The sequence below is a fragment of the Zingiber officinale genome, chromosome 2B (genome assembly GCF_018446385.1).
Source record: "Zingiber officinale cultivar Zhangliang chromosome 2B, Zo_v1.1, whole genome shotgun sequence".
In the NCBI taxonomy this organism is placed as follows: Eukaryota; Viridiplantae; Streptophyta; class Magnoliopsida; order Zingiberales; family Zingiberaceae; genus Zingiber; species Zingiber officinale.
The window spans coordinates 143,914,212-144,039,462 of NC_055989.1; the positions used below are offsets into that span (position 1 = coordinate 143,914,212).

The window sequence follows — 125,251 nt, forward strand, 5'->3', positions numbered from 1 at the left end:
AGTCTCACGATCACAATTAATTTTTTCTATTATTTTGTGTCACTCCAACATGCTAAGGCCAGGTAACTTTATTAAAACCTCATTGACTTTCATTATTTTTTCAATGTCTTCATCATATTCCAATTCTTTACTCAATCGGTTACTTGCCTTGTTAAGTTCTTCCCCAAGAATAACTATCATCTCTCTAAAAACTCGAGACAAATCTTTAGTACTCTCACCCTTTCTCTTTTTTGGCTTAGAATTCTCTTCATTTGATCCAAACATGATATCTTGGGCATATGAAGTAGAATCCCCATCAACACTCATACTTTCATCATCATTTTCATCGGCAACTTTGTCTAATTCTTTCACAATATCAACAAGAACTTGAGCATCTTTCCTAGATGCACAGTCTCCACCAAAGATGACAAAAAGTTCCTCCTAGTAAAAGAATGACTTGTATCTAAATTGTTCTGCATCTCCATAAGTCTATAAAAAAATCATATTACTAACTAAATAAAAAAAATAAAACATTTTAATAATAAATAAATAACCTTAAGATATTCATCCCACAAGGTTGTTTCAGCTGTAACACATTTTTTTCTAAGTCCCAACGAAAACCATTACTACCAACTCCATACAACATGTCATGCATACGATTGTAGAGCTTCTGGAAAGTTCTTAACCTTAATTCAATGTGTGATTTTGTCTTAATTCCATATCCAAGTAAGCTAACCTCAAACATTTGTTATAGTTTTTATCCATGTTCTGACCTAAAACCTTTCTCATTATTATTTCTAATCTCTCCGACATTGTTTATTTTCATCAATGCTTTAATAAATGTAGCATCTTCTTTAGTAGATCATTGATCTTTATTTTTTATTCCTTTTGAATTGTAAGAGTCTTTTGAAGGTTTAGAACTCATGTTCACCTATAGCGCAAAAAATTAACAACTCAAATAGGAAGATATTGTTGGTGCGAGAAGCATCCGACGATCGAACTCGTGTTTTGATAATGGAAAAGGATTCAAAGTTAAGGTGTTTTATAATCTAACAAGTCTGTTTGAGTATTTCAGGAAAGTCCTAGCTGCGGTTAGGCAAAGAAAAAATCCTAGGGGTTGGTAACCCTAGGTCATAGGGGGTGGTAACCCTAGGTCATAGGGGGTGGTAACCCTATGCGGAAAGTCTTGGCAGGTCGATGGCTTCAGGCAAAAGTCCTAGGGGTGGTAACCCTAGGTGGAAAGTCCTGGTGTCGCGAACCAGGTGAAAGACTGGACTAGCAGGGAAGCGGATGTCCAGCAGAAAGTCTGGAAGCGTCGAGTGCTGATCAAAAGTCCAGTCGATCTGGAGGATCGCACTGGCAACAGGTAAATCTCTTGAGTGGAGTAGGTGAGGACGCGTTCCCCGTAGAGGGAACAGTAGGCGTCGGGTCGACCTAGGGTTTCCGGTCGGGAATCCGAAATCAGACCCGGACAGTCCGGAGACTATCATAATATTCGTTATCATATTCATGCTGCTGGTTATGCTAACTTTGTGTTGCAGGATAGTTGTTTGGACTAACATGTCTTGCAGGTACAAAATAATGAAGTTTTCCCTCGGATGAACAGTGTTCGAGGCGCCTCCATGGAGGCGCCTCGGGTGCAAAGCTGACCTGGCTGCGAAGCATCAATGGAGGCGCCTTGAAGGGAGTATAAGGCGCCTTGGAAGGCGCCTTGAAGGGATGAAGTTCGACCAGATCAAGCTTGATCCACGCGAAAGACTCGGCAGCATGGAGGCGCCTTGAACAGCCTTCAAGGCGCCTTGAACACCCTTTATAAGGGGGTTTATACCAGCACTTCAGATAATCAAGTTCCAGGCTTTCTTTCTTCAACGTGCTGCTAACAAAGTCATTCCGAAGTGCTGCTGCAACATTCCGACGACCCGGAGCTCTGTTTTCTTCTTCTTTAAGTTGTCGGTACAAAGTTATTTTAATTTCATTGTAATTTGTAATTCTTATCGAGCTTATAGTTGTTGTCCATCGGAAGCGATCAAGGATCGCGGGCCTTCGAGTAGGAGTCGCCTTAGGCTCCGAACGAAGTAAATCCCTTTGTGTCTTTGTGTTTATTCTATTTCGCTGCGTTTTAATTACTCCGATAGTTTTCCGATAATCGAACGAAATAGCCACGAGTGCTATTCACCCCCCCCTCTAGCGCTTCTCGATCTAACAATTGGTATCAGAGCGGGGTTGTTTTGAATTGGTGCAACCACCATTCAAAATATTTTTTTCGTGGCATTTCTTCTTTCGGAGTCAATTAGAAATTAGGTTAGTTGCTAAAATTCTAATTCTTTTCAAAATCGGTGTTGCTCAAAGTTGGTCAATACCACTTGAGTTCATTTTTTTTTCTTCCTCCCGCACTACTAATCCAAGACTCAGTCTTGGAATAGATCTTCTTGTTTTTGTTTTTGTTTTTGTTTCAGAACTAAATGACCCAACAAGAAGGATATAGCACTGTTCGTCCCCCACTATTCCCCGGAGAAGACTTTGGGTATTGGAAGGGGCGAATGGAGATATATCTTAAAACCAGTTCGACACCTGGATGATAGTCAAGACGGGACTACAATTACCAACGGATGAAGACGGCAAGGCTACATCTTGCGAAAAGTGGGAACCAGCCCTTACCAAAAAGGTAGAAGCCGATGCCAAAGCTACCTGCACCCTCAAGTGCGGTCTTACCAAGGAAGAACTCAACAGAATCGGTCCGTTTTCTTCCGCAAAGGAGCTGTGGGAGAAATTGATCGAACTTCACGAGGGTACCTCGGAAACCAAGGTAAGTAAGCGTGATTTGTTACTTAATAAACTATACAATTTAAAAATGCAGGAAGGCGAGACGGCGAGTTCACTACACGCAAGAATCCAAGATATCCTTAACTCCCTTCACGAAATCGGGCAGAAGGTAGAAAATAGGGATATCATAAGGTATGCTCTTAATTCATTTCCTAGGAGCACATTGTGGGCATCAATGGTAGATGCTTACAAAGTCTCCAAGGATTTGTCTTCCTTAAAATTAGATGAATTGTTTAGTGAATTTGAACTTCATGAACAAACAAATGCACAGCCGACCGAGAAAGGTATTGCTTTGGTTGCAGGTACTAGTCGAACACGGGAACCAAGAGTACGACGAAAAATTGAACCGGAATCAGAAGACGAACCCGACTCAGAAGACTCAGAAGACGAACTGACCAGCGAACTAGTGAACCTAGTGAAGAAGCTCTACAAGAAGAAGAAGGGCTTCAACAAGAAAGATCTGAAGAAGGCAGTTCAATCCAAGGAGGCCCAACCGAGCTCGAAGGTAAAGTTTGAAGTCACCTGCTACGGGTGTAACTAGAAGGGGCACATCAAAGCAAACTGCCCCAACAAAAAGGAAGCCAAAAAGCAAAGAAGAAAGAAGACCCTGAAGACAACCTGGGATGAATCTTCTTCGGAGGACGACGACGACGAACTCGATCAGACGAGTTTACTCAAGTTGGCACGGATCCGCATCCGTTTCCGAAGGGCCAGACTCCACTGTAAGTATTCCGAGGCTTAATAATTTAGTCAATTATTTATTACGCAAGTTGGCTAAGTCAAACCTTAGGGTTAAATCACTTCTAAAGGAAGTAGTTGTCCTTAAAGAAGTGACTAACACTAAATCCTTACCTGATCAAGTTCAGACTGGAAATTCAACTCAAGTTCAAAAACTTGAGGAAGAAAATTCTAGTTTGAAAAATCAGGTACAAGATTTAAAAAATACCTTAGAACAGTTTTCTTTGGGCTCCAAGAATCTGGACTTAATTCTTGGGACACAAAGAGCCGTTTACAATAGAACCGGGCTAGGATATAAAAGTAAATACAAATCTTATTTATCCTTAATAAATAAACAAAGTAGTAAATCAGTCCAAGCATGGGTCCCCAAGTCCAAATTGATTTATCAAGTTGGACTTGGCTAATACTGGGTTCCGAAGGATCAAATATACTACCTCGATAGACCATGATCCAGGGGGAGCAAAAAGAAAAACGATCTTAAAAATTTTAAATTTAAAATTCTAAAAATCAAATTAAAAATTTGAAATTAACTTATAAATTCAAATCAAAACTCAAAATTCAAAACCAAATTAAAAATTCGAAATTAAATTAAAAATTCAAAATTAACTTATAAATTCAAATCAAAACTCAAAATTCAAAATCAAATTAAAAATATGAAATTAAATTAAAAATTCAAAATTAACTTATAAATTCAAAATTTAAAATTCTAAAAATCAAATTAAAAATTCGAAATTAAATTAAAAAATTCAAAATATAGATGGAGGATCCAGACTAGCTGGCACCCCCAACTGAACTACCCGACAGGGTAATTGAACCTAATCTACCCGAAATGGGTAAAACAAGAGTAGATTACCCGGCAGGGTAATTAAGGTTAGATTAAAACGGGCTAGGTTTAACTTGACTCACAGTACTGGTAAAGTTTTTGGATGATAGTACGTTAGAGAAGCTTGGGCATCGCATGTCTAGGAAGATATGGCTTCGACTTGGTACATTTGGCCAAGTGGAATTGACCAAAGCTACCCTTAAATGGATCCTAACTAGTTAGACCAAAGATTAGTATTAAGTTCAATGGGTAGGACTATTTGGGAAACCTCGAAGGCATGGTTACTTTAATGAGTTCCTTGTGACTCACCATAGCCCAGAAGTTTATCCAAAAAATACTTACTTATTGAACCCAAAGCTAAACCTGAATCTAACACAAAGTTAAACCAAACCCTTAAATTCAACAATAATTCATCTCACAACAATTATAGGGTTCCCTGATTGACAATTTAGATCAGGTGAGATGACTAAGAAATTAAATTGACTTAAACTCAAATCAAGTTAATTCACAATTTTAAAATTATTTTAAAACTAAATTTCAAAATTATTTTAAAACTAAATTTCAAAATTATTTTAAAACTTAAATTTCAAAATTATTTTAAAAATTAAATTTCAAAATTATTTTAAAACCTAAATTTCAAAACTATTTTAAACCTAAATTTCAAAACTATTTTAAAACTCCAATTTCAAAACTATTTTAAAACTTAAATTTCAAAATTATTTTAAAACTCAAATTTTAAAATTATTTTAAAACTTAAATCTCAAAATTATTTTAAAACGTAAATTTCAAAATTATTTTAAAACTCAATTTCAAAATTATTTTAAAACTTAAATTTCAAAATTATTTTAAAATTTAAATTTCAAAATTATTTTAAAACTTAAATTTCAAAATTATTTTAAAACTTAAATTTCAAAATTATTTTAAAACTCAATTTCAAAATTATTTTAAAACTTAAAAATTATTTTGAAACTCAATTTCAAAATTATTTTAAAACTTAAATTTTAAAATTATTTTAAAACTCAATTTCAAAATTATTTAAAACTTAAATTTCAAAATTATTTAAAAACTCAATTTCAAAATTATTTTAAAACTTAAATTTCAAATTTATTTTAAAACTCAAATTTCAAAATATTTTAAAACTAAATTTCAAAATTATTTTAAAACTCAATTTCAAAATTATTTTTAAACTTAAATTTCAAAATTATTTTAAAACTCAATTTCAAAATTATTTTAAAACTTAAATTTCAAAATTATTTTAAAACTCAATTTCAAAATTATTTTAAAACTCAATTTCAAAATTATTTTAAAACTTAAATTTCAAAATTATTTTAAAACTCAATTTCAAAATTATTTTTGATATGGGTTAGGTTTTGTGGGTCTCCCGATGAGGAAAGAAAAGGAGGAAGGAAAAGCAAAAGAGATAAGCTAATATCGGCCGGGACATATCTTCAGGATGAAGGTAGGCTAATATTGATCGGGCCATACCCCGATAGAAGGTAAGCCTATATCGACCAAAATACGCCTCCCAGGAGGAAGATAAATATTTTAAAGGGAGTAGGCTAATATCGGCCGGGACATACCTTCAGGATGAAGGTAGGCTAATATCGGTCGGGACATACCCCAATAGGATGTAAGTCTATATCGACCGAAATACGCCTCCCAGGAGGAAGATATATATACTTTAAAGGGAGTAGGCTAATATCGGCCGGGACATACCTTTAGGATGAAGGTAGGCTAATATCGGTCGGGACATACCCCGATAGAAGATAAGCCTATATCGACCGAAATACGCTTCCCAGGAGGAAGATATATATGTTGTAAAGGAGGTAGGCTAATATTGACCGGGACATAACTTCAGAACGAAGGTAGGCTAATATCGGTCGGGGATATCCTTTCAAGGGGGGAGCCAGTACGGGTCGGTCGATCAATACCTTAGAAAGATACTGGATAAAATGCAGCTTATTAACATAAAAAGGGTGCAAATAGAAGCTGCATGAGAAAGGATCATAAATGAATATTTCACAGAAGATAATTAATGAGGATATCTGTAAAATGTAAATGCATGACAAGTGTTATATATTTTGGCGGGAAATATGCTTCCAGATTATTTTGCAGGTACTAAACGACAAAGAAGGTACATCTGGGGTACAAAAAAGATTCCTTAAAAGTCATCTACCGCAAGTACGCCGTTGACGTCATCTCATAACGAACTCTAACAAACCGGGGTCCACTTCATGACTACGGAGGTTATATGAAGTGGTATAAAAAGGGGAATCCTCTCCGTTGGCGAGGTAAGGTCACATTATTGCGCACATTCATAACTCTAATTTTTCCAGCTACTGTTCACCATCTTCTTCCTCCTTCTTCCACACCAAGAGAGATCACTGACTTGAGCGTCGGAGGGCCTAGCCAGGGATTCCCACCCCGGTCATAGGTCACTGACGATAGTGTTGGTTGGTCTTTTGTGCGCAGGAAGTCTTGGAAGCTTCGGATCTGGGTTTTTCCTCTTCAGATTTGGATTTCTTCTTCGTCATCGGGTCTTCGTGTGAGGAGGACTCTCGGTAACTCTATCTTTCCCGATCCGCTTTGGGTTTCTCGGATCGGTATTCTGCGGACATCATTCTTCATCAGCGCGGTGGGTTTCTTTCTTCCGGATCTCCGTCTTGTCCAGCTTCTCAGACAGGATCAATTTTAAAACTTAAAAATTATTTTAAAACTCAATTTCAAAATTATTTTAAAACTTAAATTTCAAAATTATTTTAAAACTCAATTTCAAAATTATTTTAAAACTCAATTTCAAAATTATTTTAAAACTCAATCTCAAAATTATTTTAAAATTTAAATTTTAAAATTATTTTAAAAATCAAATTTCAAAACTATTTTAAAACTCAAATTTCAAAACTATTTTAAAACTCAATTTCAAAATTTACTTTAAAATCATTTTCAAAATTTAATTAACCTAAATCATGTAAAATATGTGTTGATTTAAAACTAATTCAAAATATATATATATAATAAAAATAAACAATTTGGACACGTGGCACATGAAGGCGCCTCCCTCAAGGAGGAGGCGCTCTCAAGCAGCAGCGGGAAACTTCCCGCCGCCTACATAAGGCGCCTTAAGGAACCCCTTAAGGCGCCTCCAAAGGCGCCCTAAAGAACTCTTAAGGCGCCTTAAGCCGTCCCTTTTGCCACGAACAGAAGCATTTTCTTCTGTTCGTGTTCGTGTTCTGCCGCAAGCCAAATTCATCCGATTCTTCCCAACCAAGGTGCCTTCTACCCATCTCCTTCCCCTCCATTCCTAGCTATGCCTCCTAGGTATAACCTAAACTCTTATCAATCATTTATTTCCTATATACTTTGCTAGTTGTGTAATTTTTTCTTGTATAATGTCAACAATAGGAAGCGTCGTATTGTGGATACCACACCAGCTAGGGCCCCTTCCACGGACCCTAGATTCCCCTCAGAACAGCATAGGATAGATTTCGCTAGGTTCACCTTTGAGTTAATTAAACCTAGATATATTGGTCGGGAATTTTTGTCCCAAAACTGTCAACCCACTATCCAGATGATAAACCACTATCATCTAGATAAACTGGTTGATTGTACCACTACAGTCAACCAAGATCTGTGTGCCCAGTTCTATCACAACCTTGAAAAGGTTGATGATAGAACCTATTCCACCAGAGTTGGTGGTACTGATCTTCAGCTTACACCCTCCCTACTTCGCACTAGCCTAGAGCTTAGGGAATCCGAGTGTATATTCTTATGTTACCCGAGTAGGAACCTACCCTTCGGTGATCCCTATTCCCACATTACTTTAGATGATATCTACATGCATTTCTTTGGGGAAGAGAGACCCTTGGGCCTGACCGAGTTCAGATCCACTCTTCTTCGTGTTTAGGATTATGCTATGTACAGAGTCCTGACAGCCTGCATACTATCCATCTCATCTCGAGACGTCTCGAAGATGCGACCGTCCCACTCGTTCTTTTTGTACGCCCTCAGCCAGCGCCTTGATATAGACATAGCCCTCCATATGTTTCATAACATTGTCCTTGCATCTAGTACAGTTACATCTGGAGTGGTTCATATGCCTTACTGCCATATCCTGACCCAGATATTCTCCAGCTCTAGGATAGACATCACTAGATGGGTACTCATCCCGGTTACCATTTATGATGAGGTCGGTCAGCGTAGCCTTAGATTAGCAGGGGCAGAGGTCATTGCCGAGGGGATTCTGGCCTGGAAGGGCCGACCACCACCAGTTGCTGCCCCTGGTGCTCCAGAGGCCGAGGACGCACCAGATGCGGATGAGGAGTGGCCCGATTTCCTAGCAGAGGACTTTTTCACAGATCCTTCCACCTCTGCCGGACCCTCCACCTCAGCCGGGCCTTCATCTTCAGCACCACTCTCTATCGAGGATAGACTCACTCGACTCGAGGTCCAGACCACTCAGATGTGATGAGCTGTGTTAGATAGCCATCGTTTCCTTCGATCTATGCGATCTGAGATGGCTGCTGGTTTTGCATCTCTCCGAGGCGAGATTCGGCGTCAGGGACAGCATCAGCCGGCACCCGAGCAGCATCTAGCCGATCCTCCAGCTGACGATCCACCTTCTTGATTCTATCTTTTAGACTATCTGGACATGTTATTCACTTCTTGGATCTGCCCATATTTCTCAGATTTTGGTTTGTATCTTGGATCTTTTAGATCGTCTAGACATGTTATTGAGTACTTATGTGTTATGTTTTGTGAGCTTAGGTTCAAAAATATCTCTTAAATTGGTTTTTAAAATTTCTAGGAAAAATAATTTTCAAAATTCAACTTTATTAGACTTTTCAAAAATTGGACTTAGCCTAAGCTTTCTCCCTAGAAATTATGTTCCCCTAGACTTAAGCCAGAGCATCTCACAAACACATAGGTATACCTTGATTGTGACTGAAAGACATAGAACAGTGTGAGATGCATAGGGTATAGCCTGGACTCAAGAATGCTTATATCTGTGCATCAATGTGAGTCTGGGCGTTAAATACGCAATATACATTAATCAAGTCAAGTCTTCCAGCTCTAGTCAAATCTATCTAGACCAAATTGACTTAACTTGACTAACCATGTGAAAGTTGTTGCCCTATAGGCAATTAGCAAGTAGCTAAAGGTTAGACAGTTGGTAAAGGACACTCAGTTTTCTAGTTAAGCATGTTTTGATCTTTAGGGCTCTGATACCTCTTAAAGTCAATCTATTAAACTTGACTCATGCTTGGACTTAAGGACCAACTGACTTCCTAAACCAAATTTTTTAGCTACTTTGCTCCCTCCCAGCCATAAAATTTAGTAAGTATTGTTTAAAATTAAGTACCAATCTTTAGTTTCAAAATTTAAAACTTGGCTTACTTTGAATTCTAACTTTGTAAATTTCTAAGTAAAGCACAGTTTTGCAAAATTTAACTCATTGCTTTCAAAAATTAAAAAGAAATGAGAGTTATAAACTATTAAGTGCTTTCAAAATCTTGTTTAATCATATGTCTATTTTTGCTTATTTTTTGATATATGGCAAAGGGGGAGAATAGCAAATTCAAAAGTAGCCAATTCAAAATACTTAATGAATATTAAAGGGGGAGCCTATATAGTAGCCAATTCAAAATACTAAATGAATATTAAAGGGGGAGCAACAGTTAAGGGGGAACCTATACTTTAAATTCATAGAATTTAATTTAGCAAAATTGCTAAGCGTGTGTTAAATGTGTTAAACTATTGTGTTAATCTATTCGTTTGTGAAATATATTTACTTGACTTTGAATTCGTGTTGCCATAATCATAAAGGGGGAGATTGTTGGTGCGGGAAGCATCCGACGATCGAACTCGTGTTTTGATAATGGCAAAGGATTCAAAGTTAAGGTGTTTTGTAATCTAACAAGTCTGTTTGAGTATTTCAGGAAAGTCCTAACTGCGGTTAGGCAAAGGAAAAACCCTAGGGGGTGGTAACCCTAGGGGGTGGTAACCCTAGGTCATAGGGGGTGGTAACCCTATATAGAAAGTCTTGGCAGATCGATGGCTTCAGGCAAAAGTCCTAGGGGGTGGTAACCCTAGGTGGAAAGTCCTGGTGTCGCGAACCAGGTGAAAGACTGGACTAGCCGGGAAGCGGATGTCCAGCAGAAAGTCCGGAAGCGTCGAGTGCTGAGCAAAAGTCCAGTCGATCTGGAGGATCGCACTGGCAACAGGTAAATCTCCTGAGTGGAGTAGGTGAGAACGCGTTCCCCGTAGAGGGAACAGCAGGCGTCGGGTCGACCTAGGGTTTCCGGTCGAGAATCCGAAATCAGACTCGGACAGTCCGGAGACTATCATAATATTCGTTATCATATTCATGCTGCTGGTTATGCTAACTTTGTGTTGCAGGATAATTGTTTGGACTAACATGTCTTGCAGGTACAAAATAATGAAGTTTTCCCTCGGATGAACAGTGTCCGAGGCGCCTCCATGGAGCTTGGAGGCGCCTCGGGTGCAAAAGCTGACCTGGCTGTGAAGCATCAATAGAGGCGCCTTGAAGGGAGTATAAGGCGCCTTGGAAGGCGCCTTGAGTAGGGTTTAAGGCGCCTTGAAGGGATGAAGTTCGACCAGATCAAGCTTGATCCACGCGGAAGACTCGGCAGCATGGAGGCGCCTTGAACAGCCTTCAAGGCGCCTTGAACACCCTTTATAAGGGGGTTTCGACCAGCACTTTAGATAATCAAGTTCCAGGCTTTCTTTCTTCAATGTGCTGCTAACAAAGTCATTCCGAAGTGCTGCTGCAACATTCCGACGACCCGGAGTTCTGTTTTCTTCTTTTTTAAGTTGTCGGTACAAAGTTATTTTAATACTTTCATTGTAATTTGTAATTCTTATCGAGCTTATAGTTTTTGCCCACCGGAAGCGATCAAGGATCGCGGACCTTCGAGTAGGAGTCGCCTTAGGCTCCGAACGAAGTAAATCCCTTTGTGTCTTTGTGTTTATTCTATTCCGCTGCGTTTTAATTACTCCGATAGTTTTCCGATAATCGAACGAAATAGCCAAGAACGCTATTCACCCCCCCCCCCCCTCTAGCGCTTCTCGATCCAACAAATATAGCCAAAATTCAAAAGTCTCAGAAGTTGAATTACAACCACCTAAAAAGTTAACATAAGTTGCATAAAATAGCTAAAAGTCAAAAATCCCATACTTACAGAAATAGCTCACATGTGATCAGCCCCTCATTCGAAATCATATTTTCCCAATTGAAATGTTTAATGCTAGATGGTATGTTTTCCATAGTTGAATCGAATGTGATTGTAAGATGACAATAACAAGGAATCGCAAGACAAAAAAAAAAAACTAAACCACAAAATTAAAAATCACGAGACATGTCACATGTAAATTACAAAGAAATAGAATAAAGATAGTGGTCTTTGCCCATTTATAAACATTATCTAATAATTCAATAAGAATTATACAAATGATCTCATCTAGATCTTTTCCATTCATTAATAATATCATTGGCCAAATTATCTTGTCAATCGCCAAATTATACAATGGTTAATACTATATTTCACAAATTTCATCAACTCCATCTTGTTGACTATCTAACATTCTTTCCAACCTTCTTTTTACAAGATCACTAGACATTTCTCTCCTTATAAAATTGTGAAGAAGGCAACATGCTATAATAATTCGATTCTAAGTTCAAATCAGATAATAAGCTAGACTTCTAAGTATTGCCTAACGTATTTTAAGTAGTCCAAAGTATCTATTTATCACATTTTTAGCAACTTAGGGGGCGTTTGGTTTAGAGGAATAGGAGTGGAGAAAGGGAATGAGAATCATTGATCGTCATTGTTAATGTTTGGATTATAGGAATAGGAATACAAATAAGGGAATGAATCCTTGAAATTGGGTAATAACTCATTCCCATGTACCTACCCTTAAATGAGTCATTACCCTATTTTCATCAATCAAAATATTCCCTTATTCCAAAAATACTCTTGACCTAAAACTAAATTTTTTTCCCTTAATATCAAATATCAAAATATATTTATTTATTTTTTATTTCATATCACTTCTCTCTATTGTTCTCTCTCATCATATTTTCGCTCATCATATTTTCTCTCTCATCATTTTATCACACACTTTCTCTCTCCTTAATCTCTCTTATCACACTCTCTTTCATCTTTTTTTCTTATTACACTTTCTCTCTCATCATACTTTCTCTCTCCTTAATCTCTTCCATCGCACTCTCTTCCTTCTTTTTTCTCATCATACTTTCTCTCTCATCATACTTTCTCTCTCCTCAATTTCTCCCATCACACTCTCTTTTATCTTTTTTTCTCATCACACTTTCGCTCTCATAACACTTTCTCTCTCCTCAATTTCTCGTCACACTCCCTCTTTTTTTTCCTCAACACACTTTCTCTCTCACCATATTTGCTCTCTTATAATACTTTCTCTCTCCTCAATCTCTCCCATCACACTCACTGTTCTCTTTTTTTCTCATCACACTTTCTCTCTCACCATACTTTCTCTCCTCAATCTCTCTCATCACACTCTCTCTCTTCATTTTTTCTCATTACATTTTTTCTCTTTTCATCCTCTCCCATATACTTTCTCTCACATCATATTTTCTCTCTCATCATGCTCTCTCCTATCACACTCTCTTTTCTCATTTTCTCTCATCACACTTTCTTTTTCTTCATTCTTTCTCATCACACTTTCGCTCTCATCATACTTTCTCTCTCATCATTCTCTTTCTCTCACATCTAATTTTTTCTCTTATTTTCCTTTAAGGGTAAAAAAGGAAATTTTGATTTATTCTGATAGAAAATATGCAACTAACCAAACATTACTTTTAAGAGTGATATTCATGCTCATACTCATTCCCATTCCACAATAGAATGATTCCCATTCCGATTCCTATTCCTAGGAAAGAACCAAACGTCCCCTTAATGTTTCATATTGAAATACTCTTGAGGACTTCTAGGTACTCGGTCTTCTTTCCATTCATTTAACTGATATCTTTGACTCTATATGGTGCTTGTTAGGACTGATTGAGCTAGAGGGGGGAGGGGGGAGGGTGAATTGGCTCACTTCGATTTCTTGGTTAACTTAATTTTGCACAGCGAAAACTTGAGATCAATGCTAACTCCTTGTATTTACTTGATATCTACCTCAAGAAGTGATGACTAATCTAAGGATCCACACACCAAGCACACTCTCCACTAAGAAAGAAACTTCTTCTCGGAACAACCGGAGGTGGAGAACCTCTTACAACACTCACACAAGCATACTATGGGATCCTTGGCGGCCGGCTAGAGGGAAGGTGAATAGCTCTGCAAAGAAAAACAACCTTCCTCGAATCTTATAGCTTAATAATTATCAACACTTGTATAAAAATAATTAAAAAACTAAAAAAATAAGGCACAAAGAGATTACTTGGTTACAACCAGAAAGGTTGTTAATCCATGGAAGATGTAAAGCTCACTAAAATTCTCCTCTGGGCGGATAAAGCCTCTTGCAACAGTTAAATCTCACAGCTAGAAAGCTAAACTAAAACTGAATCAATTACAAGTGTTGTTTCTCTCTTTTTCTTGTTATTCTTAGCTCCTGGGAGCAGGGATGCTTTTATAGCCCTGCTCGGGGTGCCTGAAAAGATTCCAGACGCCTAGAATGGAATAAAAGTTTATCCCCGACATAGCAGGACGTGTCATGTCACAAATGGCTAAAACTTCTATTCTGAGCGACCGGACCATCTGGGCACCTAGACTCAATCTAGGTGCCCGAACCAAGTCAACTCACCAGTTGACTTTTCAGTCCGGGCCTTCCGCTCTAGTTCTTCTCCTCGCTTGGGTGATTTCAGCCATCAGAAATAGGGCTCACCCGAACTCAACTTCCGGCCTTCTCGAGCAAGCTTTTGCTCCGGCTTCAGAAATGTCGCGCGCCTCCTTCCCGTCCACCCGTGTACTCTTTCACAGCACCTCATCCCTCAGACGCACCGAGCCCGTCGACTCTCTCCCATGTCATCCTTCTTATTAGATACATTTTTTGCTCGACTTCCTATGCTCCTAAGTTCCTGCACACTTAGACACATGGGTTAAAAATCAACATGACCTAACCTGACTTGGTTGATCACATCAAAACTACCTTGGGGTACTAACACATACAACTCAACACAAGAAATAAATACAAGCATACAAGAGAAAACCTCCTTCTTACTTAAACTCGTGTAGCTTGTAAATGCCCCTTGACCTTGGAAGTGCAACCACACTTATCTCCAAGATGCTTCAAGAAGCGGCGACGAGTAGTCGTGAGCTCGATGAAGAGAACGGGAAAAATTTTGCGCGTTTGAACCTCGCTAATGGTCTTTTCCTGTCACGATCTAGGGCTCCCAATCGATTGGCCCACGTCAGATCCACGCAATCCCAGCCATCCAAAGCTTGCATCCTGCGCAACGGTCATATCTCAATCGATTGGGGAGGTTTTGATCAATCGACTAACCAATTCATAGCACCTTTGTGCTCTCGCAGATAAACTCTAAATCGATTAACCGATTGATTCAGGTTGTCTCATAATCTTGGGAGAAAATAAACCCCAATCAATCGACCGATCGATTGGAATATCTCAATCGATCGATTGATCAATTGGGGAGCACACTGTGCTCTTCTCGCGAGTGGCCTCGGGTAGCCCCAATCGATCGGTTGATCGATTGGGCTGCCCTTGCTCGTGAAGCTCTCCCAATCGATCAACTGATCGATTGGGCTCTGGTTCAATCGATCGGCTGATCGATTGACTGACCCTAACTTGACTAACTCAAATCTAGGGTCTTAAACCCAACATCCGATCAACCGTGACCTGTTGAGACTCGCTCATGCCTAGCATATGGTCAACCTTGACCTACTGGGACTTCGTTTCTAAGTGTTCGGTCAATTCTTTGACCCACTTGGACTTTTCTAGCCGTACCAAGTGTCCGATTAACCTTGACCCACTTAGACTTACCGTCTCATGCCAAGTGTCTGGTCCTCTATGACCCACTTAGACTTCCAAACACCAGGTGTCTGGTTATCCCGGACCCACCTGGATTTCCACATGCATGACTTTACTCACCAGGATTTTCACCTGGCTTCACTCACCATGATTTTCTCACTGCCTAGCTTAACTCACTAGGTCGTTCACCTGGCTTCACTCACCAGGATCTCTTATTTTCCTAGCTTCACTCACTAGGTCTTTCACCTAGCTTCACTCACCAGGATTTTTTAACAGTGTAGCTTCACTCACTAGGATTTTTCATCTGCCTGGGTTCACTCACCAAGGCTTTCCAACTGCGTAGCTTCACTCACTAGGACTTTCCATCTGTCTGGTTTCACTCACCAGGACTTTCCACACCAAGTGTCCGATCAACACTGATCCACTTGGATTTTCATCATCTGCCAACCTCCCCGTTGGACTTGCTCTTGTCCAACTTCCAGTTAGGAGTTCCCAATCAAGTATTCGATTAACCTTTGACCTACTTGACTCTTCTTCACACTAAACTAGTCAAACATTGACCAGAGGAGAATTGCTCCAACAATCTTTCTAAATGGACGATTGCACCTGCAATCTCCATACATTGTCAAACATCAAAACTCAAATATTAAGACTCATGTTTGAGCCAATTCAAGCTTAGTCAACCTGGTCAACCTTGACCTAGGAAAATTACACCAACATCTGAATGCTTTATATTGGGATACTTTTGAGGACTTCTAGGTACTCGATCTTCTTTCCATTCATTTAACTGATATCTTTAACCCCTATATGGTGCTAAAAAGCCTTCAAAGTTTGTGTAACCGACATCGATAAGGTAATAATATCATATAAATTGAATAAATATATTAAAATAGTTCACAAACTCAACAAATAGTAAGGTATTTAGGATATTTTGAAAAATTAATTAGCTTATGCTTTTAATCCATTTTTCCTAGTGATTGTATCTCGTAGTACTATACTATCTACTGTTGAATTTTCCCATCCAGACAACACATATATAAATTGTATATCTTGAGAACAAGCAGCAAACACATTGGTAGTAATTTCACCTTTCTTGTCTAATATCTATGTCTATCCTCTGTTGGTACTCTAACTTTAATGTGTCTCTCATCCAAAGCTCTCAAACAATTCTAAAAAGAACAACCAAAATAAAATAAGAAAAAAATATCCTAAATCCTAACTTTAAAAACAAATGTAATAATTACCTTAAATCATTTCCATCTCCAATCTGTTGAGTTTGCTGCAATTGACTCTGGATTTTCGAAAAACACATATTGTAGACAAATAACGATATTCAAAAATTAGAAAAAATGTCTACTAATTGTTTCACCAGACCTTTTGAATCGAAATTGTGTAGTTCTATTCTTGACATGATGAGCTAGCAAATGTAATTGCTATTGTAAATACCCCGGGTGAGTTTTGATGTGATCAACCGAGTTAAGTTAGGCTCTACAATTTTGAGTTCAACTTTGGATGGCTAGGAGGATCACCATTATAGTGATGATCATATTAGAGTCCATGTTAGCAAAACTCCAGGCACCCGGACCAGTTCCAAGCTCTCGGAAACTGATAAGCGGTTGATGAAGAGCCATTGTAGAGTGAATTGAGGCGACCAAGTCTAGGCACCCGGAGTTGCCACGTCAGCCAATGGCTACACTCGACTAGTGAACTATAAATAGAGTACTGCTCCTCGAAATTTACACAACACACTCATTCTTAACTTCTGTGTTATGTTTTTAGTGTTCTGTGCTTTAAACGCTTGTAAGAGACTACTTTGCCTGCTTGGAAGGAGTTCATTTTAGTGGAGTTTTTTCATTACATTGGATTAGCAACCTCCCTGGTTGCAAACCAAGTAATTCTTGCATCTTCTTTATTTCTTTTTATGTTATTATTGCTTTTAATTAACAGGTGTTGTGTCCTTGCTCAGTAAGTAGCAAGAGAAAGTTCTTATTTATTATTGCAGGCTATTCACCCCCTCTAACCGGCCTCATTGGGACCTACATCTATTTATTCATCTACCTCCATATATCTTGTTCCTTTATGGTCCCCTTCACTTTCGAGCATACAACACAACTTTGCAAAACTATGTCTATTCATTCTTAGTTGTGTTATGCAAGTAGTGTCACTCTCATATGCTAAATTATATATCATCCTTCTCCTAGCAAAACGTCATTCACATATAGTCTTTTTAAGCAATACAATCTATTATGTCATTCCACTAAAATACAACACATTTAAAAAAATCAATTCACTATATTCAACATCTCCAATTAAAGCATTAACACAATAACTAGAATACAACACATTTAAAAAAATCAATTCACTATATTCAACATCTCCAATTAAAGCATTAACACAATAACTAGTTTATTTTTTCTCATTATATTACTTGCCTTTAAATGTAGATCCGCTATATTAAAGACATTTCTATTGCCAACCCTACGAATATGGAGGGAGGTACATACAGGTACACACGCATACACATGATGGGATAAACCTCAGGTCATAAGTTCCTGAGAATCGACCCCTGACCATTACGCTAGAGATACCATATGTCTACAGTCTGTGCTACACTTTTGGGGGCTATATTACTTATCTTTAAACTAAGATGAGCCATGGCTGCAAAAGAAATAATTCTAATAAATGAAAAAGTTGAGCTCAACAAGATATTAATTTTGATAAAAACATATAACAGGTTTTGAAAGTAACATATACTTATAACTACACTAACAAAAAAATACATGCATTTAAGAAATCAAATTGAGAAAAATCAGAGAAAACTCCTCTAAAACGAAAATCAAATTGAGAAAACAAAGAAAACCCTATCATCTTACAAGCCATTCATTATGTTAATCAACATAGGACAAAACTTAGAATATTACACATTGACAAATATAATATGAGAAAAACCCTAAACCCTAAATCCAAATAAACTTGGTTTTTAACTATCTCAAATGGTGCAAACCCTAGAATTGTGAATCTTACCAAAAATGCATCTCTGAACCCTAGGAATTAGGTCATACACCTAAACAAAATCATATCTTTATTTTCCAAATGATCCTCACAATGAAATTAGGTGAAGTTGATGTTGAGTGTCTGATGTTGATGGAGACGATGGATTAAACTCTTGGCGAGGCTTTTAACGGGAAGCAAGCAGAGTGCCTGATGCTGATGGGATTGTGGTGTGCGCATCTGGACATAGTGCAGAGGCCTTTGATGAGGGAGGTGGTGTTGGCACTCAACTTCAAGGGTCTTGACTGAAAGAAAGAAAATTAAGATTAAGAATATATTTGACATTTAAATTGTAATTAAATATTAGATTTGAAATATAATTGGATTATATGTTGTTGACATTATAATTCAAATTATAAAATTGTATTATCTTTTATAATTTAAATTACGTTACATTATATCTTTAAAATTATACCAAATAAATAAAGTAATCAATCAAGAATGTTTATTTATTATACTGTTGCTAAAATTTAATATAATATTTTATACTTTTGAAAATTGACCGTTTATTTCTTCAATTAATAACTTCTTAAACTTAGCCTTATTTAAATTAATATAAAAAATTAGTTTACCGTATTTTATTTATAATTAAGCTTAAATTACTGAGATTGATACAGGACAAAAAAAAAAGATTAATGTAAAGAATAAAAGGATTTATAAACATGCGTTTTTAATATCATGAAATAATAATTCTAAATCATTAAAACCACACACAAATTATCCTCTAGAAAATATTTGGCTTACAAGACAATGATGCGATAGTTAAATCTTCTAATAATCAAGAAATTTAGGATTTTAATTTTGCTATGTTATCATAGGAGATTTTTCCCTCGGATAAAAAACAAGCTTAAGATGATGGTCATCTCGATATATCTATCTGATTTACCCAACGCATTACAAAGAACTTTTTTTTCCTTTCTGATGAAAAATAAACCTAAGAATGTTAATCATTTGGATCAATATTTATAAGTATTTTTTAATTTATCTGATTAATCAATTCAAAAAATTGAATATCTATATTACTCAAAAAAATATATATATATTTGACATTTAAATTATACATTATGTGAATTTCTTTAAAATTGTGAATGCCATGAGTTATGGTAGGGATAGTTTTTTTTTTAACTATGATATGTTTAAAGAAAAATCTCAATGAAATGTTTAAGGATAGAAACATAAATTCATGATCCATCATTTTAATTTTGAGCAATGATATGTTCAAGGAAAAAAACTCAAGGAAAAGCTCAAGGATAGACACATAAAGTCATGGTCCACGATTTCACTTTTTGTGGGCTCCATCACTTTATGTGTCTATCCTTGAACTTTTCCTTAAATTTTTTTCCTTGAGCATATCATTTTTCTTTAATTTTTTTGAGTCTATCATTTTATGTATCTATCCTTAAATATTTTATTAAGATTCTTTTCTTGAACATATCAACGACTTGGAATACTCATAAAGAACCGATTTATAATTCTAGAACCACGTGACGGGAACTCTTGGACTGACAACATGTGAACAGATTTATTATTCTAGAAACGCATGGCGGAACCCTTGGACTTGACAACATGTCTCTTCTTCAATGCAAACCCACCTATATTGCTAATCTTAAAAGAAATTATTCAGTGGACTTGCCTATCAAATTTATCGATAAAAATAAATCTAAAGCTATAAATAGTTCATTTTAAAGAAGATCCGACTAGATCAATCTGGCCAATAAAACATTTATTTTTTGATCTCCAAATTCTTCCGGCAATTGCAAGAAAGCGACGATGAATCTCGATTCAAGTTCGGTTTATAATTTTCATTGTCTATTTTTATTTTATGAATTTGCTATAAATTTCAAAAATAAAATCCTATGAGTTCGAATTAGTACAATTCACGTTAAGAAACTCTATCAATTAGTAATTTCATTAAAAAAAACATTGGCGATAGTAGAAGCATAACATTTTACCAGTAAACAATAGCTAGACAAATTGCATAAAAAAACTAGAAAGGCAGTGAGCTGACCACAAACAAGTAAATTCAATGCTCCTCTTGTAAAAAGATCATTTTGTAATTGTAAAAACATATTAAAATAGTACGAAATTGGGAACCACAGCTTGGATCATCTGTTATCTCATGGTAAGAGATTAAGTCATGACAGCAGTTTACATAGAATGGTAGTTCAGGGGGATTTTACGATGGTAGGGTAGGGGGCCAATAGCAAGAGGGCTATCATCCAAAGTAAACGTTTATAAAATCAAGAAGAACAAAAAACAACTTGGATCTTAACTAATTTTCGATCTTTCTAAACCTTATTTTAGCAAATCAGCTTGCCTGGTCAAGATTTGGAACACCAGATGATTCGAGTAGGTTCAGCTTAGGCTGGTTACTCGCATTTGTGTCATCCATATGCTTAAAGGACTTCTGTTTCTCCGTGACATGCTGAGAAGGGAGCCTCTCGGGATGACCACGAGTCTCACTTGACTCGGACTCCACCTTCCTCTTTAGCTTTTTCTTCGCATCCTCAGGGTTTGTTCTCATGTCGACACCTCTAGTCTTGTCAGGATTTTTCGATACAGGTTGGATAGGATCGGTATAAGGTTGTGCCGAATCCACAAATGCGCTGGTTGAACTGACAACTTGATTGGGAACAAGCTTGGTGGGCGGGAGGTACTTCGCAGCTGAATCAGTGGCTGGAGGTGTCCTCTCTTGCACACTCCGTAATTGAGAAGCTGAGGCTGGATTAGACTCGTCTGCTCTCATTGCAGAAGCCAACTTTTTTCTTTTGATCCTCTCTTCGTCGCGAACCTGAGCAGAATGCGAAAGAATGTCAATTTTTAGGCACATGCTTAAAACAAAAAAAGTACAATAGGAACAGAAAGAGTAGGATTGAAATGATGCAAGCACAAACAATGCTATTTCTAATAATTTATTATATTACTGTCTAGTTATTAGATTTATATTGATTTCGAACCAGTCAGTGGGTGTAATCAAATGATCTATCTATAAACATGAATTTTCGCAATGCATATCAGGGCAAAAAATATCCTCCTGCTCTTCAGCCAGTATATTTAAGCAGGCAATTCTTGCCTATAAACTATTTATTACTTGCGAGACTTCAGAAACTTCAATAACAAGGACATTGATAATATTTACAAGCATATGCGTTCAACCAATATGTTTTCAATTATCATCACCATTACCACATGGCACTAACTATGCTGTGAATCGGCAGCTCTATTTGCTAGCAACTGCAGAACCTAAGAGAATCTTATGTATGGATCAAACAAAAACATCTTCCATCCCTATGACCAGCATTTGGCAACAACAAAATGTATTGGAAGGATGCACTTTGATGTCGCTTAATCAGTGAACGAATTAAAAAATAATAGCTGAAGCCAGCTTTTCTATAACTGGATACTAATAGAATTGCAATACAACATGACTGGAAGGTGTAATTCAGTTTATCTTGTCCGAGATGTGGACTAATAGTGGAATTAACCTGGTAATTCAAATTAACAAATGTGATTCACCGAACATATGACTTCATACACAGCAGTACTTATTGAAGAATCAAAATTAGAAAGAAACAAATGAACTGAGCTTCAAGATAGATTCATTATTCTCAATTTATATTTATTTTCACTAAAATTAATCATAAATTCCAGGCAAAGAGAATATCAGCTTCAGCGACTCTAAATCAATAAACAACTGCATATTACCAAATCTACTAACATTCTTTTTTTTTTAAAAAAAAAAAAAAGGATTTACAAAGTAATAACACTTGGATACAAAGTGTTAAATGAAACATAATCATGCTCGTTAGAGATAAATAACATTCTAATAAATTAAGAAATGGTTCAGCTAATGAAAGAATTTGCAAAATTAAGGTCACAGATAGGTGGGATATTAAGACCTTATGATGCCTGTAAAGTGCTCTTTTCCTTTCTTTGGATCTGTAAATGGCATCTTTAATGCCTACATTATCCATGTAACCATTAGGCCACAATTCTGCAAGCTGGGATGCAGAACAAACATTTCAATAATAATAATAATAATAATAATAATAATTATCAAAGTCATCAAAGGTGAAACAAGATGACAAGGATATATGTAGAAATTTTATCCAATAATTAGCTCTTCCCTAGAATAAAGATGCATATAAAAATAACAATTAAAAATAGCAACAAATATAGAGACTTCTAATAAGAAATATCAACAAGCCAGTAACTAATCAAGCGGTCATTGTAACCATTCAGTACTACCTCTAAATAAAGCTTCCTGCTTTGAGGGCCTTTGTCCTCGTCCATTCCCTGAAATGAATAATGTCAAAAACTATCAATTAACCCAGCATCCAATACCTGACTTGGAGCTTGGAATCCTAGTTGTGCAACCCAAGATCTGCAGCATGTACTGGTTCGAGTGTAAGGTCAAGTGTGGGCCCGGATTGACATGGCAGAATGGGTCGGGTCAGGAAAGACCTGTGACAACCCATACTGTTTGTATACTTGTAGGAACTTTGAACTCTCTGTCCAGTGAAATACCACACTGGCACAAAACTGAGACCCCGAACCTTGTGCAGACTAAAAATGGATTATTAGATTATTCAACTTGCTCTGGATAATGTAACAATATGTTAATAATCTTACTAGCACAGGCTTTTTAAAATTCCTCTAAAACTGACACCGACAATATCTAATCTTAAAGTAGTCCCCTCAGAGTCAGACTATCTATTTCTGTCCTAGTATATTAGAGAAATTTTGTACCAAAACTTGTATCTCATCATAAAAAGAAACAAAACATCAGCAGTGATCGGTACCTCTACATACAAATCATAGAGTTCGCAGATCTTGTCTTCTAGTGCGGAATCCATACTGTATTTTCCTTTCAGGGCTCTTTTTTCATCATTATTGATTTCCTTAAAGTCAATCGATGAGCCTTCCTGTTGCTCAGCCAACTGAAAGGCAAATGCAACATAAGAACTGAAAAGGCAATAGCTGAAATAAATTCATTGATAATATGTCAAATTTCTCGCCTCACAGGTTGATGAAAAAGTATGACAGGCAACAATAACAAGCCACCAATCCCAACAATTTGGGGTTATGGATCTGTCCCACAATGAACTCTATGGAATAATAAAAAATGAAATGCAATCTCAGAAATTTACATGCCCATCAATTAACTATTACCTGGGGCCTCAACTGAGAAACACGTGCTCTGACCATCTCATTAACCTCCCTTTTTATTTGCTGGAATCTATCGGCTTTCTGCTGTTTTGCTGAATTGCCTACCTCAACCATTGTTCTCATATTTTTCTAATAAAATGTTAGAAAGAAAAAGAATTAACATTACAGCACATATACCACAAAAAATATCCACCAATCAAAAAGAGAAAATGTATTAAAAAAAATACATTAACAAGAATTCATCCATAAAACTATTGATTTACAGAATAAATCTCTTCCCAACCAATAACAAAATATTAAGATGGAAGCAGAATTGATTAGTTATTGAAGCACGAAATAGCTGCGATTACAATTTCTAGCCATGAGAAATTCATGTAGTAGTTTATTGCAACTGTGAGCCTTGATTTATTCATCATTTTGCGTATTCTTGGCTATCCATTATTTCAAATGTTAATCCATATCAGTCGGCACAGCGAAAATGTGCTGTTCCAACTGTTAACCCAAACTGTTATTGTGTCAGCGCGTGTATGTTAATGCGATGTACGTGTCGATATAGTTTTGATGTACCAATAAAGATAGGGTCTACCTTGTCCAGTATCATTTTGAATGACCAAGACAAGAGCACTCTTCTCATGACAACCTTTTATTTCATCAGTTAGTCATGAGGAAAAGATTAAACACTATAGAAAGAGGGGGAACAGAAGTAAAAAAAAAAATCACCAATTGGAGAACCAACAACAATAATAATGAAGAGTGACATTTTAATCAAAGAGACTGACATGCATCCATCTCATATTGTGCATGCTCCAGTTCCAACTTTGCGAGTCCAGCTTAATCTCCCAATTCTATCTCCCGATGATTAATCAAGATATGATATCATAGGAGCATTACTTCATCCAAGTGTTAGAAAATTAGAGTTGAATTCAATAGGATGCTACAAGAACCAAATCTCAAATCTATATTCATTGTGGTATTTGTAAGGCATTGTCAGATACTTGCTTAAATGCTTATCCCTTATTGCTCCAATTCACAATCTAATTGTTATTGGTTAATATTTAGAGGCAAACAATTAAGAAGAAGTACATTACAAAATTAAAAGACGTTTGAGTTAATCTCAGCACACTTTGAAACATGCTGAAGCATGACATGATATTGAAACTACACTATTCCAGCTTATTTGATTGAAACTTCTGCAAAAAATGATACTTTACCTCTTGTAGTTATGACACAAGTACTGCAATTTAAAGCCATTATATTAAATTAATAAAAGGTATATCATTGGACTAGGGAAATAATGTCATAACTATATCTAGTCAACATAGAGTGGCATAACTATATCATTAGACTAGGGAAATCATAAATCATATCTATGTTCGGTCAACAAAGAGCGGCATAACTATTTTCTACTCCACTGAATTGGTTGGAGTGTCTACTAAGAATAATGAAAAGAGTGACGGGTGTCCGCAATATTGGAACTATATTATTCTAGCAAAAGATTGAAATTCTAGCATGGAATGTGTTATTAATAAGCTTATGGTTATCACACAAGTACTGAAATTTGAAGTCATTATTTTAATTTAATAAAGGTATCTCAGTACACTAGGTAAATAGTAAGTCATAGATTCATACTCCATCAACACAACAGAACTAATTTTCTGCTCCATTGAACTGGTTGAAGCATCAAGAAAAGTGAGAATAATGAGCACAGACAATCCCAACAAATTTCAGGAGACACATTAAAAGAAATAATTAGAATCGCCAATTTATCATCACCCTATAACATGTTGGTATAATTGAAAAATATGTGAGATCAGCCCTCATGACTACAAACAAGGATAAGAAAAAAATGAAGGGGATCATAGTACCTGACAGTACTCAATAGTATAATTTAAATTCTCAGAGAAGTTACCTTCAATGTCTTGCGCTGCATTAGGTGACCTAGAATGCCCATAAGTCGATCCACCAACTCATCTTCCGAGATTTTACCTTGGCTTGCCTAAGAAAAGGTGAATTTTTTTTGGTTACTGCTAATACAGATGTGAAAAAGAATTTGGTAAGCATAACTTAGCATTTCATATAATTCATAGGTAAACAAGAAAAGAAATGCATAAGAGTCAGAGAAAAGTGCCAAAATGTTGTTCATGTGTTGGCATTCAATCATGTGTTAGCAGATGTGGCTGGTACCAATTGGCTCATCAGTTTTATAAAGAAAACAACAATAGGTATCATGAAACATTTGGTAAGCATCAATTTAGTCAGACCCACAAATATTGTATCATCAAAAAATTGCAAGAAACCTTTTTCTTCTTCCAGTTACTCAAGGTTATCTAATGTTAGTCTGTATCATGAAACATATCTGTAATGGTTGTGATGATATAGCTTTGCAAATAGCTCAAGGGATGGATGAAATCAATATATAGTCCAAACCATATAATTGAGACAAACACGACCAAGCCTCATTTAATAATGATTATCATGAATCATTGTTTAAATCATAAGAATAAATTAAAAGTTATAAAATAGGCTAAAATTCCAACTCAAAATAGTTTGTTCATCTTAAATATGTAACATTAGATAATTACTGTTTAATAGCAAAATATAAATGAAGTGTGATCATTATTCATGAACAAAAAAAGGTTCAGATCACAAGCAAAAAGTGTGATCATTAGATTTGAAATACACTGTAAGATAGACAATAGGAAATTTAATGCTGACTACTACTTGTTTCTGATTTTGAATCTACTGGCAATGCAAATGAAGATAGGAAGAGGAAGAAAACAATACTGCATGAAGAGGAAACATTACTGGGCATTGTAATTTATCCCTTCATGTTCCATGAACAATCTTTTGGTAGCTTTGCAGCTTATAAAAGACAAAGAAACATTACTGGGCATTCCTATCAATAATACTATTATATAAAGCATTAAAGAGCAATTAAGAACTATGATGGCTAGCAGTCACAGCCAAAATTTAGGTGGCATGTTGGTGAATGGCCATCATGATGTCAGTTTAGGTGCCAATATTGTTGAATGGACAAAATGATATTGGTTCAGCTGCCAATTTTGGTGAATGGACAAAATGATATTGGTTTAAGTGCCAAAATTGATGAATGGCTGAAACAATATTGGTTTCAATGTCAACGCTCATACCAAGTGTTGGTATGGATTGTTGGAAACCCCCACGGGCATAGCCGAGTTGGTATTTGGGTGGTAGATTGCCACATGGTATGGCTTGTTGGAAGAAATTCCATCATTGTTTTAGAGCTAGAGCCGGCCATCCCGAGGTGTTCCATGTCTTGGAGATTGGCCATAATGCTACATGGTGTCTGGTTGTGTGTGCCACATAAAGGTATTTAAAACTCTGATCATAACTATTAAATAACCAAAGTTTTATATGACAATACTTTTGTGTTTTCTAGCAAAGCCATAAATTAGCTTACAGAAAAGAAAAAAAAAACATTTACTGTCCTATTAGCATTTAACACATATATTGAACTATGTTCTTTTCGATACAGAACCACATTTGGTATATGAACTAAGGAATTCAGAGAAGTCCCATTCTCCTAGCCAAAAACCACTAAATCCCATATGCCCACTCAAAAATCAAAACATATTAAACAAAATTTTGTAAAATCTCAGTATAAGTTCCACATACATAGGAAAACAGTTGAATGTTGATGTTTTTATCTTAAGTAGCAGTGGAGACATCTACAAGGTAATGAGAATAAGTTCATTCAACAATAATACCGATAATCGAGCTACTTTAGCAAGCTTCTGTTTGACTGGCTGGGGAAGCCTCCTCTTGATGCTTTGGAACGCAGGATCTGCATCTTGAACAACAAGGGTTGGTGGTCTACCTACAGAGAGTTTTCAAACCAATTATCAAAACAAAAATAATGGAAAGGAGGCTTCTTGAAGTTCAAAAAAAAAAAGCAATATAGGGTTCAGAAGATTTACATTCAGCCACTATCATTTCGAGGTCACGAATAGCCCTTTCAAGTGTTGTACCTTTAGGTCTAACAGAAGAACCTTCTCTTGCCCTTGAGGATGATTGCTGCTGCAATACATCAACAAATAGCAAAGCAAAGAAAATGAATTAGATATATCAAATATATCTCCAGCCACAAATAACACATAGCAGACACTCTACAGAATAGCAGCAGGGACAATAACGACAATCAAAACTCAAAATATCTTCAACTAGTCTTAAGTAATTGCATCAGTAAAGATGCACTGAAACAATGTAAAAGATAACTAGTAACCAGTTGCAAATGAGACAATTTTTTTACTGAAACTAAAGGTGAAGATCCATTGGCAGCATGATCACTTGTTGGAATTGCTGGTGTGCAAAATAATTAATCTTTAAGAAATTCTGTTCACTATGAATATATATTTAACGAGATCTTAGCAAGACCGTGATCCTTTAATGGGGAAAGAAGGTAGCAAAAAAAAAATTAAGGCATTTATCTACTTATCTTTCCCTAACTCGCTGATTCACCAAACTTTTACAGCAGATAGAGATACTCTAGAGTTCTTCATCCAGTAAGTGGTATTCTAACTACATAATAACAACTAATCATGTAACTAATTTACCTATTCATAAATGTCAAGTTAATTCCCACAGAAAACTAGTTTCGGGATCCTTTGTGTAAAAGATGAAAATTGGTACTCCATCTTAAAGAACCAGTTAGAACAAATGCTCTTAAGTGCAGATTTCACCATGTCCATGTTTGTGTAGAGAGAAATGTTAGCAGATTTATATGGTAGTCTCATGGTTGATTGTTCTTCTGAATATGGTGAAAATCTCTTTATATGGTAGTCTCATGGTTGATTGAGCGTGAATGTTCATCTACCATGTCAGAAGAACAATCAACATTTTCATCTGCTGATTTCACCATGCAAATTTCACTTGGTGTACTCCACCAAGATAATAAATTTCAACTTTCAATTCTACAAATCCTATGGTTTATGAATGTGAATTTAAATCATTTTTATTTAATATATCAGAGCATTAACTTTTCATTTTTTTAAAAGGAAATCTTTGTTTTAAAAAAAAAAAACTAGTTTTGAAATAGGTAGATTGCTAAGTCAAATGGACATGCTCTTAAAATTACCAAATGTTAGCAGATGCATTACCAAAAGATTAGGAGGTCGTACTTTACGAAGGCTCAATGTTTTTTTTTTCAAAAAAAAACAAAACTACTAACAGTTTTATTTTGTAGGAGACACTCCCTTCTGCCCATAGGATCACTGTGAACAGGGTTCAGATTCAGATCAGATGTGAAGGTTCATGGCAAATATAAAAGTCAGATAAACCCAAGTCATCGAAAGCTGAAATGATGTTCATTATCTAATACAACAAACACCAAAGCGCAGAGAACTAACCGTTGAATGTACAGGATATGAACTCCCAGGGGAATTCATGGAAAAGGCATCACTGGTACTGTATCTATCGACACGCCTAACCTTTGTAGATGCTTCCCTAGTTTCACCGTTGTGCAGCTTTTTTGAGTGAAAATCTACTTGAACTTTGTCACGAAATGCTTGATCTAACGAATCACTGGTTCTCGACCTGTGAGTAGCTCCAGCACCTGCTTTATGCTTATCAAAATCCTTCAACTCAGAAGGTGTAGACAAAATGTCTTTGTATGGTAGTCTCATGGTTGATTGTTCTTCTGGCATGGTGAAATCAGCAGATTTCCTTTTACTGACAGCTGTAGTGGCTTTTGATCTATATTTTAAAGATCTTCCTTCCTCATTGTAATGTCCACCATATGATGCATAAACTTTTGCAGGATTTAATTTCCTTCCCACCACTGAACCACTCCTAGCAGCATCTTTAGCTCGCACATTGCCAGCATTTGGTGGGTTATCAGAAACAATGGCATGACTACCATCACCATGCAGCTTGGGAGTATCTTTTCTTCTCCTTTTTTTGGGCACCTCTTTAGGCGACAAGCTAGACTCACTGTTTGCAGAGAAAATCATAGCAAAAATCTTGTGAAATTATTATTTAATTTACGATCCAGAAAAACTTAAACATTCATTGAATTTCACTATAGGCAACAAAGCCAATGAATAATACTGTCACTTCATAAATCAAGTTTCAAGAAATTTCAGATAGAAGAGACCATTTTAGGAATATATTCTACCATTTTCTGTGTTTCTTGAGATAAATGGCTAACAAAGGTAACACCCAAGAAAAGAGCAGATAAATCAGAAAGACCATAATATCTTAGCTAAAAAAACCACCACATGTTGGATTAACGTCACTATTAGCAGCCTCCCTTGAAAAGGATAATGCAATAATATAAAAATTGTCCCAAGACAAGCATTAAAAAAATGACAAGAGGCTTACAAATTAGAAAAGAATTTGCAGCAACAACGTTCACAGATTTGAAAACATTTCCATTTTAAATACATACTAGAATAGTTCAAAGCAGCTGCCAATATTATGCAGTCAACCATACCAAGGAAATTCACGAAAAGCTAACTAGTTGTAGATTCTAAATTATATTCAAATGCTTAAGTATAACTGTTAAGAAGTATTAGTATTAATAGAATTATGGTGTAGCAAGTTCAGTCCTGCATTGATATTTCAGTTTAGGATTATATCCAACATTCTATACATATCCATGTTAATATTTCAGTTTAGGATTATTGTGACATTTTTTGTACTCTGCTTTCCAGTGCTTCATCAATTTTGTCTCAATTTTCAATGTAATTTAAGGGTTTGAGGGTTTGTTTTGTTATTGCATCAGTTAAGAATAAATAAGTTTATATATATATATATATAATCACACAAGAATGTTGGTTAAAGTTGCAATTTCGGATTTCATTGCTGCAGATAACACAATGGCCAAAAACTATAATACTTGATTGAAATTATAGACAACAGCAGTCACACCAGAGATGACTTTAAATAAAAGATATATTTAGAGAACATAAAACAAAACAGTTGTTTTAAATATGGCAAATAAAGTAAACAAATACCAAGGAAAAACGAATTATGTGGCAGAAGCTTACATTTGCTCTAATTTTCCTTTGTTTACAAAATATCCATTATGTTTTGTTGACATTTTGTCTACTTGAAAGTATTCATCCTGCAAAAAACAGCATATTCAATATAATCTTTCAATGTTAAACCAGCAAAAAGAAGAAAACAGAATTAAAGGCATCATTAATCAAATGCAAGATGGAAGACAATCTTTGATGCACCTTCCGATCCAGAACTTAAAGGGAACAAGCAATGCATACAAACACAACTTGGCTGCCAGACGTTAGGTAGGTGCTAGCTCAATTTCTGCTCAGGATATATGCTGCCAGTCAGGGCCTCCTAATAAATGGAAAGACAAACATATGTCCATCATGTTGGGACTCATTCATCATAGGCTGAGAATTGCCATCAATCACAATCGAGAAGATAGATGGTTGGTTGAACATCGCATTGACCAGGTGCAAGTGGTCACAGTTTAGATGAGCACTTAGTATGTGCAGTGTCTAAGATGTTGACCAGTTCGGTCCCCCTATCAGTTGCCTAATGTCCTACTTCTTTTTGAATGGTTTGACATGCAATAGATATTGTTTCAGGTTTGCAAGTATTAAACATTCAAATAAACCTACAAGAACTAGTTAAAATTAAATCACAAGACAAATGACTTGAGGGAAGGGCTCGTGTTGTTTTGGTACCATTGAACCCAAAATAGGATGATTTAAGGACAATGTGCATCGACAATAGAGCTATCAACAAAAGTGAACATTCGCCTACCTAGACTTCATAGTTCTAATGATAGTATCACAATGGCTCTCCGATAGATCAACCAATCAAAATGAAGATTAATGACAAATGGAAGATGTTTTTAGAACATTATCAGAGTTGTATGAATGGGTAGTGCTTCCCTTCGAATTCGTGAGTCTCAAACACTCTAAACACATTAATAAGCACAATGAATCTAAGCTCCTTTATAGGAAAAGGTTGATAGTCTACTCTAATGGCATCTTCATAAGACATACACAAACATGACTTGAAATATACATAGCTTTTCATTAAATGTCAATCTCAAGAAATGTTCCTTCTCACAAACTCTGATACGATTAGTTGGGATCATCATTTTTTTCATAGACACGTGTTTTTATGAATTCCAGAAAAATTAGTATATATTCTAGTAAAATTAGAAAAATTGAAATTTGACTTGAACCAGACTAATCAACCTAGTATAAGGAATTTTTACTATCATCTCAGCATCGAGACAAGCTACTTCTATAAGTGGGTATCATAAGCGTCAATCTTTGGCGACACCAACTTGATCCCAAGCAATGGTGGACGGCATTCATCTTGATATTTGCAGAAATGTTACTGAAGAGAATCACTAACAAAAAAAAATTGTGTTTTTTCACATCATAGAACATATTAATTCAGATTTCAACTAAGTACTCTAGCACTTGAAAATAGATCTTGAAGGATAACATAGAGGGAAGGGTCTGGGGTAAACTTCAAATCAATCAATAAAATCATAAAACAAGTTAGGGGGGAGGGTGCTGTGGCAGTTCCACATTTTTTTTAAACTAATATCTCTCAATTTAGACATTAATCATCTAATATATGACTTTTGTAGCAACGCTTTAGAAGATATGCAGATGAGAAGTAGCCATAATGCATATTCTGTGTGGAGGACTATAAAATCATAGAGTACATTAATAAGATTTGACACTAATTGTGCATATTCTGATATGATTTCAGGAATCTTTAAGGGCTTATGCACACCAAGCACATAATCGGTAACAAAATGGAAATAAGGTCCACATATGTAATACAATGTTCCGAGAGATGGAACAAAGAGTGGTAATGCTTCAAACTTTATATGCTCATATGCATAATTGTTAGTCTTCTAGAGGGAGTCCCTCCTTGGTTACCTTAGCTCAGGAAGTTTTTTTTTTTTTTTTCCTAAATTAGATCTATCAATCTCAATCCAATTATTATTTCTTTCAAGTGCATATGCAGTAGCATAGACCACTTCTTAAAACATGTAATTGAACATGATAGCCTCCATATATTCTCCCCGTACAATTACTTTGAGGATGGCATGACACTTGTTCAATGGAAAAATAGCCAATACCAATACTAGCTGGCGCGTTAGATCGCCTAGACTATATTAAATTTGGATTCAAACTATAAGAAATTAAATTAGAACCAAAATCTACTGGTTTTATATCAAAAAAAAATCCAGTTATTCAATTATAGAACAGAACGAAAAAAAACCAAAAAAGAGAAATTTTTCACGTATTCATGGTGCAACAATTATTTGAAAAATAACAAAGATAGGAATGAAAAGAAGTGATGGTGAGATCTCATTGCTAACTATGGAAATAGCATTTTTAGATAGATAAGTGTCACTAACCAATTCCGTATCATCAATAAAGGAATCCTCCGTGTCATATTGATCATCATCTGGGATATCATCAAGTTCTTCATCACTGCTTTCATTTCCCTAGGTCAACAAACTTACATTTATCAAGCCATTAACCAGAGTGTAACAGAATGGAGAATATGATTTCATTAAAATCTAAACAAACCACACAAGAAGGAACTTGAATGTAAGAAGCACTTCATACCACGTAAAGGCGTTCAATCTTCTCTATAACCGCACTAAAACGATTCGGAGGTGGAACTGCATCTTTTGGATCTTCCGCAGAAGGCTGATTATCCCACAAACAATAAACTAAATTTATACATAATTAAATACTAAATAAGTAACAAGCATCCAAATTTTCGAACAAATTTAAACTGGATAAAATGCACGTCACAGTTGAAAGTAGCGCATTGCAAACTAATTGAGTCGGCAAAACCAAAAGCATAAATCACAACAGCGAGGAAAGCAATTCGCAAACCAGGCAAACCCTAAGCAGGATAATTAGCCCGAGAAGCAGCACTTGGAAAGTAGTAGTGAGATCAAGGAAACCCTACCGCAGCGACTTCTCCGGGCTGCGCAGCGGGTGGCCGGTCAGCAGGACCAGCAACGGGAGGATCTCCTTGCCCCTTACCGTTTTCCTTAAGCAACCGCTTCCAGGACACAATGGTGGTCTCCCCAGGCTTGAGGGTCACCGAGAACCGAAGCCTCTGGTCCCCGCCACTAGGCGCCGGCTCTTTCTGCAGGGAGACGGCAGCGGAAGAGGACGGGGCCACCGCCGCAGCCGGGGGCGGCGTCGGCAGCGACGGAGCTAGCGGAGGCGGGGCGGCGGAGGCAGCAGCAGAAGTGGAAGGCGCCGCGGGGAAGGCAGCGGCGGAAGCCCTAGCGGCGGCATCCATGGCAGGAGCAGGGGATTGCTACGGCATCGGAAGAGAGAGAGAGCAAGAAGGCGATTAGGGTTGGGAGTGAGATCAAAGAGGAGATCGGAGATCGGCGATCGGGAGGATTGAGCAGAGCAGACGCCGGAGGCCTTAAATAGCCGACCTTCGGCTGCGCGTGAAGCGAACCCGACTGTCCTTCTCCCGAATTGAGTATAACGAGGACCTTTCATTTAGTTCTCCGTAATTTAAACCTTTTTATTTTTATTTATTTATTTATTGAATTTAGGCATACTTTTAATTATATTGATCCATAAATATCAGTAAATTACTAGAAGGTTTGGTGTTAATTTAATTCGTGAAAAAAAATTATCTTTGTATTTTATTTAGTATTTTAACTTATTCACATCTTGTAAGTTATTTTATATTTTGGCAAAAATAATTTAGATAGATATGACTTTTTAAAAATAATAATAATAATAATAATAAACTAAACTTATTTATACAAGGAAATACCTTAATTTCAAAACTTTCATTGCATGCTTCCTTGTATATTCCTATATGAGGTTTTTGGATATATGTTTCAGGATACTCTTTTATCATTTCATCCAATAGGAATAGTTCTTCTAGTTCTATGAATTTTTTTAGAACGCATCAACAACAGTGTTATTTTCATTCTATCCTTCCCGCCAACTTCTTAAATCTCATGTTATTTTTTCAATGTATGAATCTAATATGGGAAAATATCAAATTTATATTGGGTTTGATATTAGATCATATCAAACCCAACATACATGATATGGGAAAATATTAGGCCCAGTATGGACTTAATATAAAAAATATCAAGCTCAGATTGCGCCTAATATGAAAAATATTAAGGTTTAATATAAAAAAATATCAAACCAACATTGAATCTGATATTGAACCATATCAGATTTATATTAGGTATGATATAGGAAAATATTAAATTCACCATGAGTCTGGTATGGACATTAGAAAATAACGAGAAAGAGGATTTAGGAGGTTGAGGGTTATGAAGAGAATAATATTTTTTTTGGTGTTATTTTCTTTGTAGTTTTAAAATTAAGAGGTTCATTAGGGTAAATAAAGAAATGTGGAGCGATAAAAAACCGTTAGATATTTGTAAACAAAAGAAAATCTGTTCATTAAAAATAATATAATTTGATTTAGACAAGCCGACAATGACATTATAATTATAATTATTTGCGTATCTTTTATAATAAATGCATATGGTCTGCCATTAAAAATATTATTTTATTTAATTTGATCCATAATAAATTATTTTTTAAAATTTTATATATAATATAGTTTAATATTTTATTGTAATACTCTCGGTTACCAAACTAATAATATATATTATTATTATTTTCTTTTTAAGTTTTTTTATTTTATGTTTTTTAATATTGTTTTTAACTTTCCTAATAATAATAATAATAATAATAATAACAATAATAATAATAATATATAATATTTTTAAAATATAACTTTTAAAAAAAATAAAATATCACATATTTTTTTAATTAGTTTTTATAATTAAAAATAAAATTTTTGTTATAAAAATTTTAGGAATATTTACTTTTCGAAGGTTTCCTAATTCTGAATTATATGCCTCCTTTGTTTACGTAGGTATAGATCATTACTTAAGAATCACGAATTACCTAAAACTAAATAGATTTTCCTTGATAAATAGATAATCAAAATTATCGAATAACCCCCTAACTAAATAAATTTATTTTTTTCTTATCCATTAGCTTGCCATAAGTCAACGTGGTCAGGAAGTTATCGGAAGTTGGCGTCTTAGCCCATTGTGTCAGGTAAGGCATATGTATACCGTCAAATATATTTCTCCCATTCGAAGCCAAATTAAGAATCAAGATAAATTCTCGAGCCAAGAAATCCCATTTTGTCTTCTCAAAGGAAGAGAAGACTTCGCCACAAAGCATAACTTAACCTCCTACTTATTTGTGTTTCGATGGCCAATTCGATCGATTCGTTCGACTACAATCGAACTAGTCATCTCGATCGAGAAGTGTAGCTAGTTCAACTTTTGGTTCAACCCGGTTTGATTCGGTCGGAACCGGGTTCGAAAGCATTTCCTTCCTTTGTCTTTCTTATGGATCAGAATGACACGTGTACGGTGCTCATCCAAGACGGCGGCGGCGGAGGCGACCGGCGGTGCTCCGACGACGATGACGACGAGGAAGATGGGTGCGCCGACGGCCAACTCATCTACATCCTCAACCTCATCCTCAGCGGCACGGCGCGGCTCAACGTCCTCCTCCCCACCGCCACCATCCTCGCCTTCGCCATCTTCGCGCCGCTGCTCAGCAACGACGGCCGCTGCGACGGGCTCAACCGCGGCCTCACCTCCCTCTTCCTCGCCGCCTGCGCCGCCTCCTGCGTCTTCTTCACCTTCACCGACAGCTTCCGGTCGCCGTCGGGGCGGCTCTACTACGGCGTGGCGACCCCGCGCGGCATCTGGCCGTTCAACGCGCGCCGCCGGGGAAAGGCCGGCACGCCGACGGACGCCGCGGCGTACCGCCTCAGCTGGCCCGACCTGTTCCACGCCGCGCTGTCGCTGGCGGCCTTCATGGCCTTCGCCGGGCTCCACCGCGACGTGACGGAGTGCTACGGCGTGAGGCTGCCGAGGAAGGTGACGAACGCGGCGCCGCTGGCCGTCGGATTCGCCGTCAGCGTCGCCTTCGTCGTGTTCCCGTCGAGGAGGAGGGGCATCGGCTACCCCTTTCTGTTACAGAAGGACGCAGCCTTCTTCAAGTGATTAATTAGGGGCTAATTATATTGATTAATCTTAAGACACCACATAATTACTTAATTATGTGTTTATTTCACGACAATGTAGTAAATTACTATGCTCATCTCAAACATCTTTCATATTCCGTCTAGATTATGTAAAAAAAATACATTATAAGATTAACTTATAATCGACGGTTAAATAATTAAAAAATGAAGGAGAAATTTTTCTCAGTAGTTTTTCTGAGTCATCCTCTAATTGACTAGGTACTCCAATAGAGACATGTGACAAATTGCTCGTCCCCAGGTGTGGCGCAAGAAAGGTAAATCATAAGAGCTGAGAGGGTAAGTGGTGGTAGGGTGAGTTGCACAGGATTTGAGGATTTCCCGATAGTTTTGTGATTCGACTTCACAATCTCATTTGACAAGTATGTCACTATTTACCATCTCAGATGATCAATAGGGTCAACTCCAAAAGAGACATGAACTTATAGCTCCAAAGAGACATGAACTTATAGCTCGATGCGAGTTATAAACAAACTACTTATTGGTGGGGTCAACTCCAATAGAGACATGAACTTATAGCTTAGATGCGAGTTAAAAACAAACTTCTTATAGATGAACGTATGATATATCAAACTTCAGAATAGGTACATTTGGATTGTCAAACAAGTAAGACATTAAGTAATAGCTAATAACTAAGGGCTTTAGCTCTTCTTCAATAGCAAAAATCGTGTGGTAAATATTATATTGATGTAAAAAGTGAAATTTATCCTGATGGCTCCCTATAACTGTCCCATTCAATTATAACGAAATAAATCAAAAAATCAAAATTAATGATTAGATAAGAGGATAATTCATTGATTTTTGGTGAGTTAATTCAAAATATAGAAAGGCATTTGACGAAGATAATAAGTATTTTATCAAATAGGATCGTCCAGTTCTTATAGAATCTATCATTAAAATACTCTTAGAAGGGGATAGGGCTAAACAGAGCGAGAAGAATTTTTCATGAGATGAAAAATGAAAACTATTAGCCCCACACAGGATTTGTGAATAAATGATTATTTGATAATGAATAAAAAAATATTTATTTTTCTGCTAAACAAAATTTACTGAACTCATAATTTATTAGATACTTTGTATGAATATCAATTAATTTTCATGAATATCAATTAAGTATCGTAAGTAAATTTTTCAATCATTTGCATATAATTCTAGTGATGACGTGACGTAAGACAAAGTAAAAAAATTTTAAATTCCATTTTCGAATTATGGGATGAATTTCTCTTCCTTATAAGACTTTGCCCTACTCTTTATGGGATGAATTTCTCTCCCTTATCGTAGTTTGCCCTATGTTTTCACACAATTCGAGTCCAGAGTGGGCCACTAAAAATATTGAAAATTATCAATAAAATATATATTATAAATTATATTGCATATATGCTCGTCTCTAGTATAGGATTCATTACTCACCTAGTATAATTCCTAATAGGTAGTAGCTAACAAAATGTATGATAAAAGATGATTTTTCATTATTTTGTTTTTGGTATTTGTGTGAACATGAAACTATTTGTGTGAACACTAACCCCTAATCTATAGATAGTCCATTTAGTTCAATCATATGGTCCCTCTTAGTCATCAATGAAGGATTGGCTTTTTGCTTGATTGGTCAGAGTTATATTGACATATAACTTGCATAATTGACTAAATGCCACAGGAGGCAAGAATAACCAAAAACATTTCAAAAAATATATGTGTGTGAAAATCAATTCAAGCTCAAATATTCCAATAAATTTGTCCAAGAATTTAGAGCCAATTGAATGTGGATTCATATTGTTGACATTATATTTTAGTATAGTTTTAACATAGAATATTATTTATTGAGTAAAAGAACATGATTAATTAATCTTATAAGTCATGTTAGTGACCTCAATGATATAATTTATTTATGACACATTTAGCATAACACTAACACAAATTGTCACTCCTAATGAGGAGGATTCTAAGTAGGGTATTAGTAAACAAAAATGTCAAACTTAAATTTCTTCGTGAGTGGAAGAGAGAGCTCCTTTGCACCTATATGATCTTGATTGTTAAGTGCTCTTTTTGATTTAAGCATCGACGGTCAAGACATCGTTTGTCATGAATAGACGGCTACGAAGGGGTGTTCAATTGAGTGTTTGGGAATGGGGTGCCAGTTCTTTATCAATTGGACTCCACTCTATGTATTTGTCATAAATTTGATCTCTAACTATATCTTCTTTTTTTTTCTCTAAAAGGGAAATAGAGTATTTTTCTTCAAATTGATCTCTCCAAAGAAACACAAGGTCGAGAGAGATGGAAGAGTTCAGCTTCCCTGGAGTTGGCAACGAGGGAGATCAGTGGCGACACCATTTCTCGGGCCTCTGGTTCCACTCCCCCCAAGCCGGTGGTGGAATCGGGTGGCCACCTCCTTCCCCGGCAGCCCTCAGCGATGAGGAGAGGATGGACATGCTGTGGGAGGACCTCAACGAGGATGATGGGAAGAGTGGAGGGAAGACGAGGAGGAGGTCGGTAGGCATCCACACACTGGACGATGACGAGGAGCAGGCTGCCACAGGAGGCTTGCCGCCGGTGATGGTGGTGGCGGCGGAGGAAGGAAGGCGGCGGCTGAGAGGGAAGCAGGGGCTGATGGCGATGCTGAGCATGTGGAAGAAGCTGTTTCTTTCAAAGGCGAGGAAATCCAAAGCTTCCGCCAAAGTAAACCAACGGGTATAAATTGAATATGATAATTAACTTGTTGCACTAGTGAAATAATTCAATATTAAGGTTTCACTAATCACCACAATCTGAGTTAACAGCTTAAATACACTTTACAAAGTGTAATCTAGTAATCTAATAGTTATTCTTTTGCTCGTGAACTTTGGTGAAATAATTGTTTTAATAATTAATTTAAAATAGAGGTTTATTAATCCATTTCATATTCCTATTGCATTTTTATTTTATTTTAATTTATTTTATTTTATTCTCTAAGAAATAGTTGTTTCATTCTTCCTGCTGTCTATGTCATCCTATTTTATTCTCTAAGAAATGAGCAAACTCAGCTAGTTCGCAATATTGAAAGTCAATAATGTTTGGCAATTGACAAGAAGAAGCTTCTATAACTTACGTTTATGAAAGTCAATGAAACAGCTGTATGAGGTTTCAAGAATCGGAAGGGAAAAATTATGAAACATTGGAGGACTTTACCTGTGAATCGAGACGGGAATGGCTCAACTCGGTACCGTCGACCCTGTAATGTTCTTGGCTCGTTTACAAGTCTCCATAAGATCAGTTAATGACGGTAGAGGCCGGGGGACTGGAACATTCATTGATCTGTATAGTTTTCTCAGGTTTGAGCTCATGGTAGAAGATGCTGCAGTAGATGGCAAGTCGGATGCAGTACCTAACCGATCATCCAGTTTGTGGAAATTCGGTCCGCCCTTGGATGGTTCAGGGTTATCTAAACTATTGGAAAATCCAATAGATGAATCATAACCTTTGTTCATAGGTAACGTTGATCCAGGGTCAGTGATCTTGTCACAGTCAGGGCAAACTGAATCATGGTCTTCGGGTGTTGAAGGAGCATTGTCTCCAAAGTTGACTGTGTCTGGATCATTGAGACCGAGCCTTGCTCTCCCGAATAATGTGAAAGACTCTGATCTGAGTGGAGGAATTTCCAATTTCAGATCGAACTGCTTTGGAAGTGAAGTTTCCGCACGCAAAATGCATATCTGTGAGGTGTCTAGCATTTCAGGAACGGAAGTACACATCTCGTCGTTCTTGAGAATCTTTAAAACTGGAGGACTGCGCATAGGGGACCTAGCACCAGAGCCTTTGAATAACTTCCACAGCGGATCATCTGAAGCGATATTAGTCTTGTAGCAGTTGTTCTTGACGTAATCAAGATCCATGGCTCGTTGAGGAGGTGTCGTAGAGATCACCCACTTGGGGCGGAGGAAGTGCAGAGCCCAATCTAATTCTTCTCGGGACGAATGCATGGAGTGGCAGACATGCCAAATTCCCAACTCATCCCTTTGGGCTTCGGTTGGACACACTTTCTTCCTTGATTTGTTGAGGGTGGGATTGGTGGCGTACCACTGAACAGATGGACGAATGAAAAGAGGTTCGGGTTGGAGATTAGCACGTGCCTCTGCAAGTTCCGCGCTTACTTTGTCATTTAGTTCGGATAATCCAATTACCTACGAACACAATTCAAGATTCACCAACGAGTCATAAGGCAATAGCAAAACGAAAATTAGCACCTAGTTAAAACTTGACCAAGATCTACCTTCATTTAAGCAACTAATGTTATGAATACCTATCGAAATATTGAATTGTCACCTGAAAGCGAGAAGAGGCATCATCTGAGAGAATTTGAGGTGCGACAAGAAGAAGAACCTGGAACAAATCAGGATATTTTGACTTGTTTACAAAAATAGGAGATCCGAAAGTTTTGGATACTTCAACTAGAATTTCTTCCCGACCCAGATTACCACATGAGAAATATACAATCGGTGCATTAGGGTGTTTCCATATGCAACTTATCACCTGCAAAATATCAGGTGGCCGCAAATTGTCAATTATTGTGTATTTATATACCAGACGGTACAATAGAAAAAGAAAAAAAATATACAAAACCTGTTGGATGGATGATTCTTTGTTTGGCATTTTAAGATGAAATTTACTGAAAGTGCAATCCAGAAATAGGTAATCGAGAGAAGAAATAGACTCTCTCCCTTTCTTTGATATATATTTCAATGGTAAACTTTGCAAACAATCGGGAGTAAGCCTACAATCACCCGTGTGCAATATGTTACCGAATCCACCTTCGAATAGAAACATGACCGCTCCTATTAACATCACATATGAAGCAACAAGTCAGACATAGATCCTCGATTAGGATTCTGTTGAGTTACCAAGGCTTGTTTTATCTCAGAGATATCCTGAAATAACTCTTATTAGGATTGCGACATGTGCACAAACAAGGGTAGACGGTAGAGAGCTATAAACTCTAAAGAATATTAGCATATATCAGACTCTGCAAGTGGTAAAGAAATATATATAAATCCTACAGAGATTGATCATATGGAATATACAGTCAAGAACATGAACCCAAGAGGCAAGAAGTACTCCACATGCTGGTACTTCTCTTAGCAACTTGTTCTAGAGAGACCCTGAAATACCATCCTATGCTGACCTAGATTAGATACTTTTTATAGACATATCATAGTAAACTGCTGTTGAAAAAACTATTTCAATTTTTTATATTTTCAAAATGATGGGCGATTGGTTTACATTATGAAGAATAAATTAGCTTTCTTGAGATACAACTAAGTGTACAAGAGAAATACAATCACAAATGTAGAAGGATCGATTTTTGGAGTCTCTAAAATTAATATGTAACATGTGGCAAAACACGATTCGTTCACTCCAGCGATCTCGTCAACCCGTCTTAGGCCAACACGGAGGAGGTAAATCACAGGTGACTACTAGCCATTAGTGCAAGTGGTAAGGCATGGGGAGAGGTATACTCGGACACGCCGAGTTTTGACTCCAAGATTTCATGTGGCAACACCTCATGTCTTAACCATCGTACCGTCCCGAAAGGACAAAATTAATGTGTAACATGTAAGAGAGTTGGTGGGGTGTGAAAAGGTACAAAGGCCATACAAAACCAGGCTAACTTGAACAGATATGAAGCAAGTCAGACAAAAATGTTATAAGCTTGATAAAGTTTAAAGTACATGATAAGTTCTATGATAATGTGGGAACCATGAAAATAAACAGAGAGGAAATTTTAGATGCATAAAAGAGAAAATCTGTTTCTTGTTGATGACAATGCAATTAAGGGAAAATGGAAATTTTATTTTTTGCAAACCATTTAACAAACACTCTACAGAAAATTTGATTTGAAAGACTGATAATTATGGTTAGTTTAGGAATCATAGATTTATTCATAATATTAGATTTAGTAAGATTTTTTAAAAACTTTAAAGAAAATGAAGGTGGTTGAAAACATAGATCCAAATATTAAATTTTAGATTATCTTTAATAAAGACTTCTCAACTCAAGGGCAAAGAACGTCAAGGTGAAATTTGTATAATAAGAGATAATTTGTATTAGGAATTTATGACCAAAATTGTCAATTTAAAACCTCCGTGCAAGAGGTTACAAGGTTGAGGCAAAGTAATAAACCATTTAGTCTTTCATATGTTGGTGCAATTTTCTCTGGGTGAAAGTTAACTAGGTTGACTAAGTTTAAGTTGGCTCAAGCTTGAGTCAGTTTTGATTTTGATGTGTGACAATATATGGAGATTGTAGGTGCAATTGTCCATATGGGATATTGATGGTTAAAGATTGACCAGAAGAATCAAGTAGGTCAAGGTTGATCAGATATTTGACTGGAAAGTCCTAACTGCAGGTTAGGTAAGGGCAAGACCAAAGGAAAGATTGGCTGATGGAAATACAAGTGGGTCAATGTTGACTAGACACTTGGTGTGAAAGTCCTAGTGAGTGAAACCAGCAGAGTGGGAAGTCCCGGTGAGTGAAGACGAGCAGTTGAGAAAGTCCTGGTGAGTGAAACTAGACAGCTAAAAAGTCCTGGTGAGTGAAGTAGACAGTTGGAAAGTCCTAATGAGTGAAACCAAACAGTGAGAAAAGTCCTAGTAAGTGAAGTTAGGTGAAAAGCCCTAGTGAGTGAAGCTAGGCAGAAAGAAATCCTGATAAGTGAAGTCAAGTGGTGAAAAGTCCTAGTGAGTGAAGCCATGTAGAGGAACATCCTAGTGAGTGAAGACAGGTAGTGAAAAACCCTGGTGAGTGAAGTCAAGCATGTGTAAATCCAAGTGGATCAAGGTTGATTAGACACCTAGTATTTGAAAGTCCAAGTGGGTCATGGAGGACCGGACACTTGGTACGAGACGATAAGTCCAAGTAGGTCAAAGTTGACCGGACACTTGGCACGGAGAGAAAAGTCCAAGTGGGTCAAAGGATTGACCGGATATTTGGCACGAGGAGAAAAGTCCAAGTGAGTCAAAGGATTGACCGAACACTTAGTACAAAGTCCCAACAGGTCGTCCCAACAGGTCAAGGTTGACCAGATGCTAAGCATAAAAGAGTTTCAACAGGTCACGATTGACCGGATGTTGAAATTGGGAAGGCTAGACTTGAGTTAATCAAGTTTAGGTTGGTCAATCGATTAGGTGATGGATTGAGCCAGAGCCCAATCGATCGATTGGTAGTACTTTTTGACTCGAGGAGCTCAATCGATTAGATGATAGATTGAGAGGAAATTGCATGAGCACAGAAGGCTTCCCAATCAATCGGTCGATCGATTAGGATACTTCAATCGACCGGTCAGTAGATCGATTGAAAATGGTTTTCTCGCGATGATGTGAGGTAAACGGAATCGATTGGTCAATCAATCAGTTGAGCGATTCAGCTACCCCAATCAATCAGCGAGAGCACGGAAGACATCTGGATCGATCAATTAATCGATCCAGCTGGCCCAATCGAGTAGCCGGAGCTTTGGACGGCTAGGATTGTCTGGATCTGACGTGGCAATCAATTGGGAGTAAGACTAATCAATTGGAAACCCTAGATCGCGAAGGATAAAGTCGTTGGTGAGGTTCAAATGTAACAAATCTTCACCGATTCATCTCCGACTCTCACCGCCAGTTCTTGAAGACTCTTGGAACAAAGTGCTTCTACATTTTCAAATATCAAGAGGCGTTTCCAAACAAGAAGAGAGCAAGCTAGAGTTCATAGTTGTAAATCTTGTAATATTTCATTTGTATTTGCTTCTCTTTTCTTCTTGTTGTATAGAGAGTATTGTACGAGATTTCTCCACCTCTGAATTGTTCCGAGAAGGAGTGTTTTCATAGTTGAGAGTGTCCTCGTATGTGGATCCTTGGATTAGTCACCTCTTCTTGAGGTGGATACCAAGTAAATCCTTGAGGTTAGCATTGGAGGAGTTTGCATCGTATTTTCTGACGAAGCAATACGAGCTATTCACCCCTAGCTCCGGAGTGCCCCAACAAGTGGTATCAGAGTGAAACCGCTCTCTATCAAACTCATCGCCGGAAAGGGCAACGAGCAAGAGGAAGAAGAAGTTGAAGCCCTAATTTCAAACAAAGTCAAAGACTTCATCAACAAGCTCAACTTCAAGATGGATTTCCGAGATGGATTCGGATTTGATACACGAGCACCTCCGCCGTACGGATTTGGAAGTTTTGATCTATGGAGATCAAGAATAAAAAATTTTCTCATGATGGAGATAGAGAAATAGTTTGCTCTAATGGAAGGAATTGAGGCTCCAAAGGATAACAAAGGCAAAATCATCAATAGAAGCAAATGGAGCAAGGAGCAATTCAAAGATATAAGACCAATAACAAAGTGACCAAACTATTGGTCAATTTATTACCTAGCAATATCTTGAGCAAGATAAAAGAATATAAAGATGCCAAAGAGCTTTGGAGCAAATTGGCAAAGATTCATGAAATCCCTTCCATTATACTAAGTCAAGAAGAATCCAAAGAGGGAGAATCAATGGATCACGAAGAAGAAGATTTGGAGGTTGAGAGATGCTCATCTTCCAGAGGAGAAAAAAATTGAAAAAGATCTATTCTCAAGAGAGCACAAGGACAAAGGCAAAGGGAGATACTCTTTATTTCACATGGATGAGGATTCGGAGGTTGAGAAATGCTCAACATGCGAGGACAAAGATGAAGAGACATTCACCTCAAGAATTGAGAGGGAGTATAGATCATCAATGTCGGATCAAGAAGAAACCTCTACATCCGGATCAAAAGAAAAAAGTGTCACCCCCACAAGCAATAAAGCTATAAAAATTTCAATTTGTAAAAATAAAGATCACATCATTTGCTTTTAGTGTAGGGAAAGTGGACACTATAAAAGCAAGTGCCCTAATTTGACCAAGAAGAAGGGTCAATTGACATCTAAGGGCAAGGAGAAGCTTAAAAAAGTCGGTCGCATTGTACGAAAAGGCAAGGAACATATTGTGTGTTTCTTGTGCAACCAAAAAGGGAATTATCAAAATCAATGTCTTAAAGGGAAGAAATCGACCAAGGTTAAAGGAGGAAACTCAAATCAAGGGGGGGCTCTCAAGAGCAAACCCAACGTATCATTTATTGAAGCAATTCCTTTAAGCAATGATAAAAAGCATGCTAGGTCTAATCTTTATTATTTTAATGCTATTTATCATAAAAATAGAAAGCATGATAGAATTAAGGAAAAATATGTATGATATCATACCAAAACTACCATACCTAAAGCTAGGAAGGTAGATAATGTAGGATCGAAAAGAATTTAGATATCTCTACAATGGTATGATATTGTCCACTTTGGGCCTAAGCCCTCGTGGTTTTGCTCTTGGGCTCTCCTCAAAAGGCCTCATGCCAATGGAGATATCTTTCTCTTTTATAAACTCATGATCTTTCACATGTGTTTTCAATATGGGACTATATTTGCAACCTTGCAACACCAATAATCCCCCCTCAAACAAAGGACCACAGGCTTCCTATGTCCGATGCTCGACCCACCAGGTCTTCCTGCCCCTTGGTCCACCCGATCTACTAGGACTTCCTTGCCTAGCCGCAACTAGGACTTCCTGCCTAGTGTCTGATCTTCTTGATCCGAACATAGGAGCCCCTACTTTCTTTGTTCCAGATCAATATTGTACTCATATGGCTCAATCAGATCATAGCTCTTGTGCACAGTCGGCGGTTAAATCTTCTGGCAGTCCGGGCTCTGATACCAATTGTAGGATCGAAAAGAATTTAGATATCTCCACAATGGTATGATATTGTCCACTTTGGGCCTAAGCCCTCATGATTTTGCTCTTGGGCTCTCCCTAAAAAGCCTCATGCCAATGGAGATATCTTTCTCTTTTATAAACCCATAATCTTTCCCATGTGTTTTCAATGTGGGACTATGTTTGCAATCTTGCAACACCAACAGATAACAAATTAGGTAAGAATTCTAAAGATTCTAAATATAAGCCTAAAGATAAAAATGTCAAAGGTAATCTAGAAAAATCCACATCCAAGGATTTAAAGATGGAAAACCAAGCTGATCCTGTCCGAATCAGAAGTCAAAGGACGCTGGGGACGTGGCGCTCCCTGCTGGATCCTCGAGTGCTCCGGCGAACCTGCAACAAAACCGAGCCGGGAGGGGTGTCCCGGCGACGGCCCTCCGACGCTCAAGTCAGGCGAGGAATAACAAAGAGGTGGCTTCCGAGATTCAAAACCAGCGTACCTCCGGTGAAGAAATGGAGGCCTTATATAGACCTCTCGAAGGAGCCTGGGCGCGCCAATCAAAGCAATCACCTGCTTTCGACCATGCCCAGGTATGGGTTTGTCAGAAGGACATCCATAAGGTCATACCGCTACTGTATCAACCTCTCCATGATGTGACGGCGAGATCCTCCATCGTGCAATCTTGTGTACGGCATAATCATTAGACTGACATCCCCTATCCCGAGCCGAACGAATAGGTCGTTCGGCTAATCTTGTATCCTCGCTTATCCTGCCGAGCGGACCACCCGCCGGCCTTCGTCCCAACCGCAGACACCGCCGGCCACCGTCTTCCGCATGGCGTCGGAAACCCAAGCTCATGGTCGGGTTATCTTTGCCCGCCGGACCGCTTTCAATCGCTCGGTGGTCATTACCCGCTTAGTCGACCCTCCATCTGGCTAGGACCCTTCGTGAAGTGGGTCCCCATTCTTCCCGGATCACTTGCCTTCCTTGAGTCTAGTCGAAGGAGGCGGTGAGTTCGACCGACCGACTATGTGTCCGGCGGTCGCGTCGCCTACCGCCGCTATAATATCCTTGCGCTCGCCCAGTATGCCAAATTCACGGCTCTTCGTTTTGAATGTCTTGTCGCTCAACGTGGATGTTTGTTTGTCTAAATCTTCTCGAAAATCACGCAAATCCTTTTCATTAAGTCGAAGCATGCGCGGTATGGGCGCATTAATTGCGCCTGGTGACAGAGCGCCACGTGGCTCTTCTTGCGTGATCCGTACGATGGGACGCCGATTACTTTGAAATGGACGGTTAGATGATGACCTCGTCTCTCGTGACCTGCATCCGACGGACGAGGCCGACCAGCCTCGTTCGCATAAAGCCTTCGTCTTTGCCTTCATACTGCATTCTCTGTTTCATTGCGTGTCCTCCGTCGAAGGTGCCCGCGGCTGCATCATTCCGGCTGTCCTAGTTCTTGCCTCTTGGTGGTTTTCGGCTTTCTGGTGATCCTCTCCGTTCATCTTCCCTCAGTAAGCTTCTCCCTTCCTTTCATTCGGCCTTTCCCTTTCGCTTGGAACTCTTTTCGTTCCCTTGCTTGCGAACTCTTATCTGTCCTCCGTTTCCGAGTTTCTTTCGGCTTCCTTCTTTCTTTTTCTTGGTACTTTAGTCATGGCGAGCACTTCCGTGCCCGCTGTTGATGTTCATGGTCCCTGGTATATGACCATGGAGAGTCGGTTTGATGAAGAGGGCGCTCGGCGTCTTGTTCGGACGTACGGGATCCTGTAGCCGACCCGACCGACCGGCCCCATAACCCGCCGATCGGTACCATTTGTTTTTTTCTGGACCAATTCCAGGGCGGCCTTAGATTTCCCACCCATCCTTTTGTTTTGGAAGTTTGTAATTATTTTCGCATCCCGCTATGCCAACTTGTGCCGAATTCCTTTAGGCTGTTGAGCGGGGTGGTTGTCCTCTTTAGGCTGCACAGCATCCCACTCGTCCCCCAAATATTCCACTACTTCTTCTACCCCAAACAATCCGAGTTGAGTACTTTTATTTTCCAAAGTAGAATAGGCTTCAAATTTTTTGAGAATATGCCGACCTCCAACAAGCACTGGAAGGAGTTCTTCTTCTATATACGACTTCCCGAGCGCCGATTCGAACCAAACGGCGCATCAGAGCCGTAGGAGCTCGGCAAATTCGTACAATCCACCTACCTTCACGCAAACCTGGTTGTCAGACAAAATCGACGAGTTGCTTCTCAAGGGTGTTGTACATTTTCGGATTATCTCCCGTTCGGACTCCCTACCGCATGGGTAAAGACTCTTTACTTCCTTCACCTTTTTATCTAACTGATTTTAATTTTTCCACCGCATTGAAGTCAGCGCCCAAGGCTACCGATCATCCGAAATCAAGGCCGTGGAAATCGAGGCTACTAAAAAGAACTCGCCGAGCGGGTCTCATCCCACCGCCCGGCGGATGCAGGAGAGGGGGGCGCACCGCCTCAAATGAGGTTGCCCGTCCGCCAACGGAGGTTGAGGCGATCCTGCTTCCTCCGCTTCCACCGAGGGAGTCCCCAGTAGGGATTCACTGCGAAGTTCGTGGAACGTCAAGAGGCTCCACCTTCCGACCCAAGAGGGTGAACCACGCGCCGATCGAGATCGCTTCTCCGGATCGCACGCCGCAGATCAGGACCCCGTGGCCTCGCCCACCGCACGACCCTGGCTCTCCTCCACGGACTCGCCGTCGCTTACGACGACTTGGCGAAACTTCAACCATGGGGAGTCCTCGGGCCAGGACAGCTGAAGAAGTGCCTGCCGACCACCCGACCATCAAGACTACCCTTCGATTCCCATCGGAGGAATATTTATTGTCTGCCGATCGGCCATCGAGCCCCGCTCACGAAATAACCTCGACGGGTCCGCCTCTTTTGCTGACGTGTCAAGTATGGATCATTACTCGGGAATCACTGATTACCTAAGCCAAATAGAGTTTTCGTTGATAACCTTAGATGAGTAATCAAGATTATCAAGGATAACTCTTATCAAGGATAACCTTCAACCAAACGCACCCTTAAGAATATAGTAAGGAGTATGACTAGCCATTCAATCTTACCAAAATCACTCTGTGGAGAAGCATTAAAGACAACAGCTTACATTCTAACTTGAGTGCTCACTGAAGCAGCTACTAAAACACTTTTTGAGCTTTGGACAAGACGAAAGTCAAGTCTCAAACATTTTCATATTTAGGGATGTCTAGCTGAAGCAAGTCCGTATCGGCCACATGAAAAGAAACTAGACTACAGAACAATAAGTAACTACTTTATTGGTACCTCCGGGCGGCGCTCAGAAAATATAAGGAGGGAGAGCCGAGTCGCCTAGCAGCAGCGCGCCAGGAATACCTCCGCTCGGAGCGGTTCGGCGCAAAATTTGGTGGCAACGCCTCCTCAACTTTCGCCGAGGCGGTCAAGGTCACCATAGCGTACCTGAAGAAGGGAAGGCACCTTCCTGCTGACCTGAGCATTCCCTCTTCCGATCTAGCGGCTATGATTAACGATATCCCGGACGCCTTTTTTAATTTTGAGGACCCTGAGTGAGGCGAGTTCTTCGAAGTACTTTATGTATTTCATCCGCTCTGCGGATGTAAAATTTTTGTACGCGCCGTTCGGCATACTTTCCTTTAATGTAATTATGTCTTTGCTTGCGTCTTCCTGATCATTATCCATCATATTCTTTTGTTTGCTTAACGTTTATGCTTAGAGTTAGTCATGCTCCAAGTGTTCTCCGTCACACGGCCGATCAGCTTAACTCATTAAACAAAGTCCGAGCGAGCCTAAATGTTTTAATACTTTGTGATTTCCGTGGTTTCTTATTCTCTGATACTCGTTCGCCCGCCCGGGGTATTTATAGTCGCCGGACCGACTCTCGATTTTTAACGACGGAGCTCGTCGGCGCGGATATTTATAGTCGGTCAGCGCGGCTCTCGATCTTTAACGACGGAGCTCGTATTTATGATCGGTGGCGGCTCTCGATCTTTAACGACGGAGCTCGTCGGCGCGGATATTTATAGCCGGTCGGCGCGGCTCTCGATCTTTAACGACGGAGCTCGTCGGCACGGATATTTATAGCTGGTCGGCGCGGCTCTCGATCTTTAACGACGGAACTCGTCGGCGCGGATATTTATAGCCGGTCGGCGCGGCTCTCGATCTTTAACGACGGAGCTCGTCGGCGCGGATATTTATAGCCGGTCGGCGCGGCTCTCGATCTTTAACGACGTAGTTCGTCGGTCTTCTGCTCGGGGATTTATAGACGTCGGCTCGTCTCCTTTAACTAAACTTGCATATATAAACCTCCCGGCTGAGCGGCTCGGGGGCCTTCGGATGACCAGCCGTTCGGCTATGAACACAGAATGCCTTGGGAATAATTTGTTTCCTGCGACAAAAGGAGTACAGCTATTTTGAATTTACACAAAGTAGAGCAACAGCGCACCTCTCACCCAGCTCTATATGGCTGAAGGTGATTTGCACTCCAGGGCCGGTCCAGCATCCGACCTTCCGCATCCTTGAGGTAATAAGCACCCGAACGGAGCTTCTCGACCACTTCAAAGGGTCCTGCCCAGGGAGCTTCCAACTTGCCGACATCTCCGACCGGCTTAACTTTCTTCCAAACTAGGTCGCCTACTTGAAAGGCTCTGGGGATCACGCACCGGTTGTAGTTCTGTTTCATACGTTGCCGGTACGCCATCAGCCGTACGGACGCTTTAGCTCTTTCCTCTTCGACCAAGTCTAGCTCCATGCTCCTCCGTTCGGCGTTATCTTCATCATAGTTTTGCACCCGAACGGACTCCACCCCAACTTCAATCGGGATGACTGCTTCACCTCCATATACCAAGTGAAATGGAGTGACGCCCGTTCCCTCTTTTGGTGTCGTGCGGAGAGCCCATAGGACGCCCGGCAGCTCGTCTACCCAGCTGCCTCCTTCACATATTCCGGGCGGTCTGCCTGCGCCGCCCGGCCTGCTGAAGCCGAGGTTGTTTGCTGTTGCGCTCGCTCAGCTTGTGCTTTCTCCTTTTGCTGCGCCACTATCTTGGCTGCCCTCGCCTCGACTATAACGTCCAACTCTTCTTGTGAGAGTGCCATATGAACTTTTTAACCATCTGCTTGGATATTTTTGCAAGTGGCTCAGCTTCTACCCATTTTGAGAAGTAGTCGACCGCCACCAATAAGAACTTCCGCTGCCCGGTAGCCATGGGGAAGGGTCCCACGATGTCCATCCCCCATTGGTCGAACGGGCAGGCCACAGTTGATGCTTTCATCTCATCTGCCGGTCAGTGGGACATGCTGTGATACTTCTGACAGGATAGACAATTTGCCACGGTCCGGGCAGCATCCATTTGAAGTGTTGGCCAAAAATACCCGGCTAGCAAAATCTTCCTGGTTAATGACCGTCCGCCTGGATGTCCACCGCACGAACCTTGGTGCACTTCTCGAAGGATGTACTCGGCATCTTCCCAGCTGACGCATTTTAGGAGCGGACGAGAGAAGGCCTTCTTGTAGAGTTGATCTCCTACGAGGGTGAACTGACTAGCCCTTCTCTTTAGTAAGTGAGCTTCTTCCCGGTCGGATGGGGTAGCTCCCGAGCGTAAAAACTCCACAATAGTTGTCCTCCAGTCGCTAGGGTATGTGATGCCCTCCATCCGATCGACATGTGCTACTAAAGATACTTGCTCGATCGGCTTCTGAGAGCCGACCGGGGATAACGCGCTTGCCAGCTTGGCCAATTCATCCGCCACTTGATTCTCCGCCCGGGGGATCTTCTGAATAATCACCTCCCTAAAGTTGAGCTTAAGTTTTTCAATAGCCTCCACGTAGAGCTTGAGCCTTGTACTATTTATCTCGAAAATCCCCGAGATTTGCTGAGCAGCCAACTGGGAATCTGAATAGAGGATGACCCGGACGGCTCCAACGTGCCGAGCGGCCTGCAATCCAGCAATAAGGGCTTCATATTCTGCTTCATTGTTGGTCGCTCGGTAATCTAGCCGGACGGAGAGCTGCATCCACTCTCCTTGTGGGGACAGCAAAACTATGCCAATTCCACTCCCGTGTCTAGTGGACGATCCATCCACGAACACTTTCCACACAGCTTCGGGTTCCGGGTCCTGCACCTCCGTCACAAAGTCGGCTAAGGCTTGTGCCTTGATAGCTGAGCGGGGTTGATATTGGATATCAAAGTCGCTTAGCTCGTTGTCCATTTGATGAGCCGTCCGGAAGCTTCTGCATTTAAAACACTCGTCCCAACGGGCTATTGGTCTTGATGATAATCGTGTGCGCCAGGAAATAAGGACGAAGTCTCCGAGCGGCAAGGATCAGAGCAAAGGCCAACTTTTCGAGTCCGGTGTACCAGGTTTCAACATCTTTCAATATATGACTAAGGAAATATACAGGTTGCTCCTCACCTCCCGACCGGACTAACGCTGATCCCACAGCCTGCTTGGTTGAGGATAAATAAATGTACAACGGTTCGCCGACAGCTGGCTTGGCCAGGACTGGTAGGAAGTTTAAGTACGTCTTCAATTCTTCAAAAGCCCGATCGCAGTCTTCATTCCATTGGAACTTTGTAGCTTTGCGGAGGATTTTGAAGAATGGAAGGCTCCGGTCGGCAGTCTTGGAGATGAAGCGTGATAGCGCTGTAATCCGACCGGTCAGCCTCTGTACTTCCCTTATGTTTCTGGGCGGTAGCATGTCCTGAAGAGCCTTCACCTTGCTAGGATTAACTTCAATACCCCGTTCGGTCACAATATAGCCCAAGAAACGTCCTCCTTTGGCGCCGAATAGACACTTATGAGGATTTAGCTTGACCCCATATTTTCTGAGTGTACGGAAGGTTTCTTCCATATCTTTGCATAAAGTGGCTGCTCGGAAGGATTTGATGAGGATGTCATCCACATAGACCTCCGTGTTGTGTCCGATTTGCTCGCGGAAGACCCTATTCATCAATCTTTGATATGTTGCTCCGGCATTCTTCGGCATGACCATATAGTAGAACGTCCCGTCGCCGTAACGAAGCTAACTTTTTCCTGATCCTCAGGCGGGCGGCACTTGATGATAGCCTTGGTAGGCGCCGAGCATACAAAGCATCCAATCGTAGAATCTACGAGCTGGTCGATTCAAGAGGGTAGAAATCCTTGCAAGCTTTATTCGGATCTCTCAAGTCGATGCACACCCTCCATTTGTTGCCCGGCTTGAGACGAGCACCACATTAGCTAACCACTTGGGAATTACTCCCGTCGTGGCCGGCCTCTAAGAGCCTTTCTACTTCGCTCGAATGATAATATTCTGCTCGGTGAAATCTCTTCTCCTTTGTTTTATTGGCCGTCCGGCCGGACGTGAAGCTTATGTTGGGCTATGCTGGGAGAGACATCGTCGACCAGGCAAAGACGTCATGATTCATCCGGAGGCATTTGACCACTTCTTCTTTCTGTTCATCCTCCAGGTCGGCGGCAATAAAGGTTGTAGCCTCCGATCGGCTTGGATGGATCTGAACCTCCTCCTTTTCATCATAAATTAAAGCAGGAGGTTTCTCGGTTATGGCGTGTACCTCGATCCGTGGAACCTTCCGCACGGCGCTAGATTCGGCTCGGACCATTTCCACATAGCATTTCCGAGCGGCTAATTGATCTCCTCGTACTTCACCGATTTTGTCCTCGACCGGGAATTTGATCTTCTGATAAAACGTGGACACAACAGCTCGGAATTCGCTTAACGCCGGTCGCCCCAGTATCACGTTGTAGGATGAAGGGGAGTCGACCACCACAAAGTTTGTGGTCCTCGTTCTCCGGAGCGGTTCTTCCCCTAAAGGGATAGCCAATCTTACCTGTCCGACCGGAAGAACCTCATTGCCCATAAACCCGTAAAGGGGGGTTGTCATGGGCAACAGCTCGGCTTGATCGATTTGTAGATGATCAAAGGCTTTTCTGAAGATGATGTTGACCGAGCTGCCAGTGTCAATGAAGATACGGTGGATGGTGTAGTTGGCTATCACCGCTTTGATGATAAGGGCATCATCATGCGGCACTTCAACTCCCTCAAGATCCTTGGGCCCGAAACTGATCTCGGGTCCGCTCGCCTTTTCTTGACTGCAACCCACCAGCAATAATATTGATTTCTCCTCGAGCAGTGTTGCTTTGGTTCTCCTCCTCCCGAGCGGATGGCCTGGGTCGCTCATGTGACCCTCGAGGATTGACCCTCGATTTGTGCCGCTGGCGCCGCTCAGGAGACTCCCTAGCCACTCGTCGTCCGGTATCTTGTCCATTTCTGCGATCGGGTGAAGGCGATCGACGGCGGCACCTTCTCATCGATGGGTAAGTGATCAGGTCGAGCGTCCGACAGTCACGGGTGTTGTGGTGACAGACTGGTTAGTGAACAAAACATTGGGGTCCATACATTTCCCTTTTTCTTTGGCCGCTCGGCCGCTACCTCTTGGACCACCGGGACTTCGCATGATGTGCCCGGATGCCTCAACTCTCGGTCCTCTTGGTGGCTGATGGGCAGCGGGCTGCTTCCGTTCGGCTTGGGCCGGACGTTCGATCTGAGTTCCCTTCCGTCGGGCAGCCTCCACCTCTTCCACATTTATATACTCATTCGGTGTAGCATGTGGTCGTAGTCTCGGCGGTTTGAGAGCGCGGAAGAAGTCCCTTCCACGAGGCCTTGCGTGAATGCGTTCACCATTGTCTCCGATGCTGTGGGGATGTCCATCGCTACTTGATTAAATCATTGATATACCGAGGATTCTCTTGGTTCTGTTTGATGGTAAGCGACGTCCTTGATAACGTCGGTGCTCCATGAAGTGATGAAGAAACGCGTTCGAACTCGGAAACTAGTGATAGAGCCGTCCGATCTCCGAAACCACCTATGCGGATTCCGAGTGGAGAAATACCCGCACTTTACGCCATCGGAGTACTGATGCAAGGTGGCGATGCTGTCGAACTTCCCCAAATGATCGTCGGGGTCGGTCGTCCCATTGTAAGCTCCGATCGACGGTGGTGTATAGTACTTTGGTAACGGATCCCGATGTATGGCTTCAGAGAATTGTCGGTGAACCTGCTCGGGTGGTACGTCCGCTCGGGGAGTTTTGCCCTTCCTATGATCCCGAATGGGAGGCTCATCGGATGAAGATCCTTGCTCCCCGTGGGCGGGCGCGATTTCTGGGGGAGTACGGAAGAGAGCCCGAGGGAACCCTCCTGTTGAAACATACTCCGGGCGGTCTGCCTGCGCCGCCCGGCCTGCTGAAGCCGAGGTTGTTTGCTGTTGCGCTCGCTCAGCTTGTGCTTTCTCCTTTTGCTGCGCCACTATCTTGGCTGCCCTCGCCTCGACTATAACGTCCAACTCTTCTTGTGAGAGTGCCACGGTATGTAGTCTTCCAGCCTCGTCCATTGCTTCTGCTCGGATGCAGGTGCGTTCCCACAGACGGCGCCAAATTGATCCTGTCCGAATCAGAAGTCAAAGGACGCTGGGGACGTGGCGCTCCCTGCTGGATCCTCGAGTGCTCCGGCGAACCTGCAACAAAACCGAGCCGGGGCGACGGCCCTCCGACGCTCAAGTCAGGCGAGGAATAACAAAGAGGTGGCTTCCGAGATTCCAAAACAGCGTACCTCCGGTGAAGAAATGGAGGCCTTATATAGACCTCTCGAAGGAGCCTGGGCACGCCAATCAAAGCAATCACCTGCTTTCGACCATGCCCAGGTATGGGTTTGTCAGAAGGACATCCATAAGGTCATACCGCTACTGTATCAACCTCTCCATGATGTGACGACGAGATCCTCCATCGTGCAATCTTGTGTACGGCATAATCATCAGACATGTCTTTGCTGACATCCCCTATCCCGAGCCGAACGAATAGGCCGCTCGGCTAATCTTTGTATCCTCGCCCTTATCCTGGCCGAGCGGACCACCCGCTCGGCCAATCAGTCTTCCCGCCTTGGCGTCGGAAACCCAAGCTCATGGCTGGGTTATCTCTGGCTCCGCTCAGACCTGCTCAACTGCTCGGCGCGGTCATTACCCGCTTAGCCAGCCCTCCATCTGTCCTCAGGCTGGGACCCTTCAGGAAGTGGGTCCCCCATTCTTACCGCCGGATCACAAGCCTTGAGGTCACGGCTTGATAAATTGGAAAAGATCCTAAAAAGAATAGAAAATATTTTTAAGGGGGTCAAGCATAATCTAGGAGTGGATAAGGAAGAGCATTCAATGATCATAGGGGTTTGGGATACAAGCCTAAAGCGAAGAAACCAGATAGTATATGTCTTAAATAATGCCTACGTAAAATTTTATAATTTTTTGAAAAAACGTAGAATTAGTTAGGAATTTCTAAATTTCGATCTGATATTAAAATCAGGAAATTCAGAAACTCAATCGATCAAGTGATTGATCCAACCGGGTGTGGATCAATTGGTCAATCAATTGAAGGGGTTTTTCGCGAGCAGAAGATTGCAGAATTGATCAACCAATTGATTTAGCCTCGACTTCAATCGATTAGTTGATCAATTGAAGAAATTTTTCGCGAACAAAAGCTCGCGGAATCGATCAGATGATCGATCAACACCCTCCAATCGATTAGTTGATCGATTGAGAGGCTGTCTTTTGGCTGAAATGGTCTGATTTCAATCCATTAAGCCACGCTTAGTTGTGTTAACCATCCTTAACCCTAGAATATACATTTATATGTATTAAAGTGTAGTTTTCTTGATGAAAATAAAATAGAATGGTTAAGGAAAATAAAGTTAGAGTTTAGGATGAGGTTTAGTTTCAAAGTTAATTTTTGAACCTAAAAAATTCAAGTTTTAGGTCTCCTAAAGGTTTAGGAAATCCAAGTCATTATTGGTGCAATAACAGAAGATTTGAGCATGTTTTGAGGAGCTACTCCTTAAAGACATAATTTAAATTTATTTCTAAACAATGAAACAATGGAAGGGTATGAGACCTTTACTGTTGTAAATGCTCTAGGATGAGCATGAGGCAATGAAGGGAAAGAGACCTTCATTGTGATGTTGTAATCAAAGAGTGCGATTGCAAACAACATGTGAATAACTCTTCAGGAGGAGAGTTTTTGATGTGTGCCAAAGGGGGAGAATGTAGGGTTTTAAGTAAGGAAACTTTCATTTACTCAAAGGGGGAGATTATCTTCTTAGTAAGGAGGAGAATGAAGGAAACCCCTATTCATGGTGGCAAAAAGCGAATATGTTCGCCCCAGCGCCCCCGCCAACCCGTCCCAGAGCCAACACGAAAGGGGTAAATCACGGGCAGCTACTAGCATTTTGAATAGTGACTAACACATAAGGGAGGCACTTACCTCAACTTTGTCGAGGTTCAAACCCCAGACCTTATGGTGACAACACCTCATACGCTAGCCACTAGACCGTCCTGAGGAGACAGGAAGCCCCTATTCATGCTTTGGCATGAAGAAGTTGAGGCCATGAGATTATCCTAACTTAAACGTATTGTTAAATATCAAAAGGGGGAGAATGTTGGTGCAATTTCCCTTGGATCAAAGTTGGTCAGGTTGACTAAGCTTGAATTGACTCAAACTTGAGTCATGGTGTTTGAGTTTTGATGTTTAACAATATATGGAATGTAGGTGCAGTTGTTCATATAGGAGATTGACGGCCAAAGTTGACCAGAAGAGTAAGTAGATTAAGGTTGACTGGATACTTGATTGGGATGTCCTAACTGAAGGTTAGACAAGGTCAAGACCATAGGGAAGGTTAGCTGAAGATGGAAATCCAAGTGAGACAGTGTTAACCGGACACTTGATGTGAAAGTCTTGATAAATAAGTGAAGTCGGACAGTAGAGAAAGTCCTGATGAGTGTAGTCGAGCAGATTGGGAAGCCCCGGTGAGTGAAGCTGAGCAGTTGAGAAAGTCCTGACGAGTGAAGTCGAGTGGTTGGAAAGCCTTGGTGAGTGAAACTAGGTAGTTGGAAAGTCCTGGTGAATGAAGCCAGGCAGTTGGAAAATCCCGATGAGTGAAGTCAGACAGTTGGAAAGTCCTAGTAAGTGAAGTTAGACAGTGAGAAAAGTCCTGATGAGTAAAGTCATGTGAAAAATCCCAATGAATGAAGCTAGACAGAAGAAAATTCTGGTGAGTAAAGTCAGGTGGTGATAGTGAGTGAAGCTAGTAAGAGGGAAGTCCTGATTAGTGAAGTTAGGTGAAAAACCCTAATGAGTGAAGCTAGGTATAGGGAAATCCTAATGAGTGAAGCCAAGTGATGAAAAACTCTGGTGAGTGAAGTCAGGCATGTGGAAATCCATGTGGGTCAAGATTGATCGGACACCTAGTGTTTGAAAGTCAAGTAGATCAGAAAGGACCGAACACTTGGCACAAGACGGTAAGTCCAAGTGGGTCAAGGTTGGCTAAACACTTGAGACGGGGAGAAAAGTCCAAGTGGGTTAAAGGATTGATCAGACACCTGGTGATGAAGTCCCAGTAAGTTAAGGTTGACCAGGTGCTAAGCATGAGGGAGTTCCAACGGATTACGGTTGACCGGATGTTGGAATTGAGAATCTTATACTTGAGTTAAGCAAGTTTGGTTGGTCAATCAATTAGGTGATCGATTGAGCCAGAGCCCAATCGATCAGTGGATCAATTGGGCAGTGCTTTTTGACTCGAGAAGTTCAATCGATCAAGTGATCGATTGAGAGGAAATCGCATGAGCACATAAGGCTTCAAACCAAACGATTGGGATACTCTAATCAATCGATTGGAACTGGTTTTCTCGTGATGATGTAAGGCAGACGTAATCGATTGGTCAATCGATTCCGGGGTCTTCTGCGAGAGCATAGAAGACATCTGGATCGATCAGTTGATGGATCCAGCTGCCCAAATCGATCAGCCGATCGATTGGGATATGACCATTGCGCAGGTTGTGAGCTTTGGATGGCTGAGATCATCTGGATTTGACATCGCAATCGATTGGAAACAATAGATCGTGAAGGATAAAGCCATTGGCAAGGCTCAAATGCAACAACTCTTCACCGATTCTTCTTCGACTCTCACCGCCGGTTCTTGAAGGCTCTTGGAACAAAGTGTTTCTACATTTCCAAACATCTAGAGGCGTTTTCAAACAAGAAAAGAGCAAGCTAGAGTTCATTATTGTAAATCTTGTAAGATTTCATTTGTATTTGCTTCTCTTTTCTTCTTGTTGTATTGAGAGTATTGTACGAGGTTTCTCCACCTCGGGATTGTTTCGAGAAGGAGTGTTTTCATAGTGAAGAGTGTGCTCGTGTGTGGATCCTTGGATTAGTCATCTCATCGACGAAGTGAGACGAGCTATTCATCCCAACCCCCCTAGCTCCAGAGCGTCCCCACATCATACACATTAGATCTCATATTATCATATGCCTTGGGAATATGGCACTACATAATTTATCAGGACAAACTGAATGTTCAGATGCCCAACAACACCTATAATGTTGAAGAATTGCTGATAAACTAACAAGGTTTTTCCAAATGTTAAAGTTTATTCCATTCCTAAGAAACTAATATTTGGAAACTGGGTAAGCTGCTTAGCTCGATAAACTTGTTAATAATATATTGTAGCAAATTTTAAGATCTAGGCTATAATATCTCCTGCTATTCCAGATTTAAAAATGACGCTAGATCAAGGATGAGTTTATAGATATTATCAAAATATGGCCTTAATTCTACCTCTTGATATACCTTTTCCATTCAAACAATCTACTCAACATTCTGATACATGTGTCCCAAAAAACATACTGTTTTACAAGAACCAATCCTCAAATATTCACAAATGTCATCATTTTTGTTCGTCCATAAGACAAGAGTGATCATAATCGAAGCCAATGACTTCAAGATGGTGATAATTCAGTACACCCTGGAAAACATGAGCCTTATTCCTATTCATTTCCAGTTCAAGTTAACGCACAGAAAATAATTTTACAGTATGCCAATGTCCAGAACGAATTTAGGATTCAATTTTCTCGATAGAAATCAGTTCAATCAATGATGAACACAAAGAACCAGGCAAGCCGACTTAAATGCAGCATAGTATCAAGGGCATCAAAGTCAAACGATGAAGCGTACCTGGGCAGTGATTGGCATCGATCGCCGTGACTGAGAACGATCCGTCAGGATCATCAACCACGACCGACTCACCGACCTCAATTTCCACAAACAGCGAATCATCGAGCTATGAAATGCATAAGCAATCAGAAAACCCCTCTAATCATTAATCCTACACCAATTGCAAAGAAAAAACAAAACAAAACAAAACCCGCCCGCAGCGCGGGAATCTCGGGATCAAATCGAGAAAAGGCAAAGGGAGGACCTGAGGGAAGTAGCCGAGGACAAGGGCCTTGGTAAGGCGGGTGGCGTAGACGGGTCGGGAGGAGTGCGCGACGATGCCGGCGAGGTGGTCCTTGTGCGCGTGGGTGAGGAAGTGGTGGCGCTTCCGGAGGGACGCCGGCGTCCACGTGTCGACGGAGAAGGGGAGCCCCTTCGGCATCTCGATCGGCATCGCTTCCCTCCGACTACGGACTTAACCCTAGTCTTCGTAGTCTGTGTTGATCGACCGCAAATCTGGCGACTCCGGCTATTTATAGAGAGGAGGAAGGGGCTTCTGCTTCCGGCGGAAGGAACAGAATTTGATTTTATTATCATTATTATTATTTTTAATCGGAGATTTTTCCTTTTTCCCTCGCCGCTTGGTTCAATAGTCCAGACCTCACGTGACATAATTGGTTCCACAGTATGTATATGTTTGGGCGTTCTTTATTATCCTTTTTTTTATTTTTTAAAAATATTAAATTACGGTTTTTTATTAAAAACGTATTTAAAGTTTTAAAATTTCTAAAATGCACCCTACTTAATTCCAAAAATACTCTATTGCCTTTCAAACATTAATTAAAGTTAAAAATTATTATTTTTTAATGGGCAATTTACAAAGGGGGTATAATGTATTTACCAAAATACGCATCACAATTTTGTATTTACCAAAAGGCACAGGTAAGTGATGTGTAATACCCAATCTACCTCTTCCGCCAATCTCCTCTGTTCAGTCGTCATTTCCCAGGCATCTGAACCACTTTTTGACTTTGATTTTAAAAAAATAATTTCGATCATTTTTCTACCTCCCTCCAAATCGTGCATGGCTCGGTGTTGTTCGTAACACTGTGAGTGCAGCTCCAATTCTGTGGAGAAATCTTTCCTCTTGTGAAACCCTAGGTTAGTGACGTCGAGTCTTTCTCAAGCGGCGGCATCAAGTATTTCGGTGCTTAAAAACAGGAATGTTCGTGAGGAACCAAGGAGGGGTTCTAGGGTTTAGGTGAATCATCTCGTCTCATAATGGCGCAAAGAAGTCGATCGGGTGTATTATTATCCTCTCCACATCAATTAGCTGTAAAGGTATAAAGTTACAAACTATGTGATTTTGAGAAGCTGAACGAGTATGATTAAAATTTTTTAATTTGTTTAAACTGTAGAGTTCAGTTGATGTTGGACAGAAACTGCATTAGAACAGTGTCCTAGGTCACTTTAAAAGTTTTTTTCAAACATCCACGAAGAAAGGAACACATCAAGGGTCTGTTATTTTACATGGCCGACATATAGCGCTGATAAAATAGTCACCCTTTAGTATTTTTTGGACATACAAGATATGCAGCACATCCGTGGGATTTTGGTCAATATATTTTAAAATTGGGATTCAAGTAGTCAAACCTTTAGATTCTCAAGTACAATATATAATTTCGTATTTTAATCACAAAGTAGTTGTATGGTAAAATTAAATCTTTTACTAAACGTGGGACTGATATGATATCACATCAGGGCCAATGTTGGGCCTAATACGATGTCATATCAGGTCCAACGTGGACCTGATACGATGTCATATCAAGCCCAACGTGGGCCTGCTACGATGTCATATCAGGCTCAACGTGGGCCTGATACGATGCCATATCAGACCCAACGTGGGTCTGATACGATACAATAGCAGGCCTAACGTGTGCTTGATATGACATCATATCATGTCCACAGTGTTCCTAAGACTTTTGTATTTGTTCGTAGAAGTCAAATAATCATTTAAGTTGGTCAGAGGTGTAGGATCGAAAAGAATTTAGATATCTCCACAATAGCATGATATTGTCCATTTTGGGCCTAAGCCCTCATGGTTTTGCTCTTGGGCTCTATCCAAAAGGCCTCATGCCAATGGAGATATCTTTCTCTTATAAACCCATGATCTTTTCCATGTGTTTTCAATATGGGACTATGTTTGCAACCTTGCAACCCCAACAAGAGGTTCTGGTTGCCTTCACAAGAAGAGACGTTTCATTGCTGCTTGGTATTACAGACCGAGGAGCTTCAATTCCGATGAATTCTACTAAAGCATCTGGTGACCTCTTTCTAACATACTTCTCAAGCAAACAAGAAACTACTAGATCAATAATTGAAGAGTTGCTTAAATTTTATGACAATCGCGTTGAAGGAGAATATGATGTTTTATTATTTTGCAAATTCTATATTTTTGTATATATTTGTTTGTGTTTTATTTTCTTCTAGTACATATAAGGTCTCTTTATGTCTCATAGATATAGTAGATGATTTTGAGAATCTTGTTAGATTCAACTGGGTTGAAACCATCCATGAATTTATGGCTCCACAATTACCTAAGATTGGGGACATATTTTTATCAACTGCGACAATGCATTCTAACACTAACCTCCCTTACCTAAAGGGGTTTGCTGGTCTTTTGACAGTAAGTTTATAATTTATGTGAAATTTATTAATATTTTACGGACATTTATCAATAGTTAACACTTGTGATGGTGAATCAGGCATGGTTTTTGGAGCATGTTCCAATCTAAAAACCATACAAAATAAAAGAAGTAAGAATAAATAAGTGGAGGAATATTCCTTCACATATTAGTAAGGTGAGGGAATTGTTTGATCAAGTCTCATCTGAAGAGGTAAATTTTGAATACTTTGACTATAGTTTGGTTAAAAAACTCTTGTTTTAACATGTGCTTTAATATTCTTACAGATTGTCATAGATCTAATCCCTACCCAATATGAAAATTCATTGTTTGAGAACCTTGTTGGCTTTGATGACAGTCCATATGCAAGGGAGACATCACAAATTAAAGTCACTGAAGGAAGCCAAATTATTAAGGGGTGTTGTAATTGCATTATTCAAGCTAACAGAATTAAAGAGCTTACAAGGGAGAACATGCAATTGAATGAGAGGGTAAAAGAATTACTTAAAATAGTTGAAAATAAAGGCATGGAATCTCAATATAGCGAGCCTGTAGACAATCCTCAATTTGAACCTGTAGGTGTTACAACAAGAAGGAGGAGAGGACATGACAGAAGTCACTATGATTACAGGGATACTCTAATTGATAGTCCATTGTGGCTCAAAACTTTACCTAAGAGGCAGCGTAGAAATATACATATAAGTGAGCCTGCGGAGAAAGTTTCAAGTCAAGGAGAAGGGAAAAAAGTTGTAAAAGAACCTGATGTTGTGGGGAAGGGGAAAGGAAAAATTGATGTGGATGAAATGGAAGAAGAAAAAGATATTGTAGAATTGATGGAAGACAAATCTGATGAAGAGGCAGAGAAGGATGCAGATATGTTTGGCAAATATGACAAAATGAGAAAACAAGTCATTGTTGTAAGACGATATCTGCAAATTTAATTTTAATTGGTTAGATTTAATAGATTATCTAAATGTCTTTTATGTTTATGTGCATAGTATGTGAAAAGCAATTTAAGACTTCCAACAAAAAAAAACAAGACCAAGAGGTGGCGTACTTGTTAAAAGCGTTGGAGAAACTAAAGTATATGTGAATTACATAGTTGATCAATTAAGACAATTATATGTTTCTCTAATTACATAGTTGATGTATGGTTCTCAAAATTAATTTTGTAAAAATAATCATTGATTTGTTTAATATGTAGGGTTATAAATGATTTAGTTTGGGAGGAACCACCCTTTGATTTAAATATGTATTCCCTATTATCTTGTGTGAATGGAGAAATGTTAACAAGAGGGGACGTAATCGACACGTATTGTAAAATTCTATTTAGGGGGGCAATCTCGTCTGGAAGGACATATAACAAGTCTATATATTGTCAACATTCTTCACAGTAAGGAATTTTCTAGTAAAAATTAGAATTCATTTTATTATTTGGTTATGTATGTATGACTTTGCATATTTGTAGTCATTAATGAAATCATCAAGTAAGTTTGCCTTCCAGCACCTGATAAAGACAGATAGAGGAGATGAAGATGTTAGGTATATTTTTATACCTTTGTGCAGTGATAATGCACACTTACACTTGCTGATGGTGGACACCAAATCAATGACGTTCAATCAGTATAATTCTCTAACAAGTGGAAGTAAATACAAATATAAATTTGAAGCAGCGGTGAGCATCCAATATTCATGTGTATATTTGTATTCTAATATAAATGCTAGTTGATGGAAAATGTAAATTTCCTGTTCAATCTTACAGGTATTAGATTTTAAACTCTATAGTCGTGACCACATTGCTGCTATTGATTCAAAATTTGGAAGGCATTATCCGTTCGATAAATGGGTGTCTCGCACAATAGAATATCCACAACAAGAAGTCAGGTAAGTCGAGCATAGAGTGTGAAGAGAATATATTGATAACAAATATTGACCATGAAAATGGTGTTGTTATTTACAGCGTTGACTGTGGCTTCTTTGTGATGCAATACATTCGATGTCTCCTATACGATATGAAGATGGACTTCACACAAGGAGACATGAAAAAGATTAGAATTGATGTAATGGTATCAATTTTGAGGGATAAATTTTTTAAATCATTGGATTAAATATCCATAGTCTTGTAAGGCAAAAACTTGTAGAAAATGTAAATGAAGTTACGTAGTGTAGGTAGTTTTATATGTTTGTATGTAGTTTTTGTTGTTTAATACAGTGTTATGTATTATATGAGAAGAGTATAAACTGCCACTGGAATATTAATTATATTGCATAGTGATTAGTCAAATATAAGTCACAATATCCTGTGACATCCAAATTGCGATGCTGGTGCTTATCAGTGAAAAGAGAGATAATGTATATAAGTTGTACTGCACACCATATCTATCTTGTCAAAACTAAAAACATGGTAACAGTTGGGATTGTTTATAAAATCAAATAGGCTCGAGCCAACACTCGGTTTCAAGAGCATAAGGTAGGCTTTGAAATTTGAATTAAGCATGTAAATATGGAACACCAAAGTAACTAAGTTACGAGAAAAAAAAATGGTTCTTAGTCCTGAAACTACAAGAAACACATGGTGTTTCCAAATGATGGACCCACTGATGGACCTAGACACCTCTGATTGTACTCATTTCAGTTCGAGTGAGATTCTGGAATTCCAAGGACCCATCGATGCTAGCCAATCATGGTTTAAAGCTCCATAGGTGTGGTGGCAAGTGATGGAAAAAAAAATCAGGCACCGTTGGGCCTGATATGAGAGCATATCAGGCCCAACGTGGGCCTGGTATCGTATCCTTTCTTAAAAATTGATACTATCTCCCCCTTTCTATAAACTCAAAATGTGCTACCATGCTCCTTATCAAAAAATCAAAAAAATAAAATTAGAATATGCTACCATAGGGTTTAAGTCTATAGCATGACCATGACCATAAGTGGAATATGTGCAAAGTGGCATGGAGTCATACCTTCTAATCCATGGGGTATAAATTATGTTTGACACTATATATACCATCTCCCCACCAAGATCTTCATAGGGGACTTGATTTCATGTAATTCCAAGTAAGGGAGGGTCATCAGTGGGTTTTGGTCAAAACCCACTGATAGACCTAGACACCTCTGATTGTACACATTTCAATTGGAGTGGGATTCTGGAATTCCAAGGACTTCATCGGTGCAAGCAAATCAAGGTTTAAAGCTCCATAGGTGTGGTGGCAAGTGATGAAAAAAAAAATCAGGCACCGTTGGGCCTGATATGCTTGAATATCAGGCCCAACGTGGGCCTGATATGAGAGCATATCAGGCCCAACGTGGGCCTGGTATGGTATCCTTTCTTAACAATTGATACTATCTCCCCCTTTCTATAAACTCAAAATGTGCTACCATGCTCCTTATCAAAAAATAAATAAAAAATTAGAAGGTGCTACCATATGGTTTAAGTCTATAGCATGGGCATGACCATAAGTGGAATATATGCCAAGTGGCACGGATCCATACCTTCTAATCCATGGTATATAAATTCTGTTTGACACCGTATATACCATCTCCCCACCAAGACCTTCATAGGGGACTTGATTTTAGGTAAATCCAAGTAGGGGAGGGCTATTAGTGGGTTTTGGTCAAATCCACTGATGGACGTAGACACCTCTGATTGTACCCATTTCAGTTGGAGTGGGATTCTGGAATTCCAAGGACTCCATCGGTGCTAGCAAATCAAGGTTTAAAGCTCTATAGGTGTGGTGGCAAGTGATGGGAAAAAAAATCAGGCACCGTTGGGCCTGATATACTTGAATATCAGGCTCAATGTGGGCCTGATATGAGAGCATATCAGACACAACGTGGGGCTTGATATTAAAGAGTATTATTTCAAAATAATAATAATTAATCTTACAAATAAATCAAGTAGATTAAATTTAAAATAAAATAATGTGATATCAGGCCCAAGTTTCAATCTGTAAAAGCGCACACTCTCCTGCTTCGGTCGTCATCTTCTTATCGAAGTCATTCTACGTAGCTCCGTTCGAGGCGTGACTCTACCTTCACCGACGTTTGAGAATCAGTTTCATACGTAGCTCGGTTGCTCATTTAGTTATTCCTTCTATAACGGTTTAACCTAGGGTTTGTGTTACTGTTATGGACATGTTAGAATAAGAGCATAGTCGTTATTACAGGATCTAAGAGTTATTTTTCTGGGTGTGGTTATACAGTAGCTAGGTTCGCAATGGCAACAAAAGAAGCGTCGACAAGTGTGAGTGCTGATCGACCAAAATATCCAAGTTATCTCAACAGAGGAAGAACTAAAAGAATGAACTGAAAAAGTACCATTTATCACTTCAGAAAATTTATCTCTTCTGTTAACTCGATTACAGAACAAGAACAAAAGATTCGAGGTACACCTTTTTCGTGGATCCTCGACCTCTCTGATAGTTCTTTTGTAAGAGCTCAGGTACAAAATATGTTTGATAATTGGGATCATGAGGAAAAAAACTTTATCTTCCATGGGAAGAAGCTCAAATTTACAAAGGTAGATGTGGGACTGATTCTTGGCCTACCTGACAATAGAGAGATAGTTCGTCTCGATTTAAATGAGGCTTCCAGTGCACTGTACATGGAGTTTTTTCGAGATTCAGATTGTTCTGCCAAACATTTGGAGAAACTGATTAGGAAGTCGAGATTAAATAACAAGCTGTACTGTCAGCTGTATATCCTGTATTTTTTTTGCAACTATTCTGTTTTGTGGTAGTAGCAGTGTTCTCAGAATATTTGGCTCTCCCTAATTAACTGTGTAGATGATTTTGACAACTTAGCTAGGTTTAACTGGTGCAATGCAGTATACAGTTTCATGGCTCAACAATTAGACTCCATTGACTTGGAGCCTACATTAAGACCAAAACCACAGGTTGCTGATGCAACGTCCAAGGCCCCCTTGCTCAAGGGATTTCCAAATATTTTGGCTGTAAGTCCGATTACACATATATCACGATATTTGTAAAGATTATGAATTATTTTTATAATCATATTGTAGGTATGAGTGTGTGAGCACATCAGAATTATTGATTCATACCATCCATAAATATTGCCAAGAATACTACGGTGGAGGTGGTCTAACTATCATATTGACACAGTCAAAAAAATGATAGACCGTGTAACTGTAGATAAAATTTTAGTAGACTTAATTCCGACAGAATCAGAGTTGGATTTACTACCAAACCGGGCTCAGCCAACTGAGTCTCTTGAGTTGGTTGCCCAAGGCTCTTTACAGCAAGCTAAAGAAGGTCTACTGCAGTGTGACGATACGGTAGATTGTATTTTGTGCAAGGAAAAGGGGGAAAAAATTGAAAGTTTAAAGCAAGAATTACATAAAGCTACTAAGAGTTTGGAGGAAGCTAATAAAAACCTGACAATAGTGATAGAAGAAAAGGATAGTCTAGTAGCAGCAAAGGATATTGTGATTGCTGATATGGAATCTATGCTTAAAGAAAAGGATCAACAAATAAGTGACCTGCGTAAGGAACGGGATACGAGTGGCACCAAGGCTGACACTATAAATTCTGACGTGGATAACATAATTTTAAATGTAAAAGACAAAATCATCGCCGATGCCGAAAATAAGATTAAAGAGCTCCAACAAGTCATAGAAAGCAAGGTATCAGGGGAGCCAAGAGCATCAGAAGGCATAGACCCTAATCTGCCGAGACTTCCAGCTAATTTTCGGGTAGGCCCCAAAATAAAGAGAACTCAGAGAAGTTTGATATCCGAATGTACAAAAAAAAAGGCAAACAGCTTGTTCTTACTGTCAAACCAGATGCTCCTACACCATCAAAGACCGAAGATACAAGTTCATCACAAATAAAACAAAAATGTCATGAACTTAACAAGGTCAAAACCAAAATATTGAAGGTACGGTCGAGAGTAGGTAAGTTGTTATTTTATAATCCTTAATGACATAATAGTATTTTAATTATCTCAGCAAGCGAAGACATTTTTTAAAAAGAGTAAAGATGGTGTGATAGTCGATGCATTATTGAAGCTCAGTCAGTTAAGGTAACGTAGTTGCCAGCCTAAATACTTAAACCACATGTCAACGAAGGATTATTATTGGAGTTTAATGATATTTATTATACTTTTAATTTATTAAATACCATTGATTGTATCCTTGTGTAGGGTGACGGTGCAACCAATATGGACAAATGATAATTTCTCTTTAAATATGCAATCTTTTTTGACAATATTTGATTGGATGCAATACACTAATGAGGATTGCATAAATATTTATTGGAATATTCTTGCTAACGAAGCCAACAACTCTAACTCACCGTACCACCCATCCATATTTTGTGGGGTTGGATTCTGAGTATGTCCCTTATCTCATTGTAAATTGTTTATAATATATATTGGATGTAGTCACCTAAATAGCTCTATTTGTAAAATACGACACCCAAATAATATTTAAATAATAAGGTTATTTGATAAATAATTTTATTGGAATTTTTAGAAATTTTTAAAAAAAATTCTGGATTTAATCGGAACCCATAGGGTGTATTTTGAGGGGATAAAATTATAAGCTTTTGAAAAGGTCTGTTTAGAATACCCGGAAGTGGGAGTTGATTGAGAAATGAATTTAGGGTTTAATTAAAAATCCCTAAGTTAAAAACCTTGCCCTAAATCCTCACCCGCGCCTTCTCTGAACCCCGACGCCCTCTTCCTCTTTGCGCCGATTCCCTTCTCCCTCTTCCTCTTTGTTGCCCGTCGAGACCTCACCGTCGCCCTTCCCTCTGTCTCGCCCAAGTACCGCACAGCCGCCAACCTCCTCTCTTCTCGAGCTCTCACTTAGCGTTGTCGATCCCCTTCCCCTTCTTCATCGCGACGCCGCTGACTCTCCTCCCTCCCTCTCACACTCGCACGCGCAGGCGGTGCTGTGCGCCGTGCCATCGCTGCCTCCCCATCGGCCAGCAACAGCCTCCACCAGCCGCCGAGCCAAGGCAACCGACCCCTCTTCCTCACGTGGAGGTATGCCCTACTTGATCCGGCAAGTACATCTCCATATGTTGGTATGAGTTCCATGGGTAACGAAATAGGTATCTAGGGGAAGATAATGCTTGCCTAGGATGTGCGATTTGAGGATGGTTCTGTGTTCTTGTACAGTGGTCGGTTTGCTATTTTTGTTTCTGATGAACCTTTGGAGGAAACATGCTTTGATTGGATTTGAGTTGGGTGCAAGGATTTAATGATTTACTACTTGATTGAGCTGTGTTTGGGGTTTTCGTGATGTATCTGCTTGCACTTTCTTGGTTTTGGGTCATCGCGTGGTTCTTCTCAGTTTCCTACAATGGATTGAATAGTTGCTTTGTTTCTCCTTAAGTTTCCAGAATTTATGAGCAGGTTCTTCGTGGATTAAGTTGTGTGCATTACTGTTTTTCTCCTCCTTAGAGCTGTTGAAATTTATGGATAAGTTCTTGGTAGTTTGAGTTTGGATTATCGTTGTTCTGCTTCTCTGTAAAGTTTTCAAAATTTTTGGAAATATTCTAGTGGATTTCCCCATGAGGTTGATCTGGTTGGGTGCAGCGTTATTCGGTTTTGTTTTGGAAAGTAGGTCTTTCGATGGGGTTCTGTTACACTAACAGGAATCATGATTCTTTGCTAGTATTAATACTATGATATGATCTCTGTTTTGATTGCATGCCTTACATTATGGATGTGCGAGATCTGTAAGGTATAGGGTAGGAACGTAGGGATTGCGAAATGTTCATCTATGTGTTTGGATCGATGGTATGGTTTACGATTGGTTTTCCCTCGGTAGAGTTTTGATTCGGCTTTAGGATTCGTTGTTGTTTCCTGCTCGGTTCATTCTGTTTCCAAGATTTTGCTAGTGAATTTCTGTTAAGATGGAGCTTTTGAATCGACTTTGAGATGGTGTCTGTTCCTTGGTATTGGCTCTTGAAAAGTAGTTGGGAATTTTGATAGATTTGGGTGAATCGAGGTTCATAGTTGGATTAGGGCTTTTTCCTAATTAAGTTGGGTTTCGATTTAGCTAGTGTCATTTATGAAATTAGCTAAATTGTACATCACGTGATTTGCAGGACGTTGATTGAAGACGGTTGACACGATCTCCACATAAGGCGGGTACTTCTTGCTTGTTTTCTTTTAGTACTTTGACCTTAGTGCATGAATTATTTTGGATAAGGATTGTTTACCTTGACTCCACTCTTACTTTCCTGCGCTTGATACTTCCACGTAACCTTTGAGAAATTCGTTTCTATATCCATACAGTCTCTTCTTGTTGTCCATGATCCGTAGCAGATACTAAATATCATATTTGTATACTTTAACTGTTGCTTATTTATGTACGATATTGAGCATGCTGGCTTCATGAATACATTTTTATATATATGATGATTGTTACATTGTTCGTATCATTGCATGCCGCATCCTCGACCACTCGAGAGAGTGGTAGTGGAGTTGATGCGCTTGTCTGTCGTCTCGGCCGTGCGTGGGTAGTGGTAGGCGGAGTTGCGGCGGGGACCCCCGTTGTGTAGCTAGTTAGCTACTCGGCATTCTTCGGTCACTCGCGGGAGTGGCGGCCTTTGGATGGTTGTCGTTGATCCGGCCTCTCGACCGTACTGAAGTCGTAGTGCGGAGAGGTGGGGGTGACCATCCGTCATCTGTTGTTATTATACTGCTTTGGCTGCATTGTTTACTTATGTTGTTATTGCTTACTTATCTTCTTGTGGTATATTTATATTCAGTTGCTTCTTCTGTTGTTCACTTATCTTTGATATCTTTGTATTATGTTAAGATATGCTCACGTTGTGGGTGGTTAAACCTTGGTTTAGTAATTGAAATGTTTATATACCTTACTCATTACCTCTGTAGTTATAAGCGATACTGTATTAGTACCATTTCGACTTTCTATATCTAGCCTAGGATATCGTTCGGTATGAACCTTTATCATGGTTTTATTTTTGTGCTCTACTATTCTCGTGACTGTATTCCTTTTGGGTATTATTTATTGGTTGATTATGTTCGCACTATCTCTTTCCTTACATTTGAGTTCAATACTCACCACCCGTAAAATGGTTTTCTTCGCGATGTGAGATAGATGAGTCATGGATGCTTGGAGAGATCTGCCTGCCAGGTCCCGCGTCATATTCGAAAATTGATTTTGGTTCTGTTTCTCTTTACTTGCATTTCGTATTCGTTGGATTTGGTGTTGTGTGAACTATGTTTTGATACTTGTTGTGTGGACTTGGTATTTGTGATGTTTTGATAACTTTGCAATTTGTGGGTTTTCTCTTCGTTTTCTTTCTGTTGTGCTTATTTTATCTTTTGTCCAGCCGAGTAGGCTGAATATATTAAACTGCGTGGTTGTGTTGTTTCCATTTTCTATGGTATATATATTCCAGCCGAGTGTGGTTGATGTATATTTTGTATGTAGTAATGCTTCAGATTGTCACTCGTACAGGGGAGATGCTGTCGAAATTTCTTCTGGCAAGGACTCCTCTGGGGGCGTGACACTATTATTTGCATAGGACTTGTTTGGAATGATGCACGTGGATGCATTGAAACAAACTACAAAAACTGATGAGGACAAGGACATTAGATATATTTTCTGTCATCTAAATAACCAAGATGATCATTGGCATCTAATGGTCATGGACCTGAAGGAAGGTCAAATAATTCATTATAACTTTCTTGGCACCACAGAAAATTACCCTGCTGTTTTTAATCAAACTATAAGTAACAAATTTATTATATCCAATAATCATTGTTTATGTATTAATTACTATGGTTTGATATTTGTAGGTGTTGTTTATTAAGGAGCTAAACCGGTCATACTATCACATATTGCATAAAGGTTTAGCACCTTTCTCTGGGAGAGAGTATAAAACGATTCAAGTTAATGACCCCACACAAAGCAAATCGTAAGTATTTGTGTATGTTCTATAATAATTGGATTTGACTTTTTTATGATGGATTGTGCTTTTGTTTTGTAGGTTGGATTGTGCTTTTTTTATAATGCGCTATGCAGAGAGTTTGATGTTCCAGAGATCTGGAGACTTTGTACAAGCTGATATGAGAGCTTATAGATTTAGACTTGGACAAATAATCATGTCTGACAAAAACTTTAAAATGTAGATACTGAACAATTGTAATGTACTATTCTTGTGTTTGTGTAATTAAAATTATGGTGAATCAATTTTTTTTTTTTTAATTTCTTTTTTGATAAGGAGTATGGTAGCACATTTTGAGTTTATAGAAAGGGGAGATAGTATCAATTTTTAAGAAAAGATACCATACCAGACCCACGTTGGGTCTGATATTCAAGCATATCAGGCCTAACGGTGCCTGATTTTTTTTTCCATCACTTGCCACCACACCTATGGAGCTTTAAACCTTGATTTGCTAGCACCGATGGAGTCCTTGGAATTCCAGAATCCTACTCCAACTGAAATGGGTACAATCAGAGGTGTCTAGGTCTATCAGTGGGTTTTGACCAAAACCCACTAATAGCCCTCCCCTACTTGAATTTACCTGAAATCAAGTCCCCTGTGAAGGTCTTGGTGGGGAGATGGTATATACGGTGTCAAACAGAATTTATACACCATGGATTAGAAGGTATGACTCCGTGCCACTTGGCACATATTCCACTTATGGTCATAGCCATGCTATAGACTTAAACCCTATGGTAGCACCTTCTAATTTCATTTTTTTGATTTTTTGATAAGGAGCATGGTAGCACATTTTGAGTTTATAGAAAGGGGGAGATAGTATCAATTTTTAAGAAAGGATACCATACCAGGTCCATGTTGGGCCTGATATGCTCTCATATCTGGCCCACGTTGGGCCTGATATTCAAGCATATCAGGTCCAACGGTGTCTGATTTTTTTTCCAACACTTGCCACCACATCTATGGAGCTTCAAACCTTGATTTGCTCGCACCGATGGAGTCCTTGGAATTCCAGAATCCCACTCCAACTGAAATGGGTACAATCAGAGGTGTCTAGGTCCATCAGTGGGTTTTGACCAAAACCCACTGATGGGCCTCCCCTACTTGGATTTACCTGAAATCAAGTCCCCTGTGAAGGTCTTAGTGGGGAGATAGTATATACGGTGTCAAACAGAATTTATACACCATGGATTAGAAGGTATGACTCCGTGCCACTCGACACATATTCCACTTATAGCCATGGTCATGCTATAGACTTAAACCCTATGGTAGCACATTCTAATTTTATTTTTTTGATAAGGAGCATGGTAGCACATTTTGAGTTTATAGAAAGGGGGAGATAGTATCAATATTTAAGAAAGGATACCATACCAGGTCCAACGGTGCCTGATTTTTTTTTACATCACTTGCCACCACACCTATAGAGCTTTAAACCTTGATTTTCTAGCACCGATGGAGTCTTTGGAATTCCAGAATCCCACTCCAACTGAAATGGGTATAATCAGAGGTGTCTAGGTCCATCAGTGGGTTTTGACCAAAACCCACTGATGACTCTCCCCTACTTAGAATTACATGAAATCAAGTCCCATGTGAAGGACTTGGTGGGTAGATGGTATATATGGCGTCAAACAGAATTTATACCCCATGGATTAGAAGTTATGCCTCCATGCCACTTGGCACATATTCCACTTATGGTCATGGTCGCTATAGACTTAAACCCTATGGTAGCACCTTCTAATTTTATTTTTTTGATTTTTTTGATAAGGAACATGGTAGCACATTTTTAGTTTATATAAAGGGGGAGATAGTATCAATTTTTAAGAAAGGATATCATAACAGGCCCACGTTGGGCCTGATATGCTCTCATATCAGGCCCACGTTGGGCCTGATATTCAAGCATATCAGGACCAATGGTGCCTGATTTTTTTTTCCAACACTTGCTACCACACCTATGTGTTAAAGTGTATACTAAAAGCCTAGCTTTTGTAAATATTTATTTTTGAAATAAAAGAATCACAATGGTCAAATGTTTATATTTTATTTGTTAAGTGTAGTTGTTCAATTAATTTATATTGTAGATAACATGATGTGTGGTGTCACACATAGAAGATCTTGTTATCAGTTTTTTTATAAATTATAAACAGTTGCTCACGACTAAGATGGAAAGGAACAAACCATTGGAATAGTCGTAGTGTAATTAAGTATTAGTTTATCTTGATTAATAAATTACACTAGTACACTCTAAGTGTATTGAGTATAACTATTTTAGGTAAGTTCTTTTTACACCGACTTAATAAAAGAACTAGACCTTAGTTATTATGGAAGTGTGCGCTCTTAATCCTAATATAATAACAAGCATATATATTTAGTATTTATTTCTATAACTTATCAAAGGGTGAGATTTAGCTTGATAAATCAATAGGCCCGATAAGTTGGGAAATGATATTACTTATAGTGTGTGTTGTTGATTATAGAAGGAAACTGTGTCCTAGTAATCTAGATTAAGAATGTCCCCAAGAGAAGCTTATAAGGATTGTCATGTTAAACCCTGCAGATGGACTTAGTCCGACATGATGATGAGGTTGAGTAGTACTACTCTTGGACTTAGATATTAATTAAGTGAGTTGTCAGTAACTTACTTAATTAGTGGACATTCGTTATCTTAAACACAGGGAGACTAACACACTCATGATAAGAAGGAGCCCATAATGTAATTTGGGATTGGTGCGGTAGTGCAATAATAACTCTCTAGTGGAATGAGTTATTATTGATGAACTTGAGTTGTGTGTTCGGGGCGAACACGAGATACTCAAGCTCGTTGGAAGGCCAAAATCAATTTCTCCTCTAGGTCCCTATCGTAGCCTCATCAATGCCTCTAATCTACTCATGAAAAGCTTATCTTGGTGTCCAAGAAGGGGTCGGCCCATGGCTTGGTGACCAAGCCAAAGGGGTCGACCATATTGTCCTTGAGGTGGTCGGCCATATGCTTCTTTAAGAGAGCCAACCACATATTTCAAATAAGGAGGGGTGTTTTGAATTTTTAAAATCTTCTCTTTATAGATATCTACAAGTTTTAAAAGAGAGATTTTAAAATATAAAACTTTCCTTATTTGAATTAGGTCACATGGTTTAAAAGAAATTTTAAAAGTTTTAAAACTTTCCTTTTTAAATCATCCTCATGGTTTTAAGAAAAAAGGAAGAGAAGTTGTAAATTTGAAAATTTTCTATCCATGTTAAAAAAAGAAAATTTTAGAAGAGAAGTTTAAAATTTTAAAACTTGGTTTTAATTTTTTAAAACTTTCCTTTTTTAACATTCACCTTAGGAAATTAAAAGAGAGCTTGTAAAAATTTTATAAGAGTTTTTTCTTTGCTTATAAAATTTTACAAAGGATATTTCTTTCCTTTTTATTGTGGTTGGCCACCCTTGCTTGGTGTCTAAGCAAGGGGCCGGCCAATCAAGCCAATCAATCCTTGTTTGGTGATTGAATCAATCAAGAGACAAGAAAAGGAAAAATAAAAAGGGAAAAGGAAAAATAAGAGGAAGATTTTAATTTTTGTAAAAAGTCTTCCCTTATTTGCCTTGGGCAAGTAATATAAAAAAAGGGGAGGGGAGACCTCATGAGATAACAATTCTTATTCTCTTGTTGGTGCTCCTCTTGTGGTCGGACTCTCCCCTCTTCCTTTTCCCTTGCTCTCTTTTCCTTGGTGGTGGTGGTGGCCGAAACATATAGAAGGAGGAGAAGCTCTTTGGGTGGTGTTCATCTTGGAGGATCGTCGCCCACACGACGTCCAAGGCGAGGTGAGGAATACGGCAGAAGATCTCGAGGTCATTAGCATACAAAGAGAAGATATAACTAGTAATTTTCTTCCGCATTATGCTAGTTATTTTTCTTTGTAAGAATTCCAAACACACGAGGAATTAGATTCCTAAAGTGTGCATTAACCCATCTTTTAGGATTAATGTTCTGAAGCCACTTATGAGCATCTGGATGTTTTTCAAACATGTATTGCATTATGAGATCAAATTGGAGTGTTGTGTTTACTCGAGCTGCTGCCCAAAACAAGCCTAAACCTGACCTACCGCCAGTATCTGTTACCATATTGCAAGACATGTGGTGGCAACAAAAAGCATGATGGGCGGTAGGGTAGACTTTTCTAACTACTGATATAATGTCACGATGTCTATCTGATACTATACTCATTGACTCTGGATCAACATCAAAGAATCTCTTCGTATGATCCAAAAACCACTCCCATGCAGACCCACATTCAACTTCAGCAATTCCAAAGGCTACTGGGAGAACATTGTCATTAACATCAATTGATGTAGCCATCAACAACACACCCGGATATTTGTCTCTTAGGTGTGTGGCATCAATTCCAATCAATTTGCGAAGATAAGACCTGAATACACTTCTACAAGCTCCAAAACCCCCCAAACAGCGTTGGAACTGATTATCCCCATTCCTGTGTAGTGCCAGATATGTTTCAGGATCTCTGACTCTTAACTCACGCAAATATAGTGGAAAATCTCCATATGCTTGGTCATAATCTTCAACGACTTTCTCCATCGCTTTCTCTTGAGCTATGTATGCTTTTCTGTATGATATGGTCACTCCAAACCTAACTTTTATATATGCTATAATCATACTTGGCTTGTATTGTTCATTAGCAAGAAATTGCTCTTCAACAAAAGAAGCTACAAAGGATGAAGAGCATACTTGATGATCAGCATTTTCCCTAATGGTGTCATATTGGTGTTCCTTTATATATTTCGTAACAATGAACTCTACATCCCTCAGCAACTACTCTCCATTTACACGATTGATTGAAGCAGACGACTTTTGCTTTATTTTTCCGAGTGTCAACTGAGTCATATCTCATATGTTTAATCATGACATGTTTCACAAGTGCATTTTTGAACTCTTGTCGAGAAGGAAAAATCTGTCCAACAAAAAATTCATGCTCATATGTTGCCTTTTCAATTGACCTTTGGAGCAATCGAGAATTTAGAATATATGGATCATTAGCTATTGGGAACTCCTCCTCTAAGTCACTGTACTGCTCTGGAGATATTTCATATTGTTCAATCTGCATATCATCAGCTAAGAATTCTTGTACATCTGTATTACATTGCAAATTCCTCTCCAATTCGGTTATAATACCCTTCCTCCTCACTCCAAGTAGGCTCAAAGTAATCAACAAGTGTTGTACAGGGATTTAGAACTTCATCTTCTTGAATACTAGCTTCTTCATTTAGATCAAATGTGAAATTATTGCTTCTATTTCTATTTGTGTTAGGCACACAACTATACTGCGAAGATGATGGAATATTTGTTCTGGATACTTCTACATTAATTCCATTTCCAATGTTTGAATTTGTATCAAGTGTATTCCATATCTCAGAGAGAATTTCTTCGATTATATGATCATCCCTGATAAATAAATTCCAAACTAATTAAATCAATTTTCAACTACATAATCAAGTGATGTAATAGGAAGGGTTGAGCGAGGAAAAGATCTATATGATGTAAAAGTAAACTTTTAACCAAAGATCGCGTTGGCCCTGATATAGATGATATCAGATCCACGTTGGGCCTGATATCGATGATATCAGACCCCTACTGAAGTAGACAATTCTTGTAAACTATGACCACCACTGACTAAACCCTTAACCGTAAATAAAAAATGGTTAGCCAAACTTAACTATCAACCTCAAAAACTAACAAGACTTAAATCGATTAAGTATTCTATTACATCATATTGCAGGTGTTGTTGAATATTTATTCCCCACACAACCTAAATAAACCATAGCAACCATTTTTTCCACCACCCTTTGCTACAATATTGTAATTACAGTAATAAATCCATACATCTATATATACATGTCTAAATCTTTAAATCATTTTATTTACCATCACTAGCCTAATTTACAGTAATAAATTTATACATATATGTCTAAATCTTTAAATGTATTCTTCTACTAATTTCCCTCTTGCAAGACGTTTGTCCTTCTCGGTTGACATTCTTAACTGCAGTTGTCGTTTGGTCTTCTCTTGAAACTCTTATGCCAATATCCCAAAAATCTAACTGGTCTATTGCAATCCCGCCAACCAGCACGAGCAGTAATGGCAAGCGCAGGATTCATATTTTTTTCGTGTTTATAAAATCACGCAAAGAGATGGAGGGAGTGAGACGATGAGATGACGTGCATCCGAACCATAAATTAATTTTTAATTCGATTTGTGCCTTGAATGCTTGGAAAATGATGACCGAAAAAGGTGGTTGCCAGATAACCAGAAGGGTAATCTAGGAATTGAATTTGTTAAACTATGCCTTTTGATAAATATGAACTTACGATGCTCCTTTTGATAAATACAAAATACAAGCAACGCCTTTTGATAAATTACCCTTTTTTAATTTTAAATTCAACTTAAATTGAACCGAACCAAAGAAACTAAATTGAATATTTTGCATCAACTCATTTCAATTCAAAGATTAGACAAAATTTGGAGGATGCAAATGACAGTTTTACATCTTAATGCAAAATACTCCTCTAAATCTTATTATTATCATTACTATTATATATATATTTTTATTATTATATTACCACCTCCCTGTCAAAGATCCAGCTGAACTTGACACTCTTCGCCTCCGCCGCCTTGGCCCGGCCCTCCGCCCTCTCCTGCAGACGCAGCATCCTCGCTGGCAGCCCGCAGACGAAGTCCCTGGCCCTGCGCCCCTCGCCGCTGAGCCCCGCCTCCAGCTTCTCCAGCCCCCACCGCTCCACCAAGAACTCCACGATCGAGGCGTAGTCCGAGGCGGTGTAGACGCCCATCCGCTGTGCCACCGCGGAGTAATGCTCGAACAGGAGCGGGTCGCGGCCGTCGTCCATCAGGTGCGCCGGCATCGTGATCTTCTTCCGCATCATGTCGGCGATCGCCAGCACCGCGCCGTCCGGGTCCAGCTCAAGCAGCTTCTCGATGATCCGGACGTAGCCGGTCTCGTGCCGCTTCTCGTCCGCCGCGATCGTGCCGCAGACGCGCGCCAGCACGCCGTCGCCGCGGTCCTTGGCGAGCCGCGCCGTGTTCCCATGGGAGATGAAGGTGGCGCGCTCCTGGAAGGAGGTGTAGGTGAAGCCCAGGTACGGGTTGTTCTCTGTCCCTGGATCCTGCAAGGCCATCAATCAACCCTAATCAAACCTTAGCAACGCCCAAAACATGTTCGATCTTATTCCCCACCGAAAAATCTCTGCATTGGGCAACCTTAGCGACGCCCATAGCGTGTTCGATCTTATTCCGCACCGGAAAAAACCATGCATAAGGCAAGCATAGCACTGCCCATAACACGTTCGACCTTATTACCCATCGTTAAAAAAACCCTGCACTGGGCAACCTCAGCAACGCCCATAACGTGCTCGATCTTATTCCCTACCGGAAAAAATCTTAAGAATATTTGATAGGGTGTGGATTGGGAGTACCATTCCGGAGCCGATGAGGTACTGGACGGTCCTCTCGAGCATGCGCATGTCGACCCGACCGGATAGATAGAGGTACTTGCCAAGGAGGTCGCCGTGGCGGTTCTCCTCAGCGGTCCACATGCGCGTCCACACCGCCCAGGGGCTTCCGCTGGCTCCCGTCTCGTCCCGCACCCCGTCCAGCGTGTTGATCATCGTCTGGTACGTCGGCAGCGCCTCCTCCGTGATCATGTCCCCCACCAGCACCACGAAGTAGTCGTTCGGCAGCTCCGCCGCGCGCGCCCGCAGCTCCCGCACCTCCGCCTCGAACTCCTCCGTCGGCCGCGACGAGTCCGGCAGGAAGTCCGTCGGCTGCCAGCACTTCTCCACCGGCTTTAGCAGCGGCAGCAGCTCCCGCTCCGCCCACGACTCCAGCGACCTGAACACCTCTACCTTCTCCGGCGGCATCGAGTGCTGCGCGGCCTTCCTCCGCAGCGTCGATGGAGCCGCCGCGATCGCGGACACCCGCAGGCAGTTCTTCTTCTTCTGCGGGAGAGCAAGAACACAATGGCCGTGGCCGACGGAGTGTAGCAGGCAATCCATTACTGCGTCGTTGGAGGAATTGGAGCGATCGGATTGGAAGAAAGCGAACTTGTTGGGTTGCGATTTATACAGACAGAGGTAGAGTGCGTAGCAGCACCCACTGTTAAGGCAAGTGAATACCGCCAGTTTGCCGGTGCATGCGAACCAAGTCATTTGCCCGGCGACGGGGAGAGAGGACTGCAAAACAGTGGGTGCAGCGGTTTTCCACTGGCCGATGGAAAATCGGCATTCTGTGGGTGGGCAAGTCGAATGGACGGTTGAGAATAGCATCGTTGGTATCGACGCTTAATTTTGGGTTTGAATATTGCTTTATTATCTTTTGACTGAAGAATAGAAAGAGTCACGTGACATCTTGACCGTAAAGAACCTCCGTTCCATCGGAATCATGTTTTTCAATAGCGCACCTGACAAGGATTCCATCCGTAACTATAATATATTTATAGAGATTTTTTTAATAAAATACACAATCTTAAAATGTTGTATTAATTCAATAATTATAATTGTGACAAGTAGTTGTAATAGTAACAGCTAGTAGCTAGGGCAATAATATAAAAAATCAAAAATAATTTTTAAAAGTAAAATGTATTAATGAGATATTTATTTGATTCCAATTAAAACGAATGCCGTTTTAAATTTTATCTTTATTGAGTCAATGTGCTAATAAAATGAGGATTATAGAGAGGAATGCTACTCTTTGGATTTTGAGGATACAATTTAATCTAGGTGTTGTGTGTTATTCTTTCTGACACTTATTGACATTACTATAATAATTTTAATTATGAAATGATTTTGATTAAATTTATATGATTTTGATATATTAATAATATTTTATGTATATTTTTTATTAAATTAAATTAAGTTAATTTATTTTTACATATTGATTATTGTATTAATTAGTCCATAATTGTTAGAATAAGGTTGAAATAAGTTTATTCGAGAATCATTCTTTTGACTAGGGATGTAAACGAGTTGAACCGAGTCAAACAGTATTAAACTCGAGCTCGGTTCGTTTAAGTTATATTCGGACTCGAGTTCGAATCGAGCTTTTATCACAAGGTTTGAGCTCGGCTCGTTTTAGAATTATCAAGTTCGCGAACAGTTCGAGCTCGGTTCGTTATTAGCTTGATTATCAAAGTTAATGAGCCTAACTCGTTAAGCGAGCTCGGGTTTGTTTAGAGATCTTTTTGGCTCGTTTTAGAGTTCGTTTTTTGGCTCATTTTAAAGTTCATTTTAAGATTCGTTTTGGAGTTCGTTTTTTTTACTCGGTTTAAGGTTCGTTTTAAGGCTCATTTTTTTGGTTCGCGAGCCTATAAACGAACATGTTTGCGAGTTCACGAGTCGAATATCTTTAAGCTCGAGCTCGGCTTGATAAAATAAACGAACGAACTTAAATGAGCTTTTTATCGAATCGAGCTCCGAATAATTCGTGAACCATTTGATTCATTTATATCTTTATTTTTGACTATTCTAATCAAGTGGCTCACTTACTCACGCGGAAATTGAAATGGCCTCTCTTATTTATTTTATAGAATTATTATTGATAAAATTTATATATAAATTATTTAAAAAAATACACGAGTGGTTCGTTTATTTAAAAGAGAGAGTCAAAGTCAAATTCCAAGTTGACTTTTTATTTAAGATTTTGTTTAAAAAGTGTAAAAAAAATTCAAATATAAATATTTAAAAAATTAATGCATTAGAAATGAAATATTGTGATTATATACAAAAAAAAAAAAAAAAAAAAAAAAAATGATTCGGTATCATTCCTTTCTCTAAGTTGACTTTTGACTTCTCCGTTTTGGTCAACATGATCAAAACTGAGTCAGACCGAATCCAACCCCAACTTGTCAGATCTCAAAAAAAAAAACACCAAAATAACCGGAAAATTAGGCTGTTTGAGAAAGAAAAAAAAAACGAACTTCTGTGTATTAATTTGGTTTGTTAGGGAAACAAGATGCGATCTTGATCGCCATCCGCATCGAGCAGACGCCGCTGCCAGCGTCCAAATCGGTCGATCGTTTCTATATTCTTCCATGATTTCGTGCCTGTCTTTGTTGTTTGTTAGTTGTCCGGGTTGTTTCAATCAACCCATTAAATTCCTCTGTCCCCCTATCTCCGCTCCCATCCCTTTCTCTCCTCCGCTTTCAGAGATTTCCCATTCCGAAGGCTGAATCCCATCGCCAAGCATTCGATTCCATCAGGTCGGTGTCATTCCTCTTCTGTTTTTAGTTTTGATTTTGGTTTCGGATCGGATCGTTGTTTTTTCCCTTTGATTTCTAGACAGATTCTGACATTTTGATCTGAAGAAAGAAGATTTGGTAACGATAAAGGCGTGATTTTGCTGCTCGTTTTATCCATTGTTTGATTTTAATGCCTTTCATGATATGGACGCTGCTACATCTGAATCCTTGATGGCAGATTAGGGTTTGGAGATGACGAATCCACAGCTTCCTCCAAAATGCCCCTTCCCGGCCTCTTTCGTCGGTAGCAGCTCTATCAATTGCATAGGTCCTAAGGGGAATCCCATTGCCAGGGACGGCGTGAGGTTCCACCAGCGCACTGCATCCGAGAGCTTTCTCCTCGAGGAGCAGCCTTCTTGGCTTGATGAACTCCTTAGAGAACCTGAGATTGCTGTCGGGCGAAGAGATCATCGGCGATCGTCTAGCGACTCTTTTGTATTCCTGGACTCATCTGATTCCTCATGGAATGGAGACGGCTCCAATGCAGTGGCTTTCTGGGGACCTCAGGAACTTGATTACCTCAAACAGATTCAGCATGCACCTCACTATTTGGATGCAAATTCATATCGAGGCACACAAATTGAAGGCGCGGATTCCAGCAACAACATGGTTAACTATCCAATCAGCAGACTTCCACCAGCCAAGGACAAACTTGCGCCTTCATTTTCAGCTTCTGTGACAAAGAAGCAAGATGGTTTGCCATCTTTTGTCATGGACAGCCATGTTCCAGAGGAATGCGGCAAAGAAAAACCGATAGGCTGTTTCGAACGGAGGGAAGGTGCTGAGGCTAAGCACTATCAATCTGAGATGGAAGCTAAGCGCGCTAAACAGTGAGTCGTGATCTATCTTTCCTTAGTTCCATAAGTCTATTTAGCTAACATACATTTGACTTGTGCTTTGCATCAATTTTGCCTTGCTGTGAATGGCTTATCATCAGTCATAACTATTTATACTTTTGTAGTCGTCGCTTTTTCTAGTTTTGATCTTTATTTGAGACTTGTTGTTACCCATTGCTTGAATAATATTTCGGGGCCAACCCAACAAATGATAACCATATTGGTTAAGTCTCACAAAAGAAAAATATGTCAATGATTAACCCACACATGAGGAAACTTTGTGACTTCTCACCAGTTCATTTGTTGACTTGTAACTTCTCATCTCCACCGTCACTGTATCTAATGCTAACGGGCTGGAAGAATATACAAATCGACGATCTAATTTGCTACCGCTGGAAACCATGGATGGTTAATCATGTTCATTGGAAGCATAGAAATCAACCGACTGATGTAATAATTTTACTGACTTATTGTTCTGTTTCTTTTTTTCTGCTATCTTAGGCAATTTGCTCAAAGATCCCGAATGCGCAAGCTCCAGTACATTGCTGAACTGGAGAGAAGTGTTCAAATGTTGCAGGTAAGGGATTGTTCTTCATTTTTATAGGAAGAAAGTGATGAATTCTGTGCTTCTCATTTTTCTCGTCGTACATCCTGTATTACAGGCAGAAAGTTTGGAATTGTCATCACAGCTTCAGTTTTTAGATCAGCAGAACCATATGTTGAGCTTGGAGAACAAAACACTGCTGCAACAACTGGATTGTCTTTCGCACGAGCATCTCTTGAAATGTCGTAAGTATCTAAGCTTTAGATAATGCAAACATTCTTGTCCGCACTTGTTCTTAAGGTATTTGTGGGGTTAGATACCTCTGTTGTTGAGTTTTTTCCCCCTCAATAAGCCCATTCCGAGTCTCCAGATTGTTTGCCCGACCCAAAACTATGTTTGGTATAATGCTTTGGATATTTAGACTATCAAATTTGGACTCAAGCTATATTCCTTAGTTCTCTCGAGTTATGATCCTCAGTTATGATCTGATGCATGACTTATTCGCACTAGGAAAACACCATTCCACCATTTGCATATCCTTCTTTACTGTTAATGAAACTTTTACGATCTTGTTTATGCAAAACATACAAGAAACTGGCATTATCCATGTTCTATTGTTATCGAGTATAGTGTTCCAAGTAATCTTTTTCTTCTTTACGAAAGAACCAATATTTGTCACAATAAACACACTAATGAACTACACTATGAGTTAGCTTATAAGATCGCAGTTAGAAGTAGTAAAATCATCGCGTGCAAACTGAAATTTCATTTAAGTATCTGTTTCTGAAACTTATTGAATCCACTCGTATGAGGTTGCAAATCGTATAAAGTTGCTGCGACTCAAAGGTTTTTATTAAAATTTCACATATGCTATGCTTGCTTTCGAACGATGCAGTTGAGCATGATATCTTGGGGAAAGAGCTTTCTCGTCTTCGACACATGCATCTTCAGCAGCAGCAGCAGCAGCAACAACAACGACTTCCGACTCACGGACGCAAGAAAAGCATAGACCTCAATTCTCAATTGGCCAATCTGTCCCTGAAAGGAAATGATTCAAACTCGGGTGTAGGTCAGCTCCACATCTGAATCAAAATGTTTTCAGCAGCCTGTTCTTGGATTCAAGATCTTCTACAGATGTTAAAAAGTTGTATGTTACCATGAAGCTAATTTTACCTTTTTGAGGTGTAGGTTTGTTGTTTCCACCTCAAAGTCAACCTCATTCAAAATGTATTTGTTGGTGGTTGGCTAATAAAATGTGTTAGGTTTTGCATATGGCTCTGTTGTAGCATGATTAAGCTCTCTTCTCATGCTTATTGATGTAAAGTCTACCTGTGCTAGTTCATTGCTAAATCTGGCATAAACTTTGTCTTAATAAATCTAATTTAAAATTTCATTTTTCATAAATTAAAATAAGACAAAAATTAAAAAGACATCTTTTATTTTCATTATTATTGCTATTTAATGTTCTTATAATATTTTTTTTAAAATTACTTTAATTGTAGCAGTAGTAGTCAAGTATTTTATATTATAAAATCAAAATTACTGTAATAATATTTGATTAAATTAGATCATTTTATTAAAATTAGAACAATTTAAATTTAAGTAATTTTGATCAATGTTAATAAAATTTTAATCATAGTAATTTTGAAGAGCAATTTGATCAAAAAAATATTATATAGTATTGGAACAAGAATATTTTTGATATATAAGATGAAGTTTTTAATGTTTTTTAAAATAGAAAGTCCTTTTACTAATAATAAAAATAAAAAGTATTCTTTTGTTGTTTTTCAGATTGAAAATATTTTTTTAATTAATTACATTTATTTATTTCGGGTAAAAAATATTTTTGGAAAACATGCGGGCCAGCTGAACAGACCGGTTAAACCGAGATTTGAGTTGACTCGGGTTCAAATCGGCCGCCCTTTTTGACAATTTTGCCCTCCTCCCAACCCAACCGAACACGCACGGCGTTCACCAGTTCGCAGTGAAGAGAAAGAGGGAGAAGAAACGAAGAGAGAAGCAAGAAGAAGAAACCAAATCCTTCCCTTCCGCGATGGCTCTTCTCAATCTCTCCTCCTCCTCCTCCTCTCCTTCCACCTCCCTCCCCCTCCGAGCCCCCTTCGCCGCGCCCTTCCCTAAGCACGCCGCCTTTGCTCTCCGCGCTTGGCGTCCACGGTCCAACCTCGCCTACTTCTGCTCGTCTATACGAACGAAGGCGACGCTCACCATCGACTCTCCCTCCACTGGCGGCGCCTCCTTCCCCGACGGCCCCCCGAGGGTTCTATTGGAGGTTAAGGATTTGAAGGCCGTCGTCAGGGAATCGGGGCAGGAGATCCTGCGGGGTGTTAGCCTCACCATCAGCGAGGGCGAGGTTTGTCGGCTACTGTTCGTCTCTCAGTCGGAAGGTTTTTTGGGGTTTCTGCTTGTTTTTTGACAGGTTTTTCTCTGTAGATTCACGCGATTATGGGGAAGAATGGATCAGGCAAGAGCACGTTCTCCAAGGTGATCCTTGATAGACTTTTTATCAGCTACTGAATCGAGTTCTCTTATGTTGCTTTGATGCTATACTATTGATTAGTTAACTCCAGATTTGGTACTCAAAGCTTCCTAGGGAAAAACTTCATTAGGACTTCAGTAGAGCTTCAAGAGGAAGAAGAGTTGTTGATTCTTGAGTAGTGCGGAAAGATGTGAAACATGATTTTTTTCAATTACTTTTAATTAAGTTGGATGCCTGTTTTGCTCAGTAAAAATTAGTGTCCCATAGTTTTAGTGCATTGTAAATATTGATTGTTGGATTTTGTTAGAATTTGTTACTTTTTCTATCTTCTTCTCTCTTCAAAGATTGTCCAAAAGTGAACGAGGGATATTTGAGCCTTGTTTGATATATATTTATGAAAAAAGTGCATAGAAGATTAGATAATTAGGGGGTTTTTCAAGGTTTTTGTATCTTACTGAAATGCCTTGCTTGTTTCAGGTTCTTGTTGGACATCCAGATTATGAAGTAACGGAAGGTAGGGTTCTATTCAAGGACCAGAATTTACTTGACATGGAACCGGAAGAAAGGTCCCATGTTGGCATTTTCATGAGTTTTCAGAGTCCTGTGGAGATACCAGGTGTAAGCAACTTCGACTTTCTGCTTATGGCATTCAATGCTCGAAGAAAAAGCCAAGGGCTACCACCAGTAGAACCTCTTGAGGTGTGCTAATATTTTAAGGCTTTTCTATTAATTTCAACAACATTGATTGTTATGCTGTAATCCTATCTGCTCATTCTTCCAATCTTCAAGATCTACATGTCAGATTTTGTTGCTAACATTTTATATGAATCCATTATCCTCTGGTTTCTATAAAACTTCAAACTGAAATAATATGTGAATAAAAAGTATAGCATATATCTTAGAAACAGCCTTGCTTATTCTGACTTGAATATTTTTCTATCTAAAGAAATCAAAACGTACATGATATGAAAAAGCTAGTCAGTAGTAACACATACATGTCCCTGTTGGATAATGTCTAGATGTATCTTTTTCAGTTTATTGCCTAATTGAGAAAAGCATGAGCATAGATAATTGTTTAGTTAACTTATATAGAATTTCTCTTGCTGTCACTACGGTGGACTGCTAACTTCCTGCTACCATGTGAATTAGTTGTATGGTCATAGACAAATAGTTTAAAATGTAGTTAATGCAAGCACAATGTTTAGGCTCTGCATTAAATCTACCATCTATTAATTGAATTTTTGTTAAAACGATGATGTGACATCCACACATGTTTCCATGTATGCAAATTGTTATTTTAGATATGTACTCATAAAATTTGTTTCCACGTTGGATTATAACTTCTAATATTTGTTTAATGGCAACCCTCTTTTTTCAAATTTAAACTTGATAAAAAATTATGGTTTCATCCGTAGGCATCCACAATAGTGGTTTGCATACGTGGCAACATGCCACGTGAATGCCAAACCATCATTTTAAGGAAGATAGAGTAGTCAATTGACGAACACTAAATTTTAGCATGAAACTTGAACATTGTGGTAGATTAGGAAAAAGATAAAAGAGTGTACTAGATTTGAGAAAAAAATAGTTCTACTAAAGGTCACATTAGATTCTTTAAAATAACAAAGTTTTTATTTAAGTAATTACTATATACTGTGTATTGAATGATATAAGAAAATTTTCAAATGCATTGCCTTACATAATACACTGCGGAGGGAAAATGTTTAGAGTTGGAACATATTCTATGGTTTGTTTGCTGGAATCTCTACTAATAGATAAGTACCTGGGAGGATGATCGATGCCTGAAATCCATACTATGACTTGCGAATATTCAGCATCTTCTATGGTTCATTTTATGTTTTTCTAGTACTGCTGCAACAGTTACCTGGGGTTGGAGGATGATCAATATTCAAACATATTTGATGGCTCGTAATAGGATACTCTATGTTGGAATATTCTGTGTTGCCATTTGATGGATTATCTAGGTTTTTATATGGTATTGATAGGTTTCTGCTTCTGTCAACAATAATGGGGAGTGGTGTATGTTCAATGTTGGAACACCTTCAATCTAATTCTAGGATAATGAAAGATGGAGTGTGTTTTTGTACTTCATTTGGTGGAAACATGTGTGAGTTGGAAGGTGATGGATTGAAGATTTGCTTGGTTATTTGTTTTGCACAATGAACAACCATACTAAACTTCATCCAACTGTAAAATGTAATTTGAAAGGATTCAGTCTCGCAAATTATTCCATTCTGGAATCCGAGTGGCATTTTATTGTCAATTTGGAACTAAGATGCATCATATCACCTTTGTGAAGGAATGGACTGAATCCTCAATAAACAGTAATGCAATCAACTTCTCTCGTTCCCACCTCTGTTAGTGGATTGGAGTATGAGTGAGTCTCCTTGAGTCCTTGGTGGTTTTTTGTGGAGCCAAACTGAAAGAACCGAAGGTGCATGTGTGAAGTGAAACTGAAGGAAAGCAACAGGAAGGTTGGGCTACACCACCCATCCTTGATCAGGAGGGTGCTAAGCTATTTATTAATATCTTGTAACATGAACTGAAGGATCTAGCAGCCATGCAAATCTTGGTTAAGTGACCTTCAGTGCAACCACTGATAGCTTCTCCGATATTACTATGTTGGTTACATTGACTTTTATTTTCAATTTGTTTGCAAGAATAGTATTGTTTTCTGCCAGTTCTCCAACATGTTCTTCCAGTACTTTTCTATTACCTACTGAGCCCTTTCCGCATGCTTTTCCAGTATCATGTATGACAAAGAGACATGACCTCAAATATTATTTTAACGCTCTTTGAATCATTAATTAAGTTGTATCTATCACAGAAGAGACTACTTATTGCTTAGTAGATCATTAATTAGTAGATCATAGCTACATATTGCTTATTATTTTAACGCTCTTTGAATCATTAATTAAGTTGTATCTATCATTAATTAGTAGATCATAGCTACATATTGCTTCTATTCTCCAATCGTTTGATTGCTGACTATCTTTATTAGTTTGCTTCATTTGCAAAACATTAGATTTTTTTTGTTTGTCTGCACAGTTCTACAGTTTGGTGACTCCTAAAGTTGCTGCCTTGAATATGAACCCAAAATTTCTGGACAGAAATGTAAATGAAGGCTTCAGTGGCGGTGAAAAGAAACGGAATGAAATTCTGCAACTTGCAGTACGTATTCTTTATGCTTTGTTTTATAACAAAAATAGATTATATAAAGCTGTTGATTCTCTTTTAGCAACCATCGTCAGTTTCTTTTGATTGTAAGTTGTAGAGGCCATATGAGTTATTGACATGCATGATGAAAGATTAATCTTCCTGTCATTGGTTGACAACTACACTTATTCATTTGCCTTCTTCTTTGGCATCACTCTAATGTGACAACTACATTATCTACTAATCTTTATCATGATATAATTAAGAAGATGGACGTGTGGGGTTACTTGAGAGATCAAATAAGAAATATTATTATCCACGAGCAGGTAGATCTAACTCCTACAAAAGTTAAAACAAGAGAACATACATTAAGATAATAAATATACGTCGAAAGATTACTGATAGTTCAAAAGTTGTATCAAAGTTAAATGTATAACCAGTGAAATGAGATCTAAGAATTTTTTTCTTAGTTTTAAAGATCTCGGTGTGACTAGCAATATGTAGCCGACAAGCATAAAGTTTGGATCGATGGCTTATCATTGTTGTTTTTGAAAATAACTTTAGAACTAGGATGCCACAAGTGATTTACAAATCCTGCTCTACTCACCACCCAAAGGTCTCTTTCTGCAATTTTGTCCCAACTAACATAAAAAATCTTGAAAATATTGGTTTTCCTTCACTGTCTGACATGAACAATCCACAAAATTCTGGAACATTTTTTTCATTTCTCTTGCACTGCTTTCCCTGTAGTTTTCTTTAATCACCGGAAACATATTTTGAGAACAATGTTTAAAAAAGAAATCATCTATTCACTTAAAATTGAGTATATGAGATGTAGCATTCTGAGTCCAATTGATGATCATAGTTGTTTTCTCTCTTTAAATTCTAGATTACTACCATTTGATTTTTTTTTTTTTTTTGTCTATGTTTCAGGTTCTACAAGCAGATTTGGCTATTCTCGATGAAATAGATTCAGGGTTAGATGTTGATGCACTTCAAGACGTAGCAAAAGCAGTTAACGGACTATTAACACCAAGTAATTCCGTGTTGATGATCACACATTATCAACGCCTCCTGGATTACATCAATCCCAACTATGTCCATATAATGGTAGGAAATGACCGTTATTCTTATCTGCCGACGATATCTTTCAATATGCATTCGGCCTTTGTTAGGTGTTATTTGCTATTGAATTATTAGGAAATGAAAATGAGAATTTGCTTATGCTTCATGATCACTTATTTATGTTGTTGGCCTTACTGAGAATTCTTGATGTTCAGGAAAACGGCAGGATTATAAAGACGGGTGATGTTTCACTCGCAAAACTTCTCGAGAGGGAGGGCTATAGAGGGATCTATGGCGCATAACTCAAAACCCGTATGCATCCCGCTTCAATGTTCTCGCTTACTTCCTCTCGATCCACAATCTGTATGCCTAAATGATGTCCTTTACAGGCTTCGAAAAATCACGGGGTCTGATTCATCCCAAGCTTGTCGTTGCGACCACACATTCGCATTCCTCAGACAACTCCATGAGGTCGATCTTTGTACTTCATCTACATATTTAGTTTAAATTTTGGTATTTTCAATAAGGTGGTTTTGAAAATGTCTTCTTGTTAAGTTTAGTTGGTGCTTACTGGATATTACCGTTAATTTAGCTGAGAAATTTATTAATTTCAAATTAAATAGTTGTCGTCATAGGTAGAATCATTTGATAACTGCCATGTACCAAAATGGACCGAGTAAAATTATTTAATGCTCTGTTTACTTCGAACGATGGAATGGAAAGGGAAAGGAGTTCCCGCGGAAACATTCAAAGACACGTACGGATCGGTTTGAGGTCAGGCGCGCGACTGTGGATGCCTGTGATTGTTGCTGATGGTCAAGCACGTGATCGTTGCATGCGGACATGTGCATGATCGTCGCCCTAGATTGTCGGTTGTGGCCGCGTGTGAGACCGTCGCCCATGGCCGTGCACAGAGCCCATGCAAGGCATTCTCGTGTGCAGGGTCGCCGCCTATGGTTGCACGAGGTCTGCTGCTCACGCCCATATGCGGGGCCAAGAGCGCCTAGTCGTGGAGCTTGGAGCTCTAACCTTGCCACATGCGTCTACCTCATGGAGGACTAGATGCTGCGAGTGGATCCTCTCGACCATGGATGCGTCTTCGTCCTTGTTCCGATGATGACTATGAGCTCCTCCTACCCTTTCCTGCTAGCTTCAAATTTCTTCAATCATCCACGGTTGTTTCCTAACTCTTCTCCTCCCATAACGCTTGGCTTAACAACCTGGTTTCCACTGATCATCCTTCATTGTCCATGATCATCTCTAAATAGAAGAGGCCACCGAGATTGAGAAAAGATATTCTCTCTTCTATATATACACAGAAAGTATTTTTTTTTTCTCAATAAGGTTTTTTTAAAAAAAAATTTTGTTGCACAAAATAAATTGATCCTGAAAATGCATTTGTAGTCTATAAATTTTTAAAAAAATTATATAACAATAATTAAATTTTTTATAGATCTTTTTATACTATAAATTTTGAGCAAAAATTAAAAAAAAGTATTTTTTTTTTAAATCATGGAAGTGGCCTCTCTTTCATTTTTTTTTATTTTTTTTTTATCAAATAGATGTTTTATGTCCCACCCTCAGCCCTTTAAAATGACATAGCTACCCTCGAGTATTTGATTGATTTTGATTTTTTGATAGGGTGATTTCAAGTTTAAATTCATAGTTATAAAATCGTAATCAATAATAGATATAAAATTATAGCCAATACAATAAAAGCTTGTTATATTCAAAGACCAATTCAAAATTTAAATTTAATTTTAAAACCAATCGAATAATATAATGTAAGTTTAATCAAATTATATTTATTAATTACCCAAGTATATATCCTTATAATTTTAAAAAATATTATAAAATTATGAAATCTTAGTAAATGATATAAAGGTTGTAATTAAAATGATTTAAAAGCTAAAGTAGAAAAGTGATCTGATCCCATGTTCAAATTTTTGGGGAAACTTGTTCCCAATTTTATTATTATTTATTTAATTTCATAAAAAATTAGAAAGGAAAAAAAAACGAAGTAACTTGTCTCTTGCCATCGAAGAGAGCAAAGCATTATCAAAGTCGAGCGACTTCACAACCGTGACCAATGAAATGAAAATCTTAACTAAAGTTGTATAATAAAGAGCAAAAAATCTCGTCATCCGTAATGAAGAATTTTGAATGGAATCTACACGTTCAAACAACATATAACCATTGGAAAAAAATGAGTTGAAGGTACCAAATAAGAAAAGTACACATTGCGACTCGAATAGGTCTTAACATCAATCGGATAAGCACATAAATTGTAACAATGGATGCAAAATGATAATGTAGTATCTGTACAACAATGCGGGTTCCACGAGATAAAGAGAGCCGACAATACTTGAGGCAAGACGACTTTACGGCAGTAGCTTGCATTTATAGCATTCGCCGTGACCTGTGATAAGCCAATGTAGTCCCAACCGTCAGATCCATTATAGTGCAGGTGTGATATAACAACACTTAAATTTATGCATATTTATATCTTGATACCAGAATTCAGTAAATACGATGTGTAACAGTTTAAATGAAATCATTGTTGTGGGAATAATACAATTCAAAATTTGTATAAAACGACACAATCTGATTCATTGTGAAATGCTACACTTTTGACATATGAATCAGGGATCTAAAGAACTGTGATAATTTGAGTTGGTCCAATGCAAATTTGATATGGCATTTTATAAGATTCTGGAAATAAGAAAAATTCAATGAAGGTTCAATTTAACTAATTGACAGTGAACTAAAAGATTTATGTTATATGAGAGAAGAATACAGGTAATGGTTCTCATGATTTGACTGGATATCCATGTATATGATGGTGTTTCAACCAAGTGTTATTTTGGCAACCCAGGTGAGCTATAGCTCACCAGTAAACAAGGGGAGAACAACACTCTTGCTGGAGATAGGGGGCATCACCTTTGACTAAATGATTTTTATCAAAGCCTGAGCCTATGAACTGACTCTGTATCCACTTATAAACCTGACTTGGTGGTTACTCAACCCAATCTAGTATCAATTGTGTTGTCGCCCCCAACCCACAATTTCACTAAATGAGATGACCTTGGTTAAAGTGTAATTCGATATCTACATGATACAATATGCATGGGTTACATAAATGGCTATGCAATAAACTCAGTCCATTAAAGAAGAGTACACTATCTTTTATGGAAGGCAACATTATGATATAAGATATGTTTCACAAGCAAATAGTATTAAAGCCAATGGTATGATAATTTTTTTTTTTAAAAAAAAACTTGTCATTCTTATTTCTCCTCATTTTGTGTTTCTTTTCGTTCTACTCATTCTTTGTGTTTATTTCACTTCTTGTAGTGTGTAGGAGGATATTCAACTCTCAACAGATTTTTCTTTAATACCTGAGATAAATCACCCTTAATATATATCATCATGTATTAATAAGATATTGTATTTAGGAACTAAATTTGAACTAGATATATTACCATAAACTAAAACATTGATGTAAGGATACACATTTTTTAAAGCAGAATTTTGGTTTGCAATGTAAAAATTATGAGCCAAAAGTTGCCAAGAAACTCTATGAAACATACAAGAATTAAACATATGGCTCCACATGTTCAAGTGAGACAATGGTCGCAATGACTGACATAAAAATGAGATATGTTTAAAGAGATTAAGGATCTAATAAAACTAACAAAATACATAATTAAACATTCAAACATGAAACTACTGTCATAGAAATCAGATTTAATGAATGTATTCACATGAAGAGGATGCAGTTTAAATGAGGCAGAAAGAAAAGAAAGCAATTTCATTCTTTTCCCTACACCCACTTACATCCATCTTGCCTACTTGAATTGAAAGATACAAAATTATTTACTTGCTCATTTAGTGTTTATTAGCACGACAAATTCCTTAATCTCCAACTCCATCCAAATAAAATTTAACAAATTGGATAGAATTAAATTTCTTCTTCTTGTCAAAAGTAAATAGAAGAATTTGACAAATATACTCCTTTTTCTGCCATATTTTCCCATCCAACTAAACAAACCATAAACATTCAGAAGCATATGACTCATAATTGCTAGACTTGTGTAATATATATACAAGGAGAATGTTGAAGATTTTTAATGGTAATTTGAAATAAAACAAAGGTTAATTCCTAAAATCCTATTATCTAACAGTGTGTTGAAACTGTTAATTTTACAATAACAGCCTAATCCAGGTTTTTTTTTTGATAATCCGGCGTTCCACTGATTCACCTACCAGGTAACCTAATCCATGTTTTATCATAACTGACGTTGAAATTTGACATTCATCTTAGAATGTATAACCCAAATACAAACTACATAAGGAACCAAGATGGATAACGAAGCATGCCCTAATAATGCAATGTCGGCATACAATTATTTGTTCGAAAAATCACAGATTGTTTTGAAACCAGGCTTTCAAAATTAAAAATATCAAAACAAACGAGGTAAATCGGTTGAGAAAATTACCATTACCAGGATCAGTGCCCTCCATCATGCGAACAACAGTGGTGGCTAGGTCCGGCCCTGTCATGGATGCCGCCTTCTTCTCCGCGCGGCCCTTCGTCCTCGTCGCTGTCGTCCTCATCGAAGGGCTTCTGCTTGTGGAAGATGCAGCACTTCTTGGAGCTCTTCCGGTTGAGGAACTCGTTATCAACTGTGCCCTCCTTCCATGTGACCTTCTTCTTGGGCCGCCGGAGACGGAGGACGAGGGTCTCCTGCGGCGGCTGCGACTGCCTCGGAGGCGAAGAAGACGAAGGCAGTTCGTCGAGGGTAATAGTTACGGCTGCGGTGGAAGGGGAAGCCAATCTCGCCATCGTCCGCCTCGCTTGCTCTGCCCTAATCGCGGAATGATCCAGAAGCAATTTTTAACATACTATTTAAAGCCACTAATCTTCCCCAATCTCAAATCAAATTACACCTTCAGTTGTTACCCACCTGCGTACCTGACTTGTGATTAGACAAACGACTCAAATTTTTTTCAAAAAGACGTTTTACCTTTTTTCTATTAAAAAGATAATAAAGTGTGAATTTACTAAATAACCCCTGCGTGATTGAGGAAATTTACTATAAGCGAGGACAGAAACGTAATTTAACAACAAACGTGAACAAAACCGCGCTGCGCTCGACTGAGAGGGAAGAGCTAATAAAAGCCAGTCCGCACTCCCGCAGCTTCGTGCTTTCTCGCAACGTCTCCGTCTCCGAGGCGAATTAGGGCTTTCAATTACTCCGGTTGGGCGTCTGTTTCGCGTCGCTGATCTTCTGGGTGCGGAACCGGAAGCGTTCATGTTGGATTTGGGTGGATTTCCGACGCCTGTAGCCGGAGGAAGCGTCAAGCGGAGCAGGACGAAGGATTCGGAATGCCCGAGATCCGAGAGGAAGACGGCCAAGCGAGAGAATGTTGATTACGATCCAGATCTGGATCTTTCCAGGTCCGATCTTAGCTCTCGCCCTTTGGTGTTATTTCTCCCCTGCCTTTTCTGTTTTGTTGCCGATTGTGTTTTTAGGATTTTGTTGTGGGTTTCAGAGACATCAAGGGGATTATCTCGGCGCTGCACCAGATCAAGGAAAAGGCTGCGAAAGATGGGCAGAAGAAGACTGAAGAGACGATAAAGAGGTGAGCTCCGATCCCAGTGTGATTTGATGTCTTCTGCATTCTTTTCCTGTGGATCAATAATCTGATTCAAGGTTTATTGCATTTTCAATACATTATCTAAATAAATTTTGATCAAATTTTGATGTGGATTTCTGCATCGAAACTTGCAGATCCGTGACTTCTAATTGTTTGAACGAATGCAGCATCATAGCTGCAATATGTTGCATTTGTACTTCTTATTCCCCCATCTAATGTCCCCACTTTATGCATCTAATTCAACGCATACTTTATGCCCTTTTAGTCTCACAAATGACAAATTGTAATGGTTACTGATTCCACATGATATTTGAAGGGTTAGTTTAAATATGCAGAACCTAATTATATTGGGTCATCTGCATGGATCTTTTTCTTCAAATGAGTTCAGAAATGATTATTTGTAAGGACTTTTTACTTGCTCTCCATCTAGATCTATTTGAATTTCCAAATGAGGGAATACTTGTTATTGTTAAAATTTTCATCTCTGCTTCATTCCATAATCTTCTAAGCCAATCATTTGTGGTATTTTATTTTAGTTGTTCTTCATTAGCTTTTTGATTCTCAGTGTCAATCAGGAGATTCAATCAATGGTGGATGATGCCAAATTAAAGTTTGACAAGGAAAGGCAAGGACCGTCAATCTTGTCTCCTTTTGCTTGTTATAATTTAATTTGTTTCTTATCTTATTAATTTAAATACATGTAAATGGATTTGAACGTGTTAAAACATAGGAACTGTTTATTGTTAGTAAAACCTGAGTCAAACTCCATAGGGTTCAAATGATTGAAACAGCCTTGTGAAATTAGTTCTTCATTAGATGAGATTTGTTTTTCGATGGACAGGCAGGCTTTGATGAAGGCATTGTTGAAGAGCTCCAAGGAGGTTCTACAAGCTATATTTTGTTGGCTAAAGCTTATTAGTAATAACGTTTCTAGGGCCTTCATTAATCTAATGAACTTGGCCTACTGATATAACCAAATGCAGTGCGAAGGCTCATTGAAAGCTGAGTACAGCAAGTTTCAAGCAGCATATGAGCAGTTTTCCAAGGATAAACAAGCACATGTACAAAATTTCAAAGGTCAGTGCAAACAAACAGTTTCATTTGATTTTTCATAGGTCTATAAAAAATAAGCAAAATAAGCAAGTTAAACATGTGTTGTTCTCCAAATCGATTGATATTTTTTAAATTAGAGAATATTATTTCCCAGTGGTCGATGACAGCATTTTTTTTTTCATATTTGCAGACATATATTCCAAATATGAACACGAGAAGGAAAAATTATCTGTTCGATATGAACAAAACAGTAAGCACCAGTATTTCCTTTAGATGTCACTGTAAGAGTGTGTGATATATTCTCTTCCATGCCTTACAGGAAAGAAAGAAAAGGCAACTCTATCTGAACTCGAGAAGGCCTGCCTGAGCAAGCTAGCGAATGCAGAAGAAACATTGAAAAGAAAGAAGCAGGTATGCGAATGCAATTTAAACTCACTTGCCTCACCATTTCTTTTTCCCCCATTTGCATCATAATCTACCATAAACTGTTGAGAAATACCACTGTATATTTTGTTCACAGGATGATGTTTCTTTCAACATCCTGCGCAAATCTCTTGGATCCTTCTTTGATAATGCCTCCGACGAGGACTTCGGCCCAGATGAATAATCATTTGTTCCTCTTACCTATCCCTGGTCTTAGTACAATGAAATTGCCTTCCTTTTAGCATTTCTACAGTTCCATATGAACCTGAGATTGAAGAATTCTTCTCTTCTTTTACTTTTTAATCAATTGGAGCAATAGTTCAGCTTTCCTACCTTGTTATAGCATACAGTGGTAGTTTAAAAAACGGTCATGAATTCATTATGTGTCTAATTTGTTATGATCTAGTTTTTTGAAATCTGGAAAAACTTAGGAAGATTGCTTTGCTATTCAGAAATTGTTCTCTGTTCAGTTTTCTAATTTTTAAAAGATTTTGAAAGTCAATTTTGATGAAATCTAGAAGATAATTATTGAACAAATGCCGTTTGCAATAGAATCCCAATTTTGAGAGGGGATTAGTTTGAACTTGTGCAATTTCTCACAGTTGAAGAATAACTCTCAAGTCTGGAAATCTTTCTACTGAAGAGAAGCAGATCCAACCCCCGAACCAGCTCCGTATCCTCCACCTCCACGTCCGAATCCAGGCCTGCTACCAGAACCCTACACGATAGTTAAAATCACATTGTTTCAGTTCCAGCAATGAATAGACAGCAACTACATCATTAAGAGTTGAAACAGGATTGATTCTACTGTATGTGTCTATGAACCAGACCGCACAAAGGATTTAAGTTTTTCAGGTCGAACCGATCAAAAGGCTTCCCAAAGGATAAACCATCAGAGATCTCAGTTTTATCAGCACATAGCTATCTCAGATGACCGTCATGAGAATTATAAAATGAGAATGATCATCATTTGATTTCTTCCTTTGCGAATTGAAAGCCATAAGAAAGTAAGTCCTAGCAAAACATCACACAATTCAACTTCTCGGTGCCATATCACCTTACCATCGGTGACAAATAGTCTCTTTTCTATCCAGAGTACATGCTCTATTTACAGCTTAAGCATTCCATCTATATAATACAAACAATAAATCAAAGTGCAAACATTAAATGTCGTTTAGTTTCATATGCAAAATAAATTTTGGTTCTCAATTTTCAATGTCGAAAAGAAAAAATATTTAATCAAAGAATCAGAAAAGATTCCCAAAGGGAACACCATCAGAGATCTTGGTTGTATCAGCACAAAGCTATCTCAGACGACCGTCAGTGAGATTAAAAAAAATGGCTCATCACGTGGTTCTCCTTTGGGATATAGATGATTAAAAACAATGCAAGAAAACAAAGACATTATTTTTACGAATATGTATAACAACTTAAATATACATATCTATTTATATATATAGAATATCATAGTCAAGTATGCTGGCAAAAGTAAAATGGCATTTGAATATCGATAACAATATTCAGCTGTGTTGCAGTTTGTTCGGATAAACCTGACATAAACCCAATTCAACTGTGTTCTCAATAGTGGACAGATTCCAGTTGTCATGAGCATAGTTTGTAGGATCGCAATGGATCCTACAAAGGTTCAATTTGGGATGAAAAAACAAATCAATCGGGATTGAACCGTAGAAACATACAATCCTACCAAAAACCCTTAAAATTTAATTTAATATTTGATAGAATAATGAAATTGATCAATGAAGACTAGATCAATTTGATATTTGGTTAACATTTTTTAGAATAAATTAAATCAAATTATTAATAATAATAGTAATGGCACAAATAGGTTGATATATATATATATATATAATTTATTTATAATTTTAAAATAAATTTATATATTTTTAATAAGACAATTCAATTAGGATTTAAGGAAAACCCTATTTAAATTATTTTATTTAAGTTAGGAATTGATATAATCAATTATTAATGTTTCAATTAAAAACCTAAAGTTCTCCTTCACTTTCACTATGCCACTCCTCACCCAGACATCCCCCTCTGCAAGCCGCGAGAAACCTAAAATTCTCCAATTGTCCCTACCACGAGAAACTTCACAAGTCCCCCTCTACAAGCCACCAAGGCCCCTTCGATGTTGCCACCTGTAGAGCCCTCTGCTGTCGCTACCCGTCGATAAGGACATCTAAAGTTCATTTACCGTCCCTACCGCGAGAAACTTCACGCGTCCACTCTACAAGCCATCGACATCTAAAGTTCTCTTACCGTCTCTACTGCTAGAAACTTCTTGTGTTCCCTCTACAAGCCATCGGCGCCCCTCCGCTGTTGCTGATCGCCGACAAAGATCCCTTTAGTTGTCGCTGCACACCAACATGCACCCCCTACACTGTCACTGCCTGTCACTGACAGCTGATGAGGACGTTGTCCGTGTCATCGTTCCAACGTGGGTAGAATCATTTACAACATAAGATTGTACGATCTCACCGACATTGTACGATTCCATCAGCCCTGTTCCGATTCCATTACGAAATTCAATCTCAATCGATCCCAAATCAATTTACTGCTTCCGGATCATGAGTCAAAACAAGATTTCGTTATAATGTACGTTAATAAACCAGTGAGCTGCAAGGATTGCAGTTTGGTCAAAAGATCCAGTTCAACCAGGTGTTTCCTACCATATCAAGGACAGTTTCAGAAAGTAATGAATTGAAGCAAAATTTGATTGTCCTTAAACTGATGAGCGAACAAATTGCAATTTTTCCAGTTGACCATTAGAAATCTAATGCAACTGGGAGTTTTCTAATGTTCAATTGGACAGCTTCCTGTTATTGGGCTAATCTGATCTAGTTTTGAAACATTTGAAGCTACACTAAAAGCTCCAACAGGGCAAAAACCACTAGAGATCTTAGTTTTGAAACAGCTATCTCAGATGACCGTCATGAGATTATAAAAATGTGAATAGTCATTTGATTTCTTCCATTGAAATTTGAAAACCATAAGAAAGCTCTAGCAAAAAATCATGTGTTCAACAATCTTAATTTTTGTTGTCAATGATTCATCTTGTCGTTGTTTCATCTTATCGATGAACAATAATCTAGGGTGCATGGGCTATTGCCAATTCAGACATTTCCTAATTGCACTTTTTTCATTCAACTTAACAGATTATTCTTGTTCCCAGCTTAATCTGAACTAGTCTTAAAATACACTTAAAATGACACTAAAGATTCCCAAAGGAAAAAAAAACATCAGAGATCTCAGTTTTATCAGCAAAGAGCTATCTCAGACGACCGTCATGAGATTATAAAAATGTGAATACTCATCATTTGATTTCTTCCTTTGAAATTTGAAAACCATAAGAAAGTCCTAATATCCCCCAAGTTTTTGTGGTCAGTGACTCACCTTGTCGTTGTTTCCAACAAGGTGTTTTCCATCAATGCCAGATTAATCTGAACTAGTCTTATACACTTAAAATGACACTAAAGATTCCCAAAAAAACATCAGAGGTTTCAGTTTTATCAGCCAAGAGCTATCTCACACGACCGTCATGAGATTAAAAAAATGTGAATACTCATTTGATTTCTTCCTTTGAAATTTGAAAAACATAAGAAAGTCCTAATTTTTTCCCCAATTTTTGTGGTCAGCGACTCACTTTGTCACTGTTTTGTTTCCCTTACCAATGATAAACACTCAAGGATACCTGCTCTATTTACTGTTTAACTATTTCCTAAAAAATCCAAAATTAAATCAATGTACAATTTCTGTTTTTAGTTTCCTAAGAAAATCAAGCCCTAGATGCTTACAAAAAACATATGGAACAAGATATTAATTTCCCAAACAAGCACAACAATTTAAAAAATTACAATTAATAATGGCTATAAATTTGACTGAAACATTCTATACCAAATTGAAGTTTAGCATGCTGTAAACATAAAATATGAATACCAGCAACAATGCAAGACTAGAATCAATGAGGACACAGAAAAGGAATCTCAACTAAAGCATGAAAAAGCATTCTTGAATTGCAAAAGGATGCATACCCTGAATGACGGCTGGAATTCAGGCGGGGCGCCGCCCTTGTCACCAAGCTCTCCTGGAGGACCCCCTGGGCGTGGACCTCCACGATAACCATCCCGATCACCAAATCTCGGTCTGTCTCCCTCAAACCTTGGCGGCCCCCTATCAAGACCACAAAAATATAGCAATGCAAGGCGGTACTTATCAACATTTCAGATCGCTGAAGATTGGATAAGTCAAAAGTCACCTGGGACGGTCACCCGGAGGACCAGAGCCAAATGGGCGAGCGGGAGGCCTAGCAGATTTCTTCAACGTCGCAGGAACAATCTCAGATGGGAGATTAAGGAAAGTTCTGAGGTACTCAATACCATCATTCGTGAGATACCAGTAATAATGCTGCCAGGCAAAGGTCTCCCTCACGTACTCCCTCGATTTGAAGCTCTGCATCAACTTGATCACCTGCAGATTGGGCACGTCGATCTCCGGATGCTTGGCGAGGTTGTAGTCCTTTTTCGCGTAGAGCACTCCCTCTAAACAAATCCAATAATTTTTTTTATTACAAAAACGATCTTTCTTGAGAGAAGGACGTTCAAGATCCCGATTTGGGAAAGGAACACACCTTGAAAGAGGTACTTGCAGATCTCATGGCGATTCTTCTTCGGAATGATCTGGGAGAGGACAGCAAGCAAAAAAACATTGAATAATTGTTCACATAGAGGAAAGAAACCACGTACGAGGATGAAACAATGGAATTCCTCACCATGTTTACGATAAAAAGAGAGTGAAAAATCCGCCGCAGAGGCGTGAAGAATCAGATGGCGAAGAGCCGCTGCGTGAATGAAATGGAAACCCTATTGCTTATCCTCCTCTTATATAGGGCTGACATGGTGTGGTTGGGCCGAACACCGGCTTGTGATGGTCCAAATACTCAAGTATCATCATTAATAGGCCTAACCGGTCTGGATCCGCCCGACACCTTTGAATGCGGTGAAGCTGAATAGGGGTGGTAATTTTTTTCACAGGTTCAAATTTCGTGGAGAAAATTTGAAATGGAGATCGGACGGATTCGGAGCGGGTATGAGACGGGTTCGCAGAGGGTATAAGAATATTATCCTCATCCTTGAATCCGTCCCAAATATTATTATTATTATTATTAATAAATAATAATAATATTTTTTAAAAATATTAATAATAGTGTTAATATTAATATTAAATTTTTTTAAAAATATTATTATTATTATTATTATTATTATTATTATCATTAATAATAATGATATAATAATAATAATATAAATTAAATTTAGAGATTGAGCGAGGATAGAGATTTGATTAGGGATGACAATTTTCCCCGCGGGTTTGGGGCCCCGCGGGGAAAACCCGAAATGGGGATGGGGATCCCCGATTTTTCGGGGATGGGGCGGGTTTGGGGCGGGTATGGGAATACTATCCTCATCCCCGAACCCGCCCCGAATATTATTATTATTAATATTAATAAATAATAATATGATCTTTTTAAAAAATATTAATAATAGTGTTAATATTAATATTAAATTTTTGAAAATATTATTAATAATAATATTATTGATATTGATATTAATATTAATATTATCATTAATAATTATTATTAAATAATAATAATAATAATATAAATTAATTTAGAAATGGGGCGGGGATGGGGAATCCCCGAACCCGAAAAAATGAAAACGGGGCGGGGATGGGAATGGCAAACCCGACCCCGCCCCGCCCCGTTGCCATCCCTAGATTTGATCCCTGTGGGTTCGGATTCGAGGATTTCTCGAATCCGAAAAAATGAGGACGAGACGAGGATAGGGTTAACAAATCCGTTCTCGCCCCACTCCATAGTCATTAATCCTTGAATCCGAAAAAATAAGAACAGGACGAGAATAGAGATGATAAATTCATCCTCGCTCCGTCCCATTATCATCCTTAAAGCTAAATATTAGTACAATAGTCAATTAGGCCTTGATCAATTCTTTTGATTTAATATGTATTTTTTTGTCATTCAATTATTATTATTATTCTTTAAATAATAATAATAATAAGTCATTATTATTTAGAGCAATGATATGCTCAAGGAAAAAAACTCAAGGAAAAGTTCAAAGATAGACACATAAAGTCATGGGCCACAATTTCACTTTTTTTGGGCTCCATCACTTTATGAGCCTATCCTTGAGTTTTTTCTTGAGCATATCATTTTTCTATTATTTATTGGATAGCAATGTTAGGCCATTGCTATTTTTTTTTAATATAAATATGATAATTTAGATATAAAAGTCTTCCCATCAGTGAATATATAAACACGATAACCAAAGTGAGAGAGCAACAACTTTAAATTTCTAAGAGTGATTTTTGAATTAAGTGAATATTCCATATTTTGTAATGTTAAATAGAAGACAAAAAAAAAAATATTCTCAGTTAACCTTATTAACTATCTTTGGAGATGATCGATCCGACCCTACGAAATTTTCCACAGATCATCGGGATAAATCAAGAAGCACGCGCGACAACCAACTCAGACGTCCAACATTATTTGATTGCGCTCCCCATTTGGAGAAAAATTCCTGCAAATACGTCGTAGCTGGAAATCGAACCGCAGGTATCTGGATGACAACCTGAATATCCTACCACGACACCATGCCCCGGGGACAATGTTAAATAGAAGATAGCATCACTGGAGAATTACAAAATTACACAGAAATTATTTAATATTTTGTTATGTTACACAACTAAACGATCACAAAGGAACATTGAAATCACAATGGGCGAGACGATGACTGAACAGAGAACCCGAACTTGGCGCTCATCATCAACAGTTTGGTAGAAATATCAATGTGTGATGCGAATGACAGATGTTTCAACTTATCCAGTTACAATGGTTCGAGTACACGAGCCTTCCATGAAGATTTATCCTGCGTCGATCAAAACAAAAGAACTCGTTATCTAGCGGCTTCGACATTAAATCTTCCAATTATTGCAGAAGTTTTGTATAGAAGTGGAGGAAGAAAGTAATTGAATTTTCATATCTACTTGGATGAAAGAGTTTCTCACTTGTGTTTCTATCCAAAAGTGGAGAGAAGAGATATGGAAGACGAAAACGATTTTAAAAGGTCAAAAGTGTAGGAGAATCTCACTCGCTTCTCAGTTTCTTTTACCTATCCCTCGCCTCAGAGTACATGTCATTAACACTGGTGTATCAGAAGATAAATTGATAAGAACTTCAGAGCACTCTTCCTTTCTTTTTTCGCCTGGTTCGCCTCCAGTATACACTCCATTAACATTGGTGTATCAAATAAATTGAAAAGAAAAAGGCACTGACAACGTAAGATATTGAGTATTATCATACCTGTATTCGTTAGTGCTGTTCTACAGCATCAGCCACAAAGATACTACCAGAGTCGCACCATCCTGCAAGAACATCTGCATTTGAACACTGAAGAGAAGGAAAAAAAAACACAGTTATCAAATAGAGATGTGAGAGAAAATAACAAAGCAGTGAATAGTTATGAATTGGTGATTAGATGACCAACAAATGTTACATATGGCTCCAGAGTTTGACAATTGAAATCAAGGTCCATTCAGGTTCTTCAAGATTTTATACAACGAATCAGATTTTTGTTTTTTGAAAAGAGTAGATTCTCATCCCTGTCAATGAAAGGGCACCTTTTCAGAGCCTTCTGCAAATCAGTTGAGAGTTTTTTCCGCGGCGTTTAAGAAAGTCAGTTGTGAGGAGCAACACCTAACAAAGAAGAAGCCTCGCACCTGGATACTCATTCCAGATCAAGCTAGGCCAAGAGTTCTACTTTAACTCTCATTAAGTGCACTGAACTACGTCTAGCTCAGGTAGGTCAGAGATCACCCGCAATACAACTCCAATTCAACAGAGTTACTTCCCAACTTGGGCAGAATTAAAACAAGACCCGAACTAATTCAATCCAAATTGCTTCCCACCTCAAGGAACCCAACTGAAATCTGAAACCCTTCAAGCCAAATTGCATGGAAACCCACAATCCAACCAAGGACTAGACCCAGAGATAACTTTGAGTGAATCCACAATCACTTCAGGCAAACTGAACATAACATTGTATGATCTTGACTGAACTCGGTTAACTTCTACAATTTATTGTCAGACCACCATAACAAATCTTAATGCTATTTCAATTCTATTCCATTTTTAATTTTATTATTGGCAGAGATTGTCTAGGCACTAGGTTTAGTTTAACATGCAACCATATGACATGTCATTCCATACCCAGCCCCTGCGATGTTATGATGTGATTGTTGAACAGCAGGAGACAACTGCATCATAACATCTAAAAGTTACACATTGTGAAAAGCAAGGAGGGAAAAGGAACCGCCACATGTAGATTGGGATGTAAGATTTTGATTATAATTTTTTATTGGTTATTGTTTTGTTGTGTCTATCTATTAAAGTGAAATCAGGCACCGAGCCCACCTGTACTAGAAAAATAATCTGTTGAAACTAATGCAAAATTAAAATTCAATGCATAGAATTGGAATTTTTGAAGTATGTGTTTAACACTAAACTTAGAGCATATAATTAAAATAATTTTATCAATATGCGCTAGTTTGAAGCAAACCTATTTCTTAGCCCTTATTTAATACAAGCAGATATGCGAGAAAGAGTAATACCTTACTAAAGCCCAACCAGTTTGAGTCTCCCCTAAATGAGAAAGTCCTTTTGCTTTCCTTCCATGCTCCACAAGTAACCTGCAATGGCGACAATTTTTAATGCCCACAGGATACATCTTCAGATCCAGCTTGTTCTCTACACTATTGTTCAGCTAGTTGAGATCATTTACTTTCAATTTTCGTTTTTTCTATATTTTGGTTTTAAAGTGAACAACAGACTCATGTCTAGAGAATACAAAATAATTACCTCATAACCAACACCTTGGACGTAAATATAATCAGAGTTTATAGTTGAGAAAGCAAGCCCTGTTATCTGCATTTAACAAAAATAAATAAAATACTACATATAAAGTTTATATATATTTTCCTTAAAGCCAAATCTTAACTAGATAAAAATTTAATAGAAGTTGCAAAGAACAGCCTCCTTAGTTATGCTTAAATCTGAAATGTTTTGGGGGATAAACCTCGTATTTTGAGCAGTTCACCCATCTTGAAACTGCTGACCACCTGAAGGACGGTAAAACAGAAGATTTTATCAGTGTTAAATATGAAATATGAATGCTAGAGAGAGAAAAATATAGCACACGACCTGAAAGTCTCAAAACTCCAATGGTAGCATAAGAACATAATTGATTTGTCAAAAAAAGAAAATCCAATAGAACTAGAAAGTTCTTCCAATACAGATGAAGAACTTGTCAAACCTGCGAGGATCATATATGGTAACAGCACGATCAGTCCCACCAGCAGCAATTGCTCCAGAAGGTGAACTACACAGGGCATACATGAGGTCTCCAACGGAGCCACAAACACGTTGTACACATCCACCATTTTGGTTGGTCCTCAAGTCCCAGACAGACAACTGGATATACAGTAAAATAAGGACAAAAATCCTAGAAATACCTAAAGTTACAATTATCATAGACAAGTGAACCTGTGAGCCTTCAGTAACAGCTAGTACAGAGGGGCATCCTTCGTAATATGGATTACTGAAGAAGGTCAATGAAGCTGGATACCACAATCTGAAAACCAAGTATTGGATAGACAATTAGGACCACTGTAAAAAGTCAAACCTTGTTCACAAGTTCATCAATAACTCATAGATATCTCTAACTACATAAAGGATCATATTTGGCAGTCCTCAATGATAAAAGTTTGAACTTGCAATGCATCAAAGTTCAAAGAAAGAAAAAACAGTGATTACAAAATTTGGTTTGTGCATTAAAGCATTCAACAGTTTGAATATTGGAAAGGTTGGAGAAGACATGTTAGAGAACTTAACCATATTATTCATTTGTTTTGGAATATATTCAATGGAAATGAATATAATGATGGAGATGGAAGGGAAGAAATTACAATAAAATTACAATAAGCAGACTTCACTGATTAAAGAAGCATTCAACAGATAATTTGAATCTATGTGGTGAAAACAGAGACAGGAAGGAGAAAATTTAGGTTTGACATAAATACTATACTTACGTGTGTAAACTCCTAATGTGAATATCTTGATCATAAATATCAATACTTTTGCAAAAGCTGCGGGCAACTGCTACCTAAATAAAAAAGTATTTGGCACAATATTAACTGGATTTGGATGGATATCAATGCATCCATAAACAGAATCAATTAAGCCAGCAATAGTCTCATTCTTCGTATTCTATAGCAATACAAGGCAATCGGTCAGCATTCTACATATACTTTTATTACATCCAGCTTATCCTAAAAAACTAATGTTCTTACCAACTGATTGACAAATTAAAACAATTTTTGTAAAGGGAAAATAATCACAAAAGAAAGCATCTATCAGTCTAACAAACCAGTTGTCAAACCATTGGAGAAAAGTAGATGCAACAGATATCCATAAATGTACTTTTCTAAAAGTCAACAGCCAAAAAGCTTGAGAACCAAGAAAGATATCTGAAAATCAGAAGACCTTGGATTTTTAACATTGAATGTCAGATGCTGTTCAGCAGTAGTCAAACAAGATTCATTGTACATTCTCTTAGTAAGAATAAACAAAATAAAGTAGAAACGACAGGTAATTCAGAAGTGAGACTAATGGGCTAGTGCTTCAAGCCAATTAGTAACAAAAATGTGAAACAAGGCCCAGAGAAGTCTGAGAATGTTGTGAAGAAGGCAATCATCATGGTTAAGGTGTGATTACATTGTGTTGCAAGAAAAGCATATGCATTCATATAAGTTCCCTAATCCTTATTATAAGGGAAAAGAGTCCCTTTATCAGATCACATTTATAACTTTGTCCTAATTAGCAAATGAACTGCATGTGTTTGGGATCTATGAGCTACTTAGTGGAGGAATAAAGTATACTACTATGACATAATTGAAAACTCCAATGCATAAATTACTGGTTAATTTGAAACAGATAGCAAATAATGAACAACGAAATCATTAAAATAAACTAAAAAATTAATAATATACTGTGGACCACTGCACTGGACTAAAGCAGACACCAGCCCAACTCCCTTCACCAATACCACAATCCCGAGGCAACACTGAATAAGAAACCCTGTCAATGTCTGATCAAATACATAACACTATGTTAATATGAGTGCCTCCAAATGCTACTGAAGAATTCTAATTAGCTTTGCTCTGTAAAGAGTATGTATCGGCATTAAAAAAAAGACTTGGAGAATGAATGGTAGCTTTTGTAATGAACTAATATACTTGTTAAATTCCTGATTCTAATTCCCAGGACATAATTTTACAGATTAACATAAAACTGGAAGGAGTGACTACAGTGCCATAGTCCGTATATGCTATTAAATTGTACCTGAACCAAGTGCATCCAACCATGATACAATAAGATGACCATAACAATCTACAGAACCCATAATAAGGCAATTATCGTCTGCAATCAGATAGAAATCAGATGTAAGCTAAAACAATAGAGTACAATGAGCTCTAATATTTGGATTTAGTCAAGCAGTGGAGGAGAAAAGTTTATAAATTTGCACTCTCTCTGATAATATATACATACACATATCAGGGTGTAGTGAGATGGAATCTGTAACTTGTAACTGCTGATGCACATATTGGTTTTTACTCTTTGTGATGTTGCTTATTCATCCCCTTGTAGAAGGAAAAGCTTTTTTCTATAGTTAGCTATTTCTTCATGATCACGGTGACCATAGTTTGAATGACAAAATAAACCACTGTATTTATAAGATCTAACATTATGTATTGGCCTAGACTAACAGTGCATGCTTCCTTTTCTCTAACTTCCACTGTGCTTTCACATCAGTTGAAAAGTTGAACATATGAACTAACAAATAATTTTATGATCTTCATTTGGGTGATATGGACCTAGTTAACGTAACATCTTGCTTGTATGCAGGATAGTCAGCATTCTGTGATGTGGGCACAAATAGAAACTATAGACTAAAGTGGCACCCGGTCCTCAATATCTAGTATCGACACATAAATCAGAAGTGTTTATATTTTTGTGCAGCCAAAGCATTGGAAAGAAAACATATAGTGATTATTGAAATAGCTAAATAAAAATGTGGTGCTAAATGAAATAGCCAAATGGCAAAGCCTCAGTTATCTTATTCTTTGTCCTTTTTTTCCTACACATGGTTATTAGGCTTGTTGATGAATATAAATTGATATTCTTTATGTAATGATCATGAAGTGATGGTTGTGTAGGTGTTGAGCTGAAAGAAACAATCAAATAAACGAGAGTAGAATCTAAGGAAACAAAAGGAATACAGGAGCCAAAATGCCAATTGACAAAACCCTAGGACTTCCAAATCAAATTGGGAGAAAAATGTGTGTCAAATTATGGGATATGCATACTGCATGTGCTGTAGGCCATCATTCAACCAACTAACCTACATAAATTGTTTGGACTGCCTTTCTAAAGTTGGGAAGTATCCAAAGAGTGATTTAAGTAAATAAAATAATTTGCAAGCTCGGTCAATAAGATATTTATTCTATTCAAGAACTGAACACTGAGTCCAAGAGCACTAGAAAATGCCTACTAATAAATATGATGGAAGAAAATGCTTAGACACAGTTCCAAAGTACTATAAGGAAAATAATATATCGTAAATTATCACTTATCAGCATTAGGTTAGTCCTATTTGAATTTTGCATCACAAAAAATACATAAATTAGAGAAAGGTAGATAGGAAAAAACTTCAGTTTAGGACTTAAGCTACTTCTTAAAGACAGAAATAGTTCATCTAGTGATTATCTATTTCATTTCTTATATGATATTTAAAACTTCTAGTGCCAATGACAAAAAGTATCAAGCAGCGAGAACTTTTTTTTTTTTGGGGGGGGGGGTCCAAAAATTTGTAACAACAACCAGGTCTAATTGGACCAAAAAAAAACTGACCTCCTTGCGTAAGCGCTACACTTTGGACCTCTGAACGATGAGGACAACGGTCAACGATCGATGAATGTTTAACCTTTATTTTAGAGAATTCCAGAATATTAAAAGAGAACCTGCTCCAGGTGCAACATGCACCGTAAAAATCTTTGGTATTTCAAACCTATATAGAGATCATACCTCTGCATTAACAGGAATGAGAAGGCTTTCTTTTCCTGTAGTTATAATAGAATCTTCCATGGATATCTAGAAATATAATCATTAAGAAATTATATTGTATACCGTCAACAGAAAATGCATGCAATGTTTATGTTTTTGTAGTTACAAGTAGTTATCATTTCATTGCTTCATTTCCTGTTTTAAAACTTACTCCCTTTGCAGTCAATTGTACAAAATGTAGCAGAACTTTCTTATTCATTAGTAACTGGCAAATGATCTGCCTAATTCGAAATTACTTGTACCTGTTATATGAGAATGCTTTTATATGACGAAGATCAACACTTATGTTAGAGGCTTGAACTCAATTAACTACAGAGCTTTTCACTTTATGCAATCTAATAGAATTCCAGAAACTTGCTGAGAACCTTCAAGACAAAGGTATCCTGATCGTAGGATGCACAATATTTAAACATAGTTATTCTCGGTGGATAACAAAAAAAAGTGGGTAACTATTAATTTCTCATCCACCAAATTTAAAATTTCAATAACCTGTTAATTTCGGAGTCTCTGAGTGACCTTAACTCGATAGAGGATGAAAATAGTTAGCAAATAAGTGATACAATTCTAGTAATGGGAAACAAAAAAAACTACGGTCAAAGATCTACTCAATGTAGTTGCAGAACAGTCCCCACTAACTGAAGGAAAAAATAATGAAACAAACCAAAAGACGATAATTTCCATAACCAATTCATGTAAACAACTCTACAGAATAGGAAACGGGGGAAATAGCCCAAGATACAACTTGTAGAATCCACTCCACGAGATAACAAAATTCCTCAAAGAAACAGCACAAAAGTGCAACAAAACTCACAGAAAGCAACACTGCACCTACCTCGATCTTGTAGACGCTGCATCCGGAAGCGATGTATACAGAGCAGGAAGAACCTCCATCGTTAACCTACATATCGAGATGGTGACGACGACATTAGGGAAGAGACCGGGGAGAGAGGAATGCCAAGGCTAGGATCAGATCTATCGAACTTACGTGTAGGGCGAGGCGAGTGGCTTGGATGTTCCCCGGCGACGGATTGCCCAGGAGCGACGGCGGCACGGCCGCCTTCCGCAAGCTCTTCGCTTCTAGCATTCTCTTCCCCTCGAACCCTCTTTTTTCGAAATGAGCGTGATTTATGCAATGACTCAGTCACGTGCAATACACGTGATATGATCCCCGTAATTGAGTAGCAAGTAGGATGGTAAATCAACTAAACATTAAACATTCGTAAACAAATTTAATATTTTACTTGGTAAAAATTTATTTATGTTCGTTCAATATATATAAAATTAATTAAATAAATAAATTTGAACAGCTCGTTAAGTTAAATAAATAAGTTTAAATACATATGTATTCAGCTCGTTAATGTTTGTAAATAACGTTTGTGAATAATGTTTACGAACAATGTATATAAAAATATATAAATTTAAATTATAAAGCTCAATAACCAATCAAACAATCAAACAAGTTTAATTGAGAGCTCTATGACATCTAAATAAACTAAATTTGAACCAAGTTAAAGTCAAACTCGAATCAAGCTTGAATTGAGAGTTCGATAACATTTAAATGAACCAAACTCAAGTCAAACTTCAAACAAACTCAAGCTCATAAAAAATAAACCAAGCCAAATTTGAACAATCATTTAAAAAACTTGGTTCATTTTAAATCCAACTCGATTACTTTATCAAATAAGTTTCATCATTCCAAAGCTCAGTTCATAGTGAAGTATATGAATAGAAATTAAAATAAATGAAAAATAATAATTGATCCGGTGGTAAGAGCGGGCCCCCCCTCTCTCTTGTAATGTCAACGCCGAGTGGAATTCACCGGAGTAGCCGCCCATCCGGGAGGAGTGTGGTCCGACCGGACGGACGACCATAGAAGGCCGGGCCGATGGAATCGAATACCCGGACGGGTCTGGCCGGCTCGCACTTATGGTTGGAAGGCACCCTGTCAAATCGGGGTTCCGACGCTCAGTTAAAAAGGTCATGGACCGAGCTGACCTTTTGACCGACCACAGTCATAAAGCACCCCTGTTTATTAGTCTCCACAAAGCACAAGTAAACCACTGCGGATGTCCGGCCGGATGTTGAGGGAGTTGTCCGCCCGGACGCTAGATCTGAAGCAAAGGGGAAAAGGACAAGGGAGGTCTTTTTCTGACAGCAGGTATGTTTTACGTGTAGGCCATGCTCCAAATCTTGTGACAGGGGATTCTGCTGTCCCATCGAGGACATGCTTTGACTGTAGCGGTATGGGTCAGGTGAGCTTTCTGACAACTGCATACCGAGGAAAGGACAGAGGACACATATGCACCTCGGTATGCGTGCCCTAACCCTTCACAACTCTATATAAAGAGCCTCAGACTTCGCCGGAGGTACGCATTGAGAGACTTTGGAAGCCACTTCGTTCATCGTAACTTACCTGACTTGAGCGTCGGAGGGTCGCCGCCGGGAACCCCTTCCCGGCTCGACTTCTGTGCAGGCTAGCCGGAGCGTCGCGCCACCAGTGGGAGGTCCACATCAGCGAGCCGAAGAGCGCCACATGCCCAGCGTCTGTTGACTTCTGGTTCGGACAGGATCAATAATTTTATCAAATTTTATTTTGTAAAATCATAATATTTATAATAATTCATAAAAAAATTATATATATATATATATATATATATCAATGGAAAATTAAATACGAAATTAATTTCAAATATTAAAATTATATGGAGAAAAAATAGGGATAAATAGTAGGCATATGAAGGCTCTAGAATTTAAATTTAATATTTTTTTATTGCATTTGCGGATCAAAAATGCATAGTTCTTTATCTGAATAAAAAATTGTATATTTGAGATGGTAAAAAAATAATAGTGCTAGTTAATGAGAAAATTAAAGTCTCTTTTATCAAATGTTCTATTAATATTTTTATAATGATCAGTTCGATTGGTTTAATTTCCAATTCACTCAAGTCTTGCACATTTAGTGAAAATTGATCAAATACAAAATCTAATTAAACTAAGACATACTATTTTATCAAAGTATAAATTATTCTTGTCACCAAACTTGTCAAATTTACTTAATTAAACAGCACGATTGTATCGCCCGAGTAATTCTAGAGATAGACCGCCTTCCTTTTGGTTTGCTTACTGGATAAATTTGGAGCACAGGTAATATTCGTTCCATTTGGAAGGGACAAGGAACTATTGCACCATTATAGCCTATGCACTGCACCAAGCTATCTTCCACTTCACTTTCTTTCCAGTTGTCCTTGTAAAAAAACACTAGTATTTTCCAAACCATCAAATCTGTTAACCTAAAGAAGAGCAAGTCCCTGATTCTGTCCTCTCTTCAGATCTGTCTTTCCAAGTAAACTCTCTACAAAGGTGCAACTTTGCTCTATAATAACATAGCTTAGCAAACTATTCGCATTGGGTGCTTACCAGCTGTGCTCTTTGGTCTTTACCTTCCTCCTCCTTTGGTCACAGGACTTTGTTCTTCCTTTTGCTTTATTCTCCCTTCTGTTATGAAAAGCCTAGAAAGAATTCAAAAGAAGGAATGATTTGTAAGGCAAATTTGAGACAGATGCATGTGTGTCGAACTAGTGATCAGCCAAAGTAAACCCCAACAATCCCTTCCCAGTTGAGCACCACAATGAAGAAGATGCAAAGTAAAAGGAAAAGTGAGTTTGTGATTTAGAATGACACTGCTCTGACCAACTTTCAAAAAACACTTCAGGAAGTAAATGCATGGATGCTAAAGTTAAGACACAATTCTTCAGTAAGAACACATTCTTTATGTGGACACAAATCCTAAAGTGAAGTGTGCACCAAGTAAATCTGATTGGCGGTAACTTGACGTTATGAACCCAAAGTGGCTCGCTTTAAAATTTGTAAGCGCTTTGGTTCCTCTTCACCTGATCAGCCGTAAAAGAGGCCTACACGGTAAAATATTCCGTCAGTTATTACTTTGTGCAAAATGTCTGACCTGTAGGATTTGCAAGAAGGCTTTAGAATGAGACATACATATGCTTCTGAGCTACGAGTCGAAGGACAGGAGTTGTACATTGATAACCATGAACTGACAATAGAGTGAATTTTAAATTTGTTTATTCGCAAGCCAACTTGGTGTCGAAGCTACTCAAACAGATAGCGAAAGCTTGGAATGCTGAGAGGGGGTATCGGTAATCCATCGTGAACATGTCCTTTGCAACCTTGCCAAACTGCAGTATGATCTTATCATGCTCTGTGGGGGGTGCTGGCTGTGATGTTGTAGTTGCAGCTGCAGAAGGTTGTGTTGCGGCAATGAGCTGAAAGTTCTTTACGGAAGCAACAGTGACCCGGCCTCGAAAATTCAGGCACCAGCACTGCAATTGTTCATGCCATCTAGGGGGTTTGTTACAAAGAACTAGCGGTCTTTCCTTGGTCTCGATGTTCTCATCGCCATCTTGAGTTCCACCGATGATATCAGAAAAGCGAGCACTGCTGAAGTCCATGGAATGGTCCATCATGGACTTGGAGAAAGATATGCTGCGGAAGGACTCCTCCAGTGAACGTGAAACAAGGTTGTCCGGTTGGCCCGGAACTGTGCCACCAGGCTCAAGGGCTGAAGCAGGAATAGAGTGCATAACACAATGCATTCGACGAGGTCCTCGTGTGCCAAGCACATTTAGCTCATATGACACCTGAGCTATGTTGTAGCTGCCAGATGGGACCTTAGGGGAGACTTTCTTTGAGTAAAACCTACGGCTTGTTCGTCCAGGTGGGCAAATAGCAGCTCCGTTGTATGGAAGCTGAGTGTCATAGATTATGAACTTTGTGCCAAGAAAATTAGACCTACAAATGTGACAGGGAATCATTTGGTTTAACTTCACCAGTGCCATTTCAATGAACAATTAACAAACAAATTTCAATACCTTAACTTCCCAATGTAGGTGTTGGTTGATCTCGATATGTGTTCGGCATTCATCGAAATGACATATTCAGTACAAGCTGTCCTACGAATCCTTTTTGCTGAGAGAAGGAATTTCCCGTTCTCTACAATCACAGCTACACAACCAAATTAAACATAAGTTTGATTAGTAGAGATCCGAAACACATTAGTGCCATATATATATGTAACAATCTTATACTCTGGAAAAGGAAAGAAGTAACAGAGAATAAATAAGACTAGCAGAAACTAACTCAGTGATCATCAATCATTACATCAGAAGAAAAAAAGGGGAAAAGCAACCTAAGATTGTAAGAATGGAGTGACAAAAAGCTTCATTTCTCAGTAAAGGCTGTTAGAAATAAGTCAGCTAATACAACAATATGCTGACCAACATGAAACTCAAAGTATACTAGATGTTAGAACCAATCAACTTATGCACTACCCTTACGAAGTAGGTACAGAGGAGTCTGGGCTCATCTTCGAATCACTTTTTCCCAGTTCTAGAACCCCATTCATGTTTGCAGAATATTTATAGTTGAATTAAATTTCTTAACAAAAATAGTATCTTCTTAGTTGCTTTCTCATGTATTATGTAGATCATCCTTCTTGAATCTGTTGATATCTTAGATTTAGTTTATTCTTCTATGATAATGAGAAAACTAACCAAATAATGAGATTTAGTTTGATCCGTTAATTAGCTCATTTAGATGATGAGTGTGACACATACAAATCTTAGAAGAACTGAGATTGAAGTTCACACTTCTAACTCTCTAGGTTTGATTAGACTAGCAAAAACACATAAATGCTATAGAGATATTGATTCTCAGTAAAATGGATAGTGAACATAAGGTGATTCACTACAGTAAATTACTGCTAACAACTTCAAAGGTGACAAGTAACGATCTCAGCAATGTTATATTATCCAAATGAAAAAGCTTATGGGAGAGCAAACTTACCAGGACTAAGACAAAGATAAAGATGGTAAGTTAATTTGGATTTGTCCCTCTTGATGAAACACTGAACCAGTCCATCTCTGTGGCCAGGCTGCAAAAGCAGAATGCATATTAGAACTAGAAAATGCAAGTGAAATCTAAACCTACTAGGCAACATAATGCTCATTTGAAAAAATAAATGTCACATGTAATTACTACATCCAGTATGTTCTGGTGTGTTTTATCACTGTCATAAAGGTGGAATTTTTTTTTAAAAAAAAAAAACTACCTGTTTCAATGAGATTGGAAAAGTTATCTTCCCACAAAACTCTGGATTTCTTACTATCTCTTTGCACATCTCCCTCCAAGCTTTGCACACAGATGCACAAGCAACAACATGCTTTCGGGATGGCCAGGTGCTTTCACTAGCCTCTAATCTTTTGATCACATCCCGGAGTAGCTCTGGTGGAAGGCTAGCCCAGCAACTCAATTGAATAACAGGAGGTGGATCATATGGCTCAGCTACGAAGCCTTGAGACTTTCCCTTGAGATGTACTGAAAGACTCCCAAGTTTCACTTCAAAACTTCGCCTTGACAGGCTCCCGATACTATCTCTTACATCACGAACTATACTACGGAAGGACATCTTGGGTAACTGCAGCCGGAAAGAGAGAGTAAGGATAAAAAAGAACCACGCAGGGGACAAATGTATGGAAGTCCAAATTTTGTGGAGTTGTAGTCTTCAGTATTCAACACATTGAACTACACAACAATGACAAAAATCTAGTGTAGCTGTTAAATCTAAAAGATCATGTAAAAGCAAGCACGCCAACAACAATAGTTACTACAAATTAAAAGAATAACTTGGCTCATATTTTCATGGACAACACAATCATTAACAATAACTTTTTTCAAAACCAATTCTAAAGAGGTACCAGCCATAAAGCAAGTGTTCATGGCAGAAAAAAGCAAAGTAGAAAAAAGTTTATTACCAGCCAATGAATATGATGCTACTAACAGACTATTATATCTAGTGTACGAAAAATATGGCTTGATTTCGCTTACACAAATATTGAACAAGTCTACAGTTTACCTTGATTTCTGTATGTTTCAGTAGCAAAATTAGTAATATTCTAGCAATCTTCTTTAAAGTGTAGCAACCGATAAACGAAAGTACTATTCCTTCACAAGATAACAGAAGCTTAGACTTGAAAACCAGAATCTTGTTCTTGGATCAAACAAGGTACCACAGGCTATTGCATTACCGAATAAGACCAGCAAGATCGCGCAAGGAATTCATTGAACTCCAAAACGAACGAGAAATGCCAACACATACAAAAAGATCCATAAACAGTTTATTGATATTGGGATTTCCCCCCAAAGCTTCTCTCTACTTTATTATCCTCCAATAACGCAAATCCAACACATAGTCCTCAGTAATCAATGAGAAAGTGAGAAAACAAAACCCAAAAGAAACCCTTTTTTCCAAAAAAAAAAAAAAAAAGTGATTACTTCAAGGTCGCTTGTTTCGTTTTAAGTTTTGCCAAAATTAACTGCGAGAATCACAAATCACACGTTTGTGCAACAAAGTCCAAAATTTACACGTAAAAAATCTACTATTCTCGTCGGAAAGGGAACAAAGCCAGTGGATCTACCTCGAACTAGAAAAATCGGGTAAAAAATACACCCTTAGAGGAAGCAAGAACACCGCACGGCAATCGACTGCCACAATCGCACTACGGAACCGCCCGGCCGGATTTCCCATCAGCCATATCCACCTCTCCTCCCGTGCTCCCGCTCGCCTTCGTATCCCACTGGAGGACAAAGGCCGACGCCGCAGACGAAATTGAATGCCCCGTTTAAATCCGACCCAGAGTCGGGTGGAGACAGGAGAGGCCAGTGTAGTGTTGCCGTGTTGTTCTTTTATTACCACTGTCTGCCACACGATTTGACGGCGTCGCGCAGTTGACGGCGAGATATTTTCACATTGCCCCTCTTACAGTCAAATATATCATTTTACCCTCTGAACCTTTAAAATATGTTAATATATTCATTTTACCCGTTGTAAAAACATCTCCAACGGCAGATTTCTAGGAGCTCTCTGATATTTTCTCGGTTGATGTGTCACATAAGTAAGTTCAACGTTTCAGAGCCGCTCCAGCTCCTTAATACTCTCTTCGTCTTTTGAAGGGGTCTATAAAATACAAAACTACTCGACTAATTTTAAAAAATATTAATTCATATCTATAAAAATTTCATATCAACTATTAAAATAAATCAAGAGATTGGTCGATCCATTTTTTGAGACTCGCAATTCATCATATTCTTAATTAATATCAATAAGTAAAATTATAATTAATTAACAGTGAAAATGAAGACTTAATTGGATAAAAAAAAATTATGTTTTTTTAGTATATATATGGTCAAATAAATAAATAAATTTAAATAACTTCAAGATTAATATAAGAGATTGTGAACTATTTGCCCGTAATGTTCAGGAATTATCCCGTGACCTATATTCATTAAAAAATTATTAACAAATTTATAATAAATAAAAAAACATAATATAAATAAAAAAACTTATATTATCAAACTTATTAACCAATTAAACAAATTTAAAAAATTAAATAATCAAATAAATTTGAATTAAATGCTCATTAACATTAAAAAAAGTCAAATTCAAATGAACTAACCTCAACCTTTTAAAAAAATTAAGTCAAACTTAAAAAATTATTTTAGTAGTTTGGTTAATTTTAGATTTGATTTATTATTATTATTATTATTAAGAACATTAATTTTTAAAAAAAAAATAGTAAAGGGGTTGTTGAGATGTTTTAATTTTTAAATTATAATATTGGTAAGAAAGTGGGAAACTGAGAGAGTTTTTTTTTGAGATAAGTAAGATTTTTTAATTTTTTTTAAAATATATATATAAATAAAAACTCCGCCCATGATGACCAGTCATGGCCGGTCCCAAGCCCGGATAAAGGAGGAGGATTGCGTTAGGTTGCCAGCCAGCGTCAAACTATGGCAAAATTTCATGAATGAATCCATTAAACTATTGTGGTAATGCTAGGTTGTTCCCCGGAAGGAACGCGTTGCAGGGTCCGACTGTAACGTCTCGGCAAGGACCGCTACATCTCCAGAACTCGGGTGTAGTGATAAATATGCAAGAGTTCGCGTTACAGGGTCCGACTGTAACGTCTCAGCAAGGACCGCTACATCTCCATGAGAACTTGGGTGTAGTGTTAAATAGGCAAGAGTTCTCACACCATAAGTTAGATAAGAACAAATATGATAGGAAAACTAATAATCTAAGATTTGGAACATGGAATATAGGAACTCTCACTGGTAAATCAATGGAGGTAGTAGATATGATGATTAGGAGAAAAATTAATATTTTATGTGTACAAGAGACAAAATGGACAGGTGAGAAGGCAAAGATGATAGAGAACTCGGGTTTTAAGTTATGGTACACTGGAAAAAGTAAAACAAGAAATGGAGTAGGTATTATTGTAGATAGTTTGTTAAAGGATGAAGTTGTAGGAGTAGTTAGAAAAGGGGATAGAATTATAACTCTTAAGATAATAGTGGCGAAAGAAACTATGAACATAATTAGCGTATATGCACCACAAGTAGGATTAGATGAAGCTACCAAATTAAGGTTTTGGGAGGACTTAGATGAAATATTACAAAATATTCCACCAAATGAAAGGATTTTAATAGGAGGTGATCTAAATGGCCATGTCGGAGTGAAAAATGAGGAATATGAGAGAGTACGAGTTATGGGTTTGGAACGAGGAATGAGGAAGGGAAAACTATATTAGATTTTGCGATAACATATGACCTTATATTAGCTAATACATTTTTTAAGAAAAGAGAAGAACACTTAGTCATAGTCAAAAGTGGGAATAATAAATCGCAAATTGACTTTCTTATGGTTAGGAAGAAAGATAGAAAGATTTGTAAAGATTGCAAAATCATCCCTGGAGAAAGCTTAACTACCCAACATAGGGTAGTAGTGTTGGATATACGCCTCAAACATAGTATCAATAGAAAGAAAATATATACAATTCCTAGAATTAAGTGGTGGAAGTTAAAGGATGTGAAGCAAAATATATTTAAGGAGAAGGTAGAAGTACAAGCATTAGGTGAAATATACGATGACTCTAATACAACATGGGATAAGATGGTATCAAAGTTGAAAATAGTAGCTAAGAGTGTCCTCGGTGAGTCAAAGGGGCATGCACCGCTAAGTAAAGAATCTTGGTGGTGGAATGAGAAAGTACAAGAGAAAGTGAGGGAAAAACGAATAGCTTATAAGAAATTATATATTTGTAAGAACGAGAAAAATTTAAAAAAATATACAATAGCCAAGAAAGAAGCTAAGAAAGTAGTGAGTGAAGCAAAAAATGAAACTTTTGAACGGTTATATCAAAAATTGGATACAAAAGAAGGGGAAAAAGATATTTATAGAATAGCTAAAGCGAGAGAAAGAAAAACAAGAGATCTTAGCCAAATAAAATGTATTAAAGATGAATGTAATAGGGTATTAGTAAGCGATGAAGAAATAAAAGAGCGGTGGAAGAGGTATTTTCATCAACTTTTTAATGAAGGTTTAGGAGACCAACTTAACTTAGGTAATTTAATTAGGTCAAATGAGCATCGAAATTTTAATTTTTATCGTAGAATTCAAACTTCAGAAGTAAAACAAACTTTAAATGAGATGCACAATGGAAAAGCCGTTGGACCAGATGATATTTCGATAGAGGTATGGAAGTGCTTAGGGAAACAAGGTATTGAATGGCTTACAAAATTATTTAACATGATATTGAAAACGAAAAAAATGCCTGATCAATGGAGGATAAGTACTCTAGTTCCCTTATATAAGAATAAGGGAGACGTACAAAATTGTGCAAACTATAGGGGTATTAAACTAATGAGTCATACTATGAAACTTTGGGAAAAAGTAATAGAAAAAATATTAAGGAAGGAGACCATAGTGACAGAAAATCAATTTGAGTTCATGCCTGGAAGGTCGACAATAGAAGCTATACATCTTCTTAGACAATTAATTGAAAAATATCGAGAGCAAAGACAAGATCTACACATGGTATTCATTGACTTAGAAAAGGCATATGATAGAGTCCCAAGAGAAATTATATGGAGAATTTTAGAAAAGAGAGGTGTTAACGTAACATATATTGAACTAATTAAGGATATGTATGAGGATGTAACGACCAGAGTAAAGACTTCAGGCGGAGTAACTGAAGCATTTCCAATAAAGATAGGGTTACATCAAGGATCAGCTCTAAGTCCCTATCTTTTTACATTAATTATGGACGAACTCACTGCACACATTCAAGACACAGTACCGTGGTGCATGTTGTTTGCAGATGATATTATTTTGGTAGATGAGACACGTGAAGGAGTAAATGCTAAGCTAAAATCTTGGAGGGAAACACTAGAAGGGAAATGTTTTAAGCTTATTAGATTAAAGACAGAATATATGGAATTTAAGTTTAGCAATATTAGAAGTAATAAAACAATTGTTAAGATAGGAGAGGACGAGTTGCACGGAACCGAAAGATTTAAATATTTAGGATCATTTTTACAAAATGATATAGGGATTGAGAGAGACGTCATACATAGAATACAAGCAGGATGGGTGAAATGGAGGGGAGCGTCGGGTGTTTTATGTGTCCGTAAAGTACCTCTTAAACTTAAAGGTAAGTTCTATAAAACCGCTGTTAGACCTGCTATGTTATATGGAGCTGAATGTTAGACTATGATTCGAGCACATGAGCATAAGATGAGAGTTGCATTGATGAGGATGTTAAGATGGATGTGTGGACATATGAAGATGGACAAAATAAGGAATGAGAGCATTAGAGAGAAAGTCGGAGTTGCATCTATTGAGGACAAACTCTGAGAGACACGTTTAAGATGGTACAGACATGTACTTAGACGACCAATATATGCTCCAGTTAGGCGATGTGAAACTTAATAAACATGCATATCAAACGAGGAAGAGGAAAACCAAAAAAGACTTGGTTAGCAACAATAAAACAAGATAAAATTTATTTAAATATAGATGATGATATAATAGGAGATAGAGCTCAATGGCGTAAAAGGATTCATACAGCCGACCCCACTTAGTGGGAAAAGGATTGGTTGTTGTTGTTGTTGTTGTTGTATATATATAAATAAAAAAAATTACATGAAAGTTATTGTAATTACCACATGCTAGTTTTGATGTAATCAATCAAATTAAGTTCATGTGTCTTTTGATATTTTTGTCTTTAAGTATGCAGAAACTTAGGAACATGAGAAGTCGAGCGAAAGACGTGGCGAGCGAGAAGTATGGGATGGAAAGTGAGTCGACGGGCTCAGTGCATCCTAGGGATGAGAAGTTGCGGAAGAGTACACGGGTGGACAAGAAGGATTGGAACATGCATACCGTATCGGAGGGACGAAAAGCCGTAGAGGAAATCTGCTCAAGAAGAAGATCGAAGGTTCGAGTGAGATCAATTCCGAACGCCTGAAGCATCACCTAGACAAGCACGGGGAAAAGAATGGTCAATACGGCAATTGACCATTCAGATTAGTAATGCTCGAGGCACCTCCAATGGCTTTAGAGGCGCCTCGAGCTTCGGCAGCGAAACTACCACATTCGAGATCTGAGGCGCCTCGAACATGCCTATGGCGCCTCGGATGAACAGTATCGAGACGCCTTCAATCGCTTTAGAGGCACCTCCAACGCAACAAAGTAGTTGAGTGATCATTGTTGCATGGATAAAAGTTTATCGACTTGGAGGTGCCTTGGATGCCTTTGAAGATGTCTCCAAACCACGTCAGCACAATGATAACTTTTCCCAGGAGGCTATAAAACCCCTTGGATTTATAAATTAATCATCAATCATTATATTTATTTTTCTAATTATTTCTAAACTTTCAAAAACTATAAAAGGCTACTCTGTCTTCATGAAGTAAATTTTTAGTAGAACTTTTAACAGTCTTGTATTAACAATCATCTCGATTGTAACTAATTAAATCTTTTTGTTCTCTTACTTATTTTATGTTATTGTTTTAATTGTATTTAATTATCCTTGCTAAGTTGGAAAGCGAGAGATTCTTCTAACACTTTTTAGGGTTATTAACCCCATCTAGCCGGTCTACTTGGTCCTATAGTTACAAGCATTAGATGTATACAAAACGGTAGATATGAGTCTGAACTTTGAGAAACATCCTCTCAATACAAGACACCTCATCTTTGAAACGAAATTGGTTCTAAGCTTGCCATACAAGAAAGATCACACAAATAGCTATTAAATAGTGATCCTTCGTAAGTCGGCCTTTCCCTTGGAATTTTCTTCAGAAAACTCTAAACAAACTTTCCACCATATAGATGATTGGTCGAATTCCCAGTCACTCTTGAACCATTTCCCAAAGTTGTCTCGTGATGGACCAATAGGGAAAATATAAT

At 38.4% G+C, this 125,251-nt stretch overlaps 12 protein-coding genes and 2 non-coding genes across 19 annotated transcripts; 5 read left to right on the plus strand and 9 right to left on the minus strand.

Annotated features, from left to right (window-relative positions):
• Nucleotides 1-20,457: 20,457 nt before the first annotated feature.
• LOC122047566 (ubinuclein-1-like) lies at nt 20,458-34,078 on the minus strand. Of its 2 annotated transcripts, none has more exons than XM_042608934.1 (13): nt 33,533-34,078; nt 33,181-33,264; nt 32,967-33,056; nt 30,595-30,671; nt 28,954-29,536; nt 27,526-27,622; nt 27,316-27,425; nt 25,479-25,565; nt 23,573-23,698; nt 23,203-23,340; nt 22,649-22,696; nt 22,300-22,401; nt 20,458-21,191 (listed from the first exon to the last, which is right to left on the minus strand). In XM_042608934.1, exons 1-13 carry the CDS (start codon nt 33,872-33,874, stop codon nt 20,709-20,711), a joined length of 2,367 nt encoding a protein of 788 aa, XP_042464868.1. In that variant the 5' UTR covers nt 33,875-34,078; the 3' UTR covers nt 20,458-20,708. The 2 variants fall into 2 exon arrangements, with proteins under 2 accessions (XP_042464868.1, XP_042464867.1); XM_042608933.1 differs by having other exon boundaries at nt 27,526-27,625.
• Nucleotides 34,079-35,846: 1,768 nt separating this feature from the next.
• Nucleotides 35,847-36,769, plus strand: LOC122047567 (protein DMP2-like). Its single transcript, XM_042608935.1, has one exon. It carries the CDS (start codon nt 35,988-35,990, stop codon nt 36,651-36,653), a length of 666 nt encoding a protein of 221 aa, XP_042464869.1. The 5' UTR covers nt 35,847-35,987; the 3' UTR covers nt 36,654-36,769.
• Nucleotides 36,770-39,705: 2,936 nt separating this feature from the next.
• Nucleotides 39,706-61,010, minus strand: LOC122047568 (5' exonuclease Apollo-like). Its single transcript, XM_042608937.1, has 5 exons — nt 60,740-61,010; nt 60,496-60,601; nt 41,288-41,499; nt 40,991-41,197; nt 39,706-40,848 (listed from the first exon to the last, which is right to left on the minus strand). Exons 1-5 carry the CDS (start codon nt 60,926-60,928, stop codon nt 39,880-39,882), a joined length of 1,683 nt encoding a protein of 560 aa, XP_042464871.1. The 5' UTR covers nt 60,929-61,010; the 3' UTR covers nt 39,706-39,879.
• Nucleotides 61,011-72,252: 11,242 nt separating this feature from the next.
• On the plus strand, nt 72,253-73,350 carry LOC122048807. Its single transcript, XM_042610331.1, has 3 exons — nt 72,253-72,318; nt 72,957-73,075; nt 73,148-73,350. The coding sequence occupies exons 1-3, from the start codon at nt 72,253-72,255 to the stop codon at nt 73,287-73,289; spliced, it is 327 nt and encodes a 108-aa protein (XP_042466265.1). The 3' UTR covers nt 73,290-73,350.
• Nucleotides 73,351-79,610: 6,260 nt separating this feature from the next.
• Nucleotides 79,611-81,438, minus strand: LOC122047569 (stearoyl-[acyl-carrier-protein] 9-desaturase 1, chloroplastic-like). Its single transcript, XM_042608938.1, has 2 exons — nt 80,583-81,438; nt 79,611-80,273 (listed from the first exon to the last, which is right to left on the minus strand). Exons 1-2 carry the CDS (start codon nt 81,429-81,431, stop codon nt 79,704-79,706), a joined length of 1,419 nt encoding a protein of 472 aa, XP_042464872.1. The 5' UTR covers nt 81,432-81,438; the 3' UTR covers nt 79,611-79,703.
• Nucleotides 81,439-83,050: 1,612 nt separating this feature from the next.
• LOC122047570 (uncharacterized protein At4g06598-like) lies at nt 83,051-86,157 on the plus strand. 2 transcript variants are annotated; one of them, XM_042608940.1, is made up of 5 exons: nt 83,051-83,362; nt 83,585-84,231; nt 84,739-84,814; nt 84,900-85,026; nt 85,677-86,157. In XM_042608940.1, the coding sequence occupies exons 2-5, from the start codon at nt 83,594-83,596 to the stop codon at nt 85,865-85,867; spliced, it is 1,032 nt and encodes a 343-aa protein (XP_042464874.1). In that variant the 5' UTR covers nt 83,051-83,362; nt 83,585-83,593; the 3' UTR covers nt 85,868-86,157. The 2 variants fall into 2 exon arrangements, with proteins under 2 accessions (XP_042464874.1, XP_042464873.1); XM_042608939.1 differs by having other exon boundaries at nt 83,053-83,362; nt 83,580-84,231.
• Nucleotides 86,158-86,741: 584 nt separating this feature from the next.
• Nucleotides 86,742-92,140, plus strand: LOC122047571 (ABC transporter I family member 6, chloroplastic-like). The gene is made up of 7 exons (XM_042608941.1): nt 86,742-87,152; nt 87,233-87,283; nt 87,756-87,977; nt 90,348-90,470; nt 91,389-91,565; nt 91,736-91,832; nt 91,910-92,140. Exons 1-6 carry the CDS (start codon nt 86,835-86,837, stop codon nt 91,820-91,822), a joined length of 978 nt encoding a protein of 325 aa, XP_042464875.1. The 5' UTR covers nt 86,742-86,834; the 3' UTR covers nt 91,823-91,832; nt 91,910-92,140.
• A 1,591-nt stretch (nt 92,141-93,731) lies between these two features.
• Nucleotides 93,732-96,416, minus strand: LOC122047572 (protein phosphatase 1 regulatory subunit INH3-like). Of its 2 annotated transcripts, none has more exons than XM_042608943.1 (2): nt 96,026-96,416; nt 93,732-93,939 (listed from the first exon to the last, which is right to left on the minus strand). In XM_042608943.1, exon 1 carries the CDS (start codon nt 96,364-96,366, stop codon nt 96,031-96,033), a length of 336 nt encoding a protein of 111 aa, XP_042464877.1. In that variant the 5' UTR covers nt 96,367-96,416; the 3' UTR covers nt 93,732-93,939; nt 96,026-96,030. The 2 variants fall into 2 exon arrangements, with proteins under 2 accessions (XP_042464877.1, XP_042464876.1); XM_042608942.1 differs by having other exon boundaries at nt 96,020-96,415.
• A 259-nt stretch (nt 96,417-96,675) lies between these two features.
• LOC122047573 lies at nt 96,676-99,104 on the plus strand. Its single transcript, XM_042608945.1, has 8 exons — nt 96,676-96,981; nt 97,077-97,166; nt 97,747-97,806; nt 98,023-98,062; nt 98,165-98,258; nt 98,425-98,484; nt 98,554-98,645; nt 98,755-99,104. The coding sequence occupies exons 1-8, from the start codon at nt 96,836-96,838 to the stop codon at nt 98,839-98,841; spliced, it is 669 nt and encodes a 222-aa protein (XP_042464879.1). The 5' UTR covers nt 96,676-96,835; the 3' UTR covers nt 98,842-99,104.
• Nucleotides 99,105-99,159: 55 nt separating this feature from the next.
• LOC122047574 (40S ribosomal protein S10-1-like) lies at nt 99,160-103,564 on the minus strand. Its single transcript, XM_042608946.1, has 5 exons — nt 103,447-103,564; nt 103,306-103,354; nt 102,934-103,216; nt 102,710-102,848; nt 99,160-99,375 (listed from the first exon to the last, which is right to left on the minus strand). The coding sequence occupies exons 1-5, from the start codon at nt 103,447-103,449 to the stop codon at nt 99,292-99,294; spliced, it is 558 nt and encodes a 185-aa protein (XP_042464880.1). The 5' UTR covers nt 103,450-103,564; the 3' UTR covers nt 99,160-99,291.
• Nucleotides 99,545-99,634, minus strand: LOC122050003. Its single transcript, XR_006131228.1, has one exon. It is a non-coding gene; the product is annotated as a small nucleolar RNA Z161/Z228 (small nucleolar RNA).
• Nucleotides 101,913-102,002, minus strand: LOC122050001. Its single transcript, XR_006131226.1, has one exon. It is a non-coding gene; the product is annotated as a small nucleolar RNA Z161/Z228 (small nucleolar RNA).
• A 1,794-nt stretch (nt 103,565-105,358) lies between the features above and the next one.
• On the minus strand, nt 105,359-113,027 carry LOC122047575. Of its 2 annotated transcripts, none has more exons than XM_042608947.1 (14): nt 112,913-113,027; nt 112,760-112,825; nt 111,889-111,954; nt 111,715-111,787; nt 110,146-110,223; nt 109,794-109,891; nt 108,834-108,907; nt 108,289-108,376; nt 108,059-108,216; nt 107,822-107,864; nt 107,605-107,670; nt 107,358-107,435; nt 106,051-106,137; nt 105,359-105,616 (listed from the first exon to the last, which is right to left on the minus strand). In XM_042608947.1, exons 1-13 carry the CDS (start codon nt 113,009-113,011, stop codon nt 106,060-106,062), a joined length of 1,065 nt encoding a protein of 354 aa, XP_042464881.1. In that variant the 5' UTR covers nt 113,012-113,027; the 3' UTR covers nt 105,359-105,616; nt 106,051-106,059. The 2 variants fall into 2 exon arrangements, with proteins under 2 accessions (XP_042464881.1, XP_042464882.1); XM_042608948.1 differs by having other exon boundaries at nt 105,359-105,626.
• Nucleotides 113,028-114,942: 1,915 nt separating this feature from the next.
• On the minus strand, nt 114,943-119,664 carry LOC122047576 (tubby-like F-box protein 8). Of its 2 annotated transcripts, XM_042608950.1 has the most exons (7): nt 119,421-119,664; nt 118,055-118,420; nt 117,790-117,877; nt 116,817-116,949; nt 115,927-116,736; nt 115,732-115,838; nt 114,943-115,436 (listed from the first exon to the last, which is right to left on the minus strand). In XM_042608950.1, the coding sequence occupies exons 2-5, from the start codon at nt 118,409-118,411 to the stop codon at nt 116,010-116,012; spliced, it is 1,305 nt and encodes a 434-aa protein (XP_042464884.1). In that variant the 5' UTR covers nt 118,412-118,420; nt 119,421-119,664; the 3' UTR covers nt 114,943-115,436; nt 115,732-115,838; nt 115,927-116,009. The 2 variants fall into 2 exon arrangements, with proteins under 2 accessions (XP_042464884.1, XP_042464883.1); XM_042608949.1 differs by lacking the exon at nt 114,943-115,436 and having other exon boundaries at nt 115,573-115,838.
• Nucleotides 119,665-125,251: the final 5,587 nt, after the last annotated feature.

Coding starts and splice junctions, on each gene's coding strand:
- LOC122047566 (XM_042608933.1), bottom strand. CDS start 33,874: ATGGATGCCGCCGCTAGGGCTTCCGCCGCTGCCTTCCCCGCGGCGCCT. Junction 27,426..27,525: donor CGAAATGATAGTGGCTGAAT/GTAAATCTTCTG, acceptor AACTCTCTGTAG/GTAGACCACCAACCCTTGTT. Junction 22,697..23,202: donor TCTATGATTTGTATGTAGAG/GTACCGATCACT, acceptor TATTCATTTCAG/GGAATGGACGAGGACAAAGG.
- LOC122047567 (XM_042608935.1), top strand. CDS start 35,988: ATGGATCAGAATGACACGTGTACGGTGCTCATCCAAGACGGCGGCGGC.
- LOC122047568 (XM_042608937.1), bottom strand. CDS start 60,928: ATGCCGATCGAGATGCCGAAGGGGCTCCCCTTCTCCGTCGACACGTGG. Junction 60,602..60,739: donor TCCTCGGCTACTTCCCTCAG/GTCCTCCCTTTG, acceptor TGCATTTCATAG/CTCGATGATTCGCTGTTTGT. Junction 40,849..40,990: donor ATGCCTCTTCTCGCTTTCAG/GTGACAATTCAA, acceptor TTGTGTTCGTAG/GTAATTGGATTATCCGAACT.
- LOC122048807 (XM_042610331.1), top strand. CDS start 72,253: ATGAGTCATGGATGCTTGGAGAGATCTGCCTGCCAGGTCCCGCGTCAT. Junction 72,319..72,956: donor ATATTCGAAAATTGATTTTG/GTTCTGTTTCTC, acceptor TGATATTTGTAG/GTGTTGTTTATTAAGGAGCT. Junction 73,076..73,147: donor GACCCCACACAAAGCAAATC/GTAAGTATTTGT, acceptor TTTGTTTTGTAG/GTTGGATTGTGCTTTTTTTA.
- LOC122047569 (XM_042608938.1), bottom strand. CDS start 81,431: ATGCTATTCTCAACCGTCCATTCGACTTGCCCACCCACAGAATGCCGA. Junction 80,274..80,582: donor ACCTCATCGGCTCCGGAATG/GTACTCCCAATC, acceptor ATGGCCTTGCAG/GATCCAGGGACAGAGAACAA.
- LOC122047570 (XM_042608940.1), top strand. CDS start 83,594: ATGACGAATCCACAGCTTCCTCCAAAATGCCCCTTCCCGGCCTCTTTC. Junction 84,815..84,899: donor GAAGTGTTCAAATGTTGCAG/GTAAGGGATTGT, acceptor CCTGTATTACAG/GCAGAAAGTTTGGAATTGTC. Junction 85,027..85,676: donor CGAGCATCTCTTGAAATGTC/GTAAGTATCTAA, acceptor CGAACGATGCAG/TTGAGCATGATATCTTGGGG.
- LOC122047571 (XM_042608941.1), top strand. CDS start 86,835: ATGGCTCTTCTCAATCTCTCCTCCTCCTCCTCCTCTCCTTCCACCTCC. Junction 87,153..87,232: donor TCACCATCAGCGAGGGCGAG/GTTTGTCGGCTA, acceptor TTTTCTCTGTAG/ATTCACGCGATTATGGGGAA. Junction 90,471..91,388: donor ATGAAATTCTGCAACTTGCA/GTACGTATTCTT, acceptor TCTATGTTTCAG/GTTCTACAAGCAGATTTGGC.
- LOC122047572 (XM_042608943.1), bottom strand. CDS start 96,366: ATGGCGAGATTGGCTTCCCCTTCCACCGCAGCCGTAACTATTACCCTC.
- LOC122047573 (XM_042608945.1), top strand. CDS start 96,836: ATGTTGGATTTGGGTGGATTTCCGACGCCTGTAGCCGGAGGAAGCGTC. Junction 97,167..97,746: donor ACTGAAGAGACGATAAAGAG/GTGAGCTCCGAT, acceptor TTTGATTCTCAG/TGTCAATCAGGAGATTCAAT. Junction 98,063..98,164: donor TGTTGAAGAGCTCCAAGGAG/GTTCTACAAGCT, acceptor AACCAAATGCAG/TGCGAAGGCTCATTGAAAGC.
- LOC122047574 (XM_042608946.1), bottom strand. Junction 103,217..103,305: donor CTGCAAGTACCTCTTTCAAG/GTGTGTTCCTTT, acceptor GGATTTGTTTAG/AGGGAGTGCTCTACGCGAAA. Junction 99,376..102,709: donor AATTCCAGCCGTCATTCAGG/GTATGCATCCTT, acceptor ACTATCGTGTAG/GGTTCTGGTAGCAGGCCTGG.
- LOC122047575 (XM_042608947.1), bottom strand. CDS start 113,011: ATGCTAGAAGCGAAGAGCTTGCGGAAGGCGGCCGTGCCGCCGTCGCTC. Junction 112,826..112,912: donor CCACTCGCCTCGCCCTACAC/GTAAGTTCGATA, acceptor CTCGATATGTAG/GTTAACGATGGAGGTTCTTC. Junction 108,217..108,288: donor CTGTTACTGAAGGCTCACAG/GTTCACTTGTCT, acceptor CTGTATATCCAG/TTGTCTGTCTGGGACTTGAG.
- LOC122047576 (XM_042608950.1), bottom strand. CDS start 118,411: ATGTCCTTCCGTAGTATAGTTCGTGATGTAAGAGATAGTATCGGGAGC. Junction 117,878..118,054: donor TTCCAATCTCATTGAAACAG/GTAGTTTTTTTT, acceptor CTGCTTTTGCAG/CCTGGCCACAGAGATGGACT. Junction 116,950..117,789: donor TTATCTTTGTCTTAGTCCTG/GTAAGTTTGCTC, acceptor TTGGTTGTGTAG/CTGTGATTGTAGAGAACGGG.